The sequence below is a fragment of the Megalops cyprinoides genome, chromosome 1 (genome assembly GCF_013368585.1).
Source record: "Megalops cyprinoides isolate fMegCyp1 chromosome 1, fMegCyp1.pri, whole genome shotgun sequence".
Classification (NCBI taxonomy): domain Eukaryota; kingdom Metazoa; phylum Chordata; class Actinopteri; order Elopiformes; family Megalopidae; genus Megalops; species Megalops cyprinoides.
In genome coordinates, this window is record NC_050583.1 from 5992646 (window position 1) to 6135828 (window position 143183).

The 143183-nt window shown below is 42.2% G+C and overlaps 12 protein-coding genes across 12 annotated transcripts in view; 9 read left to right on the plus strand and 3 right to left on the minus strand.

Annotated features, from left to right (window-relative positions):
* The window catches only part of LOC118779246 (retinol dehydrogenase 8-like), an 11627-nt gene extending 11392 nt beyond the window's left edge, over positions 1-235 (plus strand). Inside the window, exon 6 of the mRNA XM_036531244.1 lies at positions 1-235. This exon is cut by the window's left edge and continues 79 nt beyond it. Coding sequence (XP_036387137.1) covers positions 1-149 — 149 coding nt within the window. The 3' untranslated portion in view covers positions 150-235.
* An 8559-nt stretch (positions 236-8794) lies between these two features.
* Positions 8795-11131, plus strand: LOC118785572 (microfibril-associated glycoprotein 4-like). Its single transcript, XM_036540345.1, has 5 exons — positions 8795-8810; positions 9769-9962; positions 10174-10270; positions 10464-10631; positions 10812-11131. The coding sequence occupies exons 1-5, from the start codon at positions 8795-8797 to the stop codon at positions 11129-11131; spliced, it is 795 nt and encodes a 264-aa protein (XP_036396238.1).
* Positions 11132-19418: 8287 nt separating this feature from the next.
* Positions 19419-21181, plus strand: LOC118785644 (microfibril-associated glycoprotein 4-like). The gene is made up of 5 exons (XM_036540467.1): positions 19419-19424; positions 19837-20040; positions 20250-20346; positions 20532-20699; positions 20872-21181. The coding sequence occupies exons 1-5, from the start codon at positions 19419-19421 to the stop codon at positions 21162-21164; spliced, it is 768 nt and encodes a 255-aa protein (XP_036396360.1). The 3' UTR covers positions 21165-21181.
* A 4595-nt stretch (positions 21182-25776) lies between these two features.
* Positions 25777-29145, plus strand: LOC118783608 (microfibril-associated glycoprotein 4-like). Its single transcript, XM_036537554.1, has 6 exons — positions 25777-25849; positions 26756-26831; positions 27721-27927; positions 28113-28209; positions 28395-28562; positions 28726-29145. Exons 2-6 carry the CDS (start codon positions 26826-26828, stop codon positions 28992-28994), a joined length of 747 nt encoding a protein of 248 aa, XP_036393447.1. The 5' UTR covers positions 25777-25849; positions 26756-26825; the 3' UTR covers positions 28995-29145.
* Positions 29146-33795: 4650 nt separating this feature from the next.
* On the plus strand, positions 33796-39494 carry LOC118783588 (microfibril-associated glycoprotein 4-like). The gene is made up of 6 exons (XM_036537531.1): positions 33796-33873; positions 35347-35421; positions 37088-37294; positions 38398-38494; positions 38671-38838; positions 38977-39494. The coding sequence occupies exons 2-6, from the start codon at positions 35416-35418 to the stop codon at positions 39288-39290; spliced, it is 792 nt and encodes a 263-aa protein (XP_036393424.1). The 5' UTR covers positions 33796-33873; positions 35347-35415; the 3' UTR covers positions 39291-39494.
* A 4350-nt stretch (positions 39495-43844) lies between these two features.
* Positions 43845-51862, minus strand: LOC118783615 (microfibril-associated glycoprotein 4-like). Its single transcript, XM_036537567.1, has 6 exons — positions 51797-51862; positions 49961-50010; positions 48990-49196; positions 48712-48808; positions 48351-48518; positions 43845-44552 (listed from the first exon to the last, which is right to left on the minus strand). Exons 2-6 carry the CDS (start codon positions 49961-49963, stop codon positions 44254-44256), a joined length of 774 nt encoding a protein of 257 aa, XP_036393460.1. The 5' UTR covers positions 49964-50010; positions 51797-51862; the 3' UTR covers positions 43845-44253.
* Positions 51863-60069: 8207 nt separating this feature from the next.
* Positions 60070-68219, plus strand: LOC118783598 (microfibril-associated glycoprotein 4-like). The gene is made up of 6 exons (XM_036537543.1): positions 60070-60164; positions 63359-63433; positions 65558-65761; positions 65863-65959; positions 66120-66287; positions 67305-68219. The coding sequence occupies exons 2-6, from the start codon at positions 63428-63430 to the stop codon at positions 67580-67582; spliced, it is 753 nt and encodes a 250-aa protein (XP_036393436.1). The 5' UTR covers positions 60070-60164; positions 63359-63427; the 3' UTR covers positions 67583-68219.
* Positions 68220-73711: 5492 nt separating this feature from the next.
* Positions 73712-76905, plus strand: LOC118785857 (microfibril-associated glycoprotein 4-like). Its single transcript, XM_036540807.1, has 5 exons — positions 73712-73729; positions 75254-75457; positions 75634-75730; positions 75924-76091; positions 76634-76905. Exons 1-5 carry the CDS (start codon positions 73724-73726, stop codon positions 76903-76905), a joined length of 747 nt encoding a protein of 248 aa, XP_036396700.1. The 5' UTR covers positions 73712-73723.
* Positions 76906-87624: 10719 nt separating this feature from the next.
* Positions 87625-89867, minus strand: LOC118785900 (microfibril-associated glycoprotein 4-like). The gene is made up of 5 exons (XM_036540851.1): positions 89862-89867; positions 88734-88937; positions 88458-88554; positions 88105-88272; positions 87625-87909 (listed from the first exon to the last, which is right to left on the minus strand). Exons 1-5 carry the CDS (start codon positions 89865-89867, stop codon positions 87641-87643), a joined length of 744 nt encoding a protein of 247 aa, XP_036396744.1. The 3' UTR covers positions 87625-87640.
* A 12934-nt stretch (positions 89868-102801) lies between these two features.
* Positions 102802-103743, plus strand: p2ry11 (purinergic receptor P2Y11). Its single transcript, XM_036552287.1, has one exon. It carries the CDS (start codon positions 102802-102804, stop codon positions 103741-103743), a length of 942 nt encoding a protein of 313 aa, XP_036408180.1.
* Positions 103744-114615: 10872 nt separating this feature from the next.
* Positions 114616-125616, minus strand: LOC118783870 (sphingosine 1-phosphate receptor 2-like). Its single transcript, XM_036537835.1, has 2 exons — positions 124790-125616; positions 114616-115805 (listed from the first exon to the last, which is right to left on the minus strand). Exon 2 carries the CDS (start codon positions 115727-115729, stop codon positions 114617-114619), a length of 1113 nt encoding a protein of 370 aa, XP_036393728.1. The 5' UTR covers positions 115730-115805; positions 124790-125616; the 3' UTR covers position 114616.
* A 6401-nt stretch (positions 125617-132017) lies between these two features.
* On the plus strand, positions 132018-140474 carry cdc37 (cell division cycle 37 homolog (S. cerevisiae)). Its single transcript, XM_036521301.1, has 8 exons — positions 132018-132290; positions 132980-133261; positions 133534-133639; positions 133825-133940; positions 134420-134542; positions 135507-135689; positions 137742-137813; positions 139889-140474. Exons 1-8 carry the CDS (start codon positions 132183-132185, stop codon positions 140006-140008), a joined length of 1110 nt encoding a protein of 369 aa, XP_036377194.1. The 5' UTR covers positions 132018-132182; the 3' UTR covers positions 140009-140474.
* Positions 140475-143183: the final 2709 nt, after the last annotated feature.

A 143183-nucleotide genomic window follows, 5' to 3' on the forward strand; every position in this document is an offset into this window, starting at 1 on the left:
TGAAGTACGCGGACGAGACGGGTGGGCTGTCAGTCCACGCCTTTTACAACCTCCTCTTCAACCTGGGACCCCTCATGCACGTCAGCATGAACATGCTCAAGTGTCTGACCTGCGGCTGTCTGCGCAGCCGCACCATCTCCCCTGACTGAAGGGGCCACCGCTGAGTCGGGGACACGTCACATACACCTACACACATGCGCACATACACACCTACCCACACATCCGCACAGGCACGCACACATATGCACACACACACAGATGTGCTTACACATACACATATGTGCCGACACACACACTCACTCACACACACATACATTTTAGACCCTGGACAGCACTCCAGCTCTTCCCTTAGACAGCAGTATTTTACATGTTTATTATAAACACATGCAAAGTTTTTTACTGTTTTTTGTTTCCAGTTTTTTAAACTGTCCTTTAAGAAATGTACAAATGTATGGCTACAGGAAAGTATATTTTTAATATAATGTGTTGATTATATTTTGAAATTAAATACCGGCCATAATAATTGGATGTAACTCTGAGTCTACTCTTTTAAAGCTTCAGGTCATAAGTGAAGTACACTTTATTCACACTGTGTGCACACCCCAGACACTAACTGAATGTTAAAATTGTTCGTACTGATTGTTTCAGCATTAACCAGCATAGGGTAGTAAAGGTTCCTGTGAGGTTAACTTTTTTCACAGCAGTTATTTGCTGATGCTGCAAAGGTCCACTTATCTTTATAACATGTGGATGAGTCAATCCAGATACCTGCCTCTAACAGCAGTCCTTCCAGCTGAAGAACAGATGCCATTCTTTACCAATCATCCTGAAAAAGTGGGGAAACCATTCTTAGTATAACAGCAGAAACAATTCTCAGTGTATGTGTGTGTGTACGTGTGTGTGTGTGTGTGTGTGTGTAAGCCAATGCATGAGTGTTAGAGAGAGTGTGTGTGAAAAAGAGAGAGAGAGAGAGAGAGAGAGAGAGAGATCCTCACCACATCCTGTGATCACTACTTGGGCATTTACAAGGGCTAGCTCATGCTTTGTCATTACTGTGAATCATGAGAGTTCCAGGAAGAGACTTACTTTGAAGGCATGAGAAATCTGTGTTAAAAGGATAACAACTCTCCTTCTCCAATAACCAAATGTGACTGACACAGATGAGCTGTTAGCCGTTAGCATGCTGAGTATAGCAGCGTTTGTGTAAGAGTATAGTGGTGTATGTGTGAGATTATGATGCTATGTGTGAGATCAAGTATGAATTATCTCTCAAGGGGCCTCTCATAGACGAGCTGTCAGTCATGCTGAGAGAAGGGCCCACAGGGCAGACTGAAGCTGCCAGAGTCTAAGGGGCACTCAGTGAGTTCTCTGCTGCAGGAGTGGGAGCTGCTGAATAGCTTTAAATACATCAGTGGAACCTTTATTTGGGTACCATTTTTAACATGCAGATGTTACTTGTCGTTCAATCATTGATAATTAGTTTAACTTATGTTTTTTTTGTTATTTTTCTTTAAAAGATATTATTCATACATTATTTGTTTTATATATACATTCCGTACAGATTACTTTATATGCACATGTATTTGTAAACATGTATCTGAGTTTTATGTCACGCTACATATTCATACTTCCTTAGCGTGTTATATTTCACATTGTGCACAACTGCTGTGGCAACGGTACTGTGAATTGTCTTGCCAATAAAAAACCATTTAATCTAACTTGTGTGCATGTGCACGAGTGTAGTTGTCCTAATGCATTCTTTTTTTACTTGTGTGCATGTGCACGAGTGTAGCTGTACTTATGCATTCTTTTTTTACTTGTGTGCATGTGTGTACATGCCATTGTGTGCACGCATTTCCTCACAACCTGTGACGAATACAGCCATAGAAAACTTTTTCTTTCAAATCTTTTGGCGTGCCCTGCCTCAAGCACAGAAGGATGCCTCATAAGGAGGTGAGGGGCTGCATGATGCTGGCAGTGAAGAACACTATTACATTTCATTATTGGTATTTTGCAGAGGCTCTTATCCAGAGCAACTTACATGGATTACACTTTTTTTTTTTTTTTAACAATGTTATCCATTTATTCAGCTGGATATTTGCTGAGGCAGGCAAGTTCAGGACCTTGCCCTTTGACTGCATGGAGTTATTGTGGCAAAGACCTAGGCGTTGACACTTTGGTTACTGACAGATTCATGGTACTGCTTTTTTTTTTGTTGTTTTTTAGCTTTTGTAACGCATTCTGAATTCTGATAAAATGTGGTTTGGCGTTTTCTGTATTAATACTGTTCGTGCGAACAGCACAGCAATCAACTATAACAATAAAATTTTAACACTTTTAAATGTTTACATGGCTCCACACCTGCCCGTCTCAAATTAACACTATCTAAAGAGTTGGTAGCTCAGAACACTGCCAGAGTGTTCAGTATTTAACACCCAGGGAGTCATTTTCCAGTCTCTCAGTGTTGCTTTAACAGTGTTACTTTCATGTCAAAAAGAGGAAAGTCTGACACGTCCACTGTTAACCCGCCCTGTTGTTCAGTGTTAAATAGGCCTGCATGTGCTGTGGTATCATTTACTAAAACAGGGTAGTTTTACCTTCTTTATGGTGAAGGTATACCTGTGGAGTGCCATGTGTTTTTGTTTCCCCTTCTTGTTCTCCATCTTGCTTGCATGTTATATGTGTATCTAATAGTAGACAAGTTGTGTGTAGCAATTTAGTTGTGATACAATTAAATTATAATTACAGTCCTCAATATTTTATTCAGGATAAATGATCAGATTTTCTTATTGTTCACAACCAATTTGTATTTAACAGTGAGACTGCGCGTTGCATGGCAAATACAACGCATTGTGTGGCCAGTAATACATTATATTGTATGATCTGCCTTATGCGGAAGGCCCTAGCCCTTAAAACAATAACCACAGCCAAATGGTAACTTCATAAATAAGATGTTAAATAACCAACGAAGGAAAATATGCAGCTACCAAATGGCACTCAGTAAAATGCCTCTTTGATTGCAGTTTCACTTACGTACAGAGACCCCTTTCTTCTTTCTTGTTTACTACTACAGGTTTTAAATCAAGGTAAATCAGGGTAAACGGCGCCACAACATAGAGGTACTATCATCACCAGCTCCGTTTTGCAGATGAAATGATTGGCGGAACTTTTACAAGAACATTCCTTTCCTCACATAACATAGCACTCATCAAAGTAATCTGAGAAGATATTATGTACCGAGAGATAAATGATCTCATCAGCCATCAGTAGATGAAATGAAACATGTCCTAGTCAATGAGAACATACACGGAAACGCGGCACAAACGTGGGTTTCCTCGAGGAATCGCCTTTGCATATTTGCGGAAGCTTACACTTACTTACACGCACTTACACCACCAATGCGTCTTGTGCTGGACACATGAAACGCATGCTTCTAAACCTTTCTACTGTCTGTGCTCCACCAAAGCACAGCAATGTCTTAAATAGTTTATCCGCACACTGGTTGTTTTATCTTTTACACGGATTTGGTCGTTGTTTTAATAATGAGGCGTCTATACTCAAAGAACGCAATATTCAGTTCGCTCTAATTAGTCGACGTGCACACCATCACTCAAGACAAAACTCACACTGTTTACTCATTTCTTTTATTCATCTGACCATTTTAACACATTTGTTTTCACCGTTTATTAACCAGTCGCGGTCTCTCCAATTGTTCGTGGCTGCAACACCGGTCTGTGGGTTACCACATTTTTAAAAGCGAACGCTTTTAAAACTTTTCTGGAGGGAAATAGAGGATTATGCATTTGGGCATTTTCTGAAAGGGCAAACTGCTTTAGTTTGTCATTGGTTACGCTTATCATTTGCCCTGCTTTTAAAGATGCGCGTCAGAATGTCAAGCAGGCTACCGAAGGTGAAATTATTATTTTTTAAAATACTTCCTTTCATCTGAACTGTATCACCTACACCTATATAGGGCAAACACGTTAATAAATAAGCAACATTCATTCCTGAATCTGACTCTTGTGCCGATCTGCTTGGACCTGCACTGATAGGGTGCTATGCTGATTTTAAATTTAAGAAGAAGAAGAAGGAGAAGACGCAATTAACGTAAGACAACAGAATGGAGTCTGTCAATCAATTCTTATCCGCATATATCGAAAGTTTCCATAACTACAGAAATTTACTTTTTTTTTTTATCAATTTCATAGCGACGGTAGTTTGGTATAATGGTATGGAACAGGTCTTGTAGCCGGAAGGTTGCTGGCTCGATATAGGCTATGCTATAACGTTTATCACAGCGCACCATGAGTACCCTAAGCGACAGCGCGCACTACAGTTTAAGAACTTCGTTTTTTATTTTAGTTCTATAGCAGACTACATTCATTTTGAAATCCAGACCTTGAATACTAACAGGTAGGCATGAGGCGAAATATCGTTATTTCTAATTCCACAAAATAAGAAAAGATGACCCTGGCCTCGATAAATATGTATCTTAAATAAAAAATAGCTATACTTCAGTTCACATTTTTCCCACAAATTTAATGGCAGTGGAATTTTTACGTGCTTTATTCAGTCCGCCATTTCTACTAGTTAGTAGCTAGTCAGGACAAATAGTAATTTATAAAACTGTTAGTTGCAATTATTCCTATCTGTAAGTTTGCGTTCCAATTAAGACACTATTTGACGATATACCATATTTTAATATTATTTTGCGTTGACAAACATAAATATTGAAAGTGATCCGTTTTACATCAGTAAGAGCTAAGTTACGTTTTATCATCTCTTTCGAGAAGTACAGTAAGCCTAATTGGTTCTTGACATAAGCAAGTAATATGAAATAAAAATGTCTCAGATGTCAACTTGTTTGCTTCCTCTAGCTAGCGAATCCAGAAGCACATTTTCAACAACAGCCTTTTAGGAATGCTGCTACGGGCGATGTATCGCAATAAGTTGGGTATTACTTCAGTTACAGGTTTCAATTAGGGGTTTGATGTCTGAAGAAAGAAAATAAAAGAGATGGAAACGTGTTCAATGATTCCGGAATTCTGTTAGTTTTCGTGTGGTGCAATAAAGCAACCTCACTCGATGTAATCTCTCCGTTTAACTGTTTACATTTTTTATTGTTCTTTGCGCTTTTGTCGTGTTGTAATGGATGATTTATTAAAATATGCGACAATCTCTCCTCAAAACAATGCAACCGTCATGGGAAGAAACGGACAATGCGTAACGAGAACGCGGTAAATTATCTCTCCGCTGGCGCTTCCTCCACATGTTGCCAAGGAACACCGAGCGATCGAGACGATTTAATCACTTGGCGTTATAATGATCGCGCCGGTTAGGAAGAGTATTCTCACGACTGCCGGCTCGTAGCAGGACATTCCCACCTCGCTGCAATGCCTAATACCGCATTTACCACGTCAGTAGCCCAACTGCAGCATTAATGTCAGAAGAGCGGTTTGCAGTTTTTATATTAGCAGTTTGTGGTTGTGTGCAACTATCTGTCAAGGAGTTCATGAAACTCATATGCAAAATTGTATCTTTTTCTGTTTCCACTCAGCCTCTCCGTAGCCTACACATATACAGACGGCAGCAATGACAGTGTCTACCAAATTAATAAACGCAGAGAAGACAAGGTCCAGTCTTAGGTAGCTTACAGGTCTACATCGAAAGGTGGCCAGAAATTGCTGTTCTGACCAGAGCGCACTCATTCCAGCACACAGGGGGTCAGAACAAACAGGGGACATGACCTGAACATATGTGGGCCAGCACCACCTGCAGCACAGAGGTATAGTTTTGTCTGTTTTATTTACCATATGGTAGACCGCAAATCTCAACTGAAAATCATGCCAACTGTTGCCAAACAGCAAAAGGACAGTAACAGAGAGTTGTCCTGCACACACGGAAGCGGCTGAATGTTATCGGGCCGGTGTTGCGTGCCCTCCACGCATGCTTTGCTGAAACTGTACATACTTTCAGCGAGCCGGGGACGCTTGTTATCTGAGCAAATCAGTCCATGTTGAGGTTCTCGGGTTTCATCGTGACCGCTCTGGCCACACGTTGCTGACAGACATTTTATAGCACACCTTTTCGTAGCAGATCAGAGCGCACCTGGGCTTACCCGCCCAGAACGACGAAACCTGGCCCCTGAAAGTGGGACTGACTCTGATAGTGTAGTAAAACTTCCATGTAGTACAAAAATATTTTTTGAAATATTATTTTTTTATGGGGTGGTAAGTAGTGGTAAGGAACACAGCTCATAACTGAAAGGGTGTTGATTTGATTCCCCACTGGGCCACTGTTGCTGTACCCTTGGCCAAGGTGCTTAACACAGAATTTCTTCAGTAAATCTACAGCTGTATAAATGGACAACATGTAAAAATGTAACCTATGTAAGTTTGTCTAGATAAAGTGTCTGCTATATCACAACAGTGCTAAATCCCAATAATAATGTAATATGTAGTAAAAAGGTGAGTTAAAATGAATAAATTCCATTGTGCATTTGCTATCCCATGGTCAAGGCTATGTCTGTTCTGTCTGTAACCAATCACCTTCTGAATAAATGATTTATTAGCTGAATCATCTCTCTGGTACAAGCTCTGTCCACCACCATCCCCAGTCGCATCAGCTTAATGCATAATATATGAAAATGAATGCACACTCAACAGAGTGAATCAATAATGAGTGATTAACTTTAATGACAAATAAACTGTAACAAGAAATTTTAATAAACAAAGCACATGTCAAAATTGACAGATAAAAATGTAATAATATTATTAACAATACAAACATACTAAAAAATGGAAGTAAAAACGATAAAATCAGTAAAGAGTGTTATTTTTATGTCATTCCGGAGCAGCATGGAATACTTGTATGTAAAAACAGAATTAAAAAGGACTTAATAATCAGTTTATCTGCAAAAAGGAATTTTTAAGATGTTTGTTAATGATCACAACTGATGTCTTAGGGGACTGAACTCCAGAGTCTGGGGGCACAGAAATAAAGCTGCTATCCTCATTGACTCCATGTCGTATTGTATTCTTGTTTGGTGTTCATGTGGATAAAATGTTAGACAGCAGGTGCTCTAAACTGTTAAGGCTGCCTGTAGTCATCTCTCCATGCCTGTCTCTCATTTTCACTTCTGTAAACAGAATATATTTTAATAAAGGCTTGTCATTTTTATTCTTACCCCTGACTAAACAGGAATAAAAGCATTCTGTAAAACATGTACTTATTAGATCAATGTTTCCATTTAAAAAGGTTCTGCTTAACTTATTATAATTATTGTTGTTATAATTCTTTATAAAAATTAAAAGAGGTAAATTGAGATTGTTCAATCAAGACAACATGAGGGTCATATGTATTCACATAAATATTTATTTTTGTTTAATACTCATTCATTGATATTTTCTTGAAATAATCTTGGAAACCAAGTATGACAAAATGAATGTAAGAATTGCAGACAGACTCACTGACACATTCGTATTCTTCAATCTGTCTAAGTTAAACTTACATTCTGTCACTACTCACCTTCTTGGAGCAGTAACAATTAGAATCTACATTTCAGTACAGTATAACTGCTTAAAATACCTTGTTCATGCTCAGAACTTGGAAAGACAGCTTTTAATTATAATGTGCCTTGGTCTTTTGCACCTGGGTTATTCAATGCACCTCAGTCTGTTAATGAATACCCTTTCCTTACAGAAATAATGATCTAAAACACAGTAAACAGAAGTGTCCCTATTTGCACTCCAGATTCCATGCTCACCATGTACTCACTGTAAATTATTATACTGTATTTTAATGTGTTTATTGTTTCAAACCTGTATGAATTGTACATATTTCATCCTGCCTCTTGGCCAGGACTAGCAGAAGATGTTTTAAAATAAAGGATAGATGAATAAAAAGAAACCTACATGGATGTTCTGCACATCTATAATTTAGTATTTTGTAAATTCTCTTCTGGCATGGATTTCACTGGGATGACCCTTCCTGTAGGGTTCTGTGTGGTTCTGGAACTTCTCAGTGGGATTTCTGACCATTCCTCCTCTGTATAGTTCCAGATGCTTCCATCTGAACTTTCTTGGAAATAAAATGTGACACTTGTGTTTTCAGGAATAAAATCTTTTACATGCAAACAGTCCAGCTTTGATTTGTGCTACACTCTTAGGATGAACGCATAGCATGAAAAAATAAGCAAAGAAAAAAAATCAATAGGTAAATTTTTATATGATATGCGTATATATGTATATACAGTGTGTCTTTTTGTTCATATATAAGACAGGGGAATGAATAAATGTGGAGGACACTGCATCTTCTTCCTGCATTCCACTATGGTCACGGGTCACAGGGAATTTTGCAAAAACAATCACAAGATGGACAGAAAGATTTCTTGAAGAAAAATAATTTGCAAAAAAAAAAAATGCAGGACAACAAGTTTAAATAGAGATGAAAAAGATACATCCCTAGATGATTAGATATTGGTCTGAAAAAAATGACACACTGGGAATAATTCCAAAAAATTCATCTATAAAAGTGTCCAGACGTACTGTAAGGGAAGCAGTGGCCATCACTCAGAGTGAAGACTCCTTCTAGTCCCCTCTCACTGACACAGACAGGTGAGCTGCAAAATTCCTTCATTTAATCAAAGGTTTGAGAGACTTGTTTTTGTTTTAAGCAGTTCAGCTGATAGTTCCACACTTCATCTGATTAATCCTTATCAAAACAATATAGTCACCTCCTGAACTAATTTCATTGTGTGTGCCCTTACTTGTTGCCAATATACTTTAATATTAAAATGTTTGTGCATGTGTGTCTGTGCATGTGTGTTTGTGTATGGGTGTATTTGTGTTTGTAATGTCTTCAGATTATGTAAATCAGGAGACCCTTGAATAATCACTTAGTTTAAATCAATAAATTATTCAGCACATGTAACCATAAGTTAAAATCTTACGTAATCTTATGTAACGCTAAAACACATGTAACGCTAAAACACACACACACGCAGTAGGTCTAGCAGTTAGCAGTGTGGAGTAGTGGTTAATGAACTGGGCTTGAAAATAAAAGGTGAGAATACTAGGTTACAGCTCCGTAGACTAAATGGGTAATAATAAAGAAAAGTTAAACTTCATACACTTAATCGCCTTGGTCTTTGCTGAGTTAGATGTAACCTCCTCTGTTTGTCTGTACTATTCTTTAATAATTTTTTTCTTTCTTAATTTTAGACAATCCTGATCTTCTGAATCTTGAGCTGCTCGCCATTCCAGCGAAAACGGTCAGATTTGGAGTCCAGCATGACGGTAAGATCTCCTAATGATTTGGGCCTGATGTTCCAAACAGAAAAGTAAAGAAAATGTAAGAACTGCCTTTGGAGACAGCAAATTAGATAATTTAATTATAGCAAACATTTTGAGCAACAAAAAAACCCATTTTTGTTCATCAGAAAGAGTTGACAATTGGTTATCGAAGACTGGTTATTGACCTTTTGTTAGCATCTTGTTAGCACAAATTAAAAGGTATCATTTGCTGATGGATAACCAATGTTTAAACTGAGACACAAATTGAGGACAAACATAAACTGGTACAGTTTACTAAGATATTAAAGTGTGCTACAACCTCCTGCATGTCAAGGCTATATTTACGTTGGCACATAGCAGATAAGGTGACTCTTCACTTATGTCTACATACAGCAGGTGAGACACTACTGCAGTAGACACTTCTGATGCTTGCACAGAATCTCAGCGTTCCTCTCTCCTGGTGTGCAGGTCCCAGTGCTCCTCTTCCTGCTGCTTCCTGTGGCAATACTCTCACTTCCTGTGAAGAAGTTTCAGCCAATGGACTGTGAGGATGTCTACTACAACGGCTCTACACAGAGTGGGGTGTACACCATCTTCCCTGCTGGACAGCCTACTCCTGTCCAGGTCTACTGTGACATGGACTGTAAGGAGAATAATGGAAGGTGGACAGTGAGTAACGTTACCGGTCAGATAAACTCACCTGATGAAAGTGTCTCTCTGCATGTGCCTCTGGGCTTTACTCATAAGAATAACACAAATTGTGATGATCATGATACTGAAAATTTTGATGATACTGATACTGATGATAATGATGATCATGATGATGATGATTATGGTGCTACTGTGGACTTCCCCCGGCTGATATTCCTGTGTCTCTCAGGTGATTCAGAGGAGGATGGATGGCTCTGTGAACTTCTACAGACCCTGGGAGCAGTACAAGAATGGCTTTGGGAATGTATCTGGAGAGTACTGGCTGGGTAAGGCTTTTTCAACCCCACAATGCCCTGGATAAATCTGGAGAAGTGTTGCTTGGGTAAAACCCATTTATTCTATATGTCTGAAAGTAATGAATACCTTCACATACCTTCACAAGTGGAACTGCACTTCCCCTGTATGAGAACTCATTCTCTCAGCATTGGCCCAGATGTTTGTACTGTTCTCTCTCTGCAGGCCTGGAGAACATCTTCCTTCTCACCTGGGCAAAGAAATATGAGCTGAGGGTGGACATGGAGGACTTTGATGAGGGGAAGGTCCACGCCCAGTACTCCTCCTTCTCTATCGATCCTGAGCCCGAGGACTACACGCTGCATGTTGGTGACTACATTGATGGAGGAGCAGGTGAGTGGCACTGCAGGTTTGTCAGGGTTATGCAGCTCCGTGTCACACTATAACTCTTCCTCATTTCCTGTGTCATGTTGTAATAGTTCCTGAAGGGCCATTTTTAAACTTTAACCGAACCAAAAAGGCCACTGTGTCATTCTGTCACAAACCAAAGTCTTTCTCTTCTCTGTTTCTCAGGAGATGCTCTGAGGTATCACAACGGACGCAGGTTTTCCACCATCGACAAGAACCCGACCGGGTATTATTCTTATTATCATTACGGTTACAGATACGGTTATTGTGCTGAAAGACTACATGGAGGATTCTGGTTTGGCAGCTGTGGCAATGCAAACCCCAATGGCTTGTACATGTGGGGGCGCACAAGATACTATGACCTTGGCGTCATGTGGCAAAACTGGAAGAGTTCCTACTCCCTGAAGTCCATCACCATGAAGATCAGACCCTTGTCTCTGAATGATGTGGAGGATTCCAGGGATCTGGTCACTGTTTTCCCATAGGAACTTCTCTCTCTGGTCGCGCCCCCTCCATGATTTTGCCACACCCACCCATTGTATCTGAACCACCTGCTGTCTATGACAAGTAGTACCGTGGGTCAGTGTGAAGCTTTGCGTTTCTGCAGGTGTGATATTAATTGATATAACATATACATTACTCGAATGATTGCTGTTATGTTTCTTTGTTGTTCCTTGTTATTTCTTGTGAAAAGTTCTGGGCTTTGAAACTGGGAAAGATCTTCCTTCAGATCATTTTAAAGACTGATTAGTTGTATGCTGACATTTGAAATGTTGTAATTACTCATTGATATATCATTAGCTCTGCTGTTCACATGGCCTAGTTCTTGCAGGCTCTTATGACATATACTTAATGTACTGTATCTTGCCTTGCAAGTTGCTCTGAATAAGAATGAATAAGTGATTATTGAATAAATGATTAATGAAAAAACAGTAATGGCGTACGACACCCTCTCTTCTCTTGCCATGCCCATTTCCTGTATTTGACCTGCCCACTTCATAGTATCTGACTGTACGGTCCACACACTCCCTGGTGTCTTAGGGTACCATGGATTTTAAAGGTACAAGGGTGCCATACTGTCTCACTGAACGAATCAGTGACTCAGTGAACAAATCTCCCGTGCTGAACTGAACAAAATGATTCAGCTCAGTTGAAAGAGTCAAAAAGCTCATAACTAAATGGAGTCAATGCAAATGGCAGCAGCAGCTACAATAGGACTCGTTTTTTTCCCCTTTCCTTTTAAGGACAAGGGGACTGACCAATCTGAATGACGCAGCGGATCACACACTGGTTCAGAGACTTGTTGCATTTACACTCGATTACATTACATGCATTTGCATGCAGCCCTGACAGGGTGCGACGCTACTTTTAAATTAAGAAGACGACGAAGAAGAAGATGATGAAGAAAAAGAAAACTTTTCGGTTTCTCGGACTGCAGCACAGAGAAAAAACAGTGTGCAGGTAAAGGTAAGATTCGTCAAACACAGGAGCAATTTACAGAAGAAAACAGAGTGGAGTCAGTGAACTACTGAATCAGTTCTCATCTGGATACATCCAAATTTTCCATAATTACAGTAACTTTCCTCATTTTCATAGGGCGGCAGTTTGGTATAATGGTAAGGAGCAGGGCTTGTAACCGAAAGGTTGCTGGCTTGTAGTGATGCGCGGGTCAGGGTTTTTTTTTAATAGCCTACCCGCACCCACCCGACCCGTTATGAGAGCCAATCCGCACCGCCCAACCCGCAAAAAATTGCGTTAATCAACCACCCGAACTCGACCCGCAAACCGCCAACTTTAGCCTGTATAGCGATGGCATCCATATCATAGAGTAAGAGATAATGTTTTCTTATTTAGTGCACGTTTCAAAAAGGACAGACACTCGTGTAGACAGCAAGGTTTTGCACGGGCTACCGTATAGGCTACAGCAAAGTGAGCAGTGTTACACTATTCGTTTTTGGGCTGTTTTCCCAAACGTTAGCATAATACACTGATTGCGAGGCATAGCCTATTGTATCTTAGCCAAATAGCGTCTGGGTCTAGGCTACTAAATAAACCGACGAATTGTTCCAAACGGGTTTCTTTATTGTTGAATACCAGCAAAAAAAGTAACCCTTCATTAAAGACATGAACATCACATTTGTACAATGCCTCACAACTCAAGCAGGTAACGTAATCTGTGATGGTGTCATCGGACAGGACAACCTGCCCGAATCTCTCCCATACCTTACCTTCTTGGCTCAACGGGCGTGTAACCTTAGCATCGCCCGTTTTTAACTTTTCTCTGATTAAGTCAGTCATATCGTCAGTGGTAGCCTCTTCTTTATGACCAAAAAAAAAAACTTGTACTTGTAAGTGAAGCCTATTATCAACACTCTAAAACACATGCATTGACCAAAACCACAATCGCAAATTGATGATAAAGCTGCTGATAAACTATTAGGCCAAGCTATAATTGTAAATTATGGCCTGGCCTAATGAATTATAAATTATAGTATGGGTGCAGAGAGATGTGTGATCGATGCAGCCAGGTTACTTTATAGTTCGGTAATGCAGATTGTTGACAGCCAGGGCATAAGAGGACCTGCACCTTCCGGTGCCTGCGTGTGTGTGTGTGTGTGTGTCGAGCTCTTATTATTATTATTATTATTATTATTATTATTATTGTGTAATTTTAGCTCTATAGCTGACTAAATTCATTTTGAAATCCAAAACTTGAATACTAACGGGTAGGCATCAGACGAAATATCGTTATTTTTAATTCCACAAATATTTCATGGCACCGAGAACTACGTATCTTAAATAAAAAATAGCTATACTGCAGTTCACATTTTTCCCACAAATTTATTGTCAGTGGGATTTTTACGTGATTTACTCATTCTGCCCTTTACTAGTTAGCAGTGCTATGAAAAAGTGACTAATAAAACTGTTAGTTGCAATGAATTATTCCTATTTCTCTGTTTGCGCCCCAGTTAAGACCATGTTCAACGATATACCATATTTTAATATTTTGCATTGACAAACATTAATGTTGAAACAGATCCGTTTTACATCAGTAAGAGCTAAGTTACGTTTTATCATCTCTTTCGAGAAGTACAGTAACCCTAATTGGTTCTTGAAATAAGCAAGCAATATGAAATAAAAATGTCTCAAAAACCAACTTGTTTGCTTTCTCTAGCTAGCGAATCCAGCAGCACCCTTTCAACAATGTTAGAAATGTTGCTATATGTATCGCGTTATGTATTGCATTCTGTTTACATTTTCATTGTTCTTTGCGCTTTTGTCGTGTTGTAATGGATGATTTATTAAAATATGCGATAATCTCTCCTCAAAACAATGCAACTGTCATGGGAAGAAACGGACAATGCGTAACGAGAACGCGGTAAATTATCTCTCCGCTGGCGCTTCCTCCACATGTTGCCAAGGAATACGGGGCGATCGAGACGATTTAATCACTTGGCGTTATAATGATCGCGCCGGTTAGGAAGAGTATTCTCATGACTGCCGGCTCGTAGCAGGACATTTCCACCTCGCTGTAATGCCTAATACCGCATTTACCACGTCAGTAGCCCAACTGCAGCATTAATGTCAGAAGAGTGCTTAGCAGTTTATACATTAGCAGTTTGTGCAACATTAGCGGTTTAGTGCAACTATCTGTCAAGGAGTTCATGAAACTCATATGCAAAATTGTGTCTTTATCTGTTTCCACTCAGCCTCTCAGTAGCCTGCTACACATATACAGACGGCAGCACAACAGTGCACTGTGAAACATTTATATAAACACAATACAAATAAGGCACACGGCATTGGGTATAGAAATAATATACAATAAAATACAATAAATACAATAAAAAACAAATCTAAAAAGTAGACACAATTTAAATATAAAGAAAAACTTGTGCAATAATATGGCCTTTTAAAAACTACTTAAAGTGCACAGTGGAATTGCACAGTTGTATTGAGGTAGAGGGTTGGGGAGGGGGGTTGGGGTGTCAGTGTTTGTTAGCAGTCCGTATGGCCCAGGGGAAGAAGCTAGTCTGGTGGTGTGGGACTTGATTGACCTGAAGCGCCGTCCAGAGGGCAACAGGTCAAACAGGTGATAGGCGGGATGTGAGGGGTCTCCTGTTATGGCCTTAATTTTACTGAGGCAGCGGGATCTGGATATGTCGTCCAGGGAGGGCAGAGGGCAGCCGATAATTTTTTGGGCGGTGTTAATAACCCTCCGCACAGCCTTCCTGTCCTCAGCTGTGGAGCCAGTTTCCCTATCTCAGCCCTGTATGCCATCTCATCCCCATCGGAGATGAGCCCAACCACGGTGGTGTCGTCCGCGAACTTAGTTATGGCGTTGGTTGGGTGGGACGGGGTGCAGTCATAAGTTTACAGGGCGTACAGTAGGTACGAACCAGTGCTGAGTGTGAGCGTGGAGGAGAGGTGGGGGCCAAGTCTGACAGATTGTGGGCGGTTTGTGAGAAAATGTTTGATCCAGGTGCAGGTGGGGAGGGGGATCTGTAGTTTGAACCGTTTGGTTACTAATATGTCTGGGATGATTGTGTTAAACTCTGAGCTGTAATCCATGAAGAGCATCCTCACATAGCTCTTCCGGTTATCCAGATGACTCAGCGCTCTGTGAAGTGTTATGGCGATGGCGTCCTCCGTAGATCGGTTCGCTCTATAAGTGAACTGGTGGGGGTCGAAGGAGGGAGGGAGGCAGTCTCTGATGTGCTGAGAGACTAGCCGCTCAAAACACTTCATGACTACAGATGTGAGAGCTATGGGTCTGTACTCACTGAGGCTGTCTATGGCAGGTCTTTTGGGGATGGGGATGATGTTGGCGGCCTTCAGACAGACATGAAGGGACGGTAGCATGCGTCAGGGAGAGGTTGAACAGCTTGGTGAGGATCCCTGCCAGCTGGTCTGCGCATGCCTTGACCACAGTCCCCGGGATGCCGTCAGGTCCAGCAGCTTTCCTGGGGTTCACTGCTCTCAGTGTCCTTCTCACCTCATGCTCCTGGAGAGAGAGAGGGGGGGTGCTGGAGTTGTGGGGAGGCAGTGTGTGCAGGTGTGTGGTGGTCTCAAAGCGGGCAAAGAAGCTGCTCAGTTCCACTTCCAGCGTGCTGCTGCTGCCGGTGGTCGTTGGGCTCTGGTCTTTGTAGTTGGTTATAGCCTGGATGCCCCTCCACATCTGCCGAGGGTTGTTGTCCATGAGGTAGCCCTCCAGCTTCCTCCTGTAGACCTCCTTGGCATGTTGGATGCCTCTTCTCAGGTTGGCTCTGGTAATGCTGTACAGTGAGCTGTCTCCCGTCCTGAAAACAGAGTTACGAGCTCTGATCAGAGCCTGGACTTCATTCATCATCCAGGGTTTCCTGTTTGGAAAAACCCGGATGTGTTTGTCCACTGTGACATTTTCTACGCAGCTCTTTATGTAGAAAAGCACAGTCTCTGTGTATGCCTCTAGGTCCTGCTGTTCAAAGATGCTCCATTCTGTACAAGTAAAACAGTCTTAGGTAGCTTTGGTCTACATCGAAAGGTGGCCAGAAATTGCTGTTCTGACCAGAGCGCACTCATTCCAGCACACATGGGAGTCAGAACAAACAGGGGACATGAGATGAACATATGACCCAGTAGAAAGATTGGCAGGAATGCAAGGGCTGTGGGCCAGCACCACCTGCAGTGCACAGGTATAGTTTTTTCTGTTTTATTTACCATATGGTAGACCGCAAATCTCAACTGAAAATCATGCTAACTGTTGCCAAACAACAAGAGGACAGTAACAGAGAGTTGTCCTGCACACACGGAAGCGGCTGAACGTTATCGGGCCGGTGTTGCGTGCCCTCCACGCATGCTTTGCTGAAACTGTACATACTTTCAGCGAGCCGGGGACGCTTGTTATCTGAGAAAATCAGTCCATGTTAAGCGCGGTTCTCGGGTTTCATCGTGACCGCTCTGGCCGCATGTCGCTGACAGACATTTTATAGCACACCTTTTCGTAGCAGATCAGAGCGCACCTGGGCTTACCCGCCCAGAACGACGAAACCTGGCCCCTGAAAGTGGGACTGACTCTGATAGTGTAGTAAAACTTCCATGTAGTACAAAAATATTTTTTGAAATATTATTTTTTTATGGGGTGGTAAGTAGTGGTAAGGAACACAGCTCATAACTGAAAGGGTGTTGATTTGATTCCCCACTGGGCCACTGTTGCTGTACCCTTGGCCAAGGTGCTTAACACAGAATTGCTTCAGTAAATCTACAGCTGTATAAATGGACAACATGTAAAAATGTAACCTATGTAAGTTTGTCTAGATAAAGTGTCTGCTATATCACAACAGTGCTAAATCCCAATAATAATGTAATATGTAGTAAAAAGGTGAGTTAAAATGAATAAATTCCATTGTGCATTTGCTATCCCATGGTCAAGGCTATGTCTGTTCTGTCTGTAACCAATCACCTTCTGAATAAATGATTTATTAGCTGAATCATCTCTCTGGTACATGCTCTGTCCACCACCACCCCCAATCGCATCAGCTTAATGCATAATATATGAAAATGAATGCACACTCAACAGTGTGAATCAATAATAAGTGATTCACTTTAATGACAAAGAAACTGTAACAAGAAATTTTAATAAACAAAGCACATGTCAAAAAATGACAGATAAAAATGTAATAATATTATTAACGATACAAACATACTAAAAAGTGGAAGTAAAAACGATAAAATCAGTAAAGAGTGTTATTTTTATGTCATTCCGGAGCAGCATGGAATACTTGTAAAAACAGAATTAAAAAGGACTTAATAATCAGTTTATCTGCAAAAAGGAATTTTTAAGATGTTTGTTAATGATCACAACTGATGTCTGAGGGGACTGAACTCCAGAGTCTGGGGGCACAGAAATAAAGCTGCTATCCTCATTGACTCCATGTCGTATTGTATTCTTGTTTGGTGTTCATGTGGATAAAATGTTAGACAGCAGGTGCTCTAAACTGTTAAGGCTGCATGTAGTCATCTCTCTGTGCCTGTCTCTCATTTTCACTTCTGTAAACAGAATATATTTTAATAAAGGCTTGTCATTTTTATTCTTACCCCTGACTAAACAGGAATAAAAGCATTCTGTAAAACATGTACTTATTAGATCATTTTTTTCCATTTAAAAATGTTCTGCTTAACTTATTATAATTATTGTTGTTATAATTCTTTATAAAAATTAAAAGAGGTAAATTGAGATTGTTCGATCAAGACAACATAAGGGTCATATGTATTCACATAAATATTTATTTTTATTTAATACTCATTCATTGATATTTTATTTAAATAATCTTGGAAACCAAGTATGACAAAACAAATGTAAGAATTGCAGACAGACTCACTGACACATTTGTATTCTTCAATCTGTCTAACTTAAACTTACATTCTGTCACTTCTCTCCTTCTTGGAGCAGTAACAATTAGAATCTACATTTCAGTACAGTATAACTGCTTAAAATACCTTGTTCATGCTCAGAACTTGGAAAGACAGCTTTTAATTATAATGTGCCTTGGTCTTTTGCACCTGGGTTTTTCAATGCACCTCAGTCTGTTAATGAATACCCTTTCCTTACAGAAATAATGATCTAAAACACAGTAAACATAAGTGTCCCTATTTGCGCTCCAGATTCCATGCTCACCATGTACTCACTGTAAATTATTATACTGTATTTTAATGTGTGTATTGTTTCAAACCTGTATGAATTGTACATATTTCATCCTGCCTCTTGGTCGGGACTAGCAAAAGATATTTTAAAATAAAGGATAGATGAATAAAAAGAAACCTACATGGATGTTCTGCTTGAAGGAAGTTCAGATGGAAGCGTCTGGAACTATACAGAGGAGGAATGGTCAGAAATCCCACTGAGAAGTTCTAGAACCACACAGAACCCTATAGGAAGGGTCATCCCATCCCAAGGGAAATCCATGCCAGAAGAGAATTTACAAAATACTAAATTACAGATGTGGAAATAAAATGTGACACTTGTGTTTTCAGGAATAAAATCTTTTACATGCAAACAGTCCAGCTTTGATTTGCACCACACTCTTAGGATTAAAGCAGAATGTGAAAAAATAAGCAGAATAAAATCAATAGGTACATTTTTATATGCATACAGTGTATATGTATATATGTTTTTTGTTCATATATAAGACAGGAATATGAATAAATGTGGAGGGGACTGTATCATTCTCCTGCATTCCACAATGGTCACGGGTCACAGGGAATTTTGCAAAAATAATCACAAGATGGACAGAAAGATTTCCTGAAGAAAAATAAATGCAGGACAACAAGTTTAAATAGTGATGAAAAAGATACATCCCTAGATGATTAGATATTGGTCTGAAAAAAATGACACACTGGGAATAATTCCAAAAAATTCATCTATAAAAGTGTCCAGACATACTGTAAGGGAAGCAGTGGCCATCACTCAGAGTGAAGACTCCTTCTAGTCCCCTCTCACTGACACAGACAGGTGAGCTGCAAAATTACTTCATTTGATCAAAGGTTTGAGAGACTTGTTTTTGTTTTAAGCAGTTCAGCTGATAGTTCCACACTTCATCTGATTAAGCCTTATCAAAACAATATTGTCAGTTCCTAAACTAATTTCACTGTGTGCGTCTTGGTCTTTGCTGAGTTAGATATAACCTCCTCTGTTTGTCTGTACTATTCTTTACCCCATTTTAGACAATCCTGGACTTCTGAAGCTTGAACTGCTTGCCATTCCAGTGAAAACGGTCAGATTTGGAGTCCAGCATGATGGTAAGATTAATGCAAAACATTTCATTATGCTGTGCTGTCTCATAATGATTTGGGTCTCATGTTCCAAACGGCAAAGAAAGAGCAAGCATTGCCTTTGGAGACAGCGATTTAGATAACCGTAATCATAGCAAACATTTTGAGCAACAATAAATCCTTTTTGTTCATAAAAAAGAGTTGATGATTGGTTACTTTTTTGTTAGTATTTTGTTAGCACAAATGAACAGGAATCATTTGCTGATGGGTGACTAGTGTTCAAAGTGAGACACAAAGTGTCACAAATATTAAGGGGAGACTGTGATGTTTCACTGACGTTCACACACAGCACATACAGTGATTCTTCGCCGATGTTTACATGCAGCAGATGCTGTGATGCTTGCACAGTCTCTCAGCGTTCCTCTCTCCTGGTGTGCAGGTCCCAGTGCTCCTCTTCCTGCTGCTTCCTGTGGGGATCCTCTCACTCTCTGCGAGGTTCGAGCCCATGGACTGTGAGGATGTGTACCTCAACGGCTCTACACAGAGTGGGGTGTACACCATCTTCCCTGCTGGACAGCCTACTCCTGTCCAGGTCTTCTGTGACATGGACTGTAAGGAGAGTGAGAATGGTGGAAGGTGGACAGTGAGTAACACGCACACTTGTCTCCTGAATGTGCTTCTGGAGAAAACTGAAAATTTTGATTTGAGCTTCTGGGCTTTTCTGGGCTTTGACACGAATGGTGATGATGATACTGAAAATTTTGATGATGCTGATACTGATGATAATGATGATCACGATTATGATGATTATGATGCTATTGTGGACTTCCCTGATATTCCTGTGTCTCTCAGGTGATTCAGAGGAGGATGGATGGCTCTGTGAACTTCTACAGACCCTGGGAGCAGTACAGGAACGGCTTTGGGAATGTATCTGGAGAGTACTGGCTGGGTAAGGCTTTTTCAATCCCACAATGCACTGGGTAAATCTGAAGAAGTGTTGCCTGGGTAAGACCCACCTACCCTGTCTGTGTGAAAGTAATGAATACCTTCACATTTAAAGTGACACTGCACCTCTGCTGTACTAGAACTGTGTCCTTCAGTCTTGACCCTGATGCTTGAAATGTCTCTCTGCAGGCCTGGAGAACATCTTCCTTCTCACCTGGGCAAAGAAGTATGAGCTGAGGGTGGACATGGAGGACTTTGATGAGGGGAAGGTCCACGCCCAGTACTCCTCCTTCTCTATCGATCCTGAGCCCGAGGACTACACGCTGCATGTTGGTGACTACATTGACGGAGGAGCAGGTGAGTGGCGCTGCAGGTTTGTCAGGGTTATGCAGCTCCGTGTCACACTATAACTCTTCCTCACTTACTGTGTCATGTTGTAATAGTTCCTGAAAGGCCATTTTTAAACTTTAACCAAACCAAAAAGGCCACTGTGTCATTCTGTCACAAACCAAAGTCTTTCTCTTCTCAGGAGATGCTCTGAGGTATCACAACGGACGCAGGTTTTCCACCATCGACAAGAACCCAACTGGGTATTATTCTTATTATCATTACGGTTACAGATACGGTTATTGTGCTGAAAGACTGCATGGAGGATTCTGGTTTGGCAGCTGTGGCAATGCAAACCCCAACGGCTTGTACATGTGGGGGCGCACAAGATACAATGACCTTGGCGTCATGTGGCAAAACTGGAAGAGTTCCTACTCCCTGAAGTCCATCACCATGAAGATCAGACCCTTGTCTCTGGATGATGTGGAGGAGTAGGAGGAGCTTCTCTCCTGTCCCACCCCCTCCCTGCTGTTGCCACACCCACCCATTGTATCTGAACCACCTGCTGTCTATGATAAGTAGTGCCGTGGGTCAGTGTGAAGCTTTGCGTTTCTGCAGGTGTGATATTAATTGATATAACTCATATGTTACTCACATGATTGCTGCTGTGGTTCTTTGTTGTCACTTTCTTGTGCTTTGAAACTGGGAAATAAGGTCTTCCTTCAGATCATTTTAAAGACTGTGTTTGGTTGTATGCTTATATCACAAATCTTGTCCATAATCATTGATATATCATCAGCTCTGCTGTGCACATGGCCTAGTCCTTGTAGGCTCCTACAACATAAGCTTCATGTGTCTCACCATGACAGCCTTGCAAGTTGCTCTGAATAAGAATGAATAAGTGATTATTGAATAAATGATTAATGAATAAACAGAGATGAGTAATGACGCCCTCTTCTCTCTTGTCATGCGCGAGTATGTGTTTGACCTGCGCACTTGAAACTGAATGTATGGTCCACACACTCCCTGTTGTCTTCGGGTAGAGGGGTGAGACACAAAGGGTGCCATACTGGCTCCCTGAATGAATCAGTGGCTCAGTGAATGAATCAGTGGCTCAGTGAATGAATCTTTATCCATCATCCATGATAATAATAATAATAGTAATAATAATAATAATAATAATAATAACAATAATAATAACATAGTGTTGCTTTTGCTGTTGTCATTGATGTTGTTAGTATCACCAACTGTTTGTAGCAACACTAGGCCTGTTACAAATAGTAACATTACATCAGATGGTGATTGCGTTGGTCTGGCCACAACCATCTCCTTACATATCAACAACAAACAAGTGCATTCAGTGGTAACAGTAGTCATGCGATTAAAGAAGCATCATTCTGAAAAGGAAGCATTAGCCGTAAGCCCACCTTGTGTAGTGGACATGCTACACAAACACACGCAATTTAGCTCCCCACCAAGTCCTCTCAGGCATTATCTGATCACACCAGGAAACACTGAGCCGTAAACAAAGTGACTTTGGTGAACTTCCTGCAGTGACATTACATTTAAATTCATTTATTTGGTATACACTTTTATCCAAAGCGACTTAGGGTACAACACAAACAAAAAAGCCATAAGGAGTCAGCAATATTAGAAGAGCTACATGACCAGATTTCAACGGTTATCCGGACAAGGTACAAGATAGCCGGTAGATAACAAGTGTGTTAAACCATTATATTTCTTTCTTTTTTTTTTTTTTTAGTAAGAACAGTATATCACATTACTGGCATTTAGCATACTCTCTTATCCAGAGGGACTTACATTGGCTACAGTCTTTTTTTTTTTAAAGCATGCTATCCATTTATGAAGCTGGATATGTACTGAGGCAATTATGGGTTAAGTACCTTGCCCAAGGGTACAGCAGCAGGGCCCCAGCGTGGAACTGAACCAGCAACCTTTCGGTGAAGAGTCCTGCTCCTTAATCATTAGGCTACACTGCCACCCTGCCCAAGTATCAATCATATTTTTTTCCATTCCTTTACAGCTTGGATCATCTAAACTGGGCACTGAGCTGGGACGTGGTTGTCCCTGTCGCTAATATTTATGCATCCTGGTCATGTCCTTTGTCCATCTTGGTTCCTATGGGGTGGAATGAGCTTCCTGTTGTAGTGAGAACAGCTGAATCGCTAGCCACGTTCTGTCAGACCCATCTCTTCAAACTGTACTTCATTTCCCCTACCCTAGATTAATCTTGTTCCCTTGTAGTTTTTCATTGCCATAAAAATGAAGATATTGCATTTCACTTGATGTGTTAAATCAGGTACATGTCATTGTTTTTTTTTTCATAACATTGCATCCTGTTTTGTTAAATGTACTTTGCATTTGCATACTGGAAGTCGCTCTTTGATAAGACTATCTGCTAAATGGCAAAATAAATGATACTGTGGTGTTAGAGGATGTGGAGAGATTGAAGGAGAACGCTACACAGCAAAATGGCGACATCTTGTGGGCATCTGTACCAATACCATGAGAAAAATTTGTCTGGGAAGAGTTCTCTGTATCGTATGTCTGTGGTCTATCAAATCTGTGTGGATGAGAGTACATTTAGTGGTAACAATGACTTTTTTAATAGTTCAATAGTGCTTAACTATAACTTATTAGCAATACCCAAAACAGCAGTTAAAGCTGACAATGACCCATAAGTTGGCTAACTTCAGCAGGACAGAGACCAGAGAGGATCGCATTTATTTAATGCCTGGATCTATAGTGGTAGCAACATGCCCTCTGTTTCGTGATAGTGGCTGTAATGTGAGTGAGCAAGCTAGCTAACTGAAAATTAACACAGAGAGGTCATGCAGAGAGGGTTGTCCTACATCTGACACTTAAATAAGAAGGCGGTTCTGTTCTGAAATGATCCAATCAGCGTTTTGTTGCCTTAGCGTAATGATCCTGATGCTCAGTTTCATTTTATTTAGACAACCAATGGGTCCGTCTACTAATCTCCAACGGATTTTAATTTTGAAATGAGAAAACCAAAATCGGAAACCGAACTGTTTCCGGACTACCATTTAGAAATAGGGAAACAAAAAACGTTAACTACTACACATTTACATATGTAAACATAAAATAACAGGGCTCTAGAGCAACTAAGTAAGAGTCAGAGTAGGCTAGTTCCCTGTCTTGGAACTCTGCATCTCTCAATACACATTCTACTTGTTTACTAGCGGATTTTGACCGCTCCAATATGGCGCCGAATAGTAGCGATATACAGCAGCGGCCAAAGAGGTATCTACGTGACCGTCAAGCTCCTGGGAGAAACTTCCGGGTCACAACGAAAAAAATCAACGCAAGATCATAATTTGAGAGAGAAGACTTCCGCATACGTAATTTATTTATAAGCACATCAAAGAAAATCATATAAGGGGTCGTTTTTTTTTCGTTTTCCGTTTTCTATTATCAAAACAAAGAACGGAAAACGGGTAGTTTTTCCGTTTTTTGTGTCCAAAATTAAAAATGGTGGTCCCTATTTTGGTTTTCTCATTTCAAAACGAAAATCCGTTGGCCGCCAAGTACACGGACCCAGAATGGTTGCTTTCATCCTCCGAAGCAAACGCGGTTCATTCGTCATTATCAAAATAGCAAAACAACGGAAACTGGAGTGAATTTGATAGGAGAACCAGCTGAAATTGCAAACAATTGCATTTACGTTTACATTACGTTATTGTAATTTAGCAGAGTTACATAGGTTACAGTTTTACATATGATCCATTTATACAGCTGGATATTTACCGAGGCACTTCTGGGATATGTACCTTGCCCAAGGGTACAACAGCAGTGCCCCAGCAGGGAATTGAACCAGCAACATTTTGGTTATGAACCCTAGTGATTACCCATTCTATGCAATTTCTGTTGCCGTCTATCTCAAAATTAGGGGCTCAGTTAGTACCAGTTACGAATATTTGTGTGCGTGTGTGTGCAAGAAAGAAATTAAAACGTCACAGTCATGTCACAGTTCCTCTGAATGGTAATGTGGGCACAGTGAAATAAAAGGCAGTTCCCATCACTAATACAGATCTGCCCAGCCCTGCAGGCCAGATTCGGTTTCCAGATTCATCTGTGTGTAGCTCACAGCCCAGAATGCTGTTTATGTATTCTATGCTTTTGAGAAAGCTCTCTATTCTCTTCTTCAAAAGCATTGCTTTTGTTCGGCACCCTTTGTGACACACTAATACACACATATCAATACAGTCACACACACACACACACACCTCATATGACCTCATATCAGTTTAAGGTGTTTAAGGTTTAAAATGTTTCCTTGTGTTTCCTTGTCTGTTGAGTGTTTGGACTGCAGGATCACACAATGTAGATGTATGCATGGGCCATGGTAAAGCCTAGCCTCTAGCTGGTGAGATCGCATACCTGTAGCAATGGAGGACATTAATTAGCTGTTACATCAAAAGAACTTAGAAAAGAGAGAAAGAAGGACTCCAAACAGAGATAAAGTGGGATAGATATGACTTTATCAAACTCCAGACCTCAATCCAATTAACCATTTGTGATTTAACCTCAAGTAATAACAACAACAACAACAATAATAATAATAATAATAATAATAATAATAATAATAATAATAATATCCTATAGCACCCAAGGACCATTGTTTGGACCCGGTTCCATAGATGTAATACAAGATGCAAGAAGGAAAATGATAATAATAATGTGGATACATGATGAATGATGAAATAATGAATAAAGTCTATTATTTATGAAAAATATTACTGTGCCATGGGATGAGAGTATATTTCTCCTTTTACATCATGTTTTTTGTTCCTGTTTAGCCAGGCGTATCAATAATAATAATAATAATAATATTAATAATAATAATAATATGGAGGGGAATGTATCTGCTCCACTCTTCCAAAATGATGACATCACATGGGTTTCGCGAAATCAGTCGCAGCAAGGCCAAACGGGTTTCTGTCTGCAAAAATGCAGGAGAACGAGTCTGGACAGTGATGCAAGGGATATGGTAGAATTTGACGTGTTTAGAAAACACAAGAGGATTTGGAATTACGCCAGAGACTCCATCTATAAAGCTGTTGTACGCCGGTGCGGGCATTAGGCATCACTTGGAGCGAACACACTTTCCGGTCCCTGAGCACTGACACAGACAGCAGGTGAGCTGCAATGTTACTTCATTTCAATCCAAGTTCTGGGAGACTTTACAAATTTACGTTCACATTTTGTGGTTTACATTAGCTCAGCTGATAGCTGCACGCCGTATCTGGCTGTTCATTATCAAAGCAATATTGCCGGCTCTTGATTAATTTCACTGTGTGTGTTCTAAATTATTGTCTGTATAATTGATATGCATGTGCGTATGTGTGTGTGCATGTAGAGGGAGCGTTTGGGGATGTGATACACATTGCATTTCCAATGTTTTCTGTATTAACATTTGTTCATAAGCTGTTATCTTAACAGCTAGGTGTGCAGACAACATATATTGACTTAAAAATTATTATTTAGTCAGTCAGTCCTTTGCATTATATATTTTCACACTTTAGTAATAGATGTAATACATTTGTAGATGGATTAATAGATAATAGCTTTGTTTTGACATGTTAGAATATTACATTTTAGGCAATGTATATATTGTCTTGAAGCAGGCTCCATGGGTTCAGCTGATTAAAATGTTTTTAAAATCACACCCAACTCACTGGCAGTGCAGTAACTCTGAATTCACGTGCAAATGCCTGGTTCACAAAGTTGGTGTACTGGCATGTTTTGTGGTAATTTGGGTGTCATACAGGCTTTGCGGAGTTTATAGTGAGACAGGTAAACTGCAAATCCACTGTCAGACGACAACCTGTAGGAATAGAGTACACTCCTGTCCCACCCCACACGCACATGCAGTAAGCTGGCTCTGTGGAGCAGTGGAACTGGGCTTGTGTCCAGACGGTAACAGGTGTGAAAACAGGGGTGAGACAGTACTGCCGTATGCCTGAAAAAGATGTTTCATATGGTACGCCGTGGTACGCAATGTCCCCTCTCTTTTTTGGATCTTTTCTTTACCCCCGCTTCAGACAATCCCGATACTCTGAATCTTGAGCTGTTTGCTGTTCCAGCGGAAAACAGTCACAATTGGAATCCAACATGATGGTAAGATTAATGCAAACATTCCGTTACACTTTGTTACCTCATAATAGTTTGGGACTGGTGTTCCAGATTGCGAAACAGGCTAACAAAGGAGGTAAATGGGGTTTTTTTCTGTTTGATGTCATAAGAACCAGGGTTATCATATGGAATGCAGTTGGCTCTGATCTCTTTTTTCAGTCCATATCTCACGCCCTTATGCACTGTGTGTAAATTGGAGGTAGAGGAGCCCTAGTGTTAAGGGCATTGTTTTTTTTAACTTTGTGATGAAGTGGTGCTCTGAATTCTGTACTTCTGTTCTGTTTGAATGCCGTAACCTGTATAATGAAACAAAATATCAGGATGATAGTAGATAGCTATTGCATTCAGTGACCACTGGCAAACTTTGCAAAAAGAAACTTTTAAACATTGTTGCCTAAAATGGCTCTCATTAGATTTTTGGTTGTTTTATGGGATAAAGACGTATGTATAGTGTTCTGTATGAAATCGCAACATTACCATTGTAGACGAGAAGTTAAATAATTTGAACTATGACAAAAATATTGAGCTACAATAAACATATATTTGGATCATAAGAAAGAGACTGAAGACTGAAGTCATTTGTCTGAACAGGATCGTTTTGTTAGAATTTTAGCATTTAATGCAAAGTGCCCAAGTTAAAACAAATTGTTTGCTAAGGAATGATCATTATTTAAATTAAAAGTGAGAAGAATAAAAAACCGATGTAGGTCGATAACATATTGGGAGAAAAGTTTTAACCTTGTCTATTTCAAGTTCACCAGCATCCACTGACGTTCACATATAGCAGATGTAGTAACTCTTTACTGGTGTCTGCATACAGCAGATGCTGTGATGTTTGCACAGTCTCTCAGCGTTCCTCTCTCCTGGTGTGCAGGTCCCAGTGCTCCTCTTCCTGCTGCTTCCTGTGGCAATACTCTCACTTCCTGTGACAAAGTATCAGCCAATGGATTGTGAGGATGTCTACTACAATGGCTCTACACAGAGTGGGGTGTACACCATCTTCCCTGCTGGACAGCATTCTCCTGTCCAGGCCTACTGTGACATGGGCTGTAAGGAAGACAGTGATGGAGGAAGGTGGACAGTGAGTAACATCACCTGTCAGATAGATTCACCTGCTGAAGGTGTCTCTGCCACAGCTCCTGTGTCTGTGTGAAAATGACTAGATCTCAGTTATACATAAACTGATTTGGCTTGATTATGATTTTGATGATGATAGTGATGATGATGTCAATGAGGCTCACAGGGTAATATTCCTACATCTCTCAGGTGATTCAAAGGAGGATGGATGGCTCTGTGAACTTCTACAGACCCTGGGAGCAGTACAAGAGCGGCTTTGGGAATGTATCTGGAGAGTACTGGCTGGGTAAGGCTTTTTCACTCCCACAATGCACTGGATAAACCTGGAGAGGTGCTTCCTGGGTGAGATCCACCTACCCTGTCTGTGTGAAAGTAATGAATGCCTTCACATTTAAAGTGACACTGCACCTCAGCTGTACTAGAACTCTGTCCCTCAGTCTTGACCCTGATGCTAGTACTGTCTCACCGCAGGACTGGAGAACATCTTCCTTCTCACCTGGGCAAAGAAGTATGAGCTGAAGGTGGACATGGAGGACTTTGTGGGGGGGCAAGTCCATGCCCGATACTCCACCTTCTCCATCGATCCCGAGTCAGCTGGGTACAAGCTGCATGTTGGTGGCTACATCGATGGAGGATCAGGTGAGTGGAACAGCAAGAAGGCGGAGTCTCATCAGTCAGTGTCACAGTGTAAGGCTTACTGAAACCCAGCCTGGACTGCAACTGCAGCTACTGTTTCAGGGAAACAATTAATCATTTGCATCACTCTACCTGTGTCTTATCTCTGCTCGCCTCTGTTTCTTAGGTGACAGCTTGAGCTACCACAACGACATGCTCTTTTCCACCTTCGACAGAGACCAGGACACCTACTACTATTACAACTGTGCTGAAAGGTATCAGTCAGGGTTCTGGTTTAACAGCTGCATGTACACAAACCCCAATGCAGTGTATGCATGGGGACCCACGTATACCTATGAGACCGGCATCCAGTGGGGTACATGGAAGAGCTATTACTCCCTGAAGACCTTCACCATGAAGATCAGACCCTTGTCTCTGGATGAGGCGGAGGAGTAGGAGGAGCTTCTCTCCTGTCCCGCCCCCTTCTTCAGCCTTCCAGCCTATCGGTTAATGTAATGTCGCACAGGTCACCATGTAGCATTCACAATACCAGTCAAAAATCTGGACACACTTTTCTTTCCTTATTTTTACTATTTTCCACATTTTAGAATAAGAATAAAGACACAAAAATATGAAATAACACAAATAGAATTATGCAGTGTCCAAAAAAGTGTTGTAAACAAAGCAAAACTTGCACCTTATATTTTAGATTCTTCAAAATAGGCAAAAATATATATTTTTTTTAAATCAAAAATTTCTTTTTGGAAAGAAATTCATGCATTGGCATCAACTTCACTGTTTATAGGAAATATAAGAAAGAAACAAATTTCAAGCATTTAACATTAGATCAAAATGTCTTTGAATGCATGTTTCCTAGTATCTTAATCAAGGTGTGCTTGCAAAATACAGTAGCTATAGTCACATAGCTTCTTTATTGTAGCTGGGGTCAAGGTTTGTCAAAGTATAATGACATTCACAGTTGCTGCATATGTTGTACTTCATTACTTATTATATATGCTAAAAGATTTAGTAAAGAGTATGTACTGCACAGTATATTAGTATGCAGTATGCTAGTGTGTCATTTGGAACAGATCATGACAAGTGTTTAGGTCAGTGCTTATCTCTGTGTATCTGCAAGTGAGATACTCGTTGATATACTGTACCTCCAATGTTACTCCTATGGTTGCACTTATTAGTTGCACCTCGACTTGGCTCTTTTTTTTCTTTTTTGTGGAAAACTGTATGTTTTGGAATTGGCAAAGGTTTTCCTTATAATCATTGTTAATGTCATAGTTTGTATACTCATATCACCACTCTTGTTTCAATCATGTTATATTTAATCACTCAATCATGTTATATATGCTATATTTATCTTGCCGTGACAATGGCCTTGTTGTGGTTTTGGATAAGAGTGTCACACAAATCAATAAATGATTACAATGACTCAGCCCCTCCTTCTTGTCATACCTACTTCCTGTGTTTGACCTACATATTCCATGCTGTGTTTATCTAAAATCACCATTAGCCTATCTATGCCCCACCCAATCCTGGTCTCTGAGCAGCTCACTGGCTACATATGCTCCTGTGTGTGTTTGTGTGTGTGTGTGTGTGTGTACATCTAAGTGCAGTTGTGTGTGCTTGCTTTGTATATACTTCACAAATACATCTTCACAGCATCTATTCTTAACCTGGATGGTGTCTGTCTGTAAAATATCCATTTTTAGGCACTTTTCTGATCAGAAAGGACAATTCTGATTCTTTCTGTACATACAGATGTACAGAAAATTACAACACATACCTGTATTGCACACATTAAGGACAAGATCAGTGCGGCACCGAATTGAGGTGACACTTCTCTGCAAGAGAGTGGGAGGGGTCTGGAGGTCTGGTGGGCGGGGCCTAAATGGGGAGTTCTAGGGCAGGTCCTAAACAGAGAGTGTGGGAGGGCCATAAATGGAGTCATATTGCTTCTGAAAGAGAACATTTCCTCATTCTCCACTGACAGATCTAGAGACAAAGATCCGATCTTCATGGCCATCGCACGCGGGGCGTAGGTGTGCCAGGATTCCAGTGCTAAAGGGCCAGCTCCCTGCCCATGTGCACAAACCGCTGGGCTTTGCATTGTAGATGCTTTTTAAAACACAGGGCAGCGGTGTGGCATTGTGGTAAGGCCCAGGCCTTGCAACCAAAAGGTTGCTGGTTTGATTCCCTGTTAGGGCACTGCTGTTGTACCCTTGGGCAAGGTCAGTGGTGTCGTTAGGCCCAATCATTTGGGGCTAGAGCCCCGAATATTTTAAGCCTAGCCCTGAATATTTTCGCCCTGAAAAAGGAGGTGTTTATAGCAAAACAACAGACAGACAGTGTAACAGAGCGGAACTCGACTTGCAGCGTCTGAAGGTTTGATAATATTTATTTATTATAAAGGTAGACATAACCTCCCCAACCTACCAATGCCGATCTCCCTTCAAAAAAAAAAAAAGACAAGCCCCGGGCAAATTTGACTTAGCCCCGCATCTTTTCAATAGCTAGAAATGTCCCTGGGCAAGGTACTTAACCAAGAATTGTCTCAGTAAATATGGAGCTGTACAAATGGGTAACAGGTAAAACATTGTAACCTATGTAAGTCACTCTGGATAAGAGTGTCTGCTAAATGCCAACAATGTAATCTAATGCGTACAGCTTGGACCCAGTGCAGTTTTTTTTTTGACAATGATGTCAAAAGGGAAAAATGAAAAATTTTCTTTACTAATCCTATTATCTTGCATCAGTGCATCAGTGTTGGGTTCATGTAAGGTTAGCCTAGTCACTGTTTCTGTGTGTTAAGACTATCATCAGTACATTTACAAAAGCTAGCAAGCTTTAATTAGAATGCCATCCTGTTTTGTCTTCAGATGTGCAAGCAGACAAAAGAGTCAGGGGTCTCATTTTACCAAAATGAAAGGGCTCACACCTCTTCCAACAGACCCTGAGATATCTACAACAAGCAAAAAAAAAAAAAAAAAAAAAACGTGTGGATTGGACCAAATGACATTTCATCAACAGGTTTGCAGAGGACCCTTCATAACAGATAAAAAATTACATTTCTAAAGATATCAATTTCCACTTTGGAGTTTTGGATCTTGGTGCTTCTAGAGTTAGTAAGGTTAATAGATCCTGCAGTTTTGGAAATTCTTGAACAGTACAGTTTGCCAGCCCTCTTGGCTCTCTCCTTTCACAGGTATGTCCTGAAGCTGGCTTGGAGCGTTAGGGATCTATAGGTTAAACTAATTTACTTTGCCACTTACCCACATTCATTTCTTATCGAAATTTAACTGCTATTTATTTAAGGAAAAAGCCTTCACGAATGTGTGTGTGTGTGTGTGTGAGTGAGTGCTGGCTCTTGAGACAAATAAAAAGGTGACAGATGATCTCTTCTCTTGCAAAGTGTTGCATTCGTTTGGTGCTCTCGTTATCCCCTGGCAACATGGTAACAAGCACACAAATTGATAGTCATACTTATACCCTCAAAGACACACACACACACACACACACACACACACACACATATATTTAACAGAACTGACGACTGCTAAGAGCTATATATACACACATGTATACACACAGAGGTCACAATGGTCACAGACATGCAGTACAGCAGCATGGTGCTCTGGGTACAGGGAAGTACGTGGTAATTCCCAGCACTAGCACAGATCCACCCAGCCCCGCAGGTTGTTCATGTGCTGTATGGTTCTGAAAACTGTGTATTCATGCTTCTGAAGTATTATTTGGTGCCCTCGTGACACTAAAAAACACACAATGAAACAATCACACACACTCTCTGGCACAGTGTCTCTCTCTCTCTCTCTCTCTCTCATACACACGCACACACACACACATATACACATGCACACACACACACACACACACACACACACACACACACACACACACACACACACACTATTACCATACACTGTCACAGATGCACACAAACTGTACACAATCATGACCTTAAATCCCCAAATGTCTTTTAAGTTCAAAGTGTGTGTGTGTATCCTTGTCTTTTGAGTGATTGAACTGCAAAATCACATAATGTAGGTATATACACACGAGTCATACCAATACTCCCATAGAATATGAGGTGTCTCTGACTCCTCCCTCCTTTCTTTCTTTCAGTACAGCAGAGAGAGTATGTGTCCAGTACAGCGTCTAGCTGGATAATTCATTAATGGTCAACACCTGTAGCAATAGCACACATTAATTAGCTGATACATTATCACACATCTAAGATAAAGGGAGACAGAGAGAGAGAGAGAGAGAGAGAGAGAGAGAGAGAGATTCCAGAAAGAGAGAGCCAGAGAGCAAGTAAGACAGAGATATAGCAAAAAAAACAGTTGGTCAATTACATTGTTATATGTTCATAATGTAGCAGACACTATTATCTACACTCTTAATTATGCAGCTAGATGTGTACTGAGGCAATTGCAAGTTAAGAACCTCTCCCAAAGGTACAACAGCAGTGCCCCAGTGGGGCCCAGAAACCTTTCAGTTAAAAGCCCTGATTCTGACCGCTATGCCGCACTTCCGCCCAATATCAGAATATCAATGTGCACATAAGCTCTCAATGTTCCATTCATCCAAATATACAAACGTACAAAGAAATGTACTAAGTTAACTGAGCATGAACTCAGCGTTGTCAGCTGTTCATCTAAAGCGCCAGACCTCAACTGTGTTGAAATTTGTCATTCCATCTCAAAAAACAATGCGTACAAAACATCTCAAAGGCCTAGAAGAGTTCTGCTAAGGAGGACAGTCACAAATCCCATTCAGAAATTCTGTAAAACACTACAGGAAGCACCACAGAAAAAATGTCAAATACTTACGCATTTTCTTTTGTTTGTTTTAAGAATAAGAATAAGAATAAGAATAAGAAATACTTTATTAATCCCGAAGGAAATTTGAGATTATATGTTATGATTATATGTTTCATGTTTTATATTCCTATTTAGTCAGGAATGAATGTAGTCAATATGATTATGCAGGGAGCTGTATCAGTTTCCTGCATTCCAAAATGCACATGCATCACATGGACTATTTGGACTATTAGGAAATCAATCACAAGAAGAATACATTTTCACCTGAGGAAAAATGTCTTGCAAAAATGCAGGACAACAAGTTTAAAACAGTGATGAAAATTAAGCATGCATAGATAATTAGAGGTGTTTGTGATGTATACAATGGGATTTCTGCCAGGGACTTCATCTATAAAAGTGTCTGAGACTACTGTAGGGGAAACAGTACCCATCACTCAGAGCAACAACACTGTCCTGTCCCTGGTTACTGACACGGAAAGGAGGTGAGCTGCTATATTACTTCACTTCAACAAAGGTTTGAGAGACTTACGTTTTTAAATTTCAAATTCACTGAATTTCGGTGTTTTGCTTGTGCTTGTGTGTCGGATAGGGGTTTGTGATACGCACTGAATTTTACATGGTTTTCCGCGTGCATATTTAATCACAAGATTTTGCCTTAATGGCTAGTACAGAAACAATTTTTCCCAGATTAAGACTAAATCTCAGACCTATATTTCAAACTTTCAAATCTGAAATAAAATTTGCAATAAAATAAAATTCTTTTTCCATAGGTTTAGCTTTAGACTATCAATCTAAAAAGATCTAAGTTCTTTAAAACTGAGTTCAAAACAGTTCAAAAAGAAATACTTTAAAAGAAGTATTTAGCTCATGTCTTAAGTCTCAGTTTATAAATTAAACATTGATTTTGTATCCTAAATCTGAGATTTGCTTACTTAAGCTTTCAGTTTGAGAATTGAAAGCTTAAGAACAAATATCAGATTTAGGATATAAAATAAATGTTTTCTATTTAAAAAATATTTACACACAAAATATTACTTACCCTGTATCTGAAATATGTTTATTATATTCATCATATTTATTATATTCTTCATAGACCAAAAAATTATTGTTGTTTGATGTCACGACAGCAATGATGATCATTGGATCATTGTGATCATCAGTGGATCATTGTTATGAACAGTATGTTTAGCTACATGCAGAGACAGTTAATTACATCAGTACCCAGTCTGCTAAGCCGAGAAACTAAGGCAATGCTGTATAATGCCAGCCTTTGGGAAGCACAGATTCGTATTAATGAGTTATTCTGAGGGTATGAACGTGGCTAACTTCAACAGCTTCCTCACCCAGACTTGAGTTATACAGCAATTAATTGGCAAATCTGTTTTATTCATTTACTTCAGATCACAGGGGTGTGTCCAGGAAGTTCAAACAATGTCAGTGAGGTATCTAAAGGTTCAATTCACTGAAGATGTGCTGTCCCACTAAAGACAAGCAAACTGCTTAAAGACTATAATATTTATCTGCATGTTTAAAATTACAGGGCTACCCAGTTGCCTCTTTAACTCTTACTAATTACTGTGATTTAGACCAAAGAGTAAAGCAGTAACACCCTATATGTCTGTATTCTTAAAATCTTCATGAAGCATCTTTAAAACCTTCATTAATATGACATAATGTCTTTAACCTTTATTATGTATGTCATAACACATGTATTGTACAAAGGCATCCTCAGAGCCTTATTATAGCCAGAAGGTTCTAGGCAGGAAAACTGGGTGAGACGTTACTTCCATACGCTTGAGAAACCTATTTTCACCTGAATAGCTACAACAAACTGCTAGCTCCACAGACTAAATCAAAGACATGAAATGTTCATACAGTGTGCCACCTGCCAGGCTTCGGTAAGCACAATGTAACTCCCTCTTTCTTTGTTGGTTCTTTTCTTTACCCCACTTCAGACAATCCTGATATTCTGAATATTGAGCTGTTTGCCATTCCAGCTAAAAGGGTCATATTTGGAGTCCAGTATGACGGTAAGATGAATGCAAACATTCTATTATCGTGTGTGACCTCATAATGGTTTAGGACTGATGTTCTAAACAGCTCATAAAGTTAATGAGGGGGATAATGGGTTTCGGCTGTTTGATCGAATAAAACTCAGGGCTAATGCATGGAATGCAGTCAGTGCTGTTCGCTGGTGTCAGTCATTATTTCACACTGTTATGCATTGTGTGTGAGCTGGAATGGGAGGATTGCCAGCTTTAGAGGTGTGGTTTCACTTCACAAAGCGATGAAGTGGTATTTGCAACTCTGCGCTTGCCTTCTGCCAAAATTAGGTTTACTTCTGAGAGGTGACGAGCTTCAGTAATTCCACTACATATAATTAATCAACTTTTAGTTGACTGACTATATATTCATGTTAGTCTACTTCAGACATATAATATTTCTTTCCACAATATATATATTTTTTTTGTTTTTTTTTTGTTTGTTTGTTTATAACGCTTTTTTGGTCGCTGCTGTCAGTACTGCGGCTTCGTAGCCGGTTTGTTTTTGTTTTCCCCGGCCATGTGCTCTTGTTTTCTGTTCTCTCGTTTGCCCTTGTTTCTCCGCTTGTGGCTTGATTGCTCATCTGTTTCACCTGCCCGCTTGTTCACCTGTGTCTCGTTGGCTTGTTAGCTTGTGCATTTATAACCCGTCGGTTTCCTAGCTCATTGCTAGCTCGTCTCAGTTTATCTGTTTCGCAGCGAGCATTCTCTCGGCCTGCCTGCCTGCCTGCCTGCCTGCCTGCCTGCCTGCCGATCTTGCCTGTTTCCCGACTACGAGTTTTTGGATCCGATTCTGTACCGTCCGCTGCGCTTTCCTGGTTTTTTGACATTGCCTGTTTTTGACCCTGTTTTCTGGATTCTCCCCGAGGACTGTATTAAATCGCTCGTGCATCCTTCACCCCTGTCTGTGCCTGAGTCCCTGCCTGGGTCCTGACAGCTGCATAATTCCATATTGTGTTATTTCATATTTGTCATGTCTTTACTATTATTCTAAAATGTGGAAAATAGTAAAAATAAAGGGAAGTGTGTCCAAACGTTTGACTGGTGCTGCATATATATATCAGTATATATGAGTTCTAATGAAAGCAAAGTTCTTTAGTGCCCTCCTGTATATCTGTTACACGTGTATGTTATTGTTATTGTTACTTTTTTTAATAAAATAGATTTGATATGGTCTGACGTACTGCCAGAAAGAACTTTTTGCTTGATGACAAGGCTGAGGACATTAAAGTGTGAGTGTGATGTGTGTACCAACAATGCCTATGTATTAATTAGCAGTAATAATATAACAAACTCGCTAGATTAAGCATGTACAAAAATTTCACACATGGTATTCATAAGGTCTTTATGGATGAAAAAAGTGGGAGAGAATATTGTTATGTTAAAGGCGAGCCATTTCAAAACACTGAGAGGGAAACGCTATTTCACATTGAGGTAAAAATATTTTACAGTAGTTGTTTTTTCCATATTTTTTGGTTGCAAGATGGGCAACCAGGTATCACAAAATGGTTTCCAAAACCTGTTGATTGGTGTCATGTGGTTCCCCCGGCAACTATGCAGCTGTTAATAACAACCCTGTTTCACTGATGTCTACATACAGCAGATGCTGTGATGTTTGCATAGTCTCTCAGTGTTCATCTTTCCTGGCGTGCAGGTCCCAGTGCTCCTCTTCCTGCTGCTTCCTGTGGCAATACTCTCACTTCCTGTGAAAAAGTACCAGCCAATGGATTGTGAGGATGTCTACTACAACGGCTCTACAGAGAGCAGGGTGTACACCATCTTCCCTGCTGGACAGCATTCTCCTGTCCAGGTCTTCTGTGAGATGGGCTGTGAGGAAGACAGTGATGGAGGAAGGTGGACAGTGAGTAACATCACCTGTGAGATAAATTCACCTGATTAAATGATCTCTCCACCACAGTTCCCGTGAATGTGTGTGTAAAGGAGTGTGCCCGAGCGGAGATGTGGTCAAGACTGAAGAGGGGACAACTGCAGACAAAAGTTTCCAATTTGAAAACTTTTTATTTTACTTTAGGCTACCAGCAGGGTTATAAGCATGCAGACACTAAAGACAAACCAACAAAACACTTTGGCAAAAAAAAAAAGGAAAAGAACACTGAGACAATGCCCATATACTAACTAGGCCCTATTACAAAGGTCCCATGGCATGACCTCTCACTTCAGAGGCATCTCCTCGTCTGAGCTACACAGCAACCATATAAAACCCTGGTCTCATCCATTGCACAGACATAAATCAATTAACTACTACACACAATATTTCATTGTTCTAAGCACCTAGGCAAAACACCTTCCTTACAGACAATCAGGTGTTTATTTTATCAATGCCCTTAGACACTTCTTTAACGATTAAAATAAATTTGCACGGAGCACCCCTGCACCAATGAGCGCTTCCTTATCGGAGCGCGAAAAGAGCGCAGAAAAAGCTTCCCCGTCCTGCTCGCTCACACCCAGAAGACAACAGGAGTACATGAACCACCAGTCAGTAGGTACATACATTTAGAAACAGCATAAATAACAGCCAACTAGCAAGTGTTCTGATGTTAAATGTGCGCACTAAAAGAACTCTTACATAGCCGCTTTAAATAAATTGCGATTCTAAATTACAATGTACCGTGTTTTGCGTCTTTCCTTGATTCTGTTACTTACATTACAACTTTTAATTGTTATCACAGACTCTAGCTAAACCCCAGACCTACCAGCAAACACATTAACATCATACAAACCGACAGTAAAGCATTATTTGCGGTTTCATCTTGTCATTGTTCATGCGGAGGCGGAAAAGCCGCAGATCCCAGTGACGGACGCGCTGCGCTCCGTCACAGTGTGGAAGCTCCTTTATCTCAGTTATGAGAAAACTAATGGAAATTATGGTGATTGATTATTTTTATGATCACAGCAGTGACAATATCAATGAGGCTCACTGGTTGATATTCCTGTGTCTCTCAGGTGATTCAGAGGAGGATGGATGGCTCTGTGAACTTCTACAAGCCCTGGGAGCAGTACAAGAACGGCTTTGGGAATGTATCTGGAGAGTACTGGCTGGGTAAGGCTTTTTCACTCCCACAATGCACTGGGTAAAGTGTTGCTCGGGTAAGACCCATTTATCCCATATGTCTGAAGGTAATGAATACCTTCATATTTAAAGTGACTCTACACTTCTCCTGTACTAGAACTCTTTCGCTCAGTAATGACCCTGATGCCAGTACTGTCTCACTTCAGGACTGGAGAACATCTTCCTTCTCACCTGGGCAAAGAAGTATGAGCTGAAGGTGGACATGGAGGACTTTGAGGGGGGGAAGGTCCACGCCACGTACGCCACCTTTGCTATCGACTCTGAGGCAGATGGGTACAGGCTGCAGCTTGGAAAGTACATAGATGGAGGAGCAGGTGAGTGGCACAGCAGCTAAGCTGGTATGATTGTTCCTGGAAAAAAAAAAAAACTTGGATCTGCAACTGTTTTAGGGTAATAAATGAATTGTGACTATGTCTGCTGATGACTGAACTCTCCTCTTTTCTGTCTGTCAGGAGATGCTCTGAGCTATCACAATCAGCAAAAGTTTTCCACCTTCGACAAGGACCAGGATAACTACTACTACTATTATTACTACTCTTATTATAACTGTGCTGAAAGACATCAGGGAGGATTTTGGTTTAACTCCTGCATGAATGCAAACCCCAACGGCTTGTACGTGTGGGGGCAGACCAGCAACTATGACATCGGTGTCAAGTGGCAGACCTGGAAGAGCTACTACTCCCTGAAGTCCATCACCATGAAGATCAGACCCTTGTCTCTGGATGATGTGGAGGATAACAAGGGGCCTGTCTCTGCTATCCCATAGGAGTAGGAGGAGCTTCCATGCCCCCACTCCTCCCTGATTCTGCCACGCCCACTCACTATATCTGAGCCACACACTTCCTGTCACAAGCCATGGTGTAGGTCAATGTGTGGCTCTGCGTGTGTAGGTCAATGGTGTAGGTCAATGTGTAGCTCTAGGTGTGATATTAGTTGCTCCTATGTTACACCACAGTTGCTCTTATAGTTATTTGTACTTTCGGATCCGGAAAGGTCTTCAATGGGTTATGATTGTTTGTATGATTCTATCACCACTGCTATGTTTAATCACTGGTATGTTAGTACACATGGGCTTCTTTTTGTAGGCTGTGGTGATTTATAACTGTATGTATCTAGTAATAACATCTTTGCTGGCTCTGGATAACAGTGTTAGAAACATGAATAAAAAATTATAGTGATGCATGCACTCCCCCGCCCCCTCTTGTCAAGCCCACTTCCTGAGTTTGACCTGCCAACTTCCTGGAATCTTAGTGAATCTAGAATCAATATGTACACTGCTGACCTCCAGAGCACCCATTGGGTTTTGAAGTATGCATGTGTGTGTGTATGTGTGTGTGTTTGGGTGCGTATATATCAGGCAAATATTCACATGTGTGTATGAATAGCTTCTTCCCATTTGCTGAGGTCCATTTGGTTGGCATGAACTTGACAAATTGTTGCTATTGGTCAATTTGTTCCTATTGGTCAATTTGTATGCCGGCCATGACAGAATTCTCTGATGTAAATGTCGGTAGATATGAATGGTAAATAGAATTTTCGTACATCATTTTAATATCATTGCAAAGTTGAGTGCCTGTCGCTTTTATGAAATGGAATCATTGTTGGCTGAATTTAGGGCTAACATTGGCTAGCTACATAAAGACAAGCGACCGTATTTAACAAGTTTTACTGAGTGCATAAAATATAACTCACATAGTGCCTAAAAACACCTATAACTGGGCCAATATTCATTGACTTACCCGCTAGCAAATCCAGCCTAAGTTGGTAGGACAATGGAAATTAAGCAAACTAGCAATAAAACAAATGTCACTAGTCTGATTAAAGAACTAAGAACATAAAATAAAGAGCAAAGAATAAAGTAGTAAGAACAGTCACTACTAAGGACAAAATCTTCACTAGTGACAACTGTACTGCCATTAACGAGATGGCAGAGATAGTGTCCCTAGTTAATCAGTGACATCTGATTAAGTGTTAAAATAGTGGAACTGAGTTATTCCTGCACTGTAATTCCTATTGCAGGACTGACTGTGGTGTTTGTGGGCATAAATGATGCACTCATGAACTAATCCTCATTAGCAGAATGAATTTGATGTTAATGATGTACAATTCAGTATTGCACCTTGAGTCACACTCACCTAGATTAGCAGAGTGAGTGTGAGTTTAGATAGAGGTAAGAGAACACTCTTTGACCTGCTGACCCTATCATCAACCCCAGCCCGCACCGCTGTGTTCGAAGTACAGGGAAGTAAGAGGCAGTTCCCATCACTGACACAGATCCACGCACTTCTACGGGTTATGGCCTCATCTTCTATGCTCTAATAACAGCCCAGAATGTTTACATGTATTATGTGCTTTTGAGAAACGCACCTCTGTTCTTGGAAAGTATTTTTGGTTCCCTAGTTACATGCTGATAAACATACAATGGTTCTGTCTCACACACACAAACACACATGCATCACACACACACACACACACACACACACACACACACACACACACGCATCACACACAGACACACACACACTCACAGACACACACACACACACACACACACTCACACACACACACACGCATCACACACACACACACACACACACACACTTACTTAACCCACAATTACCTCAGTAAATATCCAGCTGTATAAATGGATAACAGCAAAAATTGTAACCCATGTAAGTTGCCCTGGTTAGGAGTGTCTGCTAAATGCCAGTAATATAATGTAACCCTTCACATTGTGCTGTTGCATTTCATTGCGATTGTCACAATAGCCGCGCACACCCAGCACACACCCTCATATAAACGCAGAGCTTTCCAGATCCAGGTGATGTCTGAGTGCATAAAATATAACTGATTCATGATGATATACCATTCATGATGATATACCAGCCCTCACCTGCGGCGGGGGTGCCACCACGGGCCTGAAAGTGACATGGCAGTGGTGAGCAGCAGGGTGGCAGTGTGGAATAGTGAGCAAGAATAGAATAGTGATGTTTTTGTTAGTGGGTAGAATAGTAATGTTTTTTCACACATTCTAGCACAGTTCTAAGACTACTTTTTGCAACACGTTCAATTACCAGTCATTTTTTTTAAAACGTACAATCATGAAATACATACTATTTGGATATTATTGTAGCTGAACTTGTGCTGAATACAAAAAAAAGTCATGTCACTTTGAAAATACTGCTTACATTTGTTCAAATCGACAAGAATATCAGAGCATGCCAAAATCATCAGAGTGTCTGAAAATACTTACTGCTTCTGTACTCTTGGGCGAGGGACTTAACCCACAATTGCCTCAGCAAATATCCAGCTGTAGACGTGGATAGCACTGTAAAAAAGTGTAACCTATGTAAGTCCCTCTGGATAAGAGCGTCTGCTAAATGCCAGTAACGTAATAATGTAAATGTAATGAAACCTGCAATGACCCCAGTACCGACTGTGATGTTTGTGGGCATTAATAATGCACCCATGAACTCATTTGCATTAGCAGAATGAATGAGATGGTTATATTGTACTCCGATGCTGAATACTGAACTCTGAATCATACTCACCTTTATTAGTACTTTGAGTGTAAAATTTGATTGAGTTCATATATTATGCTTTGGCTTGCTAATCCTATTCCTAACCATAACCATCGTGTTCTATGTCCAAGGAAGTAAGAGGCAGTTCCCATCACTGGCACAGATCCACCCACCTCTACACACCATGGCTAGATTCCCAAACCTCAAGCACCACTGGCAGCCCAGAATATTGTTTATGTTTTGAATGCTTTTGAGAAATACCTGTGTGTTCTTGGAAAGTATTGTTTTTTTTTTCCTTTGTAGAGAAGCTGGCTGGCACTTCTCCCATAAAACGAGCCAAAAAGGGCAAAGGCTAAAAGAAAAAATAATTTATTTTAAAACCAGAAAGAAAACAAAGATGAAGAAGCCAGCTTACACAAACCAACAGCCAGGAAAAAAAGAGCCTCCCTCCTGCTCTCTAGCCACACCTACACTATATGGACAAAAGGATTCGGACGCCTGACCATTACATTGTAATGACATTGTATTCAAATACATATACTTTAATATAGAGTTGGTCCCCCTTTTGCAGCTATAACAGCTTCCACTCTTTTTGGGAGGCTTTCCACAAGATTTTGGAGTGTTTCTGTAGCAATTTGTGCCCGTTCATTCTGTAGAGCATTTATGAGGTCAGGCACTGATGTTGGACGAGAAGGCCTGGCTCGCAATCTCCGTTGCAGTTCATCCCAAAGGTGCTCGATGGGGTTGAGGTCAGGGCTCTGTGCAGGCCAGTCAAGTTCTTCCACACCCAACTCATCAAACCATGTCTTTATAGTCCTTGCTTTGTGCACTGGGGCACAATCATGTTGGAATAGAAAAGGGCCTTCCCCAAACAAAGTTGGAAGCATAGCATTGTCCAAAATGTCTTGGCATGCTGAAACATTAAGATTGCCCTTCACTAGAGATAAGGAGCCTAGCACAAATCCTGAAAAACAGGTGTGGCCAAATACCTTTGTCCATATAGTGTATATTTAATCAGCCTTCAATTAGTCAGGAGTGGCTTGTTAGGCAATAGGCTGGTTCCCACACAAATTACAACATATGCACACAATTAACAAATGATTAACACACAACTAGCGTTTAGTCTCTAGAAGGGAGAGGTGAAGGCTCCCTTTCATTTTACATTTACATTTATTTATTTAGCAGACGCTTTTATCCAAAGCGACTTACAAAAGTGCATACAGTAGGTACAGCGACAGTACGGGGACAGGATGTGTACAGTTCCACAATGAGACAGTTCTCAGCTGAGAGCAAGGTCTGTTTGAGGACGCAGTACTATCAGATTTTTACAATTACAGCCTAAAGGGCAATTAGTACAATATACTTTCGAACGGCAAACTTCAACAACTTCAAACGGCACAATGAGCGTCAGGGTAAAGGCGGCAAGAGACAAAATTTAAAAGCACAGTTTAAAAAGCACAGCAATTTACGACAGCACTTTCATCCTCTCTGAGTGACACGCTAATAAACACACAATGATACATTCACGCACTCAGTTTCCCTCTTGCTCCTTCTCTCTCACACACTCACTCTCACACACACACACACACACACACACACACACACACACACACACACACACACACACACACAGACACACACGCACAAACAAAATCAAGCATACAAGGACACTGAAAGCCAGTGGATGGTTCAGAGGGCAGTTGTCGGTGAGGCATAGATATTGTGATTCTAGATCCACTCAGATACCAGGGAGACACCCGGCCAGACGCAGTACACATGACGAGAGAGGAGAGAGGGTTGGTCATTATCTTTATTCTTCCACCTGTCTGTCACTCTTACCCAGAGAGACTTACAAAGCTGTCATTGCATAGATACATATAGTGCATATCACCAGAGCCTGCAAGAACAAGACCATGTGTACAGTAGAGCTAAGTATACATTAGCGATTAAATACTACAGTGTATAAGCATATAACCAATCTTAGTCCTTCAGAAAGATTTTCCCTGATCCCAATGCGTAGAGCTTTCCTCAAGAAAGAAAAAGCAGATAAGAAACATGAGAGCCACAGGAGTGTCATAAGTATAATAGGAACTATTTCAACTAATATTACACCTGCAGACATACAGAGCTTCATGCTGACCTACACTGCTGCTTGTCACACACCTTGTTCAGACACAATGAGTGGGCGTGGCCAGAGAGAAGCTCCTCCTACTCCTCCGCATCATCCAGAGACAAGGGTCTGATCTTCATGGTGATGGACTTCAGGGAGTAGTAACTCTTCCAAGTTAGCCATGTGACGCCAGTGTCGTAGTTGCTATTGTGCCCCCAAACATACAAGCCGTTGGGGTTTGTATTCGTGCAGCTATTGAACCAGAATCCTCCCTGATGCCTTTCGGCACAGTTATTGTAATATGGGTAATAATAATAGTAATAATAGTAGTAATAGTTATCCTGATCCTTGTCGAAGGTGGAAAACTTCTGCTGATTGTGATAGCTCAGAGCGTCTCCTGAGAAATAGAGGAGAGGACAGTTCGGTCACCAGCAGAGAGACGTTATTGGTTTACTCTCAGTCTAGGGGTAAGTCACTGGTTTATTAACAGTGACTTGTGTACAATTTAATATCTCGCTGTATCTAGCTTTTCAACATTTGGTGATGTTTTGCAGTGGGTTTTAGCAAAGTTTTAAAGTTTCATGTTTGAAAGATTTCATTTTGTCCAGTGAGTTGCAACCAGGACTTGGTGGAAGCACTGGACTCCCTCACGTAATGCAATATACAGTACCAGTCAAAAGTTTGGACACACTTTTCATTCTTTATTTTTACTATTTTTACCAAAACTATGAAATACCACAAATATAATTATGCAGTGACCAAAAGATTCTTTAGATTCTTCAACATAGCCAATTTTTTTTTTAAATTAAAGATTTTGTCTGGAAAAAAAAAAATCATGCATAGGCATCAACTTCACTATTCATATTTGTCTAGCAAACAGATTTCAAGCATTTAAGTATGTCTTTAGATCAAAATGTTTTTGAATGCATGTTTCCCATTATCTTAATCAGTTGTGTCCAAACTTTTGATTGGTACTGTAAACGATGTTAGTGATATTCTTTAAGGTGGTTTGTATTATGTGATAATCTAGCCCCTGAGGTACTGCTAGTTTTATTTGTGTTGATCGTACATGTTCTGTTTCAGCTGGGAGAGCCGATTATGTTCTGTATTCCAGTAGAACACCAGCCAGCCACTGTTTCCATGACTACTTTGTAACCACAACTTGTGGTGCTGGTTTTCCCTTTGTTTTGTCTACGTCCATCCTTTTCACTGTGAATCTGAGCAGGGCTTGCACCTTATGCGTGTTAGGCAATGGTGAGAGCATAACTAGCATATGGCTGCATTGTCTGGTTGTGAGATTATATCTGATGGTCATTAGGTCAGCTGACCAGCACTGGCCTCACCACCTGGGAGAGACCTGGCACCTTCCTCAGGACCTGCACAGTGCTACCTGAGCCAAGTGGAGGCTTGCATGCTCACCATAGCGTTGCTTCAATGTACACCTCTCCAGTGACGCTAATGTTGTAGTTGTTGCCAGTGGCGGCTGGTGAGCTGGAAACAGGGGAGGCTGAAACATTACCTTTAAATCTATCATTACTTCCAACCTGTTCCCCTTTATCCTCCTTGATTAACAATAAAACCAATAATTCACAGAATAATTGACACCAATGCGTAAATAGAGTAAATGATTATGCTCGCGAAACAGCTCAGATTGTCTGTAGTTTGTGCGCTATTGCGAAAGCTACAGCATGAGGTTGTTTAATTAACAAGGATGGCAATTTAAACAATTAAGTGGCAAGTAATCCCAAAGCTTTCTCTTAAATGTTTCACATTATAGCTTTATTGTGTTACAAAATTCAAATTACAAAACGGAGCTAAATTTAGTTAGATCGATTTAAATTACTGAGAATAAACTTTTAGGTTAGGTTAAGTACAATGAACAATACCGTTTAGAACACAGACCTCACAAAAGCTGTGATGTGTCATGAGCATTTAACGTAAATTAAATCGATAAATCCTTGTTAATTTGTAATGTATGTATTTCTGTATATACAGTATACATGTGTGATGATGTGTATCTCTGTGAGTTTATGTGTGTGTGTGTGTGTGTGTGTGTGTGTGTGTGTGTGTGGGAGAGAGAGAGAGCGAGAGAGTGTGTGTGTGTACTGTGTGTATGTTTTATATTTAAGTGTGTGTTCCCCTTATGTTTGAATGGGTACCCTGCAGGGCTGGAGGATCTATGCTAGCGCTGGGAATTGCCTCTTATTTCCCTGTGCTTAGAACACCTTGCTGAGAAACATGCATGTTTGTGACTTTTTAAAGTAACCTAGAGTCAGACTGCACAGAAGCCATTTTATTTTACCATGCATGTGAGAAGAAGTTCAGTCAGCAGTTTTAGCTGACTGAACTGAAGGCATTACACTTGCGATGCAGATGACCTGAAATTGTGCTGTTAGGTTACAGAGATAAAGGTGGTGAGAGTATTTGCAAGAGGAGGCAGTTCAGAGACAAACACGGACACGGTGGAGGGCGGGTCAGGGAAAGGGAGTTGGTCACAGACAGGAAGTTGAAGGGTCAGAGACAGGAAGTGGGCGGGTTAAAGGGACACAGGGTTCTTCCCAATACTTTAGAGATGCATACTGTGTCTCCTCCTCAGTGTCCTCAGTGACGCCCCACAAGGAGACGAGGGACAGATGTGAGGAGGAGAAAATAAGGAGGTGCCTAATGTGGTGAGGGAAACACAACGTTCTTATGCAACCGAACTTTGGCAATGATGTATGTTGTTCAGCAGGAATCTTTTATTCAGGACAGATGTTTTTTTTGTTTGTTTGTTTGTTTTTTGGAATGCATGGTGAATAAGACTATTTTGCAAGCAAAACGTTTCAAAATGATTAAAAAAAAAATGCATAAAAATCCATTTTAGAGTTTTAAAAGGAGATCCATAAGAAAGTGTGCAATTCCTGTCAAAATGCAATTCATTTGAATTGTGATTCGTCGTTGTACTGTGGCTGGTTACCTGTTGTATGCACATTTATTTGTATTTCTGTAGTGACTGATTATGTTATTGAACAAAAAAATGAAAATGCAAATGATGTCACCGTTTGTGTGTGTGTGTGTGTGTGTGTGTGTGTGTGTGTGTGTGGTTTATGTCAGGGACCCTTGAAAAACTCCTCTGAGCGAGAACGCATCGATGCAGTCTTCACAGAAGGAGAAGAACAAGGACGAGCTTGAATTGTCCTTAAGGAGGTTACCAGTTATTGAGATCCAGGTCATGCAGCATATGAAGACGTAGGAAAGGAGGAAGGGATGCAGTGTATCTCTTTTGGCACACAGCCAGAGCCTAAGCCTCTGGGCCAGTCGGGAGCTTTGACAGGGGTCTGATCTTCATGACGATGGCTTTCAGGGAGTACTCATAGCCCCTCCAGGTTTTCCAGTTCACACCAGTGGCATATGTAGAGTCTCCCCACTGATACAGGCCATTAGGGTTCGCCACATGGCAGTTGTTATGCCAGAATCCCCCCAGATATGATTTAGCACAGTTAGAGGAAGAGCTGTCCTGGTCCTTGTCGAAGGTGGAAAACTTACTCCCGTCGTGGTAGGCCATAGAATCTCCTGAGCAACGCAAGAGAGGAGACTTTAGTTCACGGTAGAGGAATTCACTCAGAGTGACAGGATGGAAATGCATTAAATCTAACCAGTGCTGAACAAAGCACAGGCATGGCCAAGAATAAGGTCATTAGAGGCCAGGCAACGCTGGGGGACAGCCAACTGTAAAGCTAGTTAAAACCATACACTGGTCACACCCTGGGACAACCCTGTCTGATCTCTCCTGAAAAAAGTCACTCTGAGATCCCCAGTGATTCACAAAGGTAAGTTAAAACAAGTTTTATAAAATTATTATACATACATATTAGCACAAATGCAATAAGAAAAATATCTTCTGGCCTCCCAGTCTTTTCTGGTATTTTTTTTTTTTTGGAACTTGCTGCTGTTACTTCACAGCCTTGCATAAAGTGTGTGCAATTTGTCTTTCTACTCAAACCATGATGAGGTGATAGTCTGCCTCAAGCATTACTGCATTGCCTGGGTCTTTGCGCTGAGCCTAGATCAGTTTGACCCTGAGATGCTTGTAACGAGCAGAACCCACGTGCAGCTAATCCAGGTGCAGCATAACATTGCAGAGGATCAGAGGTTCCTAAATCTGGCTGCACACTGTTGGTGATGATCACCTGAGACAGTCGAGCCACACTCTCACCTGCTCCTCCATCTATGTACTTTCCAAGCTGCAGCCTGTACCCATCTGCCTCCGAGTCGATAGCAAAGGTGGCGTACGTGGCGTGGACCTTCCCCCCCTCAAAGTCCTCCATGTCCACCTTCAGCTCATACTTCTTTTCCCAGGTGAGAAGAAGGATGTTCTCCAGTCCTGCGGTGAGACAACAGTACAAGCATCAGGGTCAATATTAACGACCAGAGCTATATTACAGGAGAAGTGCAGTGTACATTTCAATGGTAATGTATTCCGTTTGTTGCTGTCATCCAGATAGGGTAGATTGGCCTTAATCAGGAAACACATCTCCAGGTTTACTTAGTGCATTGTGGGAGTGAAAGAGCCTTACCCAGCCAGTACTCTCCAGATACATTCCCAAAGCCGCTCTTGTACTGCTCCCAGGGTTTATAGAAGTTCACAGAGCCATCCATCCTCCTCTGAATCACCTGAGAGACACATGTATATTGATCAATGGACCTCATCAATATCATAATTGCCATCATTATCAACATCATGATCATAATCAACTACAATCAGTTTATTTATATCTGGGATCTAGGAGTTAGATGTAGCTTTTCAGAGACACTTTTCAGCAGGTGAGTTTATCTGACAGGTGATGTTACTCACTGTCCACCTTCCTTCATCATCATCCTCCTCACAGCCCATGTCACAGTAGACCTGGACAGGAGAATGCTGTCCAGCAGGGAAGATGGTGTACACCCCACTCTGTGTAGAGCCGTTGTAGTAGACATCCTCACAGTCCGTTGGCTGATACTTTGTCACAGGAAGTGAGAGGATCGCCACAGGAAGCAGCAGGAAGAGGAGCACTGGGACCTGCACACCAGGAGAGAGGAACGCTGAGACTGTACAAGCATTGTAGTGTCTGCTGTAATATGGACATCAGCGTTTGACAGTAAGCTTGAAGTAGAGGAGGTTTACAAAAAAACTTATTTTTTAATATTGTATCGGCGTATACCGGTCTTCGTTTCGTTCTCACATTGTGTGCCAATATACATGATGGTCACATATGAGCAACTGATTCCTTTTAGCTTAAACACCTTCAGTAAATTTTAAGTTTTAACCAAAAGATTGCAATAATTACCACTATTCCTTTTCTTCTGATAAAGACTTATTTAAGGTACTCTAATATTTCTGTTATAGTTAAAATAACTTTAGTTAGCATGGTGATTTCATAATAGCATACTAGCGTCAACACTAGAGCTATGTCAGAGGAGCTAAATAAAAGTTAATACAGTGGAATTTCTGATGATGAGAGATATACCAGGTTTTTGCAGGTGGACACAACTGGACACAAACAGAAGACAAGTCCATATCTGAGAATGCCGCTTCATCGCTTTGTGAACTGAAAGCACACTTCTAAAGCTAGGACTCCTCCCATTCCAGCTCACACTCAACGCATGATGGTGTAAGATATGGACTGAAACCAGCAATAAACACCGAATGCCCTCCATGGTTTTTATGAGATCAAACAGCCAAAACCCGTTACCCCCCTCATTAAGTTCTGGAGCTGTTTAGAACACCAGTTCCAAACCATTATGAGGTCACACAAGATCTTGGAATGTTGGCATTAATCTTACCATAGTAATGGATTCCAAATATGATCCAATATTCAGAAGATCAGGATTGTCTAATGGGAGTAAAGAAAAGAACCAACAAACACACAGAGCATTACATTTTAATTTTACTCAGTGAAACATGACATTACTTCTTTTTAGTGTGTTTGATGTGGCTCTTTATAGTTCTGTGAAACACACTAAATGACCACTAAAAAGCCGAACCATACATACAACCTTTCAGCTATGCTTTATACGCAACTTTGGGTACACATGACATGAGAATGGCTGCAGCTGAAGCATGAGAACATTGCTGACTCAGATGACTCATACATAACATATATAAAATGCTGCCTAAACATGCTGCATATATATATAACACATCCTCTTGTTCTTTTCTCCATCTGTGGTAGTATTTCCCAATCCATCATGCACGGTTGAGCTGCTTTTATTATGAATTTCATTTTTTTTTTTTTTGCCCAGGACATTTGTGAATTATCATGGTGAATGATATGGTTTGGTAAAATGTAATGGCTTCCTTATTTTATGTTAATAGGGAAGCTTTAGTGTATGTATTGTAATAAAGTTCTCAACTTTTCATGAATAATGAGCTGTGATGATAGCTACAGAGCATGGAAACATGCTATAACATGATAATAATGCTGTGCGTGGCCATTATGTCTTGTTTACATAAAAATCTTAAGAATGCTGTATTTAGATAGACTTAATTGGTGGTTACCTGTCAGGATTTCTCCCCCATTTAACACTTACATTTAGAACTTACAGAACTAACTAAACATAATGCCATTTGAGCGTTAAGATCACCTCAACGCAACACCTCCTGCGCCCACACTGGAAACACTGACACAAAGGCAAGTGCAGTTCTAGAAATGCTCACTTTTAGCCAACAGCTATTTCTTGAGAAATTTGTGTATCTACCATCAATGGATTGGTGCACTGGTAGATCTCTTCCCTGACAAGAACTCAGCCATTTTTGTAGAATAGTACTTTGCTTACTCCATAAAGTCATAACAATACATTGAAGGCCTATTTTTGTGTAGCATAGTGGTAAGGATGAGGTGTTCTAATAGAGAGGTTGCTGGTTCAATTCCCCGCTGGGGTCCTGCTGATTTATCCTTGGGAAAGGTACTTAAACCAGAATTGTCTCAGTAAATATCCAGCTGTATAAATGGATGACATGCAAAAATTGTAACCTTTGTTACAATTGTAACCTTTCCTTTTCTCTCTGGAGAAGGGCATCTGCCTAATGCCAATAATGTAAATGTGTTATTATTTACTTCAGAAATATTCTGATAAACTGCACAGGGTGTGTATTGGACTATTTTTGTTTGAATAGTATTTCTGTTTTTCCAAAAGTCTAGTTATTCTATAATTTGAAGATTTGAAGGCATATGTTTTGCTCTGCCATCAATTTTGTCATAATTTTGAAACATTTTTTATCAGAGGAAACCACAGAGCCGCTTTCAAGAGTAAATTCACATGAATATGAAAATGTAACATTCTAACATATCAAACAAAGCAAATTCTTCTATTACTAAAACATGAAAATATTCCAGTGGTGGTATGCATTTATGTGCAGATTACGTAATGAAAAAAAAAAAATACTGGAAGAATAATCATTCTGAATCACAAAACATTGCAGTACATGTAACCAATAAGGCAAAACTTTGTGTTCAAACATAAACACAGAAAACAATGAACAATGATTAATTCAGGAGTTGACAGAATTATTTTCATAACAAATAATCAGAAGGAGTGGGGAGCTATCAGCTGATCCACTTTAAACTACAAAATAAATATATGTCTAAATTCATGAAATGAAGTAATATAGCAGCTCACCTCCTTTCCGTGTCAGTAACCAGGGACAGGACAGTGTTGTTGCTCTGAGTGATGGGTACTGTTTCCCCTCAGACACTTTTATAGATGAAGTCCCTGGCAGAAATCCCATTGTATACATCACAGCAACCTCTAATTATCTATGCATGCTTAATTTTCATCACTGTTTAAACTTGTTGTCCTGCATTTTTGCAAGTCCTTTTTCCTCAAATGTAGATGCATCCTTCTGTAATCAATTCCTCAAAGCATGCATACGAATCAGTTTCCTGCATACTCATACTGCATGCTCACGCTCCCAACAAAATAGGAATACAAAACATGAAATATAAAAAAAAAACATAAAACAAACAAAAGAGAAATCATTTGTATTGGACAATTTTTTTTTTCTGATTCGCAGAGCTGTTATTTCTGAAAAAAGTTACACTTTACTAGTGATATTTTTTCATAAACCATCGACCTTATTCAAGAAAACTCAAGAGGCATATTTATTCACATCACTGTCATTAGTGTTTTGGTAATTCTCTTTCAGTGTGAGCTACACTGCTAAGGTGCTTCCTGTAGTGTTTTACAGTACCTTCTGAATGGGATTTTTGGCCATTTTGAGCAGAGTTGTTCCAGGTCTTTGAGATCTTTTTTCTTTGTGAACTGCTGCCTTGAGTTTGAACCACAAATGTTCAAGTCTATCGAGGTGTTGAGATTGAGATAAACAGTTGAGAGCATTAATGTTATGTTCATTTAACTGTCTTTTTTTCTAGATGTAGATGAATGGAGTATCGACTGCTTTATATGTGCATACATGGGAAGAGGTAAGCGTAATTTTTATAGTCAAGGAGGGTACCAGTTTGCCTTCGTATGATTAATTACATAGGAAGTCTTCATTTGGAACTTCAATTAGTGATGCAAGGTCATGATTATGCACTGTTTGTGTGACAGTTTATCTGCATCAGTGTAAGCATGTATGCGTGACTATCTGTGTGTGTAAGAAAGAGAGAGAGAGAGAGAGAGACAGACAGACAGACAGACAGAGAATCTGTGACTGTGTGAGTGTGTGTGTGTGTGTGTGTGTGTGTGTGTGTGTGTGTGTGAGTGTGACAGTACCATTTGATCAAAACTCTTTCCAGGAATAAGGCATGTTTCTCAAAAGCACACAGTACATGAAATCATTCTGGGCTGTGATTGGTGCATGGAGGATGGCACTATAGCCCGTACAAGTGCGTGGATTTGTGTCAGTGATGGGAACTGCTTCTTACTTCCCTGTACTTCGAACACAGTGGTGCGGGTTAGGGTTGATGATAGGGTCAGCAGGTCAAAGAGTGTTCTCTTACCTCAATCAAAACTCACAGTCACTCTGCTAATCTAGGTGAGTGTGACTCAGAGTGCAGTGTTGAATTATACAGTTTAAGTTTAAGTGTCTCATTCATTCTGCTAGTGAGCATGAGTGCATTTTTTATTCCCACAAACACTACAGTCAGTCCTGTAATGGTAATTACAGTGCATTAATAACTCAGAGAAGTGCCACTCTCTCCTTAATCTTAGTGGAAGGATGTGGTCTGTCCTGCTTTGTATGTAGTATGCAATCAATCAATCAATCAAATTTTATTTGTTGTAGAAATAAGATTGAAATCAAGATTGTACATAAAGCGTACATTTAGTATGGTGCATTTTCCATGGCATCTGCTTAGAAAGGAACCCAAGCATCAGAAAGATGAACAAATAGCTACCATTACCTGAAAATATGTAATAAACATGTAATAACTACAATAACCCTCTCCATTCTGGTGTCATGCCTGCTGCTTGGTATCTGAGTGTATGTGGAATTGCAATACCATTTACACATTGGGACTCAAACCTTGTAAACATATATCATTCAACACTGATGTGAAAGGGAAAAAAATCAATAATTTGGATTCAGTTTATGAAACACTAAATTATGCTTCTTCTTCTTAACATTGTTGCGCCCAATTAAGGTAAATATCTGTTGCACAAATTCTGATACACTATATATCTATTAAAAAAAAAAAAACTGTTTTACTAAATCTTTCTTGTTGCCACTGCATCAAGCTGCTAAAAAAACAGCTATTTCCACATCTCCACAGCAACATGCACAAACGTTTAAAAGTAGTGTAGGTATATGTTAAGCTCCAGTAAGTTTAGCTTTTTCAGTTATTCACTTCGTTGAGTGTTTGGACAGATACATCACACACAGTATGTGAATGCCTTGAGTCAAACGAATGCCGAACACAGAATATTTTGGCTCTGTCACTCCTTCCTCATTTCTTTCAGTACAGCATTAATTATGACATAATAATGACATTCTGCACTTGAGTGATACACGCTGACTTTCAATACCACAACTCAAGCTGCCCCTGTTAGCCACAATGTCACTTAACCCCGAGCACAAAGTCTGCCCATATTTTAGCATCTCCAGCAGGAGCAGCAGTTCCCTAGTTTACTTCCAGACATAACTATAACATAACATATTCTTATTATAGCATAACATATGCTCCAATTCAGCTCTGTTTGAAATCTCAGTCATTTCAGGAAAAGAAGCTTTTTTTTGCTCTGTGTGAGAAACATAGTGACATGGTGTTAAATCAGATGTCAGGAAACAACAGGATTGTTTACCATGAAGACACGTCTCTGCTTACTGATAGCTGCAATATATTCAGACGCAAATAGCGAGAGCTAATTTGATTATTAAAGGAATTTTTCAATTATTGGTAATATAAATGAAATATGAACTTATTTAATAGCACATCTAGGATTTGTTTTACTATCACCTAAGTGTATATAGTTATTTATTGTTGTTTTGTATAGATATTATTTCATTGTTTCTATGAACAGGTATTTTTGTTGTGCTTTGTGATGTGTTGTTGTGAGTTGTGATCCTGTGTGTTTTGTAGATGTTTTATAGTTGATTTGTCTTAATTTAAAATTAGTAAACAGCTAGGAATTATTGTTTGCGACGAATTAAAGATAAAAGAAAACATCTTCATCTAATTTTCAAATTTCTGAGTGCGTTTTCCCCGGCACTCAGCTGGTACTTTCTCACATTACAAAGCAATGAAATATTCCTCTGACGTGATTGTTTTTATATGTGTACAATCCAGACAATCTTGTCGACCGGTCTCTGTAGATACCTCAGCTGACACAATGTAAATACATTTTTTTCCCCTTAGACAAAGTAAGTGTTAACAAAACGATTTAATGCGTGTGTGTGTGTGTGTGTGTGTGTGTTACAGTTATTCATTTAGCACACACTTTCTTCCAAAGCGACCTACAGTACATTGGAGTGTGTGTGTATGTGTATCAGTGTGTGTTTTGTGCATGTGTTTGTGTGTATTAAGCAATATTAGGCATTTTTTGTGTGTGTGTGTGTGTGTTACAGTTATTCATTTAGAACACACTTTCTTCCAAAGCGACCTACAGTACATTGGGTGTACTGTGTGTGTATAGTGTGTGTGTGTGCGTACGTGCGTGCGTGCGTGTTTGTGCACGTGCTGGCTGTTGAAACACTGATATTAAAAGCTGAGACAGTCCCGCAGCTTCTCAGGATGGTATTCTAAGTACAGGGAAGTAAAAGGGAATTACCGTTAGTGTCACAACTGCACCAAGCCAGATCCTGCAGGCCATGGCCAGCCTGTCCATCCTCCAGGCGGTGCTGGCAGCCAAGAGTGATTCCATGCATTGTACGAGTCTGCAGAATGCAGCTCCATTGTTCAAAAGTATTATTTTCTTTTGTGACCTGGGAAGACCCTAGTCACGCACACACGCACACCCACACACACGCACACACGCACACCCACACACACACACACACACACACACACACACACACACCCACACACACACACACACACACACACACACACACACACACACTAACGCCCGCATCCTTTTTTACGCACGTTGTTACGTGTATTTGTGCTTTATTTGTTAAAAAGTAATACAAATATGGTCACAAAAAATGAGCTTGTATCACTGAAAGCGTGCGTCTAGCATGGCTGGTTTCCCGCTCATCTGTGCATACTGTAACTGACAGCCAAGAATGCTGCTCATGTATTGTGTGCTTCTAAGAAGTGTATCTCTGTTCTGCGAAAGCATTGGTTTTGTTCTTTGGTTTTGTTCCCAGGTAATGACCTGGCCACATACACACTCACATTGACAGACACGCAAACACACCGTATAATACTGCCTGATACACACACAGATGCACAACACACACACAAACACACATACTAATAGTCTCATGTATTCAGCTGCCCAATGCTGCTTAATACACACACAATCACATGTACAAAACACACACACACTCCATAATACTCTCTCTCTCTCTCTCTCTCTCTCTCTCTCTCTCTCACACACACACACACACACACACACACACACTCATAGTCTCAGATGCGATGCCTAATACTGCAAAGACACACGCAAACACGTGCACCAAACACACACACTCCATAATACACAAACACACACACTCCATAATACACAAACGCACACACTCCATAATACACAAACGCACACACTGAGAGTCACATATGCACTGCCTAATACACACATATAGTATATAACCATGAGTGTATTTTACTGTCTTTGTGTGTTGTGTCACTAAACAGCACTGCTCTCACTACCTCTGTGGAGAGGTTAACACAGGTTAAAAGGTGAGACATGCAGTTTCTCGGCATGGTGTCCTAAGCACAGGGAAGTAAGAGGTAATTCCCATCACTAGCACCGATCCACCTACCTCTATAGGTGATGGCCCCATCTTCCATGCACTGTGGACAGCCCAAAATGCTGTCTATGCACCTTGTGTTTTTGAGAAATGCATCTCTGTTCTTGGAAAGTACTGTGCCCTGGTAACACCCTGGTACACACACACACACACACACACACACACAATTTGTCTAATACATTGCATAATACCAGCTTTTGTAGATTCACTTCCTCGATTACCTTCTTGCATAGCTGACAACTAGGAATGTTGTTCAAGTACGGTAAGCTTTATCTCTGTTCTTCAGAAGTTTTTGCTTTGTTACCTGGGGGCACCCTGGTCTGTCATACACACACAAGCGCACACACACACACACGGATAGACAACCGTCCTCCTCTGGCTATTGAGAAACAAACACTAAAAAGTCGCAGACATTAAGTTTCACAATATGGTTCTGTAAGCTTGGGGAAGTAATTGGAAATTCCTGTCACTATCTCAGATCCAGCAAAGGAATGATTCCCAATCTTCTGTGATAACTAAGAAGGTTACTCAAGTGCAGTTTGCTTTCAAGAAATGTGTCGATGGTCCTCTACAGCCGTGTTTCCCAACCCTGCTCCTGGAGGCACACTGTCCTGCATATCTTCTATGTATCCTTCCTGCTTGACTAAATCAGGTGTGCTCAGCTAATCAAAAGTGCCACTGATGAGTTCAGTCAGGTAGGTAGAGCAGGGATAGATAGAAGATATGCAGGACGGTGTGCCTTCAGGAGCAGGGTTGGGAAACGCTGCTCTACAGCATAATTGTGAAGTATTATTTTTGGTTGGTGTCCTGATTTTTAAAAGGGCACATGCTTCAGCCCTGCAAACATGTTTCAGTTAAAATGATTAATGAACTTGAATTCAGCTGAACTCTGACACTGTGCTGAGTGCTTGCATGCCGTACCCTTCATTTTGAAAGTGTGTGTTTCCCTGTGAAATGGCCAGAACGTTGTGCATCCTGACCAACAACTGTCCTGAGTATGTAACACATACACTGCATCTCTCATTCACACACACACACACACACACACACACACACACACACACACACACACACAGACACACACGCATAATGCAATGGTAAACCTAAACTTAAAACGGTGTGTGCTAGCATACAGTTTGCTCTCCCTTCGGCAAAGTTTTGGCATTTTCACATTCAGAGTCAGAGTCAGAGAGATTTTATTGTCAGCCCATCCATACGCAGTATACAGTAGGGTTGAAATAACGTTTCCCTGGGACCCATGGTGCTACATTCAATACAACTGAATAAATACACAGGACAATGAATAGACAATAACAAGACAATAAATAGACAGGACAACAAGACAATAAATAAATAGACAAAGTAACACGACATCAGATTGTAAGGCAGAGAGTGCAAGTAAATATGTAAACAGAATACACTTTTTAAAGTGCCTATGTGCTCAGTGCAGGGGAGTGGGCGGGGCATGCTGTGCTCCTGGGGGTCTGTTCCTGTGCAGGTACAGGAGGGGAGGAGGGGGCAGCGAGGAGTTGAGGAGCCTAACTACCTGAGGGGAAAAGCTGTTGCAGTGTCTGGCAGTGACAGTACTGATGCTCCGGTACCTTCTGCCAGACGGCAGGGGGGTGAACAGTCCATGGGAGGGGTGGCAGGGGTCAGTGGTGATGCAGGTTGCCCGCCGGGTCCAGTGGTTCTGGAAAAGCTCTTCCATGGTTGGAAGAGGGACTCTGATGATCCTCTCAGCTGTCCTCACTATCCGCTGTAGGGACTTGCGGTCAGCGACGTTGCAATTCCCAAACCAGACGGTGATGCAGCTGCAGAGGATGCTCTCTATGGTCCCTCGGTAAAAGGTGGTGAGGATGGGAGGGGGGAGGCTGGCCTTCTTCAGGAAGTGGAGACGTTGCTGGGCCTTTTTGGTTATGGTGGTGGTGTTGAGTGTCCAGGTGAGGTCCCTCGCTATGTGCACTCCCAGGAACTTGACACTGTTGACTGTCTCCATGGCAGAGTCGTCGATGTCCAAGGGAATGTGAACAGCAGGGCTCTTCCTGAACATTCATTATCTGATCAAGATATGTATTTCACATATATTGGTTGCTTTATTCCACTTACACCACAGCTAACTTACTTGCAACAGAAAAAAAAACTGGCACTGTTGCTGTGCTTTTATTTATTGCTTGTATCTTTTGCTGTTAAATTCAGTTATAAATAGAATGTTCAATTGTAACTGTATGTTGAACAGGCTTGTATATTGATAGGGAAGGTTATATGGCCACATTTATTCAAATGTGGTGCAATCCATAATATATCACAGTACATTATTTTCATTTCAAAATGTGTTAAATTCAATCCGCATGACATTTAATTAACCATGCCCACATTTAGTATGTCATCACAGACACACTCCCCTCTGGACAGGTTTGTTTGAGGAAGTAAAAGCAGTCAGGGTCAGTGAGGTTACAGATAGGTTTCAGACAAGTTAGTGACAATGGAAAGACCAGCAATTTCCCAGCTAGTCAAGAGTCAGTCTGTAACCTGCCCAGTGGAGACAAGGCAACAGTCAAAATATTTGAATATTCATGTTCACGTCGGTATAGTAATGTATAATCATTTGTTCCTTTTCTACAAAAATGGTCAGTTGAGCACAAAATAAATATTCTCAACTGATCCTGTCAATCTCTAGACCTCAATCCAATTTATCATGGTTTGAACCAAGAAAGCAGTTCACAAACAAATAACCTGAAAGATTTAGAGTAATTTTGCCATATGGCTTTGTCAAAAATCCCACGTAGTGGTGTCAGAACATCATAAAACACTACAGGAAGCATCTTTTCCATGAGATCCAAGCCAGAAAAGGGTTTACAAATCACTTATTACATTACTGTCATTCAGCAGATGCTCTTATACAGAGCGACCTAAACAGGTTATAATTTTTATCCATTCATACAGCTGGATGTTTACATAAGCAATTCTGTGTGAAGTACCTTGCCTAAGGGTAGAGCAGCAGTGCCCCAGGGAAGAATTTAACAACCAAACATTCGATTACAAGCCCTGCTCCTTACCGCTGCACCACCATTACAGGGATATGAATAAATATTGAATAAAATTTCCTTTTCATGAACAATATGACTATTGCCATGTGCAGTGCTTTTAAGATTAAAGTATAATTTGGAGGGAGGGAGGGAACTGTATCTGTTTCCTCTATTCCAAAATGCTCATTTGTCACATGGGCATTTGCAGAATCAGTCACAAGAAGGACGGACAGGTTTCCATTCGAGGAATAACAACTTGAAAAACGCAGAAGAACAAGCACAACAACAAACTAGTGATGAAATAGCGATCAAAGGAAAAATGCATAGAGGATTCATTGTTGGCATGATAACACACACACACACACACACACACACACACATACACACACATAAACACACAAACACACAAACACACACAGACACACACACACACATACACACACACACACACACACACACACACACACACACACACACACACACACACACACACTCACTTGGGACTCTGCCAGAGAGTTCATTGTTAAAAGTGTTACAAGCTAGTGGATGTGTTTCCCTCCACTGAGAGCAAAGACTCCTTCCAGCCCCTGGTTACTGACACAGACAGGAGGTGAGCCACATATTACTTAATTGTTATCAACGCTTTGAAAGATTTACCAAGCAGAAATACAATATTGGAGAAAATGGTGATTACCCTAGTAGACTTAAATTTGAGAGGGGTCTTGCGGTAGGACTTGACTTATCTTTTTCCTTGGCTCTAATTAACCAGGGTGCAAGAAACAGAAGAGAATTGCTCACCGTTTGAGATGGTGGAAATGGGAAGAGGAGAGACATTTTTGCTTTTTATCATTCTCTCTGTGAATTAAGAGGATAAAAAATAAGGAGAAAAGCACAATAAATCAAAGCATGAACATACTCATAATTAGAGTTGATCTTTTTCCCCATTTCCGTCATCTTTTCTCAGATGTAAATCGTAGTATTCTGTTTCTCTGTATTTTTTCTTTTCTTTTTCTAGAATGAACACTTTATTCCCGTCTGTCAATCAACAATCAATCAATCAATCAATCAGCCAATCAGTCTATATCAGAAGTCCATTATTCAGTACACCAGGTTATGACTTGTTGCGCTCTTTGAGGAGGTTATTCTGTGGTTTGAATCAGTTAACCCGCCAAGTGTCAGTTCATCCTGAAGTAGTTTTTCTTTGGCGTACGCCGTCATGGTTTTCCGACACTGTTCTCAGGACTCATGAAATAATTTCACTTTAAAACACGTATCTTTTTTTCGTTTGATGTTTCCATTATTTACCTCACCTCTTGTATTTCATACAGACGCCTCCGAGTTCTTCATTTGATATCTGTTATGTATATTTTCATATATGAGCATCTATATAGGCTACCTTCACACATACTTACACATTTCCCCTTCGCGGCGACTGTGAATTAACCTCGTTCGGTAATTATGTTTCCGTTTGAAAATGCATTAGACCTACTGTTAGGAAAAATAAAGTGATAACCATTATAGTAATTACAAAGTAACAATTTAATAAACATAATTCAACGGTTGCTTTTCACAACTTTCACATTTTCATTTTTTTTGGAGAGGGATTTTCGTTAGGCTGCGTTTCAATTAAATTTCTCAAGGCTGTAGAAGGCATAAACGCATAACTATTCTTATTAATTCTGCACGGGAATCGTCTTCTGAAGCAGTTCATTTCTTCTGTTACCATAATCTTTCTCACGCGTGAAAACATGCCAGATAAAAAGATAACATGATAAAATGGCTGTGGTATCAAAATTGTAATGTAGTTAAGATTCAAGAGCGATTATGCAAACAACTGTCTCCCCTTCTGTGCTTAAAGCTCCGTTTCTCCAGCACCTGCAAGGTACCATTACAGCTAGATCTACCCGCATCTACTGTGGTGGAATGGGTTTCTGAGTGTAAAAGGACAGAATCTGTTTATATGATCGTCTGATTAGGTGTCATCACTGGCGAAACATTACCCTGTCGCCTAGAAATTCGGCTATATTATGTTTTTGATTTCATTTAGTTGGCTTGTACTCATAATAAATTTGGTAAATAAATTTGAAAATAGTTGACATGACAGATGCATGTATTTATATGCATTTTCATATGTCGCATATACTGAAAAGGAGTACTTACTGTACATAATATATATTATATATACTGAAATTAAGCACATATTGTATGATATTCTATGATATCTGAAAAGCGATAAACCATTGTTCACGAAAAGCTTTGCTAGTCCTCTATGGCCCTCTTGTGGACATACGGTGGCGTAACAACACTCTTTAACCCTCAAGCGACGGACATATTTCGGACACTGGTGTCCGAATGGGGTCCTTTTTGACCCCAGTATAGAGACTTTGTTCAATTGTTCTGTTGTGGCATTATTGCTTCAGTAATATTGTAAAAAATTTACAGAGGCTGGCGCAAAGGGAGATGTAGCCTACAGGACGCGAACATTAAATACAATTACACCAAAATGCGTGAATGACGATTTCACCCTGAAATGTTTGGCTTTTTTTTTTTAAGATATAAAAGTTGGTTTGTTTCGGTGTGTGTTTTTTAAAATGCCTTTTGTTTGATAGGTGGCTGGTTAGTCTACGTTCAAATGTAGAAACTGTAACGGCTCGGACAAGGACTCAGTCTCAGACCACGGGAGCCTCAGGTTCCAGGCGGGTTTATTGAAATGCAAGACACAAGCGAAATCAAAAACGGGCAGGGTCGATATCAGGAAGGCAGTCCGAGGGCAGAATCAGGGGCAGAAAACGGGAGCAAGCAGGGTCAGGAACCAGGTAGGCAAGCAGAAACGAGGTCGAGGCGCAGGCACGGTCGAATTCGGGAACTGTCAGACAGAGAGAAACCAGCGGGGACGAAACAGGCGAAAAACACACTGAGACGAACTAGCAAAAAAAAAAAAAAAAAAAAAAACGACAGGAACAAGCAGGGTAGAAATAGGGCTGGGCTGATGAGGGGACTGGAAACAGGTGTGCGGGCGGGCAGGTGGAACTGATCAGGAGGGCGGAGACAGGGCGGAGAGCGGGGCGGGGCTGGAACACAAGAAAAAACAACAAACAAAAGCACATGGACAGGGAAAAAAAAACAAAAACACCACAGCTAGGGAGGCGGAGTACTGACAGAAACAGATAACCAAGGGAAAGTATCACGTTTAAATGTGATTAATGCTTGAGGTGATTTAAATGTATTTAAATGGCGTAATTATTAACTCTTAACGGTGGTTGGAGGTGAATGTAATGGATTTCAGCTGTTCCTGTCCTTGCTTTTCTCATGTCTACCAACAGGGGTTAGCGGTTCCTTTCGAATATATGTCTCAATAAATAAAATAATTCATGGAATGTAAGTTATACTATACTTTTGGACTCAATTTTTATGATAGACGATAAATACGTTATATTTACACCTATATTTAGCAGGCTGTCTTACCCAGAGTGTCTTACAGAGTGTGAATACAAAGTTATAAAAGCGCACGGAACTTGTACAAACAGGACACTTCTAACCATGTTCAAATATGCGTCAGTGCCAAATGAAGTCATGAGATTGCAAGTACCTGCTCGGTTCCACTCCTAAGCGCAATATAGGCCTACCCTCCGGTATGACTATACGATTCCAAATGCAAAGCTATCGCATGGTCTGTAGTACAACTACCATTGTTAAGATTACACAGAAGCTGGGCAAGAGATGAGCATATGTTCCTATGAAGTGAGAAAAAAGGAAAATGTAACGTCCACTCTCTTTGTTGCTTTTTTTTTCATGCCTCTTTAGACAATCCTGATATTCTGAAGCTTGGGCTGTTTGGAATTCCAGCCGAAACAATCATATTCGGAATCCAGTATGATGGTAAGGTTTATCCAAACATTCCACTTTCTTCTGTGACCTCATAATTTTTGGGTTTGGGTCTGATGTCCTCAGTTTGGTCAAACTTGGGGCACAATGACTTCAAAGACTTGCTTGAGATGCCTTGACAGCCACGCAGGACAGGGCATGATGGTATTTCATCACGTGCTTTATACGTGACCGCGAAGACTGACCCTTACAGGAAGGGACGGCAAGGCAACCAGAAGCTGTGGAGAAGTGTGGTCTGGCAAGAATAAGGTTTGATAGTAGATTGAAGGTGAGAGGGTTCCTTCTGCTGCCCTCATAGGCTTGGACCTCAGATTTGTATTTTATTGTAGCCACATCTGGTAACCAGTAGAGGGAGATGATGAGAGGTGTTACATATAAGTAAGTTTTGGCTGGTTATATTCAAGATGAGCAGCATCATTCCTTATAAGATGGTGAAGCTTGATGGTACACATGGGTAGACTGGCAGGCAGAGAGTTACATTACATTACATTATCATCATTTAGCAGACAGTTGTACCCAGAGCAACTCACATAAGTGGCAGGTAGGGAATGTAGCACAGGGTATTGGCAAGATTGCATATGAGATGCTGACTGAGTTACAAGGGACAGGGTGAATCCAACTGCAGAGATGACTTGGGGCACAAAAAGGTCTGGTTTAAAGAAAACAAAGCTTCTTAATGGCTCAAGGAAAGCAATGCAGGCTTAGTACAGGAGTTCACACACAAAGTTTGGCAACGCAGGACTGGGCTTAAATAGCAGACAGCACTGGTGAAACCAATAACTATGCAACTATACACAGAAAGTTGAGGCCCTCTGGTCATCCTGGGAAGCAGCAGCCGAGAACCCTGACAGACTGATCATCCAACTCATTTTTTTTTTTCAATGCCAGTACATTGCCGATGACTCACAGAATGATTTTTATCTATAAAGCTTTGTGATGTCTCGACGAATCGCAGATGTGTCCTGCAGTGTATGGCTTCAGTGGGTGTGGCATCTTGCAGCTATCTACGACAGTACCCATTGCTTTTTGGTGGTACAAATGATAAAAGACTTTATATTGTTATTTATATTGGGTATATAAAACTGTCACAACAGACCATTGTGCCACATGTAGCACAGCTTCTACAGGGATAACAGCCTTTGATGAAGGCTTCCTTGTTTTCCCCGACCACATCAGATCTTAGCAGAACATTATCTTCATTTCAACCTCAGCGCTGGAGGGTTTTGAAAAACACTGTTAAGGGATGGGTCAGGTGGTAATACATTTCAGTATTTACTGACTATAGATTGTATCGTTTTCTAATCTCACTGAAGTGCAAATAGCTGAAAATGGCTCCTTCAGTTTTTAATTTTTATTTATTTATTTTTTTTAATTAAATGGTTGTGTCAGGTTGTTTTGCTTTTTGAAATGCATTCCAGAACCAAGAGCTGGTAGAAAAGTGAATGCTTTATAGCTTTTTTTTTTTCCACCATCAAATGTATGGATGGTAATCTAGAATTGATGAAATCAGTGAATTAAATTATTTCCTGTGAAGGTCCAAATCATAAAGCAATCATAAATAAATCTAATCAAAATTTTAACAAATTGTGTGTAGGCATTATTATTGTCAATGACATCTGGTTTGGCTCCATATACTTGTAAGTAATATATATGTTTTTCTCAAATGTGAAAATTAGGACCGAGACCAAAATAATTAGTAGGTATAATGCTTTTCTGATGTGTTAAATTTGAGAGCCTCTAATACTGTTCCATGTAGAATGTTGTGTAAGGAGAGATTGTCAAGAGTACGGAGCCAGTCTTCTTTCTCAATGATAGACAGGGATTGTAATTTATTTAAAATCAGTTGTATCCCATAAGTATGATGGTAATTCTTTAACAGTAAGTTGTACCTCTGTATGGAATTCCACAAATTGGATTTTTTTCAGTGATTTATTAGCCCTATGGAGAGTTAGAAATGGATCACGGAAATGGATGTTTTTAACCTCCTCTGTTTCAAGCTCACCAGCTTCCACTGATATTTGCATGCACCAGATGTACTAACTCTTCACGGATGTCCACATACAGCAGATGCTGTGATGCTTGCACAGAATCTCAGCGTTCCTCTCTCCTGGTGTGCAGGTCCCAGTGCTCCTCTTCCTGCTGCTTCCTGTGGCGATCCTCTCACTTCCTGTGCGGTACGAGCCCATGGACTGTGAGAATGTTTTCTTAAATGGCTCTACACACAGTGGGGTGTACACCATTTTCCCTGCTGGACAGCCTACTCCTGTCCAGGTCTACTGTGACATGGACTGTGATGAGGACAGCGATGTAGGAGGGTGGACAGTGAGTGACGTCACCTGTCAGATAAATTAATCCGCTGAAAGCGTCTCTGTGCCAAAGCTCCTGTGTCTTATATTGTATTAAAATATTCTTGGACCTTTCAGGTGATTCAGAGGAGGATGGATGGCTCTGTGAACTTCTACAGACCCTGGGAGCAGTACAAGAACGGCTTTGGGAATGTATCTGGAGAGTACTGGCTGGGTAAGGTTTTTTAATCCCACAATGCACTGGGTAAATCTGAATTTATCCTATATGTGTGAAAGTAATGAATACTTTAATATTTAAAGTGACACCGCACTTCTATACTAGAACTCTTTCCCTCAGCATTGACCCTGATGCTTGTGCTGTTGTCTTGCTGCAGGACTGGAGAACATCTTCCACCTTACAAGGTCAAGGAAATACAAGTTGAGGGTGGACATGGAGGACTTTGAGGGGGGGAAGGTCTACGCCCAGTACTCCTCTTTCTATATCGATCCTGAGTCCGAGGGCTACATGTTACATGTCAGTGGGTATGCTGATGGAGGAGCAGGTGAGAGTGTGGTTCACTTGTCTCATCTGATCAAACTGATCATAGCCAGTTTTTAGGGACCCCTGATCATCTGCCATGTTACCCTGCACCTCTTGGTTAGTTGCTTGTAGGTCTTGATTATTAGCTCGTAGCTTCTACTGTCATGACCTGGCTCAAAGTCACACTAAAAAGTGGACCACCACACCAAGCAATTAACATCAATCCGAGTCAAAATTAAAGTACCAAATACTGAAACTACATTCACCAATATGAATGGTCCATCAGTAAGTCAGTGAGGCTGTAGAGTGATGCGTGGGTGATGGTGTCGTGTACGTGGGACGCAAAGAGAAGCCAACAAAACAAGCAGACAACCCTGTCTGTGGGCCAGGAGACTAAAATGGGGAGAGGGAACCCCCCCAGGGAGAAAGAGAGCAAGCTGAGGCTGTTGGGAGCCAGTGACCCAAATGAGCAGGCAGAGAGAGAATGTACCCCGAGGCCTCATGGCTAAAAAGTCCTGCTTCCTGGTTGCTCCAATAAGCAATCAGCCTCTAGGGGTTTGCACACAAAGAGAGCACAAGTTAACAAGCACTAGTAATATCACTGGAAGGCAGGGCCGTGATCCTACTCATAACAACCATCCCAGGGTCAAACAGGCTGATCTAGGGTCAGTGCAGATAAAATCCTTGGCAATGCAGTATCTTTGAGGCAGAAAAATAATAGTATTCCCAGGTGTCATTTGTACTGGAGATTGATTGTGAGTTTTCCCAGGATGTGACTGGATTGGGTTTTAACCTATGACATACCTTTAAATAGTAGTCTGTACCCCAGCTTCTGGCTTCTAATGATCTTAATCTTGGCCACACTTGCGCTTAGTCCAGGACCCATTGCCCTGTAACAGATAGAACGCTCAAAGAAGTGGTTAAGAATTAGGTGCTGTGATTTTAACGTAAGGATTAAATACATCGAAAAAAGGTATGTAATGGATGCATTTCCGTAACTCTGCTGTGGACTGAGGTGTTTTCACTTCTTGATTCTCAGGGGACTCTTTGGTACAACACAACGGGCAGAAGTTTTCCACCTTCAACAAGGACCAGGACACCGCTCCTATCAGCTGTGCTAAAAAACATATGGGAGGCTTCTGGTACAAGCGCTGCCAGTTTGCAAACCCAAATGGCCTGTATGTGTGGGGGAAGGACCCAATCCAGGTCGCCATCGGCATAAACTGGCAAACCTGGAGGGGCTATGATTACTCTCTGAAAGCCATCACCATGAAGATCAGGCCCTTGTTTATGGTCCCAGCTAACATAGTGGTTTAGGAAGTTCCACCCCACTTCCTGTCCCTTTAAGTCACCCACTCCCTGTCTCTTTAACCCCCTCCCCCCACTTCCTGTCTACGACTAGCCCCACCTCAGTCTCTGATCCACCCCTTCCCCATCCTTGATCTGCCCCCCTCTTCATCTCTCGACATCCGTTTACCCCCCTACACTCTCTCCTTGATCTGCCCTCTACCATGTCTGTCATCTCTGAACTGCCTCCTCCAGCAAACATTCTCTCCATTGTCAACTCTGTAACCTTAACGGCACAATTTCGGTTCATCTGCATCGCTAGAGAAGCGCCTTTAGTTCGGTCAGCTAAAACTGCATACTTTTCTCAAATCCATTCTCAAATCCTGACTCTGGATTGCTTTAAAAAGTCACAAACATGCACGTTTCTCTGCAGGGTGGTCTAAGCACAGGGAAGAAAGAGGCAGTTCCCAGCACTAGCACAGATCCCCCAGCACTGCAGGCTATGGGAGGATTCCCCATCGTTCATGCTGTCAGCCCAGAATGTTGTTTATGCACTGTATACCTCTGAGACATGAATCGCTGTCCCTCTGAAGTGTAATTGTAAAGTGTTTTGGCAGCAGTGTGGCAAGGTTTTGGGTTTGGTTCCCCACTGTGGCACTGCTGCTGTACCCTTGGGCAGGGTACATAACCCAGAATTGCCTCAGTGAACTTCCAGCTGTATAAATGGAGAAAAGTGCAACCTACACCAGTCACTCTGGATAAGAGTCTTTTAACATGTCTGTACATCCAGCAGCGGTCCTGTCCAGTTTAGACCACATACACTGGCAACTCTCATTCACACACACTCACACACACACACACACACACACACACACACACACACACACACACACACACACACACACACACACACACACACACACATATACACTCACAAATTTTTGACAGTGGACTGTAGCTGTCCAACTCTTCCCTTAACATTACTTTACTAAGTTACAGATACAAACATCTGTCTTCATTTTTTCCCACTTTATTAGACAGTCCTTTAAAAATGTACAAATAAACACTTGAAAATTTAATTGAAATGAATATGATGCATTGACTACTGATTTTAAATAATATGCTGGTCGTAATGATTGAAGATAACTTTGACTCCTATGTATCTTTTGATTTTAGGGTCATAACTGAAAGTAAACAGGTTGAAAGTAATGATAGATTTAAAGGTAGTGTTTAGGCTTCCCCTGTTTCCAGCTCGCCCGCCGCCACTGAAGGTGGGCCATGTCCGTGAAATCCCACTTCTTCCATCTTCATCAAAGATAACCAATCAGGAGCTCAGAACTTAGTACTACTTCCGTTTCAGTCAAACTCTCTCACACAAACAGCTATTCTCATTCACATATCCTATCATTCAGTCTTACATTCACTGTCATTTTGTTCCTTACACATGATTATTTGCATTCAAAGTACTATTTATCTCTCTTACATATGCTATTATTCTGTTTCAAATATAACATTATTCTCTCATACATATATTAGACCTTTGTTTCACATACACTATTAACTTCATTTACATATACAACCATACTTACATACATATACTATCATCCTCTGCCACACAGACTATCATGCAAGCATATAATGTGTGTATAAGTAGCTATAGTTTTCTGTGCAAGAGAGAACAGTGCTGTGTGTATGAGAGTATGATAGTAAATAAAAGAAAGTATGATTGTGCATGTAAGAGGGTATAGTAGTGTTTGTGTAAGAGTATAGTGGTGTTTGTGTAAGAGTATAGTGGTGTATGTATGAGAGTATGATAGTAAATAAAAGAGAGTATGATTGTGCATGTAAGAGGGTATAGTAGTGTTTGTGTAAGAGTATAGTGGTGTATGTATGAGAGTATGATAGTAAATAAAAGAGTTTGATTGTGCATGTAAGAGGGTATAGTAGTGTTTGTGTAAGAGTATAGTGGTGTATGTGTGAGATTATGATGCTATGTGTGAGATCAAGTATGAATTATCTCTCAAGGGGCCTCTCATAGACGAGCTGTCAGTCATGCTGAGAGAAGGGCCCACAGGTTAGACTGAAGCTGCCAGAGTCTAAGGGGCACTCAGTGAGTTCTCTGCTGCAGGAGTGGCAGCTGCTGAATGCCTTTAAATACATCAGTGGAACCTTTATTTGGGTACCATTTTTAACATGCAGTTACATGTTTTTTAATTGTTAATGATCAGTTTTACTTAACTTTTTTAGATTATTATTATTTTTAATTTATGTTATAATGCATACTTTGTATATTTCAATTCCCATTTGCATTCAAATATGTGCATTTTGTGTTGTACTACAGTATATATTTATGCTTAGTTAGATAGTCTCATTTTATATTGAAGTTGATTTCCCTGCCAATAAGGAACAGCTTAGTTGAAATGAGAGAAGCAGCATGGTATTCTAAGCACAGGGAAGTAAGAGGCAATTCCCATCACTAGCACAGATCCACCCAACCCTGCAGCTGAGAGTCCAGATCTTAAAAAAAAAAATTGTTTTATATTGTTTTTATTCTGTTCCCTGGTTTTTAATCAAGTAAAGTACATACTTAGGGCATGCAAATATGTCTCTGTTACGCTGATTAATGAACTTGAATTCATCTAAGCTGAAAAAACACTATTGAGTGTCATACTGTGATCTTTGTTTTAAAAGTGTCTGTTTCCCTGCAAAAGCATCTGAACACTATATATTTTAACTAATACCTGTTTTGAGTCTCTTCAACATGTGTCACAGGTATGCAGGTCACAATGTCACACCTGAACAGTGACATATACACAACCTCTCACTCACACACACACACACACACACACTATGCCGTCTGTCACAGAATAATGTATACACACATAGTCATATAATGATACAAATATACATATACCAATTGTCACACACTAATGGAGGCATTGACACACGCAGGACTGGATTGTCCTGACTTCCCCGTTTGGAACAATAAACAAAATAAAAAAAACTGGTATTGTTGGTTCTTCTGGAAAGTACCTTTCACCAGCTGGAACGCAGTTCACGTGTAATATTTAGTGTAGTTTAGAATTGCAGTTTTTACATGCTGTGCTCACTGTTCTGAGGGTTAGTCTGGTCTGAAAGTGTTGCTCATTCAACTTGAATGAATGCACCTCTGTTCGTTTGCGCTGGAAGTCGCTCTGGATAAGAGAGTCTGCTAAATGAATGTAATGTAATGTAACAACCTTAGTTTAATCAGTACACTACAGACATGATCGCCATGTTTTGCCACAGACTGTTTCTTATTCCTTACTGATCGTGTTATATAGCTTTGACTCTGTGGGGGTATCATAACACTGATGCAGAGACTCATACTTTAATTAAGTATCCAGGACATTCTGGAAAAAAAACACCTGGTTCCCTCTGCCAGAAAGCTCAAACTTTCAAAAGGTGTTCATCTAAATCCAGAAATGGTGAACTGAACACAAAATGATCCCATTACTTACATTACTGTTATTTTGCAGGCTTACAGGGGTTACAATTTTTACATGTTATTCATTTATACACCTGGATATGTACTGACGCAAATGTGGGTTAAGTTCCTTTGCCCAAGGGTACATCAGCAGTTCCCCAATGGGGAATCAAACCAGCAACCTTTCAGCTATGAATCGTGCTCCTTACCACTATGCTACACTGCCACCCCAGTAAGCTTCTGTCTCCTGCATTCCAAAATGTCATAGGCCTGCAAAATTAATGACAAGAAAGACAGAGAGGCTTAAAAATAACTGCAAAGAATTCCATAGCACATGTTTAACTAGTTCAGAAGAGGATATCTGGATGTATGATCGGCATATTTAAAAAAAATCTACATTTCTCAGATACCAGATAGGCCATATATAAAAGTACGGGAGTTTGCTCTGAGCAAGGACTCCTTCCACATCTTGGTTACTGACAACAACGAGAGGTGAGATGGAACGGTATTGTGTTTTATCAAAGATTTTATTCTATTTCTATGCAATAGCTCCAGATTTTATTCAGGTATTCCTTATCAAAAAGTATTGTCATATTATAAATATTCCTGAATCAATGTCACTGTGTGACTGATGTGTGTGTGTGTGTGTGTGTGTGTGTGTGTGTGTGTGTGGGTGGGTGGGTGTTTGTGACACACATTGCATTTTCCATTATATTCTGTTTATATTTGAGCGCAGACATGCCAGTTATACTGACAACAATTAAGAGAAGACACAGTGAAACTGAAATGCAGGCCCTGACAATTTAAAAACATTGTTAAATCAGTCATTTGGTAACTTTTATCACAACAGAATTTGCAGACAATTACGTAACAGCACTTTTCATATTTGATCTGTTCATTTGTTGCGTTCATTTGACAGGGACAGTGAACACTAATCGACATGTCTGCAGATGCATCTATGTAAGCGTGCCAGAATTAGCTGCAATGCTAATTTTCATTTGTAGGCAGGTGGAAATCAAGCAACAGTAACGCAGAACAAAATGTATAGCAGTTAACAATAATAACATAAGACTACTTTACATATAATGAATACAATGTAGTCAGAAATGACACAAGCTACACAAAACATCATGGAGCAGCACATATTACATATTAGAGCGAGAGCAGAAACACAGCAGCTACATCAATTAGCAGCAGAGAACATACAAGCTACACAACAAAGTCTGTCCTCTACATTGCATGATTACAGCATTGATTTGCCTTGAGCCACATACTAAAATTAGCTCTGAACAAATGAAAGGTTCTTCTGTTTCATATTTCAGGAGGCAATGTATTCCAGAAATTCAAGGCTCTCATTGAAAATGCTGTCTGACTGGAAGGGTTGTGTCTGTAGTGTATGACACGGTCACCTTGTCTTGTTAGAATGGGTTTCCTGATTTGCAAAAATTACTGACGCCATGAAGATTTTTTCTTAACAATACAAGAATCAGCAAATAATATCAAATGGTCCCAGATCCCACAGCTCACTGTGAAAATCTGTCAGTCAAATAGGAATCAAATTATTTCAAGGAATTGGCTGAGAAATGAAAATTTTACAGCTATAGAACAAACTCAAAGTAATGTTACAGTCATTACATTACTGGCATTTAACAGACACTTGTATCCAGAGCAACTTAAATCAATTGCAGGTTTTTTAACAATCCATCTACATAGCTGGATATTTATTGAGGCAATTATCGGTTAAGTACCTTGCACAAGGGTACAGCTGATCCTTGGGCAAGGAACTGGCAAGCTTTCAGCTATGAGCCTTGCCTCTTAAGCACTATGCTACACTGCCACCCCAGTTTTTGGTGTCAGTAGCATATTGATTAGCTTATGAACAGTGCTATACGTGCTATGCAGCGTTCGTCTAGAGATAGAAAATCTGAAGCGTTCATACCAATTCTCAGTACCGAGATTATAAATAGACTTAAGTTACCTCTCTGCTGCCACTCCATTTCGAAAAGTACCGCTTCAATTAAAAAAAAAAAAAAAGTTTATTTTTTAATGTATCAAGCAGCACTGTGAGCGTTAAGATTTTGCGGTAATTTATAGAACATAAAAAAGGGTAGCGGGGGCTTCATCCCGCACTGTTACGCATATTCAGTGGTTGCCAATGCGGTTTAGACAAGATTCATATAAATTACTACAGAAAAGGGTGAAAAAAGAAAAAAAAAGATGAATAAAGTTGGCATATTGGGGGGATATATGGTGATGAGGTTGTTGTAAGTGTTTTCTCAAGGATTCAGAAATGTGTAATTTGGTAATTTGTTTATAGCTTGATAAGTAATGCAGTGGTTTCTGACTGAGGGTAGCAGTTCATACATGCACAGTAGGTCGGTACTATGGCATAGTGCTCAATGAATTTGCCTTACATCCAGAAGGTACCAGACAATAATACTGGGTGAGACACTACAGCTGTACACTTGAGAAAAGTACTTGACCTGCATTGCTTCAGTAAACAGCCAGCTCCATAGACTAAGTGAATAATATATAAAAAGTGACCTTTATGCAGTACACCACCTTGGTTTTGCTGGGCAAAGTGAGAATGTAATGTCATTTCTTTTTATCACTTCTTTTCTTTACCCTCACTTTAGACAATCCTGATATTCTGAATATTGAGCTGTTTGCCATTCCAGCTGAAAGAGTCATATTTGGAATCCGGTATGATGGTAAGATTAATGCAAACATTCTATTGTATTGTGTGACCTCATAATGTTTTGGGCCTGATGTTCTATACAGAGGAAACTGTTAAGAAGGAGGCAAACAGATTTTCGCTTTGCTGTTTGATCTCATAATACCCAGTATTAATGCATGAAATGCAGTCAGTGCTGTTTTCAGTACATATCTCACACCCCCTTGCATTTTGTGCATTGGAAGGGGAGGAGTCCTAGCTTTAGAGGTATGGTTTCACTGACAATGAATGACATGTCAATGAACTGGTATTCTCACCTGTGCTTTTTGAATGAAGTCCATTGCCTGGGGAAACCTGTCTTATCTCTCAGCAACTAAATCCACTATAATTAATCCACTTTTATAATTAATCCACTTTTGCTTTGCTCTTCATGTCAGTTTACTTCAGACACAAACAATATTTTTCCTGATAAAAATAGGATTATTTTTTATTATTTATTATTTTTTAATATTGTATTTTTAATAATATAGGGAATATATTATATGAGTGAATATGAGTCTAATAACTATTTGTTGTGTACTGTAAAACATTAATCCCATTACACACACGAAGAGTCATCAGCTACACCATCTCTGTCTTGGTTTTGTAGTTGTTATCAAGTACTTTGGGCTACCAGTCACCCTAGCCTACTGTAATTCCCGTCATTATCATTGAATGAGCAACATTATAGCATTACTTTCACTAGCTGAATTTTTCTGCTATCTAAAATATTGCATCAGAAAATTAGTAAGATCTTATGACACAATACAATGAAATATTTATTTAGCCAACTTCGTGCCAAGAACCGGACATTATAGGATAGATTTCATAATTACTATGTCGTTAATTACTGCTGTCTATCTATACCAAATGTCTTAAAGTACATTGTACAACTTTAAGACTCTCTCTAATTCTATCTGCCCAGTGCTGGCCAGAAGCAGATGGGCTCCCCCTCTGAATTGGGTTCTGCTCAAGGTTTCTTCCTGTTAACTGGAGAGTTTTTCCTTGCCACCATTGCCTTAGGCTTGCTCTCAGGGGGTCTCTGGCCTGGGATCAATGTAAAGTTGCTTTGTGACAACTTGTGTTGTAAAAAGCGCTATACAAATAAAATTGAATTGAATTGAATTGAATTGAACTATTGCATTCACTGACCATACATAAATTTTGCCACTGTCCACTATTTAAAACATTTATTTTCCTAAAATAGCTCCCATTTTATAGCATTATGGTTGCCATGAAGTGTGTAGAGTTCAGTATGATCCATATGCTCTTGATTCCCTTTTAACTTAATTGTACCAACTATGGTAGCATTGCCACAGTTGAGAGCAATTACAAAATGTAAATATCAAAAATATGGGGTTACATTAAATATTTTCTCATAATAAACAGGTAGAAGACAAGATAATAAAAGAAGTATTTTTAACCTACTTTATTTCAAGCTCACCAGCTTCCGTTGATGTCTCCATACAGCAGACGCTACAATGCTTGTACAGTCTCAGCGTTCCTCTCTCCTGGCGTGCAGGTCCCAGTGCTCCTCTTCCTGCTGCTTCCTGTGGCGATCCTCTCACTTCCTGCATCAAAGTTCCAGCCAACGGACTGTGAGGATGTATATTCCAATGGCTCTAAGCAGAGTGGGGTGTACACCATCTTCCCTGCTGGACAGCCTCCTGTCCAGGCCTACTGTGACATGGGCTGTGAGGAAGATGATGATGAAGGAGGGTGGACAGTGAGTAACATCACCTGTCAGATAAACTCACCTGCTGAAAAGTGTCTCTGCTACATCTAACTCCTAGATCCCAGATATAAATAAACTGATTGTAGTTGATTATGATCATGATGTTGATAATGATGGCAATTATGATATTGATGAGGTCCATTGATCAATATACATGTGTCCCTCAGGTGATTCAGAGGAGGATGGATGGCTCTGTGAACTTCTATAGACCCTGGGAGCAGTACAAGAACGGCTTTGGGAATGTATCTGGAGAGTACTGGCTGGGTAAGGCTCTTTCACTCCCACAATGCACTAGGTAAACCTGGAGATGTGTTTCCTGATTAAGGCCAATCTACCCTATCTGGATGACAGCAACAAACAGAATACATTACCATTGAAATGTACACTGCACTTCTCCTGTAATATAGCTCTGGTCGTTAATATTGACCCTGATGCTTGTACTGTTGTCTCACCGCAGGACTGGAGAACATCCTTCTTCTCACCTGGGAAAAGAAGTATGAGCTGAAGGTGGACATGGAGGACTTTGAGGGGGGGAAGGTCCACGCCCAGTACTCCTCCTTCTCTGTCGATCCTGAGTCCGAGGGCTACAAGCTGCATGTCAGCGGCTACATTGATGGAGGAGCAGGTGAGAGTGTGGCTCGACTGTCTCAGGTGATCATCACCAACAGTGTGCAGCCAGATTTAGGAACCTCTGATCCTCTGCCATGTTATGCTGCACCTCTGGATTAGCTGCACGTGGGTTCTGCTCGTTACAAGCATCTCAGGGTCAAACTGATCTAGGCTCAGCGCAAAGACCCAGGCAATGCAGTAATGCTTGAGGCAGACTATCACCTCATCATGGTTCGAGTAGAAAGACAAATTGCACACACTTTATGCAAGGCTGTGAAGTAACAGCAGCAAGTTCCAAAAAAAAAAAATACCAGAAAAGACTGGGAGGCCAGAAGATATTTTGCTTATTGCATTTGTGCTAATATGTATGTAATATATGTATGGTTTTAACTAGCTTTACAGTTGGCTGTCCCCCAGCGTTGCCTGGCCTCTAATGACCTTATTCTTGGCCATGCCTGTGCTTTGTTCAGCACTGGTTAGATTTAATGCATTTCCATCCTGTCACTCCGAGTGAATTCCTCTACCGTGAACTAAAGTCTCCTCTCTTGCATTGCTCAGGAGATTCTATGGCCTACCACGACGGGAGTAAGTTTTCCACCTTCGACAAGGACCAGGACAGCTCTTCCTCTAACTGTGCTAAATCATATCTGGGGGGATTCTGGCATAACAACTGCCATGTGGCGAACCCTAATGGCCTGTATCAGTGGGGAGACTCTACATCTGCCACTGGTGTGAACTGGAAAACCTGGAGGGGCTATGAGTACTCCCTGAAAGCCATCGTCATGAAGATCAGACCCCTGTCAACGCTCCCGACTGGCCCAGAGGCTTAGGCTCTGGCTGTGTGCCAAAAGAGATACACTGCATCCCTTCCTCCTTTCCTACGTCTTCATATGCTGCATGACCTGGATCTCAATAACTGGTAACCTCCTTAAGGACAATTCAAGCTCGTCCTTGTTCTTCTCCTTCTGTGAAGACTGCATCGATGCGTTCTCGCTCAGAGGAGTTTTTCAAGGGTCCCTGACATAAACCACACATACACACACACACACACACACACACACACACACACACACACACACAAACGGTGACATCATTTGCATTTTCATTTTTTTGTTTAATAACATAATCAGTCACTACAGAAATACAAATAAATGTGCATACAACGGGTAACCAGCCACAGTACAACGACGAATCACAATTCAAATGAATTGCATTTTGACAGGAATTGCACACTTTCTTATGGATCTCCTTCTAAAACTCTAAATGGATTTTTATGCATTTTTTTTTAATCATTTTGAAACGTTTTGCTTGCAAAATAGTCTTATTCACCATGCATTCCAAAAAACAAACAAACAAACAAAAAAAACATCTGTCCTGAATAAAAGATTCCTGCTGAATGACATACATCATTGCCAAAGTTCGGTTGCATAAGAACGTTGTGTTTCCCTCACCACATTAGGCACCTCCTTATTTTCTCCTCCTCACATCTGTCCCTCGTCTCCTTGTGGGGCGTCACTGAGGACACTGAGGAGGAGACACAGTATGCATCTCTAAAGTATTGGGAAGAACCCTGTGTCCCTTTAACCCGCCCACTTCCTGTCTCTGACCCTTCAACTTCCTGTCTGTGACCAACTCCCTTTCCCTGACCCGCCCTCCACCGTGTCCGTGTTTGTCTCTGAACTGCCTCCTCTTGCAAATACTCTCACCACCTTTATCTCTGTAACCTAACAGCACAATTTCAGGTCATCTGCATCGCAAGTGTAATGCCTTCAGTTCAGTCAGCTAAAACTGCTGACTGAACTTCTTCTCACATGCATCGTAAAATAAAATGGCTTCTGTGCAGTCTGACTCTAGGTTACTTTAAAAAGTCACAAACATGCATGTTTCTCAGCAAGGTGTTCTAAGCACAGGGAAATAAGAGGCAATTCCCAGCGCTAGCATAGATCCTCCAGCCCTGCAGGGTACTCATTCAAACATAAAGGGAACACACACTTAAATATAAAACGTACACACAGTACACACACACACTCTCTCGCTCTCTCTCTCTCCCACACACACACACACACACACACACACAAACACACACACACACCCACACATAAACTCACAGAGATACACATCATCACACATGTATACTGTATATACAGAAATACATACATTACACACTCACACAAACACACACACACTCAAACATACAGGGCCATACACATATATACAGAAACATACAATACACACACACACACATTTTAGACCCTGAACTGCAATCCTACTCATCCCAGGTTTTAACTCCTCTACTCTAATCTTTGTTGATACGATCTCGAAATTCCAAGGGATGAGAGTGGGAAAGAACAGCCAAGTTTCCCGCAGAAGAGACAGGCAGCCCACCACCCCACCCGTGAGGAAGTGGTTCATGGGTGAATGTGTATGAAGAAGAGATGGTGGCAGTGGTGGCAGCATTCCCAGGGGAGATCCATGTCTCCATGACAGAGAGGAACTGGAGGGAGAGGTTATAGGCCTATATGGAGATGTGTCTGTCACAAACACACACACACACGCACACTAACACATGCACACACACACACACATGCACACATACACACAAAGACGTACGCACACACGCACACACACACACACACACACACACACACACACACACACACACACACACACACACACACTAACACATGCACACACACACACACACACACACACACACACACACACACGCACACATACACACAAAGACGTACGCACACACGCACACACACACACACACACACACACAGGCCTGGATTGTCCTGGCAAATGAGGAATGAACAAATCTTGCATTTTCCATAGTGCCCTTGCCATTTGTTCCTGTTCTAATGTGTGGATTTTTTTTAACTTCAGGAGCTTGTTTGACATTCATTCAGCAGCTACTGTGGATCCTCACAACAAAAAAATCCCACAGTCAAGGCTATATCTTCTAGTGTCCCATTTGTATGTAAAAGTCAGAATATTACTTAACTGTTTACACACTAACAACATGCACATCTTCCTTAACATTATCTGTACAAGCATTTCACACATGGGTTCCGGGTGTGTTCACTTGGGTGCAGGCTTCGCAACCACAGGGGGCTCAGAATGTATGCACAAGGTAAATTCCATGAATTGCACGTTGTATTGGACAACTCGATAAACTTAATTAAACTCATTGATAGCTATCTGACTTTTTTTTTTTTTACCTCCCTGATACTAGTGGGCGTCCCTCCCCTGATGTCCAGTTTACCTCCATGTAGCTAGAAATGTTTTAATTAATTTTATTTCATCTCTATTTAACCAGGTAAGTCCAGCTGGAATAAAAGTCTCTTTTGCAATGGAGGCCTGGCCAAGAAAGGAGCAGCACATAGAGCTACAGACAAAAAACAAAGCCCCTATGATGCAAACCAATATAAAAACCAGTACAAAGCAAGAGAGAGACAGAGAACCTGAGAGAGAGAGAGAGAGAGAGAGACAGAGAGAGAGAGCACTTCCAGAGTTTGGGACAGAGAAAAAGGGAGGGAGAGATGGAGCAGACAACTTATTCAAAGCAATGGAGGCTACATCTGTTATTTATGTAGTTATTGTTTCAGACACACATATTACCAGTGATTTTATATACGTTTTATTGTAAAAATAGCACACATCTGATGTCTAACTCATGCCTGGCAGCTATTGCTAATGAATGAACAGCAGTGTGATACAGTGGTAAGGAGCAGGGCTCGTGTCTCAAAGGTTGCTTGTTTGATTCCCCAACTAAATGATAATAATGTAAATGTCACTAACATAACAGTGGTTCCCACAGTCAATGCTACACCATGACACGTACTCAAGCCATTTGGATTTCCATGGATCGAAAGATGAAGATGAGGGACAGACCTGCACATTTTCAGCCATTAAAGTTCAGCAAAGCACCTTAAAGTAATACAGACTGTAGAGAGTTACGAAACTGAGCCTGACATTAGCAGCGCAATGTAGACAAATCTGACAGACCTGTCATTCAACTCTGGCAGATCAGGTGGTGACACTGGCAGCAGGATCAAGTGTGCTTGCTGGCTATTGTTTCAAAACTGCAGAACAAAAGTGATGCTTCATGGTGTGACATCACATATGGTAGCTAGCTAACTAGTCAGCAAGCTACATGGATAAAGTGACTGTAGAAGGATGTACAGCGTCCTCAATATTTATTCATACCCCTGACTGAACAGGAACAAAAACATGGTGTAAAAGAGAATAAACATAATAAAGATATTTTATGTGTATGTTTTTTTTCTGCATCAGAAATAAAAATCTTACACTTTAATTATGTTGTTCAAAGGTAGTAGATTTTTATCTCAGAGAGTAAGGCTCACATTTATTCAGAACCCTGTAATTAGCATTTTAAAAATTCTCTTCTGGCATGGACTACACTCATAAGATGCTTTCTGTTTTGAGGTTCTGGCTATTCTAAGCAGAATGTTTCACAGCCGCCCCAGGCGGAACTCATTTATTTATTCATTTACTTACGCATTTATTGATTTATTTATTTATTGTGAGTGCCTTCTTGAGTTCAAACCTCAGATGTTTAATTGGATTTCAGGTCTGAGCACTGAGATGCTGGTTTGTGCTCGGTTAGCCATTCGTTTGTAGATTTGATTGAATATTAATATTAATATTAATTGAATTTCCATCATTTTGCTGCTGGAATTCAGCCGAGTCCCTGCCCCCTGGCAGAACAATGTACATTTTATCAATTTGTGCCACGTCTGTGGCTTTGTGCGGCGTAGTTGAAATGCTTGCATGCATTCGCAGTGTTCTGTCGCCCATGAAACAAAAAATGCATTCGGTGCACAAACACAAGTTACACTCAGGTGTAAAAAATGTTAGAATTGCGCCCGGTCTGCTGCTGTGAGCTGGACAATCGAATTCCTAGCATGCATTTGAGGTAAATGTAGTGTTATGTAACTCGTGAAACCAAAGATGCTCACAGCAAACAAACATGTCAATTTGCATTCAGGCTTAAGTCATATTCTCTGTATGTCAGTAAAGAATGCAGCGAGACAGGAGGGGCAAACAAAAAGCTGGTTCTAACTCATGGGCCAAAATGGTTAAGGTCAGTGCCAAGCAGTTCCTCAGACAGTCTCAGGTCAATCACAAACTGTGAGCCCATACAAAACCTCACACCAGGAGTTCCAGCCTCAAGGTTTGCATCGGTGCTGAGCCGTTCGTAGCAGGAGTGTTACGAAAACAAAGGTCTGAAAGCTGGAATGAAGCACGTTCTTTATGTCATTACATTTTTTTTTCCTTGTACCCCTGTATCCAGGTCTCCTGTAACTCAGCGCTGGAGATTTGGGGACCGACTCAACAATGGAAGTGCAGACTGCAGTGGTGCTGTTTTAAATGAGTCTAATGTGCATCAGAACAGTACATTGCATGTTTATTTAAACGCATCTACACTGCACCCCATTTCCCCCATGCGTGTGCTGGTGCAGATCTCATTATTCTGCAAAAAAAAAGAGAAATAAATCAACCTTTCTTTGCTAAAGAGGTAGCACAATGGGTAGGGAGGAATTCGCCTTGAGTTATCCTAGTGTCTGCTCAGTTCGGAATCTGATAGGTTCTCCCTTAACTCCATGGAATGATTGGCATGTTTTTGAATTAAGAGGAAGGAAACCAAACAATCAGTTTAAACCAGTCTCAATTAATAGTTATTTTCAACATTACAGTCAGTACTACTACCTCTACCTACAACAGCAAACATACAGGAATAAGTAAATCAAACGAGAAAGTGGTAATAATAATATATGAATATTGAGGTTAATTCAGTTGATAGGGTTATTGACCATAAATTAATTAATTACATCAAGATTCTACATATCATTAATCCTTGGCCAAAGTTATTTAATTTCCTGCTTTCAGTCAAAACAAATTTATATGAGCCGCATATATTTAAGCCTCAGAGAAATTAAAAAGCTTTACTGCTTGTAACCGGACACAATAAGTAACCCTCCAATCATTAGCTATCCCTATTTAGCGCTACAACTCAATCACGTGTTGAGTTGTAGCGCTAAATGTCCACAGACTCAAATGACGTTTCGTTGACTCTGAAGCATGCAATTGAATGAAACAGGGGATGGGGACTGCCGAAGATGAACTTTTGCGGAGACTTCGGGCTGGTTCAGGAAAGCAAAGCTTTATTTTCGTACTCCGGCTGGAGGAGAGACAACACATACACAAGCATAGTGTCTGCTGGCTTTGTCCTGTACAGAGGACAGACAGACTATAACGGGCACTTGCTTACATTGAAACTGGTGCCCAACTTCCTCTTATTAGTTTCTGCACAAAAGGCCAGGGACATGACCTAATCAAGTCTGGATTGCATACTCATATGCCAGTTGAGCAGATGTCATCCCACGCAGGGGAGGAAATTTGCAGTTTCAGCTTTTCAGACTTCTTCTTATACAATGATTAACATGCAACGCGTACACCATGGCCCAGCATCTTCCACTGATGTTTGCAATTTGGTCTAAGGTCACCCTTGTACAATATCAGATCATTCTCAGGTCACCCCCGTACACTTCTGATATGCAAAATACCAGGTTATTCTTAGGTCACCCTCAGCTAGTCAAAATACCAGTTCGTTGTTACTTGGGTCACCCTCTTATAATGTCCTTTCATATAATTTTACTTCCACAAGGACTGAGCAGACCGTCTTTACCAGTGTTGTCCAGATTACATGGACGGCAGTGTAGCATAGTGGTTAAGGAGCAGGACTCGTAACCGAAAGGTTGCCGGTTCAATCCACGCTGGGACACTGCTGCTGTACCCTTGGGCTAAAGGTACTTAACCCACAGTTACCTCAGTAAATATCCAGCTGTATAAATGGGTAACATTGTAAAGAACTGTAACCTACGTAAGTTGCTTTGGATAAAAGCGTCTGCTAAATGAATAAATGTAAATGTTCACCGTCTCGTCCCAATTCTTTTGAGAAGAAGGCGAGAGGTATGTAGTATTGGCAGGAGCTTTGTACCTCTGCAGGAAAGGGTCGAACTTTTGCAGCAGCTGCGTACGTTAAAGGAAGTTCCCTTGGTTGGCACTGCCATCCATTTCGCTGCGGCCACGAAAAGAAATGCCCTGTTTGGCCAGAAAGGCAGTAACCGAAACAACGCGGCAGAGATACTGCTTTCTTTCACTGATCTCAGCTACACTAGCAGTTTGTAGCTGCTCAGCTATGTCACCAGGGACCTTGCTTGCTTTATATCTCATCCATGCCGCCATGGAGGCCTTGTGTCATGAAGTCTTCCCATGGTCCCTAAACGAATCCAGAGCCCTCTTCCCGCTGGTGTATGGCCGGGAGAGGCTAGACCATCTTTGTTGTGCCTGCATTGCTGCTTGCTGAACAGTCTGCAGCAGAAGCAGGAGGCGGAATTTTGGCTGACTGAACATTATAGGCAGTTAAAAGTGTTGTACCAGCTCCTCTGAAAGGACCTCCTCGGAAGTCCAAAAATGTTTGGAAGGAAACTGGATATCTTTTACTTGCTTTGGACCTGTGTCTGGGCTTCCTAAACCTGTCTCATTAGAGCCCTCTCCTGTCTTTCCCTCATCTCTCCTCCCTGGCTCATCTGTGAAGCAGCAGTAAACGACAGATTTTAGCCCTCTACTTTTATCTGCCCACAACAAAACTCACAACAACTCTATCATAAACTGTCTCATTTGCTCTATTGTTTTTTTACCTAGTTTGCATATTTTTTCCTTTTATTTTTACGTATTTTACTAATCACCCTCCTTTTACACAGCATTTTTTGTTTTATTGTCCTATATTAGTCTACATTTGATTTATTTCACACCTGTTATGCCATGTGTCTAATTTAATCATCACCTTGTCTTTTACACCTTCCATTTCACTCTCTTTTTTCCTCCTATATGAAGTGTTTTGAGCTACATTTTATTTATTAAATGTGATACACGATACAAATAAAGGTATTATTTTTATTATTATTATTATTATTATTATTGTTATTATTTATTGCTTATTGTGCACACACACAGACACGCACACACACACACACACACACACACACACACACACACACACACACACACACACACACAAACTAATCTGTGTAGTGTCTTCAAATGTCCACTAGATGTCATAAATACACTGAACAAGGAACATAACGTGGTATTTTAACCTCTAAAAATCATCTTCTCAGTGGCATATTTTGAATACACATACACTTCTTTGAATGACACACTAATGTGTAGGGGGAAATTACACAAAACACACTCAAATCATGGGTCGATTTCTTTCTTCTAAATAATTAAAAGTGATACTGACTGAGTAGACACATTTTTCCCTGTAGGATGATGGAGTAATTGACTTTGTAAATAATATTAATATTACAATAATAATCATAATAATAAGTGATTATAAGCAGCCTACCTTGCTGCTGGCAATGGAAGCATGTAATGACCTGTTGCTAGCTTGACATTTCTGCTTGCTATTGAAAGTGAACTATGGTATCCTGGTAGCTACCTAGCTAACTACCCATCTGAGTGGAATACATGTTCCAAACGCCAAATCAGTTGCAGAGATACATATGCTTCAAGGGAAACAAATTATGGCTTGAAGACTTCTCAGCTGGATTCTACAAAGGCAAAGTAAGGTCATCCCACTCTCTTTCTATGCTTAGCCCATGTTCCACATTAATATCACAGTGAGTGCAGGCTAGCGTGCTGTCTGGAGCTGGCCAGGTGTGCCTTGGAATTAATCTTATTTACGATGATATACATAGCTATAATCATATGTAAACGTGTGCCAAATAGTTGTTTCCATAAATGGTGTGCCTTGTGACAAAAACATTTGAGAACCACTGAGCTAGACTAGCTAGCTAGCTAAAGAGCCCTCTTCTTCACCAACCTGAGCTTGTAGACGAGGCAGTGACACTCTCACGTCCTGACTCATCTGCTGCTACAGCAACAGGAGATAACTGTTCCTCCACCTCCTCTAGCCTCACCTGTGCCTTGTTGCCTTCATCCTCTTTCTTTTTGAAAAAGCTTCTTATATCCATAGCCTTCAAATCTTGCCTTAGTGAATTAGCCAGCTAGCTACCACCAGATGCCAACAATGATAAGCCCTGTAACCTGAGCTTGTAGAGGGGCTACTCATGAAACATTCGGGGCTGTAGCCTCGAACGCCCAGGCCTAACGCCACCACTGTGTTACAGGTGAAGATTACATTACATTACTAGCATTTAGCAGACACTCTTATCCAGAGCGACTTACATAGGTTACAGTTTTTTTTTTTTACAATGTTATCTATTTATACAGCTGGATATTTACGGAGGCAACTGTGGGTTAAGTACCTTGCCCAAGGGTGCAGCAGCAGTTCCCCAGTGGGGAATCAAACTGGCAACCTTTCGGTTACAAGCCTGGCTCTTTAACCACTACGCTACACTGCCGCTATGCTGTGTACTCCACCTCACTGATGTGTTAGAATACTGCTAACGATGGTCTGCTTTAGCTTAACATACTGTTTCATTGGTAATGCAGTGAGAATACAGATTTCTGTGCCCATATTGATGCCATCCTTTTTAAGTAGGCATGTCTCTGCTGACCGCTATCTTCTTATAAATACCCAGGAGTCCACAGTGGCAGAACAAACTGGCTTTGTCCCACCGCGGGTGCTTAATTCTGTACATTCAGTTAGCTTCTATAAACTAGCTAAACACGTATAGTATAAACTTTACATTACCATAAGGGTAAATAAAAATATAACTTTTTTTTTTTTTCTTACGAACAGTTAAACTATGAGGCTGTGTTTTGTTGTCATTGACTGGGTGCTTGAAATATTTCTTTCTCTTTTTTTTTTTTAATTGGAATTTGGCAATTAAAATAATTATCATATTTGAAATTGCAAAGAACTGTGTTTGTTTTCTTCAGCATTCAACCAGTTAGCCTTGCATATACTGCACCTTTTGAAAGATCACCAAAGGTTTCCTCTTTAAAAATTTTTATCTAAAAAGAAATCACTTTGTAATACATGGTGGTGTTTTGAAATTGTATGATTTATGTTGTTTGTCTCAAGTGTGAAAATTGTAAAATATTAAAGACAGGGTTTTGTAAGATCATTTCACATGTAAACAAATCATCAGCTGGGCAAACTGGGCAAGGACGTGATCTTACCGAATTTTATTTTATTTTATTCCATTCAACGAGAATATTTTCACGCCTGGATTGCATGGGCGACGAGTGGTGAAATAAAAAGCATAGACGAAAGTGTAAACGTTAAGGAAATGCATGGAAATGGGAAAATAACATGGTACAAATGATAAGACAAAATCACTCCATGCTAAAATAAAAGACGGTCACAGAACCCAGATGGTATTTGTTCAGAGTACAATTGCATAGAAGCAAACTGTGCCCACTTGACAAAAACAAACAAAAAAAAAATTAACAACTTATTTAATCAACGTAGTTAACCCAATCCCAGTGCTCTTTCTTTTAAAATAGGTTGTATAAGATGCCAAAACCTTGAGGTAGGCCTTAAAAGATTTAACCAAGACAATTTATTTTCTGTATCTTCCTTTAGGTCAGATAGCATGGAGGACTGTCTGACATAAAGTGTCATAAAGACATAAAGACAGCATGCGGGAGTCGACATTAAAGCAGGGAAAAGGCATGCCGGTTGTGTTACCTCTCAGGCTGTTGCAAGGAGAGGAAGGGGCCAATTCCACGGTAAAAACAAGAACACTCACAGTTGTATGAAACCTCACTCTTTCAGTCATTTCATGTCTAGAAAAGCAACTTCCTTAAGTTTTAAGCTCAGGTTCTTCTCTCTCTCTCTCTCTGCTCGTATCTTCTTGTTTGTACTGTTTGTGTTTGTTTCTGTAATATCACATATCCTTCTGTGACTTATTGGGAGGTTTTAATTTAGAGAGATATGATGGTAAATATTTGGCCTGTTTTCATTCAATTTGGTGGAACTGTGAGGAGGCACCAATACCTTTTTTTCTTAAAACAAATTTACAGACACACACACACAAAAAAACACACACACACACACACACACAAGGCATAGATTGTGATTGTAGATACACTCAGATACCAGCTAGTTTGTGGGACAGACACAGGAAGTAGGCGTGACAAGAAAGGAGAGAGGGTGGATACTTGTTGCAATGCATTGTAAGTATTTATTGATTTGTAAGACATTCTTACCCAGACCCACTTAGAAGGCCATCATGGTTTGACACATACAGTGTATATTTGTAATTAAATGATCAATGATAAAAATGAATATATGTCATACTAAGCAACGGCTGCATGCAAACAAACTGATTGTTATCTTAAGGAAAGCCCCTTCAAATCCAAAAGCATCAAACTTTCCGCTAGAAATAAAGAAAGCAACAACAAAGAACCATAAGAGCAACCACAAAAGTAACATAGGAGCTATGCAAACTAACATCACACCGGCAGATACACAGATGTTGGCACTGACCTACAGAACTGCTTGGCATAGACAGTGATTGGCTTAGATATAGTGAGTGGGCGTGGCAGAAGCAGCTCCTCCTACTCCTCCACATCATCCAGAGACAAGGGTCTGATCTTCATGGTGATGGCCTTCAGGGAGTAGGAACTCCTCCAGGTCTGCCATCTGACACCGGCTTCGTAGCTGTTTGTGTGCCCCCACATGTACAAGCCATTGGGATTTACATTGCCGCAGCTTCTAAACCAGAATCCTCCCTGCTGTCTTTCAGCACAATTGTAGTAGTAGTAGCTATCCTGGTCCTTGTCAAAGGTGGAAAACATCCTCCCATTGTGATAGCTTAAAGCATCTCCTGAGCAACAGACAAGAGCAGACTTCAATTCACGGCAGAGGGACATGATGCAGTTTAAGGTCAAAGCGGGCTTTCAGGAACAGTTACAGCGTGACACAGGAAGTGAGGAAGATTTACAGTGCGGCACAGGAGATGAATCAGAGTTACAGCTTGACACCGACTAGCGTGACCCCACCCACCTGCTGTGCCACTCACCTGCTCCTCCGTCAACGTAGCTGCCGATGTTCAGTTTGTACCCTTTTTCCTCAGAATCGATAGAGAACGTGGAGTATCGGGCGTGGACCTTCCCCCCCTCAAAGTCCTCCATGTCCACCTTCAGCTCATACTTCTTTGCCCAAGTGAGAAGGAAGATGTTCTCTAGTCCTGCGGTGAGACAGTACTGGCATCAGGGTCAAGACTGAAGGACACAGTTCTAGTACAGCAGAGGTGCAGTGTCACTTTAAATGTGAAGGCATTCATTACTTTCACACAGGCAGGGTAGGTGAATCTCACCCAGGCAACACTTTTCCAGGTTTACCCAGTGCATTGTGGGAGTGAAAAAGCCTTACCCAGCCAGTACTCTCCAGATACATTCCCAAAGCCGTTCTTGTACTGTTCCCAGGGTCTGTAGAAGTTCACAGAGCCATCCATCCTCCTCTGAATCACCTGAGAGATGCAGGAATATCAACCAGTGGGCCTCATTGATATTATCATTGCCATCATCATCAAGATCATAATCAATCTCAATCAGCCTCTGAGATCCAGGAGCTTCCACACAGACACTGGAGCTTCGGCACAGAAACACTGCAAGCAGATAAATCTATCTGACAGGTGATGTTACTCACTGTCCACCTTCCTCCATCACTGTCCTCCTCACACCCCATGTCACAGAAGACCTTGACAGGAGTAGGCTGTCCAGCAGGGAAGATGGTGTACACCCCACTGTGTGTAGAGTCATTTATGTAGATATCCTCACAGTCCATGGGCTCGAACCGCACAGGAAGTGAGAGGATCGCCACAGGAAGCAACAGGAAGAGGAGCACTGGGACCTGCACACCAGGAGAGAGGAACACTGACACTCTAACTGTGTCTACTGTATGTATACATCAGTGAAGAGTCATTACATATGCTGTATGGAGATATTAGTGAAGAGTAACTACATGTACTGTATGTAAACTTATAGATACATAGATACATAGATAAATAGATACTGGTGAGTTTAAACTAACATGGGTTAAAACATTCCTTTATTCTCTTATTAGCCTGTCTTCTACCTCTTTCTCATGAGAGATATTTATAATTACAATTCGTAATTAAATTTACCATTATTATAATTAAAAGTATTTTAATGCCTTGCAACAAATGCAATACATTCATATTTCATATGGTTAAGTAAAAAAGGAAATCAGGAGCATATGAATTATACTAAACACTACACACTTAATCCCACAGAATAACCATAATGTCATTTCTCATTTCATGAAAATGACTGAAATAATAGCTAACAGTACGTGTAGCTAGCGGCACTAGTAGGCCAAAGTACTCAATAATGGCTTGAGAAACAGGGATACAGAGATGGTGTTGCTGATGAGTATCTGTGTGTACTGATGCTGGTTTTGTCAGGCAATGAACTTTTCAAATGTTTCAAAGACTTTTTTTCAAGAACCTTCCAAACGTTTCAACGATATTGTTTCAATACAAGAGAAAAATTGGAAATATCAATTCTTCGCAATGTGAATGAAACCACGCCTCTAAAGCTAGGACTCCTCCCATTCCTGCAAAATGGTGTGAGATATGGACTGATACCAGCGATCAGCACTGACTGCATTCCATGCGTTAGCCCTAGTTTTTTTATTAGATCACACAGCTTAAACCCATTATGCCCCTTCATTAACTGTATGAACTGTTTAGAACATCAGTCTCAAACCATTATGAGGTCACACAGTGTAATGGAGTGTTTGCATTAATCTTACCATCATACTGGATTCCAGATATGACTCTTTCAGCTGGAATGGCAAACAGCTCAATATTCAGAATATCAGGATTGTCTGAAGTGGGGTAAAGAAAAGAACCAACAAAGGCAGCAAACATTACATTTTGAATATGCTCACCAATGTGACGCTGTGTATGAGCTTACATTTTATATAAAGCATTTTCATTTTCTTATGAATGATTTATAACAAAGTTATGTCACCTCAATGAAAGTGGTATAGATGCTTTATGAAGACTTTATGGGAACGCATACTTTATATGTAGAATTACTGTTTTACTGTTTACTCTAACATTAACAGTAAGAGTAAAGAGGAAATCAGTTAGGGCTTTAATTAAATATATATATATATATATATATATATATATATTATATTTATATATATATATATTTATATATATTTATATATATATATATATATATATATATATATATATATATATATATATATATATAAATATTCTGATGTCTAAGTACTATGCTTGTTTTTAGTAAAAAAATACAGATTATGAGCTGATGCTATATTATATTGCCAGTGATTAGGCAAATGTGATTATACAAACTATAGTTCAATCAGAAAATTGTAGAATAATTTTGTTGATGAGTACATTACGGGTTACTGGGTGAAATAAATATAAGTCTCTCAAACCTTCGATGAAATGATGTGATATTGCAGCTCACCTCCTGCCTGTGTTAGTAGCCAGGGTCTGGAAGAAGCCCTTTCTCTGAGTGATGGGTTCTGCTTCCGCTACAAGAGTTTCTCCTGCTTTTATAGACCGATTCCCTGGCCGGCAACCAACTGCATTTTTTCCTTTTGAGCTGTGGTCAATCTTGTTTTACTACATTTTAACTTTTGCTCATATGACGGGCCACATTTTTTCACTTGTTTTATTTTGTTTTAAGTTTAAGTAATCGCAACAGCAGAACTTGGTTAGGTTTTGAGAGTAAAATGACTTGACATGTTGATTCACATGGCTGATAGATACAGCAACGATACTGTGACCCTTTGAGACGTGTCCTTGCAGGTTTTGCCAGATGATAATCACAATTCAGAAGCTGACCGATCGCTTAAATGAACTCAAAACATGCTGTTAAGATTGCTCGCAGATAAAAAAAATATTTCAAAAAAATTTGATAATCCAGTCCCGCTTATTTGGTTTTTGAAGGGCACCTTTGCAAATTCCTGTATTTTTTTTTTATTCCGAATAAATTTCTAAGTAACAATGTCCAAGGACTTAAACACTGTCTTAGGTATAAAAACAGGGATGTTTCTGAATTAGAAAATGTGTCTGGGAGAATATTATTTTTTTATTTAATTAATTTTGCTAATGAGGGATATTGCTATAGATATCCAATGTTCCAGGTATGGTTTTGATTGTTAAGTCTATTACCTGACATTCTCCCTATTTAGATTTGATACTGAGCGTGCTACTGTTTATGTCTAAGTGCTTGAACTGATTTTAAGTATTTTCAATGGGAGGTTGGAAGGGCTGCAGGGTGGCCTTAGGCAAGGTACGTCATCCACAACTGCGTCAATAAATACGCAGCTGTACACATGGATAAAATCGTAAACCTTTGTCAGTCGCTCTGGGTAAGAGCACCTGCTAAATGACAACCACGTAACGTGAAAATGATCAGTACTGTGGTGTTTCATAGCCTGTGCATACAGCCGTAATGCACAGTTTGCTGCTGGAGACACAGTGAAATTTGGGCTCGTTGTGACCTTCTCGAGAGGGCGCTTTTATCTGAACTTATCCGTCACACTGTGCCACTCAGCCTAATTAACCATAAAGACAGAACGTTCATTTCCTGGTTGGGTTTGGCTTGGCTGACAGAGCCACCCGGGAGGCCAGGTGGGGTCTGGCAGTCCTTGCTGGCGCTGGGCTGATGAAGAGAGCCGCGCTGAGAGTGCTGACGGAGATGCTTATGCAAGTGGCCTGCAGATGGGGGAGGGCAGGGTTTGAGTGCTTGTAGCCCTGCACAAAGTCACACTGAATGCGTTATGTATGAGGAAGTAAATGTAATCGTATAATTACATTAATTTCCTTGTGTGTGTGTGTGTGTGTGTGTGTGTGTGAGTGTGGTGTGTGTGTGTGTGTGTGTGTGTGTGTGTGTGTGTGTGTGTGTGTGTGTGTGTGTGTGTGTGTGTGTGTGTGTGTGAGTGTTTTGTTCACAGCCCAAATGTGAACTTTGATTTGAAATATCCCTTCAAAAAAGTAAAATACAAACATACTGCAAATCAAATGCAGAAACAAAGTTAGAAAGCGTTGACAATGTAACTGAAACTTTTCCCTTTACAATAAGAGAACAGGCACACAAGGCAGACTGTGATCCCAAAACTGGACGTTAAGTTTCAACAAATTTCAACGTGCATTTCAACAGCACAACCACTCAATCAATTAATCAATAAACATTCTCATTACCTGGACACAGAATTTCACAGATTATCAATTTGACAGGAAAGATATGTAAAAAATAACATCCTTCCCCCCTTCATCCCACCGTATCTAAAAATTTGATACAAATATATATATATTAAAATGATATTAAAAGCCAGTATGACAGACGAATTTACATAGATTACAATTCATACATCCATATAGTTGGATATTTACAGAGGCAATTTGGGTATAGTAAATTGCCTAAGGGTACAACAGCAGTGCCACACCAACATAATTTGCCTTTATCTTTACTATTCAATTCAATTCAATTTTATTTGTGTAGCGCTTTTTACAATGCAAGTTGTCACAAAGCAGCTTTACATTGATCCCAGGCCAGAGACCCCCTGAGAGCAAGCCTAAAGCAACAGTGGCAAGGAAAAACTCCCCAATTAACAGGAAGAAACCTTGAGCAGAACCCAGCTCAGAGGGGGAGCCCATCTGCTTCTGGCCGGCACTGGACAGATAGAATTACATAGAATACTCAAAATTGTACAATGTACTTTAAGACATTTGAGTTTTGATAGACATTAGTAAATAACAGAGTAATTATAAAATGTATCCTAGAGAATGTCTGCTTCTTGGCACGCAGTTGGCTTGATAGGCAGGGCAGCAAGGTAGCAGCACTGGAGATCGGGATGTGATGCTTGGACTACAGCTCCAGGCAGGAGCTCGGAGCAGGGATAGGAAACAAATAGAGAATAATTTGGCGGTACACATGGATAAAATCGTAAACCTATGTCAGTCGCTCTGGGTAAGAGCACCTGCTAAATGACAACCACGTAACGTGAAAACGATCAGTACTGTGGTGTTTCATAGCCTGTGCATACAGCCGTAATGCACAGTTTGCTGCTGGAGACACGGTGAAATTTGGGCTCATCGTGACCTTCTAGAGAGGGCGCTTTTATCTGAACTTATCCGTCACACTGTGCCACTCAGCCCAATTAACCATAAAGACAGAACGTTCATTTCCTGGTTGGGTTTGGCTTGGCTGACAGAGCCACCCGGGAGGCCAGGTGGGGTCTGGCAGTCCTTGCTGGCGCTGGGCTGATGAAGAGAGCCGCGCTGAGAGTGCTGACGGAGATGCTTATGCAAGTGGCCTGCAGATGGGGGAGGGCAGGGTTTGAGTGTTTGTAGCCCTGCACAAAGTCACACTGAATGCGTTATGTATGAGGAAGTAAATGTAATTATATAATTAAATTAATTTCATTGTGTGTGTGTGTGTGTGGTGTGTGTGCGTGTGTGTGTGTGTGTGTGTGTGTGAGTGTTGTGTGTGTGTGTGTGTGCGTGTGTGTGTGTGTGTGTGTGTGTGTGTGTGTGGTGTGTGTGTGAGTGTGGTGTGTGTGTGTGCGTGTGTGTGAGTGTGGTGTGTGTGTGTGTGTGTGTGTGTGTGTGTGTGTGTGTGTGTGTTTTGTTCACAGCCCAAATGTGAACTTTGATTTGAAATATCCCTTCAGAAAAATAAAATACAAACATACTGCAAATCAAATGCAGAAACAAAACTAGAAAGCGTTGACAATGTAACTGAAACTTTTCCCTTTACAATAAGAGAACAGGCACACAAGGCAGACTGTGATCCCAAAACTGGACGTTAAGTTTCAACAAATTTCAACGTGCATTTCAGCACAATCACTCAATCAATTAATCAATCAACATTTTCATTGCCTGGACACAGAATTTCACAAATTGTCTATCTGACAGTTTGACAGGAAAGATATTTAAAAAATAACATCCTTCCCCCCTTCACCCCACCTTATTTAAAAATTTGATACAAACATGTATATATTTAAATGATAGTAAAAGCTGTTATGAAACAATAACCTTGGCACAAAATATGTCCAGCAGAAATGATCTAGGTACAACGCAGAGTTCAATTAAAAAAAAAAAAAAAAGATTTTCTAAGTCAGGAACATGCCAGACTAGCAGTAACTGCAAAACTTTCTGTCTTTATAATGTTCATCTTGGAACATCTGTTCATCACTGGAATCTGCAGTTTGGATTTCTAATTTTGAAATAATGTTGCTGAACTTTCACCGCAGATACTGCAAGGTCACTTGGCTGTGGGATAACTTGTTTATTTGCTGACTAGCAAGTAAGATTTGGTTTAAGCAAAGACTTTGCTAAAATAAAATATATTTTTAATCGTGTTAAGCTCTCATCATTTCCGTCATCGCTTAGCCTGTTCCAATCGGCGTTGTCATTGCTGAAATTCACCACCAGATGGAAGCAAAGGAATGGTTGGGATTTTTTTTTTTTAGCCAGTATGACAGACCAATTTGCATAGATTACAATTCATCCATCCATATAGTTGGATATTTTATCATTTGGGTATAGTAAATTGCCTAAGGGTACAACAGCAGTGCCACACCAGCATAATTTGCCTTCATCTTTATTACTGCATCGTACTGCTGTCTTGAACCCACAGTACGTATGTGACAACGTCGTGGGCTGTGAACCTGAGGAGCTGGGGGGGGGGGGGGGGTGAAGGGTAGGCAGAAGAAAGGTTTTGGCCAGATCACTTTAAAATGGCTAGTGTTGGTGACTTCCTGCTTGGAGTATATATGTTAATACCACAATCAATTAGGCAATGAATGTAATGTAATGCAAGCCCGTCGCTTACAAAAAAACATGTTTACATTACGTGTACATTGCATTCATTTAGCAGATGCTGAGTGACTTCGAGCACATAAGAACAGAAATGTAGTATCCATTCACATTGGACGGGCAACAGTGTCAGACCAGGCTAACAACACTCCAAGACCAGTGAGGGTGAGCATGACACTATTCAAGCCCTGCCACAACACCCTGTCACGAAGGCAGACAGTAACAGGGGATTCAGTTCTTCAGCTGAAAACAAAATATCTCATACTCCTCAACCATTGCCATCCGAGAGTTTGATAAGCATTCATAAGCAAGTGTTTGCCATTTGAGGGCAGCGCAGCTTTCTGGATTTCCTTGTGTCCTGTTCTAGATATGGAGCTCTCTCGTGAACTTTCATCCTCCCACTGCAAACCGCCTGTAGCTAAGGGATGCAAATAGCGCATACAAAACATGAAAACAAAGGCAAATGTGCTTTCAGAAATAAACACCGATTGAGCATTGGAATGGGAAGCCCAGCTTCAAGATGCCAACTTCAGCTAGACGAGGGAGGATTTTAAGATGTTAGATAGCTGGCTCAATTTTGCTAAATATTTTGCCAAATAAGTTAAAACTGCAGATCTAAGCGCGTACAATGCTGTTTTATTTGCACATGTTTAACTTTGTAGCAAGGTAAAAGGTGGAATATAAAAAAAATGATGAATTTTAGAGGAGGATTAGCTTCACTTGATTCCTCTGAGCTGCCACCACTGATGTGTGTGTGTGTGAGAAAGACAGAGAGAGACAAAATCATTTTATTTGTACATTTCATTATTTCTTTCATTTCTTTCTGTGTACATTCAGTATATATTATTATTATAATATAGTGCATATTATATGCTTTGGCAGTGTAATGCAATGTATTTTTTGGCAATAAAACAAAACTGAGAATTGACAGATGGACAGACAGACAGACAAAGAGGGAGTCATGATTTGTGTGTGTGTGTGTGTGTGTGTGTGCGTGTGTGTGTGTGTGTGTGTGTGTGTGTGTGTGTGTGCGTGTGTGAGAGAGAGAGTGTGTGTGTGTGTGCTTGCGCGCGTGCATGTGAGAGGGAGAGAGAGAGAGTGTGTGTGCGCTTGCCCGCGTGCATGTGAGAGGGAGGGAGAGAGAGTGTGTGTGTGTGCGCTTGCGTGCGTGCATGTGAGAGGGAGAGAGAGAGAGTGTGTGTGTGTGTGTGTGTGTGTGTGTGTGTGTGTGTGTGCGCTTGCGTGCATGCGTGTGAGAGGGAGGGAGAGAGAGTGTGTGTGTGTGTGTGCGTGCTCGCTTGCGCGCGCGTGCATGTGAGAGGGAGGGAGAGAGATGGCAGGCAGAGAGAGTGTTATAATTTGTGTGCAGCATCTTGCTTCTGTCTCACCTTTCCCTTACCTGAGCGTTCTCCACATTCATGCAGTGTATACTGTATGTCTGTATTGCTTATATGAATTTACGCATTTACCAATGTTATGTGTCAGATATTGCTCCCACCACTTTATTAACTTCATAAGTTTCCATGCACTTTGTACCTTGACTGTGAGACTTGCTCTGGTTAAGAGCTTCTCCTAAATGAGCAAATGTAAATGTAAGGTAAATGAGTGAGCTGGAGTGACAGGATGTGGCTGTCCTGGAGCACTGAGCATACAGTGTGATGTGGCCTGATGCTTGTGGTTTACTCTCTTATCTTGATTTTTTTTTGCATATATTTGTATATACACCACACCAAACACGGCTGCTCATTTCACTTTTATGTGCACGGAAACCTTTTTTTTTTTTGGAAGATTGCTCTCTGCTGGTTTTTTAATTAATTCACCTAAGAAGTGAATTTGCCAAGCCTTATGTTGTTGGGAACAAGTCTATTTCAGGTCTCAACAAACGATCTTCTGGCCAACTTGCTAAATCTTGCTGATGTTCTTGCTAAACATTATTTGTATAATTTCATTCAAGATTCTTTTCATGCCTGGATAGCATGGAGCCCTTGAACGGTGAAATAAAAAAGCATAGATGAAAGCGTAAAGTTAAGGGAAAAGCGTAAAGAATGGGAAATGGGAAATTTTACCGTTAAGGCAAAATCACTCCATGTTAAAATAAAAGGCAGTCACAGAACCCAGAGGGCATCTGTTCAGCCTGCAATCACAGAGAAGCACAGTGCGCCAGCTTGATAAAAACAAAAAGCACGCAAAACAGATTAAATATCAGGAGTTACAGTCTGCTGAGGCCACAACGCCCCCTGTAGTTAACCATTCAAATTACATTTTTTCATTTTATACGTCCTCTGTAATGACCAACCTCAAGGTGTGCTTTCGGAACATAAACTCCAAACAATATATTGTCTTGATCTTGATGTTCCACCTTTCATATCTTGAAAGCCTGAAATAAAGGGGTCTGATGGCATTCTGGACTGATTATGAAAACAAATCTGCAATATCTGCAGATTGCTTTACATTACATTACATTATTGGCATTTAGCAGACACTCTTATCCAGAACAACTTACATCAGTTACAGGTTTTTAACAACAGTATCCATTTATACAGCTGGATATTTACTGAGGTACTCAATACTACTAATACTAATACTACTAATACTCAATACTACAATACTACACTGTCCCTCCCAACCATTACACTCTGCTACAGAATGGTGTCTGGTATTACTGTCACGTTGCGGCACAAAATCAATATTCAGAACCTTCTCCATCGTTGTCCCCCATTGGTGGAGTGAACTTCCACACTTCATTCGTTCTGCCGCTAATTTGGGTGAGTGGCGATCAACCTAAAATCATTTGAACAGTCACACACAGTCCAAAAACACCCACTAAAAAGAAAGTTATCACAGACTTGCCTACACCATGTAACCCAGCGTTTCCCAACCCTGCTCCTGAAGGCACACCGTCCTGCATATCTTCTATCTATCCCTGCTCTACCTACCTGACTGAACTCATCAGTGGCACTTTTGATTAGCCGAGCACACCTGATTTAGTCAAGCAGGAAGGATACATAGAAGATATGCAGGACAGTGTGCCTCCAGGAGCAGGGTTGGGAAACACGGATGTAACCAAATGAAACTGTTTCCTTTTTTTTACAGGAGGTTTGTTCCTATTTTTTTTCCCTGTGGTCATGGAACCCTTAACCAGCCTCTTTAAAAAGTCTTCCAAATATCAAAGGCCAGAGTCACGTCAAAAAGGCTTAGATCAGCTGAAAGTTTTGCTGTCCTGTGTGACAGATCTGGTAGCAAGTTCTCTTGCAGTATTTCTCCCACAGCATGAAACTGCCACCACCATACTTCACTGTAGGGATGGCGTTTCCAGAAGCACGGACAGTGTTATGTTTGAGCTAATAGACTCAGGCTAATGTTAACGCCTACTTTTGCCCGCACGGGAGATGAAAGGACCCTGAAATAACATTAACCCGGACGCGGGTTACGCTTGGTACAAAAGTTTTTTTTTTTTTTTTTTTTTTCCCACACATGTGACAGACATGGCAGTATTTGTGTCTTGAGCATTTGAGTTTTGACTCCTAGCACTTCAAGCAAACGTCTATTTTGAGCTCTTCTGTTTTCTTCGGAGGTTTTCTTGTGAAACCGGAGCAGTTTATTTTGTATTTTACATATTAGTGTTAAAACCACGCCACTTCCTGCATGTATGACCTGTGCAGACTGCATAGTACATGAACTGCTGTATCTAAGCGCGATTTAGAATGCACACTGCCTTCCATTGAATGTTCGGCCTTTGTCTGCTCATTCACACGTTTGTGACAGCAAGCATGCTACTGCATTTCACCACAGAGTTTCCGTTTCCTGTACACCTGTACAACTGCTTCAGACTAAAACCTCTTTAACCCCGGACATGCCGACTAATGGCCTGAGAAAAAGACCTGAGAGAGACCATAGAGAGCCGTACGACGGACCTGAGAGAGTGAACCCAAAGATTCAAACATGAGGAGAAACTTTAGGAGAGATTTACAGTGAGAGAGAGCCATGAGAGTGACTCCAGAAAGGGAAACGTATGTGTAAGTCATAAAAGAGAGACCTGAGACGGAGAGACCCTGAAGAGACAAATATGTCTGTAAGACCTGGCACTGTCTGTAAATGTGTATGTGTGTGAGTGTGTGCACTGATAAAAAATAAAGCGCTTGTACTACTTAATCAAATTAAAGCAACTATTTGCATCAGATTTCTATGTTGTTCCAGAAAGTGCAGGCTTTGTATCATCTGCTCAAGTTTTTGTTCTTCAGAAGTGCTTTCTTGAGTACAGCAAACCTGATTTTAGCAGTTCCACAGCCATTACTTTGAGTGTAGGATCTACTTAGTTATCAGAGTTTCCCAAATCCGTTTATAAGTAAAACTAACTTATATTTTGCAATTTACACAATGATTATTTCCACTGGCATCTACTTTGTTTTTCTGAAATTGAACTGTAATTTCCAAGTTACAGCAACTTCTATTTGGTAATCAGTAACTGATTCTTCTGATTCTTTATTGGAAATTTCTGTGCAAATTTTTGCATAGGTATACAAATAACTAACCTTCAGCCTTCAGCATTAACCACCACCTGCTGGAGCCAAACAAAAGCAGATAAAACAATTCAGTTGCCAACAGCAAACACAAGATCACTCGTCTTACAATTAACAATAATTTGATAGCAAAAGTAATACACCTAACACTGACACGGTACGAGGGATGTACATCATTCACAAAGACAGTTACATTCACGGTGCACAGGTAATGTTAAAGCGATCACAAAAATTAACAACACAACACAAAGACTACATGATGATAAGCACACATGCACTTCTACTAGACACAATGTGAACAATAAGGAACTGGGGCTAAGCAACAGTCCATTGCCCCAAGGCATGCTGGGAAGCTCACCAACGTGTGCATGGGTTTTGCCCGGGCACAATAACAACCAGAATGCACAGCGCGACCTGATATTTCAAGAGTATATGCAACACGATAATTGTTTGTAGGATAGATAATAAGAAAATAGGTTGGAATTGTGTGTGTGTGTGTGTGTGTGTGTGTGTGTACCTGAAAATTATTTCAGTACAAAAGTATTTTGGTATGTGTGACAGACATGACTGTATTTGTGTCTTGAGTATTTGAATTTTGACTACTAGCACTTCAAGCAAACCTCAAGCAATCTGAGCAGTTTATTTTGTGTTTGACATATTACTGTTTTAAAACCACGCCACGTCCTGCATGCATGACCTGTGCAGACTGCATATTACATGAACCGCTGTATCTAAGTGCGATTTAGAATGCACACTGCCTTCCATTGAGTGTTCGGCCTTTGTCTGCTCATTCACACGTTTGAGACAGCAAGCATGCTACTGCATTTCACCACAGAGTTTCCGTTTCCTGTACACCTGTACAACTGCTTCAGACTAAAACCTCTTTAACCCTGGACATGCCGACCAATGGCCTGAGAAAAAGACCTGAGAGAGACCATAGAGAGCCGTACGACGGACCTGAGATAGTGAACCCAAAGATTCAAACATGACTTTAGGAGAGATTTACAGTGAGAGAGAGCCATGAGAGTGACTCCAGAAAGGGAAACGTATGTGTAAGTCATAAAAGAGAGACCTGAGATGGAGAGACCCTAAAGAGACAAATATGTCTGTAAGACCTGTGAGACAGGTGTGTGGTGGAGAGCATCCTCACTTCCTGCATCACCGTGTGGTACGGTAACTGCTCTGCTGCAGACGGACAGGCACTGCAGTTGGTGTTAAAGACTGCACAGAGGATCATTGGCAGCAGCCTACCCACCATCGGTGACATTTACAACAGCAGGTGCAGGAAAAAGGCCTCCTGCATCATGAAGGACTCTACCCACCCTGCTAACGGAGCATTTGCCCCCCTCCCTTCAGGCAGGAGGCTACGCAGCATCAAGGCCAGAGCCACCAGGCTGAGGAATAGCTTCTTCCCGGATGCTGTGACAAATTCTGCATCTCACTGAAAAATTGCTGCTATTATTACTATTACTCCAAATCAGGGCATTGCTGCAATTTGAGACTGATAAATTCTGCACTTTAAGACTGAAAATTATGGAGTTTTTCTCACAATTGACAATTTGCTGCTATGATTACTATTATTTCATATCAGGGCATATCAGGGCCAACTTGGCCACCTTTTTTGGCCATCTTTTAGATTTTTTACAGTCTTATTCCTGTCCTCACACTCTGGTCACTTTATATTTATATTTATATATTTATTTACTTATTTTTAATTTAAATGGTGTTCTTCTGTGTGCTTTCTTCTTGATGCTATTATTGCCATTACCTGAACCGGGACCTGAGTGCCTCATTTCGTTCCCTTTCACGTACAACATGTTCTGAAATGACAATAAAAACATCCTTACCCTTATCCCATCCTTAGAAACCCTATAATAGAGATTTTTTAAAATAATACCCTGTATTATGAAACTGGGGGGAAACTGGGGAAAAATGAAGACCTGCCGAGTAAACTGAGGCAGCACTGACAGAGCACTTTGAGCTGAAAAGGTCGTGATGTTCGCCGTGGACAAGCGACAGCAGACTCTTCTGTTTCCTGTGAGCTACGGGCAAAGGAAATGACAGGGGGAACTGAAAAGTTCAACTCCAGAAGTGACACTGTTGCACTGTTGCAACTGTTGCTCTGTGAAGTGGGTGAGGAGTCCGCGCCCCGCCCCGCCTTTTCTCTCCTCACCACCCGCTGCTGTGAAGTCAGACCCATCGAAACGCTCAAACACTAAACCCACAAATGACTCAGAGCGCAGACCTGAAAGAGCACTCGCCGAGCAGGCCGCAGAGAGTGGCGTCATCTGCAGAAGCTCGGCCCTGGTCTGAGTTTTCAGCCCGCCTGACATGCTAAGACTCGGTCCTCAAACGCCTGCGGTCCATCGCTTTTGATGTAAGTGCGTCGCATTTGTGCGTTCGTGTTTGTACGCGTGCGTGCGTGAGTTTGCCTGTGGGTGAGTGCTCTTGTTCTAGAATGTAATTCTTTCTGTTTGTTTGCTGATCGCATGGAATGCTGGCATATACGTGAGTACAACTTTCATGAATCGAAAAATTGAAGAGCTTGTAGCTGTTTTTCAATACCAACATTTATTGAGGCACTAGAGGAAAAAATCTATACATTTATTTAAGTTCAAGGTTTGTTAATGTTTTGACTACTGAGCTCAGAGTCCTCTGAAATACTAGTGTGTAGTTAAACACTAGTTTAACAGTGTAAAGTCGAGGTATGCACAGTATCTAAACCTATTTTGCTAATGTGGAGTAGTTTAGAATTAATCAGTTTAAAATGGTCTGTTGGTCGACGTACCCGCACAGATGTGTGTTGTTTTGTCACATAATTTCTGGCCCATTGTCTCACGCAACCAGAACAAGCACTTGCGGTGCCAGCTAGTGCTTCCTAAATGATTTGTGACTCGGGCCTGCGCTTTAGCAGTTTGCAATACTGCATTTTTGATGCAGTAATGCAACATTAAGTATATGGTCAAGGCCTTAAGAACGGATGGAAATTCCCCGAATCTTTGCGTTAATTGCTTTCTGTCAGCAGTGTGATATAGTGATAAGGAGCAGGGCTCGCAACTGAAAGGATGCTAGTGCAATTCCCCGCTACGACGCTGCTGCTGTACCCTTGGGCAGGGTACTTAACCCACAATTGTCTCAGTTAATATCAAGCTGTATAAATGGATAACATTGTAACCTACTGTATGTAAGCCGCTCTGAATAAGAGCGTCCGCTAAATGACAATAATGTAATATAACGTAAAGTAATATAACGTATGCATTGTTTACGATCCCTTACGATCACAGAAACCAGAAGAGTGACAACGGGTAAGTGAAGACCTTCTCCCCTACCGTGACCCGCCGGCCTCAGAAGGACGAGTGAAATGGATCATTACAACAGCTTCTCCGAATTCCAAATCCGCTTCCTGCCGCCCGTGTACGGGCTGGAGTTCTGTGTGGCGTTGCTGGGCAACGCCCTGGCGCTGTGGCTGCTGGTGACAAGGGAGCGGCGGGACTGGCACACCGGGGTGGTGTTTTCCTGTAACTTGGCCATCAGCGACCTGCTGTATGTGCTGACGCTGCCCCTGCTGCTCCTCTACTACGCCGGCGGGAAGGACTGGCGCTTCGGCCCGTCCGCCTGCAAGCTGGAGCGCTTCCTCTTCACCTGCAACCTGTACGTCAGCATCTTCTTCATCATGTGCATCAGCGTCAACCGCTACGTGGCCATCGTGCACCCCTTCTTCACCCGCAGCCACGTGCGGCCCCGCCACGCCGCCGCCGCCGCCGTGCTGGTGTGGGCGCTGGTGGCCGCCATTTCATCCCCTGTGCTGGGCTTCGCCGGCACCTGCCTGCGGAACGGCACCAACGCCACCGAGTGCGTGTCGTGCTGCGGCGTCGGCCAGGAGGAGCAGCGCAGGCACCTGGCCTACAGCCTCTCCCTGGCCGCCTTTGGCTGCCTGCTGCCCTTCCTGGCCACCTTCGCCTCGTACGCCGCCATTTTCCGCGTGGTCCTGAGGAACCGGAGCATCACGCCGCTGGAGAAGCGGAAGGTGCTGCTGATGGTGAGCTCCGTCCTGGTGCTGTACACCGTCTCCTTCATGCCCTACCACGTGCTAAGGAACCTGCACTTCTACCTGAAGATGCACAACCTGGGCTGGTCCAGGCCTGGCGTGCACAGGGCGTACCAGGTGAGCAAGGGCCTGGTGACCCTCAACATGTGCATCCACCCTTTGCTGTACATGGCCCTGTTCGACAGCATCAGGACCGTGTGCTGCAGGGGAGGAGGAGAGGACCGCGATGCTGACAGAGCTGGGGAACGGAGCTAGCAGCACAAACCCCGCCACCACCCCAAAATTCCCCAGTCGGCTGCATTCTCACCTCGGGGGGTGCCTTCTTCTCAACGCAAGGCCGTGTGGGCCCCAGACAACTGATCCAGAGTAAGCCTGGCCAACCCGTTTCCCAACCCCCACCTTTTTGTGGGGAAGGAAGCTGAAACTGATCCTGGTACAGTATTCCATGCCATAATCTGTCTACACCTCAGTAACAGTAATAATATAGTGTTATGCACATGCTCACTGGTCTGGGAGTGTTCTTAGCCTGGTCTGACACTGTTGCTCATTTAACTGGATACACCTCTGTTCTATTGTGCTGGAAGTTGGTCTGGATAAAAGCGTCTGCTAAATGAATGTAATGTAATGTAATAAAGGGAGACCAAGGCATCCTGTACTCCTCAACAGGTGGAGCTACCGTATGCTGATAATCACAGAATTGCACAAACTAGCCATAAAGATTTTACTCTCCGCAGGAAAACGCCATGTTTGGTTCATATATACGTCATTTATGGCACGTGAGAACTCAGCTCAAATTTTGAACCTCACTCTCCTTCCCCTTAGTCAGTGCTTGTGATCTGTGATTGCATAATAATGTCTGCAACTTCTCCACGCACGGACCCTTGAGTTATATGAAGGGCGCTTTCTTTTTCCATGAAGAATGCATGCTGTGATTACAATTTTACAAGTTGTCCAAATTGTTTGTTGGGTTTTTTTCATGCAAAAACGGCTTGCTTCTGTCCGAAATCTACTCAAGTTGTTGCCTGAATGCTTTTTTTTTTTTTGAGTTTTTGGGAAGACGTCTGGAGGACCTTGAGCCAAACCAACGCCCTGCATCCACAGACTTCCCTATTACCCTGAAAGGGGAAGCAGGGAGGATGTCTAACTTTTACTTAAGCTATCTGGGTTTCCTGATACATTAGCCTGTATAGTACAGTATACCTATTTGTATAATCAATATTTTATCAGTGGTTTTGCATGCACAGCAGGTATTAATGCTTTTATAACACAGCGGTAAGGAGCAGGACATGTAACCGAAAGGTTGCCGGTTCAATTCCCCGTTTGGGCACTGCCGCTGTACCCTTGGGCAAAGTACTTGACCCACAATTGCCTCAGTCAATACCCAGCTGTATAAACGGATGACATCGTAAAAAAAGCTGTAATTGATGTAAGTTGTTGAGGATGAGAGCATCTGCTAAATGCCAATGTTAATTAATTACCACCTCTCACCAACCTCACAGCACACGTGCACGTTCAACCAGAACATCTGCCAACCACACATCCATCGAAACATCTTAACTAAGCTTAAAGGTTATATGTTTTTAAGTATTATAGGTTATTGTGAAAGGGGTGCTGTGACGTTTTATCAGGACAGAAGTGTGTGTCCCTCCCTGTGCCTGTGGTAGGTAAGGCTGTGTTAACTAGCTGAGATCTGGGGTTTGGCCTTCCTCTGTGGTTAGATGTAGGCTATATCGCAAGGCCAGAATAGAAACTTCTAGGACAGAATTTGTTTTTACATCACCTACGCAATGAAAGGTGTCAAAGCAGCAGTGCTTTACATCCAGGGCGTAAAAGTGGAAAGTCATGTAAATGAGTTGTTGTTGTTGTTGATAAGGATCCTTATTTTCTGTTTACAACGTTTTCATGTTATCATTTTCTTTTCAATCAGGTTAGTTAACATTGGTTGCGATTGTAACAGTCATTTTCTGCTGAGCCAGCTATTTTTTAGCGAGTCCCACCTTACCAATCAAGGGGTAATTAAATACAGATGTGTGGATATTTTTGTAAGTAGTTTGCGGTGGCGTGGTTGAACCTGGTTCTGTTTTTTTATAATAAAGTATTTGTATTTTGTAATTTTGCTCCGTCTGGCTCTTTTACGTGCGGTATACGTACATCGAAACTGAAGTACTTCCTCATGTTAGCTCAGCTAAAATAAGTTTTTGCTCTTATCTGTTCGTACGGGAGATATCAAATCTGTACTGATCAAAATTCGTCGTAATTCTCATGAATGGAAACGGAAACTATTAGGCCTACTCATCATTCGACATCTTATAGCAGCACACCAACAGTGTTAAAGCGTGAATGTGTTCTTGGCTGACAGCACAAGAACTTCCTCTGGACACAAAAAGCATGGTTCACATTCAAATGCGTGATGTTATTTTACCATAAATGTTTTTTTATCTCTAATATAAAATGTTTAATGTCTAATTTCTCAACTTCTTTAATCTCTTTCTCTAATTTCTCAATAGGGTAGAATGAAATGTGAAGTAAATGTGCTCATCAATCAGTTTGGTCGGCTACAGGATAACGGATCTATAGAATGTAGAGCCAGTTAGGATATAGTGAACACGCGGTTAAAATTAAACCTGAGCAGTATTTTCGTTTTTGTGAATTAACCACTTGCAATGGCATTTAGATCAGTTAAGCTTTAACTACCTCGCTGATTTAAAAAAACGCATTTACGGTAAGCACGAAAAAAGGTTGCACGATCTTTGTTTCAAACCGTATGTACTGCCCAATTCACTACGTTCTGCAACCATGGGGCAATTGACTGTCCCATCCCAACAAGGTCGCTCCTCTCAGACACGATCCCTGTCTGTACTGGTCCCTCAGTGATGGAATGAGCCTCCCATGGGGGTCAGGACAGCGGAATCAGAGGCCATCACCTGATATCGGCTGAAGCCTCACCACTGCAGACTGCAACCTTGCACACCTCAGTAACAGTAATAATATAGTGTTATGCTCATGCTCACTGGTTTGGGAGTGTTGTTAGCCTTTTCTGACACTGTTGCTCTGTCAACTTGAATGGATACACTTCTGGTATTTAGTGCTAGAAGTCGCTCTGGATAAGAGCGTCTGCTAAATTAAGGTAATGTAATATAATGTAATGCAATGTCTGTTCTTGCGGGGTTCATCGTCTTGACTACTACAGCAATAGAAGATTTTCATTGGGCGCTTGAACTTCTGGCCACGCCTACTGTTCAGACAACCTCTGGCCGGTGTTGACAGGTGACAGGTACCATCTGCACGCCGCAGCAAGCTATAGGCTACGTGAGGCGATCTGGAGGCGTTTCCACAGGAACAGCACGGGAATTAATTAATTCGACAAGTCGAATTTGTTTCACCTGCATGTAGTCCACAGGAGAATGTAAGTTTTTATTTTTTGGAACGTGGGTTATCATTGATTTAAGATCGGGGAAACAGTCGCGACCCACACGACTCCAAGAACATGACTATATGGACATAACGGATTGAGGCTGATTTTCAAGCTTATCTGTCCATTCCCTACCAGCAATGGCAAACGGGTCCTATATTAATTTTGATGCTTTTCAGATGAAATTTCTCGCTCCTGTTTACACTGTTGAAAGCTGCCTGGCGTTAGTGGGCAGCTCCGTGGGTCTGTGGTTGATGATGACCCGAGGGCTGAGCGAACGACACGCAGGGCTGGTGTTCTCTGTAAACCTGGCGGTGAGCGACCTTCTCTACGCGTCGTCGCTTCCTCTGATGGCCTGCTACTACTTCAACAACAAGAACTGGTTCTTCGGAGAGGTGCTCTGCAAACTACAACGGTTCTTCTTCAGCTGCAACTTGTACGGGAGCATGTTTTTCATCGCCTGCATCAGCGTTACCCGTTACCTGGCTATCGCGCATCCTTTCTTTACGCTTAGCTACTCCAAACCCAAGCATGCCATCGGTGTAAGTTTAGTGGTGTGGGTCGTCAATGTGGTCATTTGCGTCCCGGCTGCGGACTTCGCCGCAACTCAGACAGACCTGTTTGGAAACAACACGGAATGCGTTACTGCCTCTCGAAAGAAAGAAAGGGATTACATTCCGTATAGTCTGTTTTTGGCATATTTCGGGTGCGCGCTACCATTTCTGGCAATGTTTTCCTCATATATCGGAATCCTCTGGACAGCGTTGAATAACATGACCTTAACCCATTTTGAGAGGAAGAAAATTATTCAGGTCGCTTTTGTGGTCATCGCGTTGTACTCGGTGTCTTTCATCCCTTATCACGTTCTCCGGAACACGAACTGGTACCTAAAGCTCGACCCACACACCGCCTACAACAGCTCCGTGTACACTGCGTACCAGGTCGCCAAAGCGCTGGTCGCGCTGAACCCGTGCGTCCACCCCTTGCTGTACGCGGCGCTGCTGGATAGCATCCGAAGGTTGTGCGGACGGCAAGTCGCCGAAGAGTGACGCAGAACACACCACGGCACATGGGACCCAAAATGTCACCGACATTTCAAGCACATTTAGGTGTCGTCACATTTCTTCACGCCTGGCTTTGAATGTTTCATGCTGTGATCAGACTGGTGCATATACGACGAATCCTCTCATTCGAGTGAAGCTTTTAGAATGCAGCGAGCTTAAAGGTGACTCTTGTGCAAGGGACCGTGAAATATGTTAAGTAGGCCTATCTATGTGCCCGGTGGACGGATGAGCGACACACAATAAGGCACCTTGTAGGTTTTCTGTTTTGCTGTTTGTTTCATGCTAGGCTCTAGTACTGTAAATGCCGCTTGATCTTAACATGAATAGGCTGCATCAAATGTAGGCTTACTGACAACCTACTTATTACAAAAGCACAAGACGTCATCTGGGTTTTTGATGACGATGATAATAATAATAATAATTATTATTATTATTATTATTATTATGATTATTGTTATTATTATTATTATAAGGAGACACACTCACATACTTAGCCACTTTTTAACGCTCATGTAGATTTTTGCGATGCCTAATAGGTAACCTTATAATCACACGACTCGAGTCTATTTGAGAAGAAGGCGGGGCTGTACTTTATCAACCAGCTCAGAACAAAAAGGCTTATGTTTATGGAGCAGATGGTCACATGGGCTTGAATGGTGTTATGCTCACACTCACTATTCTGGGAGTGCTGTTCGGCTGGTCTGACAGTCACTGTGTCTCATTCTACCTGAATGGATGCGCTGTCGTTCTTTTGTGCTGGAAGTCGCTCTGGGTAAGAGCGTCTGCTAAATGAATGTAACGTAATGCAGAACGATATATCAAGGTGCATTCCAATCCATACAAAAATAATAATGATAATAACAATTATATTGAAATACATAAATAAAATGGGAAAGTACAGCTGGATAATAATCGACGAAGAACCACGACTTTCCCAAACAGACTTATTTCGTCTGTTTATTTGATTAATAAAACAATGTAAAATACGTCTAAATTAAATTTCCACGAGCACTAAAGTGATTAATTTGACTGTTCAAGTCTGTAAATTTTACGGCGTTCTTGACATTGTGTGACATCACAGTTCTCGCTTGGTTTTTGTTGAGTCAAATATAACGGTACTTGAGACATATGTTTTTCTATGCATTGCCGCCATCTAGTGTTAGAATTTTTAACACAAGATACGCTTCAATGGAAGATTACGACTGTCACCGCCAAGAGATGGAAATAAAATACATTCGAATAAATGAGCAAATGATGACTATTTTTTTTATTTACTAACAATAGTAAGAGAGATTCCAGACAGATATTTATAGTTTTAATAAAAGCATTTCATTTTTTATGGCGGACTTTGTGTTCCATAAGCAATGTTAGTATGATTTTGCAGACTGCTAGTTATGTCAAGTGTAAAAATGTGACATAAAAAAAATACACAATATACAGTATATAGTTTTCTTCTAGCTATTCTCATCGCAGCATAGGAGCAAATCACCAGAGAAACCGCCCGATCGAGCCGTTAGCTTGCTAGCACGTGTATGAAAATTAATAAATGATGAGAAGAAGGAACGTCAGAAAGAACGAAACGAAGGAGTGGGGGGAAGGGAGTAGCAGATCCTAAAACAGGTGTCGCGCTCTCTGACATTTTGTTACCATAAGGTTATACGTCGGTGTTAAATGAAACGCGTTCCTGTATTTCGCTTGTCTCAGTTACTGCCCACATGGGGCGTCGCTCTGCATTGTCTTATTAGAAACAAAATTGAAAATGGAAAGGAATACGTTTAAATACATATACAGATTATATATATATAATATATACAGTTCCCCCTCCACTGGACTACTGCAACGCTCTCCTCGCAGGCCTCCCAGCCTGCACCACCCAGCCTCTGCAGCTCATCCAGAATGCAGCTGCCCGACTAATCTTCAACCTCCCCAAATTCTCCCATGTTCCTCCCCTGCTAAAATCCCTTCACTGGCTTCCTGTCGCTGCCAGGATCAGATTCAAGACCCTGACCCTCGCCTTCTCTGCAATCAACAGGACAGCCCCTGCCTACCTCCAAGAACTCATCCAGCCCTACACACCAGCCCGACCCCTGCGCTCAGCAGCAACTGGACGCCTCGCTCCTTGCATGGTCAAGACAGGAGGTGCTCATTCTGCCAGACATCGGCGTTTCGCCTACATCGCTCCACAGTGGTGGAACGAACTCCCTGTCCTGCTACGGACAGCTCCTTCACCCCATTCCTTCAGACGGGGCCTGAAGACGCACCTCTTCAGACTCTACCTGGACTGACCCAACGCACAATTGCTGCCCCCCAATCAGTGCTGTCATAAATTGCTATGCTTTTTAAATTGTTTCTTGTTGCCGCCTTTACGCTGACGCTCATTGCGCCGTTTGAAGTTGTTGAAGTTTGCCGTTTGAAAGTGTATCGTATTAGTTGCCCTATACGCTGTGGTTGTACAAATCTGATAGTACTGTGTCCTCAAACAGACCTTGCTCTCAGCTGAGAACTGTCTCATTGTGGAACTGTACACATCCTGTCCCCGTACTGTCGCTAAACTTACTATATGCACTTTTGTAAGTCGCTTTGGATAAAAGCGTCTGCTAAATAAATGAATGTAATGTATACTACATGGACAAAAGTATTTGGCCACACCTGTTTTTCAGGGTTTGGGCTAGGTCCCTTATCACCAGTGAAGCGAAATCTTAATGCTTCAGCATACCAAGACATTTTGGACAATGCTATGCTTCCAACTTTGTGGCAACAGTTTGGGGAAGGCCCTTATCTATATCAACATGACTGTGCCCCAGTGCACAAAGCAAGGACTATAAAGACATGGTTTGATGAGTTGGGTGTGGAAGAACTTGTCTGGCCCGCACAGAGCCCTGACCTCAACCCCATCGAGCACCTTTAGGATGAACTGGAACGGAGACTGCGAGCCAGGCCTTCTCGTCCAACATCAGTGCCTGACCTCATAAATGCTCTACAGAATGAATGGGCACAAATTCCCACAGAAACACTCCAAAATCTTGTGGAAAGCCTTCCAAGAAGAGTGGAAGCTGTTATAGCTGCAAAAGGGGGACCAACTCCATATTAAAGTATATGTATTTGAATACATTGTCATTACAATGTAATGGTCAGGGGTCCGAATACTTTTGTCCATATTGTGTATATATATGTCTTTATAGTCCTTGCTTTGTCCAAAATGTCTTGGTATGCTGAAACATTAAGATTGCCCTTCACTGCCCAAACAGGTGTGGCCAAACACTTTTGTCCATATAATGTATGTATAGCATGCCCGGCAGAGCAGCGTTGTACTCTGCCTCACTTGTAGGTCGATTTGCACACAAGCGTCTACCAAATGAATGCATAGTAAAGTAATAAATTAATAAAGAATGGAATCTGCACACATTTTCAAACCATAAATCCAGCTCCAATGGCTCCTTTCTCCTTTTTTGTGTGCGCATATTTCTATGCGTGTCCATGTGTATATTGTTGTATGTTGTTACATTGTAAGGTAGCACACCATGTAATTCTGTTACAACAGAACTGTAATACGTTTGATGTCTTACAATGGATATAAGCCATGCATTGTCTTCCAAATCAAGGGAGCCTGAAATTCTACGCGCGTGAAAAGGTCAAAAGGTCAAAAGCACGCATGGCTCAATACCAGGCTTAAATGTTCTTGGCGTCTGCCGCTGGCTGTGCAAGGTTTCTTGCAAGCTACAGCGCTGTCATTAGTGGCATTCAGAACATCCAGCCTGTTGCCCTCTGCTGTGTTATTTCAGGACATAACGTGCTGCAGCCATACTGCTTGGTCTCGCACTGGGATACATGTTCAGCATCTGTTTGCTGCTTCAGAGATGGGGGGGGGGGGGGGGGGGCATTATGCTGCAAGTTGAACCCTCGTCGCCAGTATTGTCGGTTTTAGGCACCGTGTCGTGGCTCTCGGACTCTGTGCTTTACGGAGAAACGGCTTCCGTAAAGTGGGATTCTCATGTTGCTGTGACTGGGTAGCCCCACTGCTTCTGTGAAAGGGGGGAGAGTGTTGGCATGAATGCTTGTGATTGAGTGTGGTAGTGTGCCTGATCATTTTTTTCCTCTCCCCCTCTCCCAGCCTGTGTGTGTGTGTGTGTGTGTGTGTTGTAGCTTAGGAAAGGGGTTGGTACCCATCTTCTGGTTACTTGCCACGGCACTATTTACATTACATTACATTAGTGGCATTTAGCAGACGCTCTCATCCAGAGTGACTTACTTACATCAAGTACAGGTTTTTAACAACGTTATCCATTTATACAGCTGGATATTTACTGAGGCAGTTGTGGGTGAAGTGCCTTGCCCCAGGGTACAGCAGCAGTGCTCCCATGGGGAATCAAACCAGCAACCTTTCAGTTACAAGTCCTGTTCCTTAACCACTATCCTACACTGCCACCCCAGCTGTAGTTAAGCCCAGCTGTAGCAGCTCTTAATATGAAGTCCCAGTCCTGGGAAAAAAAAGTCTGGCAGGTGAGGCATGGAAGGGGGTTAATGTTTAAAGGAGGATGTTTTTGACCCAAGTTTCATGTGAGTGCATGACTTGGGTTTGACCTTCTTGGACTGTCTGGGAAACTCGCCTGGCTTTGACCCTGGCCCTGCTACACAGCTGCTCCTGTTCACGCCTGGCGACTCCCAACGAGGCACGCCGGCTGGTCTTTCTGTTTGAGGCCCGCCGTGAATTTCCATCTTTTTTGTTTTTTTATTTACTTTCACGCTGGGAGCTGCTACAGCTGGGTTACAGTCATGCTGTAACGGCTCATGGACTTCAGCTGCGCTGGGCTGCTAGTCAGGTGACCTGTCATAGCTGCTTACGACCAGTAGATGGCACCAGAGCTGCACCCGGCAGTGCCCTCTGGCTGAATTCCTCTCTTCTGCCACTGGTGCGTTCCCTGTTTTCCTTTATTTTCTTACAAAAGGAACACAGTTTTAATAATGACTTTATTGTTGTACCTTAAGAACATCACCATTTATGGTACTGAGATTAGTAACCTGACACAGACAGCACACAGCAATTACATGCCCAAGGCATAATATACATTTATAGTGTACACATAAATACATCATTATGCATGTATACAAAAAAAGAAAAAATGGGTCCACAGCGTACAGAGCACATACACGAAATATAGCAAAACACCTGCATATATGAAAACACTTGGTAGGGTCTGGGGGGTAGAGGGTGGGGGTGGACACACCAACGACTTTGACTTTCCACCTTTTTTGTCTTGTCCTCTTCATCTATTGTCTTCATTAGTTATAAGTGCTGCTTGGTAATAACTCAATAAGTGTTTGGATCTTAATGAAGGCTTTTATATTGATTTGATTCTCCATTTTGGTTTTCTTTCTCTTTAGGCAATAGCTGCGCCACCCACTGGAGCTACTGACAGAAGGCTGCTGGGGAGTTTGGTGGGCGTGTCTTAAGGGATGGGTCTTCTGATTGGATAAACCTGCTCAGAGTGGATCTGGTGCTTTGATGCAGTATGGATTTGCTTTCTGCTAAAATTCAGGGTTTTTTTTTTGTTGTACAGCCTGGAATCTCTATGATGCCACACTCTCACCTGTTCTCACCTGAGCTGCTCCTGAGCTTCCCCGAACAGCCCCCATCCCTAAGATGGAAAGCTCCGGTGGAAAATAACCCTCTTCCCCCAACTGTCAGACATCTCAAGTATTAGTGACCTCACACACAATAATACTGCATTCAAAGACTCAGTCATATTTCATATTTTACATTCACATTTAAGACCTGAACAGAACAAAATGGAATGCATGCATTTTTCCCTGTGGTGCGGCAGAGTTACAAGAACATTTGCAAAACGTTTCCGCAGTGCCGGCAGGTCCCTCTGACAAAGACACGCAGTTCAATGTATATTATCACTGCATAAATGACATACTGTCGGGCTGTTTCAAGGCCACATTCAGCGTCCTTACACTCGTATGAAATGTCGCGGCTAAGAGTTTTAACAAAGCTGACAAAACGACAACATTCAACCCCATTTTAGCATCATTTTACATGCTGTTCTGAAAGTACCGAGCTGATTTCAAGGTTCTGCTTTCAACCTATTAAGCCTCTTATCTTAGGCGATAAACTGGCTTTATCCTGTATATTCAAAGGTGCACACAGTCACACACATACACATGCACACACACTCACTCACACAAATATACATGTGCACACACACATACACACACGCACATCATTTTTAATGAGCTCTGAGTATTTGGCGCTCGGTTGGTGTTATCGTGTGCGGCCCGCTAATCTCAAGTCTGACTGACGAGACTGGATCACGGGGCACAGAATGTCCTTAGGTTCTGTTCTGGCACTGATGGTCCAGGGAGCCCTGCCTCGTTGGGGAGGAGTCAGACCACCACGCACTTCCCCCCGCTCCACCTCCAAAACAGTTAGTGGCAGGCGCAGGGGATCGGACCCCAGAGCTCAGAACACGGAGTCACGGAGACCTCCTCTCCAGCAGGGGGGGGTGCCTGCATCTTCGAAACATCCCAGCGCCGGTTGCTGCGGGCCTCTCACAGGGCTGGGGAGCGTTCAGTTTTTGTCACTCCTGCCCACCGCCTGTCCCCTACACCTTCCCCTTCACGCCCCCACCCCCTCCCCGCCCCCCCGCAGTTAGACGCAGGTGGTGCACTCCTGCATGATAGGCGTGGCCTGGTGCTCGTGCTTGTCGGTGCAGTGCTCCTGGGAGCTGGAGCTCTTGAGCGGCACGGCGCAGCGGTCGGCCGGGCGGCCGCCCCGCAGCACCCCCCAGCAGCACAGCACTCGCAGGAACTCGCGTCGCATGTCCCTGCTGCGCAGAGTATAGATGAGCGGGTTCAGCGCCGAGTTCAGCGTGGCCAGCCCGAAGAAGACGTTGGCGCGGGACAGCACGGGGCAGGAGGTCATGCGGCAGGAGGTGTCCAGCAGGAGCACGGTGAAGGCCGGCAGCCAGCAGGCGATGAAGACGCCCAGCACGATGGTGACGGTCTTGAGCAGGGCGTAGGCGGGCGAGTTGGTGGTCTCCTGGTGGCTGGAGCGCACAATGAGGTATATGCGCACGTAGAGGACCACGATGGACAGCAGGATGATGCTGAAGATGGTCACCACGAAGAGGATGTAGTCCTTGGAGTAGAGCGGGAGCACGGCCGAGCATTTGGGCAGGTTATTGAGGCAGTTCCAGCCCATGATGGGCAGTCCGCCCATCAGCACCGAGGTCACCCAGCAGGCCCCGATCAGCAGGAACATGCGGCACGTCTTGTTGGAGCCGTACACCTTCACCTTGGTGATGGCGATGTAGCGCTCAATGGCAATGGCCAGGAGGCTGAAGACGGAGGCAGCCAGCGTGATGAAGGCCGTGCCCTCGCGGACGAACCACTCCACCGGCACCAGCTGGAAGGTCCGCGGGCCCGACAGGCAGATGTTGGCGATGTAGGCGGAGCCCGCCAGCAGGTCGGAGAAGGCCAGGTTCCCGATGAAGAGGAACATGGCAGAGTGGAACTTCTTGTTGCGGAAGACAGCCAGCAGCACCAGCAGGTTCTCCAGGATGATGACGCTGCAGATAATGATGAAGAAGACGGACAGCCAGCTAAGCCCCGCCCCCGCTTGATTGCGCTCCTGCAGCTGAGCCGGGGTCAGCTCCTTGGCGAAGAGGTAGTGGGCCTCGATGACGGACCTGTTGTAGTACTGGTGGTACATGCTTCTCATGGCAACGGCTTGGCAGGCTACGGCGCCGGGACAAGCAGTCATTCTCTCCAGAAGGGGCGGAGCTTAAGGACCTTGCCCCTCCCAGCCACAGCTGCCCAGGATGTCCAAATGAGGTCACCTGCAGGGACAGGAACAGGGGCGGGGTCAGAGCTATTGGGGGGAAAAGGCTCAAGAAATAAAGACTGGAAGTGTGTGAGGAGGAGTGAGCCAGTTATACACACACACAGTTTCATTGAATTTCAGCGAAAGCGGCGAAACACAGTAAACGAGCGCAGCCAGCAAAGCTAACAAACAAAAGCAGATGCAGCTAACATAAACGGCGCAAATTCAACAAGCAGGAACCGCGCACACCACTGCTCTGTGCAGCTGGCCTGACCACTGCCACACAGTGACCCCTGCTTCACATTACTGCCCTGACCGCTGCTCCACACCGCCACCCTCACCAGTGCTCCGCCCTGTAGCTCAGACCATTCCTCCGCACTGACTACTGTTCCGCCCCTCCCTGCTCTGACCGCTGCTCCACACTGCCACCTTGACTGCTGCTCCGCCCTGCTGTCCTTCCTCTAACACATACACTCTCTCTCTCTCTCTCTCTCTCTCTCTCTCTCACACACACACACACACACACACACGCGCACACACACAAAGAGGTAGACAGACACTGGGACAGAGAGACACATGCATACACACACACACACACACACACACGCACACACACAAAAAGGTAGACAGACACTGGGACAGAGAGACACATGCATACACACACACGCACACACACACACGCACACGCACACACACGCACACACACACGCACACACGCACACACACACACACACGCACACACACACGCACACACGCACACACACACACACGCGCACACACACACGCACACACACACAAACAGACAGCAGAACACAGACCAGTCCAGAGCACAGCTGTTTTTTTCGGTGCCAATAATGAAGTCAGAACCATTTCCTGTAGCAGGAACAGAGAACAATGGCCTCTTTCTCTACAGTGCGCTGCCCTCCGCTCAGAATATGTCCATGTGGGAGTCATTCCCCATGAACAGACTGCAGACATTATTACCATTATATCACTGTCAGTTTATCGCTGCCAGTGACATCATCGCATGGCTGTCCCCGCCCTCTGCCGCACGCCCCTCCCGGTCCCATGGAGCTTCCCGCGACCGCTCCAACACCACTTCAGTCATACCGTCTCTCTCTCTCTCTCTCTCTCTCTCTCTCTCTCTCTCTCTCTCTCTCTCTCTCTCTCTCTCTCTCTCTCTCCCCCTCTCTCTCTCCCTCTCTCTCCTTCTCTCTCTCTCTCTCTCTCACACTGCTCTCCGTTTCACGCTCGGGAGGCCGTGATCTTACATTGCATTACATTACATTAGCAGACGCTCTTATCCAGAGCAACTTCCAGAGCAGTAGAAGTGTATCCATTCAAGTTCAATGAGCGACAGTGTCAGACCAGCCGAACAGCACTCCCAGAATAGTGAGTGTGAGCATAACACCATTCAAGCCCATGTGACCATCTGCACCATAAACATCAGCCTTTTTGTTCTGAGGTGGCTGATAAAGTACAGCCTTGCCTCTCCTTCTCAAATGAACTTGGGTCTTGCGGTTATTAGGTTACCTATTAGGCATCGCAAACATCTACACGAGCGTTAAAAAGTGGCTAGGCTACGTTCAATCTCCATCTGAAATGCACAAAGCCGAAACTACGGCAGGGTCTGGCAACAAACATGCAAGTGCTAGTACCGAGGGCTGAAAACACTTGGATTCAATCAACTGCTGGACTCGATCCACAACTGTCCTTAAATTTGACTTAAAAAAAATACATTCCAGTGTTTCTCTTTTCGATACAATTAAATGTCTGACGTGCACTGCTACTTAAATAAATAAAGAGAGAGAAGAACATCAGGTTACGAGGGAGCGAGACGCATCAAAAATTTAAACCCTGCTTTAATGAAGTCACACGACACCGAAAAAGTGCCTCATCAATCACATGATTTTTTTTCCTTCTTTCTTTCTTTTTTTTTTTTTAAACTGCGTCGACTCCGTTTCCATTAAAGCAAACAATGAAGTCAGCAATCTGCTGAGTGGGGAGGGAGGCGTAAATCTCAGGGCGAAAATTGCCACGGCTGCGGGGCGGGGTGTGACGCCCCCAGCAGCGTGGCCACTCCGTTCTGCAGCGGCCTCTTAAGGCCTGCTGTGAGAGTACTCCCCCACCCCCACCCACCCAAATCAAAGCACCATGTCTTTGTTCCCTTTCGTTCACTTTGCATTGGTTGAGAGACCGTGACAGTGAACACACTGCACATCTGATTCATGTGAGGGAATGACCCAGGACCAATCAATCAGTCAATCAATCAGTCAACTTTTATTCGGTGCAGTGCCATTTCTACCCACACTGTCACATCGAGCTTCGCAGAGCACTATTATCAGAGGGAATCGTTTACGTTACATTTATATTTACATTTATTCATTTGGCAGATGCTTTTATCCAAAACGACTGACAAGTTAGACAGAGTACAACACAAGCAAAAAAACCATAAGGAGTCAACAATATTAGAGGCGCTGCATGCCCAGGTTTCAAAGGGTGGCCAAACAAGGTAAATGGTAAATGGACTGCATTTATATAGCGCTTTTCTACTCATTTGAGTACTCAAAGCACTTTACAGTTATATGCCTCACATATACACTCTACCTACCAGTGGCAGAGGCTGCTATACAGGCTTACCAACTGGCCACTGGGAGCTGTTGGGGGTTCAGTGTCTTACACAAGGACACTTCGACACTCTGCCAGATGAGCCAGATTCAAACCAGGGACCTTCCAATCCCCAGTCGACTCCTCTATCTCCTGAGCCACTGTCGCCCCCGAGGTACAAGCTAGCTGGTAGAAATAACAATCAAAACCTTTAGAATACATTTTTTTATATATAGTTTAATAGGAAACAGTTTTGAGACATGAGAATCAACACAGTAAAGTAAGACTGAAAGTGAAAACCTATCCTCCGACCTCTTGCAAAAGAGGATCTGGATAAACTCCAGGAAATACGTGGGAGCAGACTTGCTCCATGTATATGAGTTGTTATTTAGTCATCTGCTGACAGTGAGTCTGCATGGCGTGGTGAGGCGGGATGTTCGTACCCTCAAAGTGTCAGACGGGGGTTTACTCATCACAGGTAATACAGCTCACACAGAGGGCGACAGTGTAGCATAATGGCTACGGGCGCTGCTGCTGTACCCTTGGGCAAGGTACTTAACCCATACTTGCCTCAGTAAATATCCAGCTATATAAATGGCTAGCACTGTAAAAAAAAAAAAGAAAAAAAAAAAGCGTAACCTATATACGTTGCTCTGGATAGGAGCATCTGCTAAATGCCAATAATGTAATGTAATGCAGAGAGTGCAGCCTATGGGCAGCTAAGCACATCCCAGGGACAGGGCATGTCAGCTACAACAGTGAGCCAGGGCCACACGCCATCCTTTAAGGAATAACAGATGTGGAGTGCTGGCAACGGATGCTATTTATGCATAGCACTGCATTGTGAACAACAGCATCGGAATGTGTGTTTGACGTAGTGTGACAGGCCTGTGAGAAATGTTCGGTTTCCACAAGGTCTTCTTTCAGTCACAGATACACCACAGCAGGGCAAGCACACCCTCACCCCTTAGGACTCCAGGGACACGTATGCGCATTCGGAGTAATAATGTACCGTTAAGCGATGCCCACCAGCAGCCACTCAATGATGTAGTAATGGGTAACGCAGCATCGGCAGATAAGCGTGTCCCCCTAATGCATGTGAGAGCCACAGCGAGAGCAGGGCGCTGGGCTGTTGACCCTGAAGCGTGCGACCCTGATGGGTGACTATGATGGGTGTTACAGTCACCGGTACGACCTTGGCCGTTGCCGTGGAAACGTCCCACCTCGGGTTGTGTGTGTGTGACCTCTAGGTCGCTCTCGGCACTGTCTCCATCTACTGTTTCCATGGCAACTGACAAAGCAACAAGTGCCACATCCATATCTGATGAGGCCTCAAGAAGCGTGAATCGCCATCAGCAGAGACCAGCCTGCATCTCTCAGTGTTAGAGATAAACCTGCATCCCTCACAGTGTTAGAGACCAGCCTGCATCCCTCACAGTGTTAGAGACCAGCCTGCATCCCTCACAGTGTTAGAGATAAACCTGCATCCCTCACAGTGTTAGAGATAAGCCTGCATCTCTCACAGTGTTAGAGACCAGCCTGCATCCCTCACAGTGTTAGAGACCAGCCTGCATCCCTCACAGTTTTCAAGGTCTGACTGTATCTTTCACTGTGTTCGAGATCATGCTGCATCCCTCACAGTGTTAGAGATAAGACTGCATCCCTCACAGTGATGGAGACCAGCCTGTATCCCTCACAGTGTTAGAGATAAGACTGCATCCCTCACAGTGATGGAGACCAGCCTGTATCCCTCACAGTGTTAGAGATAAGACTGCATCTCTCAAAGTGTTAGGGACCAGCCTGCGTCCCTCACAGCGGCAGAGATCGGTATGTCCCTCTCCCAGAATCAGAGATCGGGCCCTGCATAATTCACCCAAATTTACAATCAGGCTCTTTCAGCCTCAACATCGACTCACGCAGCAGAAATGTGTAAACAGCATCCCCCCACTCTGCCTCAGCTGACGTAGGGTGATTCTTCTGGTTTAATGCTGCCTGCTATGTCTCACCCAGGTTGGGGGGGGGGGGGGGGGGTAGGCAAGTGACTGCCCCACCACACACCCATGCTGCCCCACCTCCCCCGAGATCCTTGATAGCTTTTATTTAAATGAAATTTGAATTCCTTGAATCGTGTGACTATTCAGGAAATTTGGCTGCCAAAAACACCCAGGGCCAGGTTTACTTGTATGGGAGTCAGTTAGTCGGCTCTACCGCGATAACACTGGCATTCACTTTCCCTAAACCAAGGCGGCTTAGAAAACCAGGGACAGAGCTGGCACGTCCCAACCTGACAGCGAGAGACTCACTTAAAACATGTGAAAACCGGTCAGTTAATAATTATCAGTGTGCCGTTCCCTAATGTCTGCTTCCCTCCCCCACGACGATTCCGGTAATTGCATCTACAACAACAAGCGAGTCCTTTCTGTTAGAATTTATTGGTCTACAACTCATAACGGCTGCAGTGTAGCACAGTGGTAAGGAGCAGAGATTGTAGCCAAAAGGTTGCTTGTTTGATTCCCCGCTGCTGTACACTTGGACAAAGGTAACTAACCCAGAATCAGTAAATATCCTGCTGTACGAATGGATAGCATGTAAAAACAGGAACCTAAGTTGCTCTGGATAAGAGTGTCTGCTAAATGTCAATAACGTAATATGAGTTGGCAGAAAACGCTGAGTGTGGTACTTGCAATGCAGAAGCTAAGCAGACACTGGTGTTGTCAGCACTTGGATTAGAGACCTTCAGGGGGGCGGGGCCATTGATGGAGATCTTCTTGGTGTGCACAGTAACAGGCTGATTTTTATTCAGTCTTCAAAAGATTAAATGTAATTTAAGAATTCAAAAGGCTGGAGTTGTCTAAAATGTGGAGAGAGAGAGAGAGAGAGAGAGAGAGAGAGAGAGAGACAACACTGCAGCAACTAAATATGAATTTGCAAGTCTCATCACGACCTTGGTTTGGCATGCTGTGACACTGTTCAGAAAACTCCACTAATTTCCATTGGCATAATCAAGCCACAACAGGGCCAGAACACAGCATTACCGCGCTGTTGTAAAAGGTGGCTCCAAGTCTCTGCACAAACACGCTTGTGTGTCCTGGTACAACAGTAATAAACCCCTGCAAAGTGATGTTTTCCTGAAGCTTTATGGTTTAAGCGCTACCGTGCAAGACAGGCATGCGCACAGCGCCGCAGCGTTGGCACCTGCGGTTGGTTTGATTTCTTCACCGTCATAGCTGTCGTTGCGGTGGTGACACCAGCGTGGCGACGGGAGAGCTGACCTCATTTCACCAGTCCGTTATCACACTTTTCTGTCTGTCCGACACCCACGCGGCTCACTCTGCATGTCACTGTAACCATCATGCCCTTCTGTGCTGCACGCATACATTTCACACAGAGGAGCAATTGCAGACATTAGGCCTATAGTATTTCATGGATCCGCAATAAAGTATTGATCTTTGCTGGTAACAATGGTGTGTTTAACAGGAATGCCGACAGCAACACATTGATCTTTCGAGATAAAAGCTAGAATTCCCAGAAGGGAGATCAATGAATTCCCAGAGCCGGCATATTGTACAGTATGTGTGTGTGTGTGTGTGTGTGTGTGTGTGCGCCCCCTTCTATGCAGTTGTCTCTCCTCTACCTGCTAAGCTTCAATCTGATTGAAAGGTGGACTGGCATCATTGCTAATGCAAGGAAAGCATCACTAGCTTTACCATCATTTACTTCTGATGCTCAGAAAATTGACATTTTTTTTTTCTGGTATTGTCACATGTTATATTAGTGTGCATTATACAAATGTTTAAATGTGATGATAAGAAAACAAATGAATAAAGGGTGAAATTTGCACACATTTTCAAACCAGAAATTCAGATCCAATGGCTCTTTCTCCTTTTATGTCTATGTGTGTCAATGTGTATATTGTTGTATGTTGTTAAGAATAAGAACAAGAAATAAGAAATACTTTATTAATCCCGAAGGAAATTTGAGGCATTTGTTGCATTGTAATGCAGCACACAACATAATTCTGTTCCAACAGAACTGTAATACGTTTGGTGTCTTATAGTTATAAATAAAAACCATGCACTGTCTTCCAAATCAAAGGAGCTTGAAAGAAAGGGCAGACTAAGAGAGTCAACCTGTACTCTTCAAATATGTGTCACAGGAGCTTGACCAACTGCAGTGAGCCAAAACCCCAGTTTAACAGCTCATCTGAAATAAAGAACCTCCTCCAGCACAGTGTCCCTATCATCATTACGGCACATCAGATTTCACTGGCCTCCAACACCATTTCCAGAATCACCCAGGTTTTATCGGGGGGTCCCAACTGCCTACTAATTAAGCCCAGCTCCGCATAGTTTCAGCTGGCCTTTAAAAAAGGTTACAGGGTGGTGTGGCTCTGCTGTTATAATAATGGAGCACGGTGGCAGTTAGCGCCTTCTAAGCTGTACGTACCATACGCCAATCTACACTGATCCAAAATGGCTGCTCTGTGTTTTCACCTGGCACCTGCTGCTGGATTGCTGCGGACCTCTTTAAGACCATTAGAGCTGAACTTTTCTGGCAGAGTGGACAGTGCAACCCGCTTAGCTCTCATGTGTTTCTCTAAGTAAATGAGCCCAGGCGCTCCTCGGCAGGCACATGCTTTTGCTCTGCCAGAGTATGAAATCATAAATCCTGATATTTGTGCTTTTGGTCATTCCTGTTTCAAAGAGAGGGTGACAAAAAGACCACAGTGGCTGATTCTGATTCTGTGTGGATCCGACACGCAGCACAAGTGGTAAAGGTTTATGTTCTAGGGTGAAATAGTGACGGTACGTGAAGCCCTTGTTACTTAGCTAGGATTGACCTCTGTTAAGGAAACACACACACCAAATGGATGGTGTGTGTCCAATACCTCTGGCACCCTGTATGTTGGAAAACTCTGCTGTACATTAAATTGAGATATATACAGGTTTCTGTGGTCATTCCTCCCTTTGAATTAGAGCACTGAAGTCCCTTTTCTTTAAAAAAATTTTAAAAAATTAAATTTTAAAAACTTGTTCCAGTGGTCATCCCATCTTTCAAAGACAATCAGAAATCTCTGCATGGCATAAGGTGCTGTCCAACTCATTTTGAACCGACAGCGCAGCCCAAACATTAGAACGAGCCTTTAGCTACCTCATGCTTCACGTGGAAAGCTGTTATCGCTTGCCATGTTAACGCAGGTAGACGAGCAAATAAACAAACAATGGTCCTTGCATCCACCAGCGTGTAAAATGAGCTGTGTGCTGATGTCATAATGGCAGCTACAGATAAACAGGCCTAGTTGTGACTGACTCCTCTGGACACCAGGTGAACCTACTGTTAAATCTGGGGTTGACATGTTGACAGCTTGGGTCCGTTTGCTGTGGCAACACCACTAGCTCTTCCCAGGTACAGCTGACCTCAGCATAAGCAGATGTGTGGCTATTAGCGACACGTGGGGGCACTCCCAGTTCTTAGACCATGTCCTCTCTCTGCCTCACAGAGTTTTTTTTGTCTCACAAAGAAGCTGACTTAAAAAAAAAAAAAAAAAAACGTTCAAAGCCTGTGTTGTCTCTTAACTTGTTTCACTGTTGTTTGTTTGGAGTCTCTGCTGAAATAACACAGGCTGAAGATTCTGGCGTCAGGCAGCCATAGCTCTGACCTCACATCCTCCTTCTGACAGGGCCTACAGCCTCAGGAATAAACAGGCACACACACACACACACACACACACATAGAGAACACAATGTGCAGCTTCCTTACTCCTAATAAGTTGATGAAAGACTTCAAGGAGACTTCATCAAATGCAGTGCTATGCTAGCACGGCTACAGCACAGTCAACAGGTATAATTTATGGTATATATATATGTTACATCACACCAAGTACTTCATGCTATATATATATACTATGCCGAATATGATATACACATACATAAGGCAAACATGCAGCATCTTGCCAACCACATGACCACAGTTTTCAAAATCTGTTAAAAACTTAAATGCCAGCATGTTTAATTTCTATAATGAGAGCTGCCTACCCTGCGGATTTAACAGGGTTGAAAATGACACTTGCTATTGAGCATTTAGCGCCTCAGTTTCACTCTCGAGGCAGTGACCCGAGCCAATACCCGCGGATGCGGGTCACCAGCTCAGCCCCGCCCGTGTGCAGCAGATATCTGCTGGTGGCGACTTTATCGCCCCCCCGCCCCCCAGTATCGGTCTCCTATCTACCCGGAGCCGATATGCGATCAGCAGATGTGTGATGTGCGCAAAACACACCACGGAGCATACACATTACAGACTTCTAAACTGTCAAGTAATGTACTTTATCGCGGCTGGTCATCTCAAGAGCGATAACAACACCCACGCCGCCGATAACACCGCGCGTTCACTTACCCCATGTCCGACGTCCGAGGGAGAATAAGTCGTCTGTAAAGCGTCAGACTGTTTCACAAGAAGCGTTTTCGAAATAGGATATCTGCCTTTCCTGTTCACTGTGTAGCCTGCGAGTTCCTTACAGCACCGACAACGATCAAACAATGCTAACAAGTCATTACAATCAACAACAGTCTATATGTGTGCATCAAACAGTTTCTCATGCAGCCGGACCCACAGCCCGCTAGACGCGCAACGTCAGTCTTCTTCAAGACCCAGATTCGCGATTTTAAGCGATTGGTTGAAGGTCCCGATCATTAAGGTCATCGGAGACAACACGCAAGACGTTTGAAACATCTGTTACTTTCCTGTTAGCGACTCTGATTCTGCGACGGAGCGACCGTATCCCCTTTTGCTCCGCTTACAACACCACGGGCTCCTATTGTCCCGCGGTGGGAATGGGATATTAAAACATATTCCATTGGACGTCCAGGGAAACTTGGTTTCCAAGAGAGCGAAAAGTACCCTGCAGCTTCTTTGTTTATAGAGACCAGTGAAAAACGTTTAGGGCTAAAACAGCTCTTTTTACTGAAGTCTTTTTTGTATTTCTCTCCACCGGTTGCAAATGAGGTCCAGATGTTTTCTGTCCTTTTTTTAGTTTTTCGCTTTTTTTCTCTCTCTCTCTCTCTCTCTCCACCTCCCCACTTCCTCCCTCGCTGCGCTCCCTTGCTGAGCTACAGTCCGGTCTTCGACTGTCCTGTGATCCCCAGGCACCAGCTGCTCAACTACTCCTACACACGCCCGCTCGCACGCACGCACGCGCGCACACGGTGCAACGCGGCGTTTTCTACGCCATAGCTATATATTTTCTCGACAAAAAAACGTTTTACTAGCCAAGCGTGACTGTTGTAGCGTATGCGAAGTATTCGTCGGACATCTTTATGAAATCACAGCGCAGTCCTTTGTGTGAAGGCTGAACGGAAATTTAACCACAGATGGGAGAATTGGGTGTATCAATCGCCTAAGGTAACAGCATTTTAATCTAGTGTGAAGAGAAATGGACAAAATACAGGCGAGAAAGGAAATATACTACTACCACTATTATTATTATTATTACTATTATTATTATTATTAGTAGTAGTAGTAGTAGTAGTAGTAGTAGTAGTATTCTGTTATGGAAGGGTCTCACTTCCATAACATAAATAAAATTTAACAATAAATTCTATAGCAGTCTCACTTTTTGCTACAATTAGGAGAATTGTCGTGAGGGAGGAAAGCAGACATTAGGGAACGGCACACTGATAATTATTAACTGACCGGTTTTCACATGTTTTGAGTGAGTCTCTCGCTGTCAGGTTGGGACGTGCCAGTTGTGCTCCTGGTTTTCTGAACCGCCCTGGTACCACAAAGGGAAAGTGAATGCCAGCGTTATCGCGGTAGAGCCGACTCCCATACCAGCACAAGTAAACCTGGCCCTGCGTGCATTTGGCCGCCGAGCTTCCTTTCAAACAAGTCACACGATTTAAAGTGTTCAGGGATTCCAACTGGACTTACTCGCATGACAGGAGTTATCCGGCGTTGCCAAAACATTATAGGGTAAGATCAACCCTCCCTTCTCCCCCCCCCCCCTTCTCTCTGAGTCAGAGCTCTCACTGTATTAAGGAGCCCCTGCCCCCACCCCCCCCCCAGCTGTTGAAAAACAGGGCCCCAGGAAGGCTCACTGGGGACTTGACACCCCTCATACTCACCCACCCCTTTCCATGCCCCAGTGTTCACCCCACAGATCCAAATCATTTCCAGACGCACACACCCTTTTTCAACAGCAGTGTCGCAATCGCCATCCCACTTTTCCTTGATTTCAATTCTTTCGCTCCAGATAGACGAAAAATGGCCTTTTCTAAGTGTATCAGTTGAGCAAATAAACAATAATGTACTGGAGATTGCAAGGACTGAGCGTGGAACAGCTCTTGCTCAAAAATCTGTTTCTCTCATGGTGGCAGGGGTTGGGATTAGTGAGAGTCAGGCTGACCCTGGATCATTTTTTGGCACCCAATTTTTAAATCTTTGTTTGCCACTATGGGACTGGGACATTTTGGTGGTTTTTCATCAGAAGTAGAAGTCATCCTGTGAGCTTAAATTAAAGACTGGATGTCTTTTTTTGGCGGGGTGAGAGGTCACAGAAGCACAGATCACACTGGTGGACTTCCCTATTCTCTCACGGTCAGGATGAGGACTTAATGTTTGCACGGTAACGTGATCGCTGGAGGGTGAGAGTGAATGAGTGCGTGAGAATCAGGGAGAGAGCATCTACGTGTGTGTCTGTGCTTGTGTTTGTGTGTGTGTGTGTGTGTGTGTGTTTGTGGCTGGGGTGAGGGTTTGTGGTGTGCTCATGTACATGAGTATGGGTGCATCTGCACATTTGTGTGTGTATGAGTATGTTTACATGCTGCGAGGGTGTGTCCTGTGAATTTGGCCTTGGCCTTCAAGGTGTCAAGACTGAGAGCAGTGTTTCTGACCTTTAAATTTAACAGCATTGTCAGTATATTCATTGACATTGTCAGTACCATACACTTACCATAGTGTCAATATTCACAGCAACTATTTAACTGTTCTTGTCAGGTTATTTTTTATGGTAGTCACCCCTAACTGGAACAACTTGCATCAGAGAATACAATGCAGAATCAATGGCAATTAACCAAGCACAGTACAGACAGACACACTCAGTAGCTACAAGCTACCTAAAAAGGCAACACAAAGGTATAAAAATGGCTAAAGTCAAGGACATGTGGAGACCAGCAGCAACATTCTACTCAAATTCTTCAATGCAATACATAATATCTTAAACTCAATACAGAATCAAGTTTGAGCGGAGCCACCTAGAAAAACAGAGCTACAGTATTACACGAAATCATAAAATCATGTACGTTTCTACAAACATATTAATACCTCTGATTAATATCAGTGTTTGGGGGGGGGGTTCCACAAAAATGTCAGGCCTACATCTGTTGCAGCTTGTGGGAGGAAGGGGGGGGGTGGGGTTCGAGGGCCTTGACCTCACTTCCTGTTGGGGTCACTAAACATTCCAAAGTCTCTGGGAATGTGGTTGGGCACGACTCCACCCCCTCACACACTTTTTTTAGGGGGCAGTTTTTTGTTTTTTGAGATTTACCAGGAAATTTTAGTTCTTCTAATTCTGTGGAAATCTGTCTCAAGATAATGCCACAGACAAGAACATTCACTCCCTAATAGACACTCCCAAAACACACTCATGAAAACACACACTTGCTATTCAGGGCCTTTGAAATGACTAAAAATCCTCAGTTGATATCACTGGACCATTTACCTTTATTGTAACTGGAATGGCTGATTCCAGTTTGAGAGATTTGTTGAGATTAGGCCTGTTCCAGTTTGAAAACATTTCAGTGTTTGAGGTTTAAACCCTCACTCAGGTTGTTGCACTTAGCCCATGCTCATCAAAACAGATACACGCCACCCATTTGTTAGAACCTGCATTTACCAAAATGCACATTCACCGACCACTCACCAAAACACACGTTCACCGACCACTCACCAAACCACATGCTCACCAGCCAGTCACCAAATAAGACATTCACCAGACACATACGCACACATCTATCAAAGAAGCATAAAAACACAAACTCTGTCAAAAGCACAAACACAGTAACAACAATGAAAATGCCAACATACAAAACTCACAATATATACACTTATCCTCACTTCAGCATGTGTACATTATTACATGTGTCTCATGAGTCATATACAAGCCTTACATATAAGAGCTGAATTGAGAATAACTCCAAAAATGTCATAGATGTCAGTCCCACCCACACACCCCCCCCCCCCCCCCCCCCCCCCCCACACACACACACACACCCACCCACTCACTCACACACACACATATGCATATACACACACTTACCCACGCAGAAACACACATGCATGCAGATGCGCACACACACATACACATTACGTTTTTTGGCATTAACCAGATGCTTGTATCCAGAATGACTTACAAGATGTAAGTTCATTTATATCAGCATTTCCCTGGAGGACCCCTTGTCCTGCATGTTTCAGATCTCTCCCTGCTCCAACACAGCTGATTTAAATGATCAGTTTGTGATCAACTCATTATGAACTCCTGAAGCTGCTTAATAACAAACTGATCATTTGAATCAGCTGTGTTGGAGCAGGGAGAGATCTAAAACATGCAGGACAAGTGGTCCTCCAGGAGAGTGTTGGGAAACGCTGTGTTAGATGGACAGTAGGTGCACGCATCCAGGTTAATGTTATTTCAGGGTCCTTTCTGCACATCTTCTCATCTCCTGTATGGCCAAACATAGGCATTAACAGTTAAACTACATATCCGAGAATATATAAAGACAAAAACAAATTTTTGGACAACTTTATTATTATTTAATGCTTATTGAAATAAGTTTCAGATGTTCAGACTTCCATGTTCTACTTGAAAAACACACAAAAACATATTAAAAAGATATTGAAATTTCAGACTAGGGTTAGGATCAAGTTTAGGTTTAGTAATAGTTATTCATCCCACACATTTTGCTAAATTAAGAGTGCCCTTTGGGGGCTGGAGGCAGCACAGGCTGTCCTTATTAAAATGTGAGCTATGTTTCATTCATAAATTATTAACTGTTTCAATAGGAGCCAGAGGGAAGATCTCACTCTAACCTCTGGTTGTATTTCCAAGTTAAAACCAAGTAATTAATTTTAAAATATGCTTATGGACAACCAGCACATGTATTATTCAGTAAGAAATTCATCGTGTTAAAGGAAGATTTGCTTGCAGAAAAGGGTATTCACAGCTGCTAGAACAATTTTAGCAGTTTTTGGCACTTAAATGAAAGCGGATACACTCAAGGCTTTTGTTTGGCTTTGCTGATAATAATGTAAGCAAATGTCGACTTTTTTTGGTGGATTGTCTAAACTTAAATCTCGTGGTTTGAATGAACTTGAAGACGGTCAGATGTTAACGTTATTCGTTACATTACATTATTACATTAGCTTGCATGTGTACATGCTGTATACGTTTCAGAATTATTGTATGAATAATGTGAATTACCCGTATTGTGTTCCCAAAGCTCACGCCTCATTGCTCCAACAGATGAGCGTAACTGTATACGTTCTGTGGGACATCCGGTTGGAATTCGGACACGCAGTGGAGGCGCCACCCAGTGGTGAAAGTTAAGAAATTCAGCCCGCAACAAAAACAAACTTCCAACGGTAACGCTGTACTTGGAAAGACTACGCTACATGTTATTTCCGGACATTTATTAACCATTAACAATTATGACATGTAATCAACATGGAAATAACATTGTTAACGTTTTGGTGGGTTCAGTGTTGCTATCCTAAATGAAGAGTCCTGTATTTGCTTGAACCTGCCGTCTAGTATTTGTCTCTTTGTATAGCAGTGCAGAGAGAGTCACGTTTGTGTGAGTGAGCAGCATCCTATACTTTGGACTACATTATTGTCATTTAGCAAACACTCTTGGTCAGAGTGACTTACATAGGTTACAGTTTTCACATGTTATCCATTCATATTCATTCATGGATATTTACTGAGGCAATTCTGGGTTAAGTGCCTTACCCAAGGGTACAGCAGCAGTGCCCCAGCAGGGAATGAAACCAGCAACCTTTCGGTTACGATATGTTGGTGTATGTGTTTGTTTGCATGCTGTGATGGTTTATCGCATCTCCTTATAGTCATATGCACGTTTACATGTATGAGACACCTTTTTGATATACTAATATACTACTAATATACTGCGGACATAGATTGTCTGGAAAACACGTTGAGTTAAATATAGCATAGGACAGGAAGTCCCATGAGTTTTTGCAATGTGTTTACGAGCATGTGGGTTCTCTTCGGCTGCCTCAGACCACATGTTTATTCATTTGTGAGAAAAGAAGAAAGAACAGGCAAAGCTGAAAGCGTTATTGCAAATGGACACGACTTTATCAGGTGCTCTTTTGCATTTTTTTTTTTGACAACCGTGGGATTTAAGCCAAAAAAAAAAGGAAGCACAAAAGTGCAGAGAGAAATTGTAGAAGGAGTAGTTGTAGTTGGTCCTTTGCGTCGGCGTTGCTTGCTTCTTGTCAGAATATCTGTCAGGGACTCCAAAAGAGCTGCCATAGAGACGGTATGACCGCTGCAATGCCAGAATAAGAGTAAGATTAGTTACCTGATCTGGAGTCCTTGCTCTTTATTTGTACCTCTTATTGTGTTGTGCAGATGGAAAATTTCTTTGTTTGAAACTCACAGCAGACCTGCCCTCCCTCCACTTGCAGCCTCGGTTTGTCCTGGCCCTAGCCAAACTGCAATCTGGCCCATGTCATGCCCGAATATATAGTTAAATGTGACATAATGCTTTGCTTTTGATTTTAGCTGACTTTGTGCTGGACCTGGGTTACATTTGGAGAACTATTCTCCATTACACTTGTCAGGTCATTCTTGAACTGACAAGAATATAGGCCACAACAGAAGAGGACCAGATGTCTTTTTCATGTTTTGTCATTGTTGGACAAATGAACAATTATGATTCATTTTTTAATCACCATCAATCAAAGTTCTTTTTTTTTTTTTTTTTTTTTTAATATTATTATTGAAGTGTATAAGAGCAGGAGGTATTTTGGTTGGACGGTTTTGGTTACTGGTCATTGAAGAACTGCCACGACTTTCACAGTCCAAACTGAGTTTTTGAACTTTTATGCAATTAACAAAGTTTCATTTTCCAGTCAATATCAATAAGCATCACCTGCCATTTTTTCTAATTAAAATTATTTCTTGTGAAGCACAGAAAGATAACACCACCATTTTAGACACAATTAAAAATAAATAAATAAATAAATAATCAGATCTCTGCCTTTCCTATTGTTGAGATACAGTGTATTACTTTATTTTGAAGTTTGACATGATCATGATAATTGTGTTCATATTGTTTTGTGCGAAATCCCCGTTTCATAAATAAGTTAGTTTTGCTCTGTTTCTAAGGTTTTCAGCTTTTGCACACGTGGTTGGAGCGAGGAGCTCCGTTCTTTGACACCCACGCACCAGGGATTACAAGTGAGAGGATTAGTATCTTGGAGCAGTTCACCATCTTGCAATTCGACTGCCCCACCCTCGGTTTGTGAGCGCACCAAAGCCTCGCGAGAACGCAGAACGTCGAAATGCGTCATTGCGTCATTTACGTCAAGGCGGAAGCTCTGGAGATTTCCAGAAAGACGGTGAGAAAACAAGTGGCCGCCGAAGTGGCAGAGATTGTTCGAGTTCTCCGCCTAAAGCGAAGAAGTTCCTCCGGTCAACGTTGCTTCACTTTAGTCCCCTCTTTGTGATTTTGTTGTGCGGATCGTGTGCTTTACACAGCGGGGCGGGATGACGACTATTGACTACAGCGTGTGGGACCACATCGAGGTGTCGGACGATGAGGATGACACGCATCCCAACATCGATACGCCCAGCTTGTTTAGATGGAGGCATCAGGTACGTGCGAAAATAATAGCCAAAACAATAAGCGGGAATGATATCAGCACAAAAATAGACAGAACTTAGTCAGCTGCCTTACATGCTGGTTAGCCAGATAGCTAATATGCCATTAGCTAATGCCATTAGCTAACAAATACCATTAGCTAGCTACGTTAGATCGTTAGAAACTAGTTAGCTCATTTCAAATGTAAAGTGTTGTGTGCAATTGAGCTAACGTTACACAATGATTGTTGTGTCTTGTCCAGCCAGCAATGTGGCTGAATTCAGTAAAACTGTGTTTTGGTGTAGCCTCGCAAGCTAACTTATCAAGCTATGCATGCGAAATTGACAAGGTTATAACCAACTGAAAAATCCCCCAAATTCTAAATTTAGATATGGTTAGCGGTAATGATGCTACATGTTCTAGAGTTCAGCAAGGATTAGGTCGAGCAGTAAATGAAATTACTTTTTAAGCTCTGTAATTAATGTCACGCAGTGACAGTCAGGCCGCCACAGACTATCGAGGTAGCATGCGGGGTCTATCCGTTAAAAAGCCGAAAAGCCGCGCATTTCAGAAGCGCAGATGCGAAGCGTTGTCTGGACGAACTGGAAATGACAGGACGTGTCCCCCCCCCCCCCCCCCCCCCCCCTCCGACCGGCACGGTCCCCGTACCCGTCCCCGTACCCGTCCCCGTCCCCGTCCCCAGGCGCGCGTGGAGCGCATGGAGCAGTTCCAGAAGAAGGGCGAGGACCTCGAGAAGGCTGTCGCGGAGTGCAAGCGCAAGCTCGCGGAGGTGCAGAAGAGGACGCGCGAGCTGGGGGGCTCGGCCACGGACGACGCCAAGGCGGAGCTGAGCCGCCTGCAGGCGGAGGAGAAGCAGCTGAAGAAGGAGGAGCGCAGCTGGGAGAGGAAGCTGGAGGAGCACCGCCGCGAGGAGAAGAAGATGCCCTGGAACGTGGACACGCTGAGCAAGGAGGGCTTCAGCAAGGTGAGCTGCCCGCTGTTATATGCTCACAGGTGACACTGTCTTGGGGACTCCACTGAGGTTTTTACACGTTCAGTTGGCAGGTGAGGTCGTCTGTTTGTCTGCCAGCAGGGAGATAAATTCAAATCGCAAAACTTTCTTGACTAAAGTTTTAACTACTTACAAGCCACATTAAAACAAATGTCATTCTCTTTCTCTCTGTGTCTATCTCTCTCTCTCCTCATTCACCTTTCCTCCCCTCTCTTCCTCTTCTCCTCCTTTTTTCTGTCTCTTAGAGTGTGGTGAACATAAAGCCGGAGGTAAAGGAAGAGACAGAGGAGGAGAAGGAGGAGAAACACAGGACCTTTGTGGAGAAGTATGAGAAACAGATCAAGCACTTTGGTGAGTTTGTGTTTCCTAACACCGTGTTTGTCTCTGTATGTCAATATTTACTCAGTCTCAGGTACTTTTTATGTGCTCGTGACTACAGACGGAACCTTCTGCTCCGTTCTTCGTTTCGGTTTGGTTTCTGTTTGAAGTCACTGGGGTGGCGGTTGGAGTGGTAAGTGAGGTGTCCGTGCTTTCAGGGATGCTGCGGCGTTGGGACGACAGTCAGAAGTACCTGTCGGACAACCCCCAGCTGGTGTGCGAGGAGACCGCCAACTACCTGGTCATCATGTGCATCGACCTGGAGGTAGAGGAGGTAAGAGCTGACCTCTGACCCCTGACCCCACAGTGGCACAGCTCGCCCACAGATCTCTGCCTTTGGTTGGTTTTGTTGCTTTTGCCACTCAGAATTTGCATTCATGAGTTTCAGTGAAGGGAAGGCCGAGTCGTAGTTAAGCTGGCAGTCTGTATGCTAAGATTTTTAACAGACATAAACAATGAGCTCGATAAAGGTGCCTAAGGAAATCTTTTATGAATATTTAACTGTCCAGCTGACTCTTGCCATCAGTTTAGGAGTTATTGATGGCCGACATGGCACTATTTTATCCCTCACCGACGCTGGGAGCAACTACTTTGGCGTAGTGCACACAGCCTCATTGTACTGTGAGGTAAACTCCATGTGCAACTTCTTCTGACACAGCAGGTCGCTCTTCCCACAGAAAAGCTCCCTGATGGAGCAGGTCTCTCTTTCCCATAGAAACAGGTTCTGACGTGGCAGGTCTCTCTTTCCCACAGAAACATGCCCTGATGGAACAGGTTGCCCACCAGACGATCGTCATGCAGTTCATCCTGGAGCTGGCCAAGAGCCTGAAGGTGGACCCGCGTGGTTGTTTCCGCCAGTTCTTCGCAAAGATTAAGGTGGGTGTGTGTGTTTGCGCCTACATATGTGTAAACCTCTATCTTATATTTGTCTCTCTGTCTGATCTGTATGTATGTATGTCTGTGCTTGTACATGGATGTCTGGGTGTCTGTGTATACGTGTTTTTGTCTGTTCATTTTGTGCATTTTTGTGCTCATGTAACTGTATATCCACAGTCCAAGGTGTTTCTTAAAAGAAATTATTCTGATTGGTTGGGCAGTATACAAAGCTCATGGTATAGCAGAGCATGTATGCATGAGAATGTCTGCGTGGCTGGTATATAAATGACATTAAATACAGGTGAAAGATTAAAGAGTAAGAACTGATAGTTTACTCAAAACATTGCACAGCTTCATCTAGAGTAGCTCGTACCAACAAGATATGGACAAATTTATGGCTGATTGCTGGAATTTCATTTGGGCATGGTAACAAACTAAATGAATGAAAATGTTAACTTGTACACGAACCAAATCAAAAGAGAGGAACAGAGGCAGAAAGAGGGGTCTGTCCAAACAATACAAGTTTAAGTTAACAGGCAAAAGTGCCTGACAGGGCTCAGTGTGTATTGGTAAATATTAGTAAAAAGCCAATTCTCTAAACTCCAACAAGAATCGGGGGGGGGGGGGGGGGGGGGTTACCTGTGAAAAACGGCAATATAGCCTGAGTGGCCAATGTGAAATGATGCCTGAATCTTTGTGTGTGCACACGCATGTGTATTTGTGGCAGTGTAGCACAGTGCTAAGGGGCTGCTGTACCCTTGGGCAAGTTGCCTAATTCACAGTTGCCTCAGTGAAATATCCAGATGTATAAATGGATAATATAGTAACCGTTTGTAACTGTATGTGAATCGCTCTGGATAAGACCGTCTGCTAATTGCCAATAATATGTGTGTGTGCGTGTGCGTGTGCGTGTGCGTGTGCGTGTGCGTGTGCGTGTGTGTGTGTGTGTGCGTGCATGTCTCAGACTGCAGACCAGCAGTACCAGGATGCCTTTAACGACGAGCTGGAGTCCTTTAAGGAGCGTGTGCGCGGCCGGGCGAAGATTCGCATCGAGAAGGCCATGAAGGAGTACGAGGAGGAGGAAAAGCAGAAACGCCTGGGGCCGGGAGGGCTGGACCCCGTGGAGGTGTACGAGTCCCTGCCTGAGGTACAGCGCACTCTCTCTCCCTCATCCTCCCTCTCTTTGCCCCTCTGTCTTTCTCACCCCTTCTCTTCCTTCTCCCGCCACTCTCTCTCTCTCTCTCACTCTCCCCTTCTCTACCATTGTCTCACACCCTTACCCCCCCCACCACTCTCTCTCCCCCTAACCCCCTTCTCTGCCACATTCTTTCTCCCTCATCCTCCCACCATTCTTTCTCTCTCCCCCCTTATTTTCCCCCTCTCTGCCACTCCCTTACCTTCCCCACCACTCTTTACCCTTCTCTCTCTCCCCCTCATCCTCCCCCATCTTTATATATTTCTCTCCTTCTCTTATATCCTTTTCCTTCTTTGTCTCTATCAGGGATCCTCCTCAGTTCCTCTGTCTTCCTCATCCTTCTTCCCCCTCTGTCTCCCTCATTAAATTTTCCCTGTGTCCTCCTCCTCACCCCTCTGTCTCTCTCACTAATTCTTTCCTTACTCTGCCTCCCTCTGTGCTCTGCTCTCTCTCTCATCACGAAACGGATCTGTTCCTCTTCTCCCTACACCCCCTCTTTCCCCTTCTTGTAATCTGTCACCCTTTCTTTCAGCATCAGTGGTGCTCTCTTGTGTGCATTCATAACCCATGCGTCTGATGTTATTACCTGGAGTTCAGCCTCATCCGAACTGACTTCCAAATGACAGCCAGCAGTGTTCCCCGGGACTGTGATTCTTCACAGGAAGTTTGCTTTTAACGGCATTCACTCAGTAGCATTCTGTTTTGACATGGCTGGCTAATTAACACCAGATAGTGATTTCACATCGTGTTCTTTCTTTTGAACGCTGTGTTAATTGCCCGCACACCCATGGCCCTTTCTCGCTGTGCAATTTCTTCCATGGGGCTCGCATATGTGTTTCTAATCTTATGCCAGTTTAATTGACGTCATTGTAGTTAACCAGTAAAACAACTGTTTTGATTTTTCTGCTTCACTACACCCGAAAAAAAAAACAGGGCTTGTGTTCAGTCATTATTTTACAATTTTTAATATTGTACCACAGGTATGTTGTTAAAATGTAGTAGTAGCTGTGTAGTGTGGTACATATGAAGAGTACTTTGTATCAAAAGAAAATGAGTTGATTTTTGTACATTAATTGTCGCACTTAATCAGTAATTATTTCTGTTGTGACCTTTAAGCAGTCCCGTAACAGCACAATCCCATGGAACGAAACACCAAGTACATGTGATGTGATATAAATGTTAACGTGACTCAAACTAGCTAGTTAGCTTGTTTGGTAAACAGGCACAGTGCATGTAGCTGTGAATGTATAATATGATTCTGTGGACGTGAACGCTCCCTATGAGCCAAACCCCACATTTACAGGTATTCTTATGGATAGATACCTCTGCTTAAGGTAGCACACCTGCAGGAGAGCAACACCAATGATGATGTCATAGGTGTCTGACTCCTGTGGCTGTGTGTGTGCTCCTCAGCTTAGACTGACCGGATATTATCATCATCACCATTAGTATCATCGTTGTTAGTAATATTGTTAATTCAGCCCTGTTAAAAATTTATCGGATCTGGTATACATTTATGCTGAGGCATTTGACACTGTCATCCAGGAAGGAGCATATAACCACATGAACGAGAGCGCAGAACGGCAAGAGTGTGGAAGAGAAGGTGCCAGATCACATCTGAACGTGTGTCAGTTGGCCACACGGGGCTGGAATAGCTCTCTGCTCTCCTGAAAAACACACACTGAGCCGTGTCAGCACTGGAAATTCCATCCACTTGAGTCAAAGTGCAATAATAATACCCTTAAGCATAATATGAAAACGGCCAGGCTCAAGTATTGTAACAGCCAGGCAGGGAGTCTCGGCGTAGTCTGAAGAGGCGGCATTTTACTCTGTCACGTCTGCGTGGCTGTGGCTCAAGGATGCGGGTGGAGGCAACTATAGTACAGTAGCTGAAGAAACTGGTAGGGAATGGGAATGTGTTAAGTGTCGTTTTCGAGACCTCTGGACACTCGTGTCTTGTTAGCCTGTCGTTTTCTGATCGCCGGTGTTGTGTTCTGTGGACAGGAGCTGCAGAAGTGCTTCGATGAGAAAGATATCCAGATGCTGCAAGATGCCATCAGCAAGATGGATCCCACGGTATGTCACCAGTATCCTCACTTTAAGGCTTTAAGGACTCCCCCACCAGTGTACACCCACAGTCATCGCCAGTGTACACACTGTGTCACCAGTGTATACCCTCAGTCATCGCCAGTATACACACTGTGTCACCAGTGTACACCCTCAGTCATCACCAGTATACACACTGTGTCACCAGTGTACACGCTCAGTCATCGCCAATATACACACTGTGTTACCAGTGTACACGCTCAGTCATCGCCAGTATACACACTGCGTCACCAGTGTACACCCTCAGTCATCACCAGTATACACACTGTGTCACCAGTGTACACATTCTCTCACCTGTGTAAACACTCTTTCACCAGTGTGTAACCTCATTTGTCACTAGTGTACACACATACACATACACACACCCATAAGTGTATACACTCACTCACCAGTATGCACAGTCTTATCATCAGGGTACACACGGAGTCATAACCAACGTACACACTCTCTCACCATTATATAATCTGATTCATCGCTAGTGTACACACACTCTCATCAGTGTACACACTTACCCGCCAGTATGCGCACTCAGTCATCACCAGCACCGTCACTAATCTCACCCCAATCACTGTTTCAGTGCTTCGCTACCATGGCAAGATAGCACTTGGTCTTTTGTTCAAAGGAAATTATTTAGTATGTCAAAAATATGAAGTTTTTATACATTTTAGCAAAAAGGCAAACATTGGCATATTTATCAAAAACATACAACTTAAAATAACATTATATAGTGGGTCCATCACATTCGGAATACCGTGTTTAGTGTTGACCAACACTTAAACAATGATTTGTTAAATGACAGTTAATCACAGTAAATAACAGTAAAGTAATGATTCACTGGAATTAAAGTATAGTGTAGCATAGTCATAAGGAGCAGGGCTCGTAACCGAAAGGTTGCTGGTTTCATTCCCTGCTGGGCCACTGCTGCTGTATGCTTGGACACAGGTACTTGACTCAGAATTGCCTCAGTGAATATTCAGCTGTATAAATGAATAACATGTAAAAAGCTGTAACCTTTGTAAGTCTCTCTGGATAAGAGCATCTGCCAAATGACAATAAGGTAATATGACATAGAAACAGACAAAAAGAGAGTGACTAGATGGGTTTCAGACCTTGAACAGATGACCGCGGCAGAGACATCCACAGTGTGTAATCCCTTTAGCCACAGTGACAGAGAGCTGGTGGAGACCTGCGCTGTTTGACCTTGAAAGGGACAAATGATGTTGACTGTGCCCATTCTGGGTTCTGTTTTCCAGTAAAACAGAGTGCAGGGTAAAGAGGTGATGAATGGCTAAAGTTTATTTTGGCTCAGTAAGATAGTTGCAGCTGAATGGGTGGACTTATTTCATTGAGTTTCCATTTAACTTGTAAATAACCATAATTGACAATGGGACAAGTGTTCTTCTCAGATTGAGCTAACTTTACATTCATTACTTTTTGAAAGTTCTCTGTGTTGTAATCAAGATATAATTCTGGGGGGTAAAGGGGTATAAAAAAACTTTTGTGATGTCATCATGGTTTGTTAAAGGTCTGAAGTGTGTAATGTTTTATATGTAGTACAGTTTCAGTTTGAGTTAAGCCCTGACCTTAAGATGTGGTCTGAAAAAGTACGTGCTAGTTGTTTCAGAATTAAATACGATCCAGGGAAATGTATTGTTAACCCAGAGCTGAGGCCAGTCAAGATTACAGTTTCAGATCAGTAATTCTTTCACTCCCAAACCAGATTCAAAGTTGCAGAGTCTCTCTATTAATTAACACCTTTTGCCCCTCCCCCATTAACCACAGGCGTCTGGCTGTGATTGCGACATATAGTTTCATCATATAATAACACCATCTGACTGTGATCACAATATATATGATTTCATCATGTAGTAACAGCTTGCCACTAGCTAATGCCCATTAAATGACTATCATTAGAAACAGCAGTAGCAGCCTAACTGAGGTTCTTTTGTCCTGGATGCCCACATACAAACAGGGCTGTGAGGGTTTTGAATAGGTGGTAAACGCTGCCTCTCTCTCTCTCTCTCTCTCTCCGTCCGTTTGATCAGGAGGCAAAGTTGCACATGCAGAGATGCATCGACTCGGGGCTCTGGGTGCCCAACTCTCGGACTGAGGAGGGCGGAGACAAAGAAGAGAAGGAGGAGGAGACAGAAAAGGAGAAGCAGTGAAACAGTGACTCTCTCAGACTCTCAACTTCAAACCGTCAACCGCGGCGTGTACCTCCCTCCTGTCCCCTGTAAAACGAGTGACCGTGTATTACCTCTCCCCCCTCCCCCAATTCAGACTGTACTCCCCTTTTATACCCTGTATAAACCATACTCCCCTTTACCCCCCATAAACCACACCCCCCTTTACCCCTGAGCCCCCCAAAAATACCCCCCCTTTTTATACCCTCTATAAACCACGTTTCTATTTATTCCCAAGCCTAGTATAAACATACGCCCCTTTTATACCATCTATAAACCATACTCCCCTGTTCCTCTGAGCCCCAGCATAAACTATACTCCTCTTTACCTCCCTGTTTAAGCCACACTATCCTTAATCCCCTCTGTAAACCATAATTCCTGTTCATATTTCATACTTCCTAAAATACTCAACACACACACGCACACACACACGCACACACACACACACACACACACACACACACACACACACACACACACACACACACACACATACACGCAGACACACCAAGAGGATCAGAGCTCTACTGGTCAGGATCAGTCTGGCAGCAATACCAGCTGTTATCTCCACTCCTTATCTCCACTCACAGATTTGCTGTATGTTCAGGTGTGTGTGTGTGTGTATGTGTGTGTGTGTAAGCATATGCGCACACAGACATGTGACTGTGTTGGTGTGTGCACACGTGTGTGTGCTCACGCACATCTACATTTGTGTGTGTGCGCGCATGTGTGTTCCATAGTAAACGACTTCTCTTCATATTTCCTAGAAACACCAACCTTCCTGTTTAATGTCAGGTACATGTACTATTCATTATTATTGGCAAAAAATGGCAAAAATTAAAATGATTTTTGTTGCATGCAGGGTTTTTTTTTTTTTTACAGACATTAATAAATTACAGAATTAAGAGTTAAAAGAGGCCTCAGAACATTCAGAAAATAGCCCAGTGCAGCATATCACCACCAAGCAGCAGTATGAGGCCTTGCTATTCCTCACTCTTTGTGCTGCGACACTGGGTAATACAAAGCTCTTACTGCTGACATGTCAGAGAAACCTGAGGAAAATCCGCCTGTGGTTTTACCTGGGGAGCTGCCAGTCAGTAGTTTTGTTCAGTGTTATTGAATCGAGTGGGTGAATATACAAAATTGCACAGGTCTTCACTTCCGTACAGACTTCAGGACAAGCTTGATGATTTGCAGGTAGTGTGGAATTGAAGGGAAAGCGCTGAAACTTCATTAATGCCCCAGGAGAAATGAGCCTGCCAGCAGCAACCCGGGTGAAATCAAGAGAAATTGGAGACGCACAGAAATGCAGGTTCATTTGATTTTTTTTTTTTTCTTACTATGGATTTCGAACCCTTAGAGAGAGAGAGACAAACACACACACATATACACACATGCACGCATCAGCACACTCGTACTAATGCACAACACTTTGACTTTGTTTTTTTTTTTTTTTTTTTTGCAATTCCGCACGCTAGATTAACACGCCGACTGGCACCCCTCATTTTAGAGGCTGTGTGAACCGTGTGTCAGGAAAACCAGAGGTGCGTCACCCAACGAACACGCTCTGTGATGTTGTAAGACGCTTAACTGTTTAGAGCAGTGAATTTTGGAGCTTGTGTGTTCAGATTGCAGACAGGGGGCGCTTCTGTCTGGCTCTGTGCTGAACCCCAGTGTCCTCTTTCTTGAGTGTGAAGAGCCGGATGTAGCTATACGGCATGTAGATACTGTGGCGAAGCGGGGCTGGCAGGTGACCCCCCTGAATGTGTGCGGGCGGCCCTGGGCTCACCTGCCTTTCCAGGTGTGAATCGCTTGCTTGAATGTAAGGTACCCCAAAAGCAACGCGTATTGGGAGCTCTGTGAAGCTGGAGCAACAGGACAGCTGATGTGTTAACCGCTACCATAGAGACACGCTGGTGTTGTCATGTCTTGTGTGAGCAGGGTAACGTCGGGCAGCCCGATTTAGGCAGACACCAAAAGGATGCCAAAATTAGCCAGCGGACATCAGAAAGATGCCGAAATTGGGCAGCTGACCTCAGAGGTGCGGCCAGATTTGTCAATTTAGATCTCAGAAAAAGGGAGGCATGTCGAGGGGGGAAGGCTTGGAGCAGAGATTTTAAGAACGGACATGGGTTGGCCTAAATTGCGCTGTTCCTGTCAGTAACAGGGAGCTTTGTGGTAAATGAGACTGTCTCAGTGACAGTGTGGCTCAGAGGATGTGCTGGCTTTTACAGGTTCCATCCTTAGCAATGTGGCTTTGTAACCAGTGAATTGCATTGAAATTGTTTTTAAAGACATTTTTTTCTTTTCAAAAACAATAAAAAAAAGCGTTTCAATACTAAGTACTACTTTTGAATTGCATATCATTCTGATAAATAATTTTAAAAATCTGTTGTTATCAAATGTTAAATTTGATTAGCGCAGTAAATCGTTGAACAGTCGCACACGTTTTTCAGGTTCAGCTGTCTGTCTTTGGAGTGAAATGACAGCATGTTGACTTTCTCTGGTGTAAGGCGAGATAAAATTTCAATAAAATATAACATTTTCTGCTGTGCTAAAAACCGTGTTCAAAACAAAGGTGTCATCAATGCTAACAATCATTCGAAGCATGGTTGGAGTTCATGAATGCTTATGTTGTGGTTTTTACAGTGTAATGCTGTTGTTTAAAAAAAAGAAGTGTAGTTCTTATGAGGGAGCCTTCCTGGAAAGTAAGACTTCTCTTCGGATTACTTTGCTAAAGCTGCAGCTTGCTCCCCTGGGCCAGTGCTTCTAAATGGAGCATCCCCTCGGTCTCTGGATTGGTCAGTGCTGAGCTTGCTAACGCTTTGGCATGCTTTGGCTGGTGTCTGCTGGGTAATGTGACCTGCTGCAATGTGTCAGTCGTGTGTGAGGACATTGGCAAAGGGCCATGCGGGTGGCGGGGAGTATGGCCAATGTTGGAATAGGGGGGCTCGGAACCTGAACCGCTGTAGCGCTACTGTTCTAGAATTCCACTGTGCTCCAGGAAGCACCCGTGTCAGGAAAAACATGCTACATGATTATTTATATTAGAGGATTTGTCATGGTTACCGTGTGAAAGAGTATGTTTTTTTTTTTAATTTCTTTTCAACGGCTCGATGTAATAGCTGAACAAAATAAATTGTATGCATGAAATATT

What these genes read in the sequence shown, in the direction of transcription:
- LOC118783598 (XM_036537543.1), top strand. An exon ending in GCGATGTAGGAGGGTGGACA is followed by an intron (nt 65,762 to 65,862) that starts GTGAGTGACGTC and finishes TGGACCTTTCAG; the next exon opens with GTGATTCAGAGGAGGATGGA. An exon ending in ATCTGGAGAGTACTGGCTGG is followed by an intron (nt 65,960 to 66,119) that starts GTAAGGTTTTTT and finishes GTCTTGCTGCAG; the next exon opens with GACTGGAGAACATCTTCCAC.
- LOC118783608 (XM_036537554.1), top strand. An exon ending in GTGATGGAGGAAGGTGGACA is followed by an intron (nt 27,928 to 28,112) that starts GTGAGTAACATC and finishes TACATCTCTCAG; the next exon opens with GTGATTCAAAGGAGGATGGA. An exon ending in ATCTGGAGAGTACTGGCTGG is followed by an intron (nt 28,210 to 28,394) that starts GTAAGGCTTTTT and finishes GTCTCACCGCAG; the next exon opens with GACTGGAGAACATCTTCCTT.
- cdc37 (XM_036521301.1), top strand. Translation starts at nt 132,183, where the DNA reads ATGACGACTATTGACTACAGCGTGTGGGACCACATCGAGGTGTCGGAC. An exon ending in TCGACCTGGAGGTAGAGGAG is followed by an intron (nt 133,941 to 134,419) that starts GTAAGAGCTGAC and finishes TCTTTCCCACAG; the next exon opens with AAACATGCCCTGATGGAACA. An exon ending in TGTACGAGTCCCTGCCTGAG is followed by an intron (nt 135,690 to 137,741) that starts GTACAGCGCACT and finishes TTCTGTGGACAG; the next exon opens with GAGCTGCAGAAGTGCTTCGA.
- LOC118785900 (XM_036540851.1), bottom strand. An exon ending in GTGATGGAGGAAGGTGGACA is followed by an intron (nt 88,555 to 88,733) that starts GTGAGTAACATC and finishes TGCATCTCTCAG; the next exon opens with GTGATTCAGAGGAGGATGGA. An exon ending in CTACGTTGACGGAGGAGCAG is followed by an intron (nt 87,910 to 88,104) that starts GTGAGTGGCACA and finishes TCTGTTGCTCAG; the next exon opens with GAGATGCTTTAAGCTATCAC.
- LOC118783588 (XM_036537531.1), top strand. An exon ending in ATCTGGAGAGTACTGGCTGG is followed by an intron (nt 38,495 to 38,670) that starts GTAAGGCTTTTT and finishes GTCTCACTTCAG; the next exon opens with GACTGGAGAACATCTTCCTT. An exon ending in GTACATAGATGGAGGAGCAG is followed by an intron (nt 38,839 to 38,976) that starts GTGAGTGGCACA and finishes TCTGTCTGTCAG; the next exon opens with GAGATGCTCTGAGCTATCAC.
- LOC118783870 (XM_036537835.1), bottom strand. Translation starts at nt 115,729, where the DNA reads ATGACTGCTTGTCCCGGCGCCGTAGCCTGCCAAGCCGTTGCCATGAGA.
- LOC118783615 (XM_036537567.1), bottom strand. An exon ending in ATGATGAAGGAAGGTGGACA is followed by an intron (nt 48,809 to 48,989) that starts GTGAGTAACATC and finishes TGTGTCTCTCAG; the next exon opens with GTGATTCAGAGGAGGATGGA. An exon ending in GTACATAGATGGAGGAGCAG is followed by an intron (nt 44,553 to 48,350) that starts GTGAGAGTGTGG and finishes TCTATTTCTCAG; the next exon opens with GAGACGCTCTGAGCTATCAC.
- p2ry11 (XM_036552287.1), top strand. Translation starts at nt 102,802, where the DNA reads ATGGATCATTACAACAGCTTCTCCGAATTCCAAATCCGCTTCCTGCCG.
- LOC118785857 (XM_036540807.1), top strand. An exon ending in ATCTGGAGAGTACTGGCTGG is followed by an intron (nt 75,731 to 75,923) that starts GTAAGGCTCTTT and finishes GTCTCACCGCAG; the next exon opens with GACTGGAGAACATCCTTCTT. An exon ending in CTACATTGATGGAGGAGCAG is followed by an intron (nt 76,092 to 76,633) that starts GTGAGAGTGTGG and finishes TGCATTGCTCAG; the next exon opens with GAGATTCTATGGCCTACCAC.
- LOC118785644 (XM_036540467.1), top strand. An exon ending in AGAATGGTGGAAGGTGGACA is followed by an intron (nt 20,041 to 20,249) that starts GTGAGTAACACG and finishes TGTGTCTCTCAG; the next exon opens with GTGATTCAGAGGAGGATGGA. An exon ending in CTACATTGACGGAGGAGCAG is followed by an intron (nt 20,700 to 20,871) that starts GTGAGTGGCGCT and finishes TTCTCTTCTCAG; the next exon opens with GAGATGCTCTGAGGTATCAC.
- LOC118785572 (XM_036540345.1), top strand. An exon ending in ATCTGGAGAGTACTGGCTGG is followed by an intron (nt 10,271 to 10,463) that starts GTAAGGCTTTTT and finishes CTCTCTCTGCAG; the next exon opens with GCCTGGAGAACATCTTCCTT. An exon ending in CTACATTGATGGAGGAGCAG is followed by an intron (nt 10,632 to 10,811) that starts GTGAGTGGCACT and finishes TCTGTTTCTCAG; the next exon opens with GAGATGCTCTGAGGTATCAC.